Source organism: Alosa pseudoharengus, unplaced genomic scaffold (assembly GCF_046254945.1).
Source record: "Alosa pseudoharengus isolate Yale_2024_CS ecotype anadromous, Long Island Sound unplaced genomic scaffold, YU_APseudo_1.1 YU_APseudo_1.1_scf_18, whole genome shotgun sequence".
NCBI lineage: Eukaryota > Metazoa > Chordata > Actinopteri > Clupeiformes > Clupeidae > Alosa > Alosa pseudoharengus.
In genome coordinates this window covers 6,980,672-7,111,936 of record NW_027468650.1, presented here as the reverse complement: position 1 = coordinate 7,111,936, position 131,265 = coordinate 6,980,672, and the positions used below count along the sequence as shown (strand labels likewise).

At 41.6% G+C, this 131,265-nt stretch overlaps 2 protein-coding genes across 3 annotated transcripts; both read right to left on the bottom strand.

Annotated features, from left to right (window-relative positions):
• Positions 1–11,536: 11,536 nt before the first annotated feature.
• On the bottom strand, positions 11,537–46,484 carry plod2 (procollagen-lysine, 2-oxoglutarate 5-dioxygenase 2). 2 transcript variants are annotated; one of them, XM_076290166.1, is made up of 20 exons: positions 46,043–46,483; positions 34,345–34,436; positions 33,953–34,089; positions 32,010–32,173; positions 27,766–27,878; positions 27,409–27,472; positions 27,060–27,157; positions 24,846–24,947; positions 22,797–22,922; positions 22,322–22,443; positions 21,215–21,319; positions 19,971–20,096; positions 19,115–19,256; positions 18,152–18,214; positions 16,365–16,478; positions 16,052–16,117; positions 15,648–15,752; positions 14,766–14,912; positions 14,025–14,150; positions 11,537–12,573 (listed from the first exon to the last, which is right to left on the bottom strand). In XM_076290166.1, exons 1-20 carry the CDS (start codon positions 46,137–46,139, stop codon positions 12,418–12,420), a joined length of 2,265 nt encoding a protein of 754 aa, XP_076146281.1. In that variant the 5' UTR covers positions 46,140–46,483; the 3' UTR covers positions 11,537–12,417. The 2 variants fall into 2 exon arrangements, with proteins under 2 accessions (XP_076146281.1, XP_076146282.1); XM_076290167.1 differs by lacking the exon at positions 18,152–18,214 and having other exon boundaries at positions 46,043–46,484.
• A 13,029-nt stretch (positions 46,485–59,513) lies between these two features.
• On the bottom strand, positions 59,514–70,412 carry LOC143131600 (phospholipid scramblase 1). The gene is made up of 7 exons (XM_076291235.1): positions 70,349–70,412; positions 69,855–69,940; positions 69,671–69,713; positions 66,618–66,838; positions 65,771–65,932; positions 60,954–61,112; positions 59,514–60,728 (listed from the first exon to the last, which is right to left on the bottom strand). Exons 2-7 carry the CDS (start codon positions 69,921–69,923, stop codon positions 60,696–60,698), a joined length of 687 nt encoding a protein of 228 aa, XP_076147350.1. The 5' UTR covers positions 69,924–69,940; positions 70,349–70,412; the 3' UTR covers positions 59,514–60,695.
• Positions 70,413–131,265: the final 60,853 nt, after the last annotated feature.

The window sequence follows — 131,265 nt, the reverse complement described above, 5'->3', positions numbered from 1 at the left end:
CCCTACCCATTCATATCGGTGGGATACTTCACGAACCCTTCGTTCAACACATAACAAACCATATATCAGAATAAACAGCTGACCTTACCGAACAGAAAGGTGTAAATCAGTCCCCTGTAAAGTTAGCCGTTTTTGAATTTGCAGAACATTTCGACATGCATGGATGTCTCCAAATTTGGGCTTTAAGTTTTACAATGTGTTTAAATTATTAAACTTATTAAAATGCCATATCCAATACCCTGTACCATTCAATTTCATTTTATTTAATGATATTTATGTCAAAGACACAGGAGAGTGATAATACACACATAGCAGCCAATAAAATCTGTTGTTCAATATCTGACTCCTTGTATTGCCTCATGACCTCAAAATTTGCCTTGTTGTGTGCAGTTGAATTTTGATGCATCGCAATGCATCGTAGAATCGAATTGAATCAAATCGTTACCTGGTGAATCGTAATCGAATCGAATTGTGAGGGCAGTGCCAATGCACACCCCTAATATTTGGTCTCAGGTGTGCCCACCCCATCCAGGGTCCGAGCACACTCATACCTCACACCTCATAGGCCTTGTGGCGGGGAGCTTCTCTCCACCATATGCCCGGTCATCTCGCTCCACATTTTTGAGATTTTACAGCCTCAACGTGGCAGCTAGGCCTTCCTTTGGGGAGCATGTGCTGGGGGTGGCTTGCAGATAAACACAGAGCCCTTGGCCCCCTGGTTGATTTTGTGTCTGCAGAGCAACCTAGGCAGCAGTTCTGCCCTCAGGGCTTGGCCTTTGCACCTTGCGGGGAGCTGACCTTGGTGGGTAAATGGTGTATTTTTGTAAATTGTTTATTGGCACTATGATGTTCTGGATTATGGGTTGCAATGTCTCCTCACGGGGTGTCTTATTAAAGAGTTACCCCGTACATACGGAATATGTAACGGAGTGGAGAGGTATTTCCTCCATAACACGGAAGCAATGCATGCCATAGTTCTGCACAAATTGAAGCAGAAATACACCAAATGTTGAAGAAAAAGTTCACATGTGATGAAGTCTTGGGTCTGTTATGTACTTAGTCTGATTCTGAAGGAGAATATCTGCCTTTTGGAGAATATTTGCGATCGTCTAGTCACAGTGCGTCTGTGAATGGAGGTGTGTCTTTGCGACAGTGTTCACTAAGCATACCATGCTTATTTCGACCCTCTTCCCAACATAGCTGAAGGTGCCAGTGGTAAAGGTGATGATAGTGTCCGTTATGGACGTGGTAAAGACAGCAGGGGTAGTAAAAATAGGGCTCTGAAGAACTACAAAGTCACCCGCGATAGAAACTGATTTGACCAGGCTACTTTATTGTATAGTAGATTAGGGTTTGTGGTTATAGTAATAGTTTACTATTGTTGGTTTACATGTGACTGTTTTCCTGTTCAGGTGTTATGTGGGTGAAATGACAAAAAAAGTAAGCAAAACTGCTCAAATATATGTTCAACATCCAGTATTTACTGAAATGTGCATAAGCCATGCCTTTTGAAATTTTGATGTAAAAATCCAATGATGTTTTTTTTTTTTTTTTTTTTTTTTTAAACCTGGCGCCTAAAGGGTTAAAGTTTATCCACAGACCTTGACAGGCAGGGGGATCATTTCCCGTGCATATGGAATATATGTAACACAGAGATAGTCTCTTCACTCAGAGAACCCAGGTTACAAAGTAACCAACCGTTCCTTAAATCTTAACAGCTACTGTAGCAAGACTGTAGTTAGAGGCTTTAAACCTCTGTAGATACTCTGAAAAAACAACATTTGATTTGTCTCTAGCTGATACAAAGGAACTTAAACCTTCATCTGATTCCAATCATCCACTGTCATGTTGCTTTGTGTTTGAGCTGAGTTCACATATTTGGCCTACTCTAAGCCTCAGATAGAGAGCTGACAACCACAGAGATCATTGGAGTGGATGGAAAAGTCTCAAAATCTCAAGAATTTAAAAAATCTCAGAACTTTGTCTAGAAGCAATTACATGTCAAGCAATTACCTTTTTTCAACAAACCTCTGTTTAGGCTGATTGCCCAAATTATATAACTATCTCTCCCTTCCTCTGTCTCCACCTCTTCTCCTTTACTTTAATTTTTCCCTTTCTTTTGTTCTTCTTATTCTTCCCTTTCTTCCTCTCTTCTTCTCTTCCCCCTCCAGTTTTTGCTCTTCATGGTCCTTCACTAAAACTGGCATGCTCTCTGCCTCTGTGCTCCATAGTTCATTCCCATGTGGTTGCTTTCCTGGAAGCCTCCGCTTGTTGCCATTAGCCATTGTGCTCTGTTTACAGGACCTGGCGAGAGACATCATGACTCTCCCCATCCATGTGACCCCAGTCTGGCGCATAGTGGCCAGGCCGAGTTAAAAATATCATTTCTGGACACAAATGACAGAAAAATGGAAGTCATGAGACAAATGTAGCGACAATGTGGCTGTGGTTTTTGGCCTTGTCCATAAATTGCATCAACTGTCAGCAATTGCTAAAGCACATCAAGTTATGCCATAAATTGCCTTTCACCTCTCTCATATGCAAAATACATATTAAGATGTATTACACACTATATTTCAGACACACAAACACACACACACACACATTCAGAGACACATGCGTACACAGGCAAGGATGTGGCAGGAAAGGAGAGCGATGGACTGTGGACTGGGATTCGAAAAGCAAACACTGACTGCGACAAGACAGAACCTCAAGCTTTGGCTCCAGGATCTACAGCGACCGTATTTTATGGAGACACGCAAATGAGGACCCTTTCCAGAAAGAAAGAAAGGAAGACAGAAAGCTAAAAGATGGAGAGAGAGAGAAAAAAATCAGACAGCACTTGTGGGCAACCTTTTTAATCACTAGCCAGGGGAGGCATGGGATTAGGCTACGACCGCAGAGCAGGACTGTGGCTGCTTTTGTCGTCTCTGGGGCAAGCCAACGGCAGAGAGCTGGATGTGGCCGCCTCGTTTTTTAGGAACCGATGGCAGTCAGGTTCACACGGCCTCTGCCCATATGGAGCAGCTGGGTAGTGCTGGCCCCACCACAACAGCCTCCGAGGACTTGCATGCATGCGATGGGGACTTGAAAAAGTGCTAAGAACAAATCCCAACGAGAGCCACGTTACTGGGTAGCGTGCAATTATGTCATTGGATGGGGGGGCATGCACCATCACTGGCCGGCTGTGGGCACAGGCGTCTGGGTAAGCTCCAGGATTGTGTCTCTGGATCTCGGGATTGTTTTTACAGAACAGAGAAATAAACAGTCGCATCTATTTCTTTCCCTCTCTCCCCTGTTGTTTTTCATTCACTCTTTCTCTGTCACATTTTTTGTTTCAGTCGTTCATCTCTCTCTCTTTCTGCCACCATCATTCCCTCTGCACCACCAAGGACTTGTAAACCACTAGTTGCCCCGATTGCTATCTTTAGCCACCGTGTGATGGCGTCTCTAATCACAGCTGTGGCTCAGAGTGGGGCTGATGGTCAGGGGTATCTGGTGTTCTTGGAACACAGCAGATGGATGGGTGGGGATCCCTCACTCTGACTGCTGTTGTGATACAGATCAGTCACAGACAAACGTATCGTAAACAAAACATTCATCATCTTCATCAGCCACAAAGGTCTTGAGTTTCCCTCACACAGAAAAAAAAACATGGGAGTTGAGCGTATGAACAGAGACACACAGCCGCCCAACACGTGAAAGTTTTATGATGCCAGGCCGTTTTAATTGAAAGGTTTCTTTCAAAGGGGTTGTCTGTGCGACTACTGTTTGGCTCCTCTGAGTTTTTCACAGACAGTGCATGGGTGGCCAGTGATCATTACTAATAAACACAGAAGAAACTTCATGCTGTCAGAGAAGCTAGATGAAAGCAGCTCCGTCAGACAGTGACTGTAAATAAACATGACAGGGGAAGCGCTGATTGGAGACCAAATCTTGTCAGGAAATGAGAGTTTTTCCCAGTGTGGTCAACAGCACATCAATAATTTGTGTGAAGCGCACACCAGGCAGGGATACTGCTGGGGCAGACACGTTTATGCTGTCAAATAAACAACACTTGTGTGTCAATGTCGGACAGTAAATTATCTGATTATTAAAGAGATATCTATCTGCTTAATCACCCCTAAGCACACTATGTGGATACTGTTTTAGACTTGATTTAGATTCAGTGTTATTTAGTATAATTTGTATTTTAGTACTACTGTCCTTATTGCTTAGTTGTGTTTTTTATATTATATACTTTTATTACTTTTTCTGCTGTTAGTGAATGTTGTGTGTGATGTCTGTATGCTACTGAGACCTTGAATTTTCCCTTGGGGATCAATAAAGTATCTATCTATCTATCTAGCACTTCCATTTAATCCATTAAAGGATTGAGACATTGTTTGCAGTTTCCAGTCTTCTTTGTTTTCATGATTAATCTTCAGGCAAGTATGCACATACACACACACACACACATACAGTACACACATACTGTACACACACACACACATATGCACAAAAGCTCTGTTCTCTATGGATAGATTGAAAAGATCAGATGGCAAACATTTCAGGCCAACTATTCTTTAGCCTGAGGCTTTCATCCTTCATCTGGTGGGGTTGAGCAAAGGATGAGATCAGCACTAAGCAATGATTTCCCTGTTCCCCTCCATCCCTTGAAACCGCACGGTGGGGTGGGTGTGTGAACACATCTGTGTTTGAGTGTGTGTGTGATGTGTCCCCTTCATGCTCAGCTGAGTAGGACTGTTTGACGAACAAACATGGCCGGGACATGTCCGTATGCAGTGCCCAGGCTCCCTGCTGTTCCTTCCCTTGTCTCCCGACACACACACACACACATGCACACACACATTCCCGAGCAGTCACACCAACATCAACATCGTTAAACCCCCCACTCTGCCCTCTCTAGCGTGAGCGTGAGCAGACTCCATAAATCCCGCACCGGATGTTCCAGGAGGGAAAAACGCCTCTCCAAAAAGAGGTTAAATCTAGACACCACCACACTTTCCTTTTCGGAGGAAGACATTTGCCATCGTGGCCCTTCAGACATCTCTCTCCTCTCATCCCTTTGCTCTCTTCTTCTCTCCTCTCATCCCTTTGCTCTCTTCTTCTCTCCTCTTTGGGGGCATTACTTTCCAAATATCAGTCTGTCTGGTTGCGCTAGGCCTCTGATTGTTTTTCCAGTGCTCTGCTGTGTAATTTGGCTAAATGGAGTCTACCCCCGAGTTTACAGTGGCCTGGTAAACAGTCTCTCTGCTGAAAAATGAATGTGCCGATAGGCGCCGCAGCTGTACAATCAACGGTAATTGCTATTTGGCAAAAAGCAAGGGGCGCTGAGCACACCTGAATTAGTTGTGAGTCAGGCCGTGAGCCATGATAATACAGGGGGCTATTTCAGGGATCATGGGACACACTCTATTGCTCTCGCTCTAAACATCCGAGCCCCGACTTGTTTACGCTGTGGTCGAGGGAAGTGGGGCTGAAGTGACACGCACGCTGCTCTGCCTCCTTACATTCACAGCCAAGCCTGCCATGAGAATGCAGGGATTTTATGGGGTGTTGGCTACTGTGCTCATGAGGCCCCAAGGCTGCTGGTCTTGTGGGTGCCGGGACTGCCATTTTGCTGCATTTCAAGCAAGAGAGGCAAAAGGGCATTATGGACTGTAGACAGTCTTGCATTTTGATTCTCTCACGCTTTATTTCAGATTAATGAAAGACTGCTCTGATATAGAGGGCTGGGTCCTGGGAGTAGTGTGCTGTGTTGCCCTGAGGGGAGTTGGTAAGAGAGGAAAAAACCTTCACAATGGGATCTCTGTACTCCTTGGCATGTGGCCTACACGGAGCGAGGACAAGAATCTCTCACCCTCAACCACACACACACACACACACACATACACTTGCATGCATTCACGCACACATACACGCACACACACACATGTACACGCATAGTACACATACACACACACACTGTACACACACACACACACACACATACACTTGCATGCATTCACGCACACATACGCATGCGTACACACACACACACACATACACACACACTGTACACACACACACACACACACAAACAAATTCACAAACATGCCGAAAAGAACTCTAATTACATGGATGGGCTAATCCTCTGTCTGACACTCCTCAATTTAAAACTCATCTTCAATGGGGAGCCAGGGAATCCAGACTGCAGCTGAGTGCTGGCCGTGCCAAAGAGTATACTCTTTAATATAAAAAGAGGAATTAAATTTAACTTGCAGGATACTAATTAACACACACACAAGTACATACTAGCAATAGTCATTTGAAAGATCTATGACTGCTCCAAAGCACCACTCTCTGAGACACAGCATTAAATCCTCCATTCACACTCTTGCACAATAATGTAACCTCTTCAAAAAGGTTAAGTTATCTCAGGTTATGAAAACCTCCCTCGATATCTGATGCCTATCTGCTCATCCTTTCTCTTCTCTTTCTCTCTCTCTCTCTGTGCCTTTTCTCCAGTACTTTTCCACCGGCTGAAATAGGCGCTGACTCACCCACTCCCTCCCTCCCGTTAGCCCAGAGCCTCAGCCCCAGTAGCTGCCAGAGTGTGGCGAGAAACTCCACTCAGATGCTCCACAAGGCCTCCCCTCATCAAACAAATATTTACATGCCCACGCCTGGAAATCCAACAACCCCAAGTTCCGCAAGTTCATCTGAGCAGGAGAGGTCATAAACCTCCCCTCATGGTCCTCGGGTTTTTTATCTCCACACATCTTCTCTGAGCACTCCGAAACCTCTGCTTGAGGCCTCTGGGGGATGTAGGGATATTGCGTATATGCTATTGGGGAAAGCAGGGGAGGGGAGCGAGGGGTATCGTGTGATTCGGAAAACCTGCAGTGCCAAGTCGCAAAACAGAGAAGTCGAAGAGCATTTTCCACCAACTGCTGTAATGTGAAAATGTCTACTTAAACACATTAGGTGGAGCTCGCAGGAGGAAACCTCCAGTTCAAATCCTCCTGGGAGACGGAAAGAAGTAATAAGTTGAAATTTTCACAGTAATTACCCTAAAACGCTCTCGCGTTTCTGAACACAGCTTGACTGCTCTCTCAGCATAAGACTGGACGGCTAGAGTTTCGTTTTTTCGCCCGACGTCTGGGCATATGTGTGCCAGGCCTGTGGCGGCTAAAGGATGCCATGGGTGGCGCTGCCCGCTGGGCACCACCCACTCCCCATCCCTCTGTTGCCGAGCCCAGTGCCACACAGAGGATGGACCACGGGGTGGCGCCTCCTGCAGCGAGCTTTGAAGCTCTGGCACCACAACAAATAGCCTCTCACTATGCATATCTGTGTGTGTGTGTGTGTGTGTGTGTGGCAACATGCATATGCTTGCAAACACCCTTGCAGGTGTGTGCACAAGCTTTCTGGATGCGTGTAAGTGTGTGTGTGTGTGTGTGTGTGTGTTCCCCTTGGCCTCCCAGTGTGCCGTAAACACACAGGGCGGCCTGCGTGGCCGCGTGGTTGGGGCAGTTATGTGTGCCACACTGCACATAATCACCGTCTGTCAGCGGGCAGTCTGCACTTACAGTCCATACTCACTGGGCCCCCGCGAACTAGCGATCATGTTTCACATCTATTTTCCCATACCAAGCAGACCAGGCAGCCTTTGACCTCAAATGATACCCAGACACACTGGTCTCAGGCTGCAAGGAGATAAGCAAGCTGAGTTGTATTCAGAAAAAATTTCTAGAGGACTACAAGCATTTCAATGAGGTTCAGTTGAACTTACCGTACTTGCATGACACAGCCTTAACTTACACAACATACTGAATAACCAATATAAGTTTCATGACAGAGTTCAACCACTACTGTTTTCCTGTTTGTGTCACATTGAAATATGAAGTGCTCTATTAGGAAATAGTCTCTTGCATATCTCTCCAGCTTTGAAGTAGAACAGTAATGCTCTTTCCAGCTGACTTTTCGTCCCTAGGGTGAAACCCCAAGGGAATGGACAGTCAGGAAGAACAACCCGACACTGCCAGCCCTGTATATAGATAAGAGCTCCCAGAGTCATCATTGTAACCAGCTGTGCATACGTCATTCATTTTTGCCCTGACTAATCTGTCATCTGGACCCTGACTAATTGTTTTTTGCTGACTATACTACCTGACTGGTGCGTAGGCTATGGCTCTTTTACTGTCAGGCCGTCACCTGGCATCATGCAATCTACACACTTTAATAAACCTTCAAACGATTCACTCATCTGTGATCTTTCTGTGAGCGCTGGCATTTGCAACAGATTGTTTCAAAGCATCCCAATGCAGTAGTGGACAGAAGGAGAAAAAAAAAGCTGGTGAGCTGAGGTCCATGCAGGTCCACTCTACAGTGACTAACTGACATCACACCTTCAATGCTCATGCAGTTCTCTTACAAGGCAAACTAGAAGTGGGAACACACTTCCATTTCTCTCTCTCTCTCTCTCTCTTGCTCCCTCGCTCTCCCTTTCCTGCTCTCGGGACTTGATAGCTTGTCCTCTGAGAAACGGGCCAGCTTATTAACTGGGCTGGCTTCCTGTGCCGCTGGCCTGGATCAATGTCAGCTTTGAGAGCAGCAGACGGAGGCGGTCCTGGGATGGGGTTGGGGCAGAGTGGCCGACGGGGTTGGGGCAGAGTGGTCGAGGGGGTTGGGGCAGTGGCCGAGGGGGTTGGGGCAGTGGCCGAGGGGGTTGGGGCAGTGGCTGAGGGGGTTGGGGCAGTGGCCGAGGGCCACAAAGAGGCCTTTCTGTTCGCAGCTGACCTAGATCCCCCTCCTGCCACACGGCCGAGTGGGACAATGTGCGAGCAGTCAGGGAGCGAGGGGGGGGGGCACGTACACATGCACTCATGTTCACCTACACTTACACTCCCATGTAAATAAACAGGTACAGTAGGCAGCATATATAACACACACACACATGTGAGCAAGCATGTGCGCGCGCACACACACACACACACACACACACACACACATACACACACACACACACACACACACACACACACACACACACACACACACACACACACACACACACATTTCAACACACACATACACAGCACATACACTTCAGTCTACCTGTTCTTAGAAACACACACACACAAAGAAGTATTGGTAACACTTTCTATGAAGGTTGTATTTATAACGCCCTATGAATGCATTCATAATGTTTTATAAGGTGTCTATAAAGCATTGTAATGCTCATTATTACCATCTATATGTATTCACAAGTCGTCATAACCGACTTCATGATGCATTATGACAGCTAATTATGAATGATTATAATTTTAATCTGAATAATGCATTATAAATATGTCAAGATCTGCCTACTCACTTGTCAGTTTTATGATGCATCATAACTAAATGCGTATAGTGATGCATAAAGAGTTTTGACTTCTACTGTAGTCCTATATATCTATAGCTATAAGTATATATAATAAAGCTATAATAATTTCTACATCATATAATTTATACATCATAAGTGTTATTTGTCAGCTCTAAGTAAAGTGACAAGAATATGACCCTATTATCTTACAATGAAATGAGAGCTGGACAGTAAAGACAAAAGGAATGCATTTAGTTCACTTTATTTTCATTTAAACCAAAGGTCTATTTTGATTCGAACAATCTTTCAAAATGACCCAAGATAGATTTCAGTGGCATTGTGAGTTTTATTCCAATAATAACCACCACCACAAAATATAGGACCATGCCGTGCCAATTTTTTGGCCTGTCTCATTGTGTTTGTGTAATGTGCTCAGAGCATTGATAATCAGTCTGATTATGTGTGTTGGTTTTAATGAAAATAAAGTGAACTAAATGCATTCCTTTTGTCTTTACTGTCCAGGCTCTCATTTCATTGTGCCTCATATTTGTTTATAATAACCTTATATCTATTTATAACAACACCTCATTTGCTCTACTTTACCTAAAGCTGACAAATAACACCTATGACATTAACATAGTAATTTATAATATTGTGCATATGGGGTAAAGATGCTAGACTCGGTACGTAGTTCATTGCACCCTTTAATTACTCAGTGAACTTATATTTGTTAATAATAGGGTCATATTCTTGTCACTTTACTTAGAGCTGACAAATAACACTTATGATATTGCATAGCTGTTTATAATTGTGTGCTGTACGGAGATGTATACATTATTATAACTTTATTACATATACTTATAGCTATATATATATATAGGACTAGTAGTCAAAACTCTTAATGCATCACTATACACATTTAGCAAAGCAAAGAAGTTATGATGCATCATAAAACTGACAAGTGAGTAGGCAGATCTTGACATATTTATAATGCATTATTCAGATTAAAATGATAATCATTCATAATTAGCTGTCATAATGCATCATGAAGTTGGTTATGACGACTTGTGAATACATATAGATGGTAATAATGAGCATTACAATGCTTTATAGACACCTTATAAAACCTTTTGAATGCATTCATAGGGCGTTATAAATACAACCTTCATAGAAAGTGTTACCGAAGTGGGAATCAAGATTCAGATGCACAGATGAAACATACTGCAGACACACACACACACAACACACACACACACACACACATTCCCTCAAGCATTTTATAAGTTTCTCTGGAAGACACCTCCGAAATCACTCATCTCAAAGACATCCCCAGACTTGCCCACTATCAATTGGAGTGTTGTATGCAAATCAAAGAATACCCAATATTGGGCACCTATATATACACTGAATGGTGATCTGAGCTGAAACCAACTGTGCTGACCTCATCCTGCAAACTTGAATAAATAAATAAATAAATAAGTGCAGCTTAAACCCCAGATGTGCCAGAAATGCGAACATAACAGCCAGTCCCCTATTGTTCCTGGACTGGGGCCCACGTCATCAATCTTGGCTGTGCACACATGTGCAGCTGGCCTGTGTGGAGTGACAGGGTAGCACTCTGGCAAACTGGGCCCTGCTCCTCTCTCAGACATGTACATCAACACAGAGCCCTTCGCCTCTCTGCACAGCACCATTCCTCCGAAGCCCAGGAATCTTCAGGGAGGCTAAAACACCAAAAACGTATATAGTTACAGTGGTTGTGTGTCTCTCTGTGTGTGTGTGTGTGTGTGTGCACGCATGCTGTGTATGAGCCTTAGCATGCAAGATCACGGAACTACTCTTTCATTTCATCCATTGACTTTGGAAGGGTATCGGCTACTTTTTCTATAAAAAATCTTTATTTGCTTTGTGGTTATTTTTAATAATTTTATCCATTTTTCTGTGACTTTTCTGTTCTGGTCAGATCTGAGACTATCAACAAGCCATAACCCTCTTAAAGATTTATTGTTTTAGCAATTCAGCTAACCGAGTCCCTGACGGTTGTTTACATATGGTTAAGTCAGCCTGACATCATGGTATAAAGGAATGTTAATACTTCAAAAGCATAGATTCGCCCACTGCACTGCATACCTCATAAAGAAAAAAGTCCATGTGTATAGAGTGCATCTAACAGAGGGTACAACTATCAAATTTCTTCAAAATATTTAATTTTCATAATTTTCATCCATTTCAGAAATAAGTTAAGAGATTCCACGGGTCTGAGGCTCAAAGTTCATTCATACAACAACTTTCAAAGAAAGCAGACATGAGGCATCTCCAAAATGTTTTCAGTCCAGAAACCTTCAAAGGCACTTAGATGTATTTCTTGTGGTGAAAAACATTTCAAGTAAAACTTGGAATTGAACTTCATTAACAGAATTCATATTAAATCCTGCTGTCATTTGTATTTCTCCTGCTGTGCAAATTTACAAAAATATAACATTTCTCTCTTTACACACAAGTAACCATGCTCTTTTCTGTGGAAAAAAAAAGAAACAGAGGGAGCACAAGGAACATCAGTTACAACTTCAAACATTAAAAAAAAAAACTAAATCCAACAAAACTACATAAAACTGACAAAACCTTTTGTGGACTCGACAGCAGATGAACTTTTCAACCTTTTGATATTCATGACAGATGGAGATGGATATGTTACAGCCATTAGTGGGTGATATGACATCCCTCGGTTGATGGTATTGAATGAAGCATTGACAATTTTGGCCCGGAAGACTAACAGCGATGACAGGAGAGTCCAGTCTTTCTCATTTGTGTTGTTAAACACATGTTGAAACAGATAGACAGTACTACAGTACATGGGATTGGTTGGAAAGATGTTTCAGTTTGTGTGCTTGTGTGCGCAGTACTTTTCACTGTGTTTTTCCCGTGAATTCTTACAGTAAATTGCAGCAGTACAAATAGCTGTCTAACAAAAAAAAACTAAAAAAAATACAGCTATAAAAATGATTCACACTCTCACATGAGACTTTCATAAAGATTCTATTTTATCTAAGTCAAAAAAGAGGCGAGATTCAAGGGTCGATGAATGATACTGCGATGTAGCGTGTGCCGTTGGTAGTGGGCAGCCCCTCGTGGAGATGAGTCAGTCGGCCTGGGTGCATGAAGCTCCATCCTTTTCTGGGGGACTCTATGGAGCAGTTATACCTGTGGAAGCGGCAGCCCCCTCCCTGGAGAAAGAACACGGCCGGGGTAAACACAACCAGCAGGGGACCACCCGTCATCATTCACGAACCACTTCAGACTAAATATTTATGCCTTTGCGCATATGTTTGCTCTGTGGAGAACGTTATGTGTGCTCAGTGATGAAGACTTGTCAGTAGATGTTTAGCACAGTGTGAGGCTTTGGGGAGTTTGAAGCAACATCTCTATAAGCAGCTATGTGTGTGACAATGGAATTGTGTATGGTGCATTGTTCAACTCAAATGCCATTACACATGACTGAAATAAATCTAACTAAATTAACCAAGAAGTTGATTCTCATTGCAAATACTGCTTGTCTAACCTAGTGTTATTAAAGTGTAATTCCAGCGAAAATTGTGTTTTTCTGCATTAAAACACATCACATAAGCCGTGGAGACAGTATTTTTCATTGATCAACCACTACAGAGCTTGGCCCGGTATATACTATAGCCCCAATCACAAACAGTGGATTAGCTAAGGGCCATGAGTGAAACGCTACCCAAATAGCATTTTTTTAACCAGTAATATTGTTCAAAACAGCATCAAACCTCATTAGTAGCTTGCTCAGGGTCCCTAAATCGAAGCACCAACAACGTAGTTAACAAACCCGGAGTTTATTACAGAAGACTGTTGATCTCACAGAAGACTGAGATCTCACACAGAGCATGTCTTCTGTAATAAACTCCGGGTTCGCTAACTACAGTTTTGTTTTTAGTATAAAGACACAATGCTTTCTCGTAAAATCATTTGACTTAATTCAATAAGAGTTTGACTTATCAACATATTATCAAAAAACAAGCAAATTTGGCTACCATTGTTGCGTCTATCAAATTTGGCTGCCAGTGTGTTAAGCAAATTTATCTAGATAAGACGTCTTAAAATAAGTCAAACTCTTATTAAACTCAAAAACTAAAGTCAAAATGAGCTAGGTAAGTCTCTTCACTAATACACACTAAAAACAATACAGACTAGATTTTTTTATCTTAATGCAACACCAAAGAGTTTTTTGTACCTTAAAATAATGTTTCCAAAATCGTTTCAGTGGTTCATCAACTTGTAACATGGTGAACGGCACTTCTGCATTCGCTTCGCAGCCCGCTATTGGCTATAACCGAACTATGTAAGTTTGCCAGATCGGGTAGCGGATCTGTACTTCGATGGAATGAGACATAAGAAACTACAAATTTGACTTGCGTTTGATGTCGCAATACATCGTACTTTCATAAATCATGCAACATATTCTACCTTGTCTGTGGACATTGTTATTTGCAAAGCCGGTGCTGGATAAACATATAGCGTGCGTGCGACAGAGGGAAAGTTCTTTGGTGTTGCTTTAATATAAGATTAATAACACTTGGTTAGATACATTTTTTTGTAGTGATCAAATTGCACAAGATTATTCTAACTGAATCAAAAATTATATGTTAAGTGAGCATACCAGGAAGTCGGTTCCTTTGCTATTGAGAGCAATGTTGATGGTGAATGTGGAGGAGTCATGGTGGGGCCTCAGGTAGGCTTGCCTTTCAGGGGTGTACTTCACCACAAAGTTCATGATGGCATAGGCCTGTGTGCAGGAGAGATTGAGGCATTGTGAAAGGGATGGTGAGACAGAGAGAAGTCAGTTAAAAGTTAGCAGAAAGCTGGGTCTTTTGTAATCCTAAAACATGTTGGAATTTCACAGTAACTGAAGCATGGTGAAACAGGATCCTTTTGGCCTAGAGATTAGTCAAGGGAGTGGGCACCCTCCTAAAGTGACTGCTGAGGAGTTTTGAATTGTCAAGTTTGTGATGTTGTGTGGACATACAGTATATCGAGGAATGTTCACTACATGTTGGAGCACATACAGCAGGACAAGGGAACGACCATGAAAGCCTTAAACAGTTTCAAATATCTCAGGGTATTTTTTCTCTCGTTATGAGTCTACCATATAACCAACGAAAAAGTGTGCAGACATTGACAACACTCTAGGAGTAAAAATATCTGAAATGTTCCAGGAGGGAGTAAGTCAGTATGCTGTGTCAAGGGATGCTTTTATGGCCTGTAACTGGGGCCTCAGTCAGGGAGAAAGAGAGACATGATCTCATGGTATTTGGGTCCTATCCTTGGCCATCTGTTAGTTAGAACACAGACCGGCCAGTCGTCTGAGTCCAGTTTTGGTCAGGCCACTTGCTGGCCTCACCTTGGTGTAATAGCCAGAGAAGACCTTGAGTGTAACGGGCGCGATGAACTCGCGGATGAAGTGAAGCCACTCCTTGTCATAGTTGATCTGCTTCATGTGGATGTCGTCCGTGGGGACACTCTCGTAGCCTCCCGTGATACGCTTATCCTGAAGGACCACACAGACCAACAATGAGCTATTCAATATATAGACAATATTTTTAATATATAATATAATATTTAATATAAATATGAAAAAAAAAGCATTTAGTTGTTAGGCCAAAGTCTGTGACTAACTTACATTACATTTACATTTATTAATTTAGCAGAGGCCTTTATCCAAAGCGACTTACATTTATCAATTATATTACAAGGGCTATTGTCCTCGGAGCACCTCAGGGTTAAGTGGCACATACTGTAGGTGCGTGAATATCAGGCTATTTATACAAATGTACTTAACAAACTCTATGAAGAGTGCCTGTCTGTGCATCTCTGTGTGTGTTTCGTGCACATGGTAAACCATCATCCACGTCTGCTCAACGTTTGAGCTGAGCAAGTGTAATCAGCAGTGACAAATAAAAAGCAGACTTGTTTTCCATAATTCCATAATTTGAATTTCATTCATCCAAGTGTCAGAGGGCTTAGAGCTTAGCTCTTTCCTTGGATACGGGACGATAATAAACAGCCCGTTTCAATATGGAAGTAATGAGTTTTTAACAGCCCGTTTCAATATGGAAGTAACGTTAATGAGTTTTTAACAATTTTATGCTCCTTAACGCATCCGTTCTTTTCTTCTCTGCCTCTCCGAATGATGACAAAAAGTTATTTTTTTCTTTCTGGCAGTCATCCTTTCATTCTATTTTTTGTCCTCCTCTCTTCTATTTAATGGAAGTGTTGGGCTGACCTCATGCCTGCCTCCAGACCATGAGCCGAGGCTTTCCATCTCCTCAACCAGCTCATCACAGGCTTTCTCTGAGAACACCGGGAACCAGAACACATCTGGACATGGCTAAAAATGCACAACAAAAGATACTTATGAATCACCATGTGTATTAAGCATACATTAAATGGGATACCAGAAAGGTACCACTTCAAAAACACAATGCATATAACAATCTTAGACTTCTGTTCTTTAATACTTTAATAGTTCTGACTTTTAATACTGTTGTTCTGCTCTTTAATACTTTCAGAATTAATCACACTCCTGTGCCACTATTACATTAGGCCTACAGTATTTTCACTAAAGCTCAGAAATATTTTTTGATAACATCACGGTTCATCCATCATTTGTTTCAGGCATGCTCCTACCTGCTCCAGAATGTTCTCTGTGAAGATGCGCACATAGTCTGGGTGAATGTACTTTGCCTTCCAGTCCTATGGAAAATCATGGAGAGGTGTTGGTGGGGAGGGTAGAACATGTCTTACTTGTCCTATACTGTAGCTGACTTGCATGCACAGGCTTCTGGCTTGGGTCCCACATTACACATTCTCAAAGCCAAACTCCTTAAAAAATATCCCTATAACCTTATCTTTTATGTTATCTTTTCTGTCCAACACTGCTTTAATTCATCTCCAGAATGGCTGCAAAAATGAGTAAGAGGGGCTTTTTTGGCCGACTTACCACTGGGTTCTGAAAGATTTGCCACAGGTCGCTGTTTCTGAGCGAAGTGTTATAGTTAGCTGTGGATATCAGTCTTCCAAACTCCTGGCGGTTTGTAATATACATGAAAATCCCCTACAGCCCCCAAGGAAAACAATGTTAGGTTCCAAAGCAAACAAAGAAGAGAACAAAACAATGAAGACAGAACTGTTAACATTTAAGAAATTACGAGAGGCATATAACTTATAACAAGAACAGACAGAAAGTGACATTAGCTTTCAAAAATACCCTATGTTGCACAGCTATGGGTCTCTGTGTGGGAGTTTAACCTGACAGAGGGGTCATCAGAGAGATTTTAAAAGTAAATAAATAATCTTTGATTATTTATGCAGTGGAGAGACTGGGTAGGTCAGGGAATAGGATCAGGAGGATGCTGGGAAGTTGGAGGATACAGCCGATTCCGGGAATCATATTCCCTGTATGAAGAAGCATCACTAGGGCCGTAAAAGGGTTTAGGGTAAGTATATGAGTCAACCTAGGCTTTTTCTCTTTTTTCTCTCATTTAAGGTTTTAGATTAAATATTTCAATGGTTGGTACAGCACATGTTTTGGCAAGGAATGGACCCAGATGTTGTTTTTCTGAGAGATTTCGCAGGAAGTGTCATGAGTAGCCTAGGCTGAGATATGGTCAAGGCAATTGGAGAGATGAGGTGAGCAGGGGGAGGGGGCAGTTTTGGTTACTTGTGTGCTTGGGGGGGGGCGGGGGCATTGTTGAGACCAAAAGCGACTTGGATTACTGCCAGGGGCTCCTGGGAACGCAGGCATGGGCGTTACCGCCGAGCGTTATTTCATCCTTCTCAGAACTTATGCGAGACTACGAGCTCATGGGCGATACACTCTCACGGCTCCACTTCCATCTGCTCTGTCCCTTATTTACATCCAGGCTCACTCACTTATGTAACAGGCTATGGAATCTATCACAATCTGTGAGCCAACAGCATATTTCCAAAAGGTTTCCTCCTGACTTGATGAAATGCGTCTGTCCAGAAGAAGCAGATTGTATTCTGCAACGTTTTAAACTTATCCTCATTGCACCATGAATGGGGGTTGGGCTTGGCATGGCGATTTGCAACACTTGGGGCTTCAACATGTTCCAAACGAGAACCAACAATCTTTTAGCAATTATATCCATTCTCTTCAATTTAGAGACTGCACTGGTTCTCCACAAGTCCCTTTTAAAGTATCTTTTTAGTGGGACTGCAATGATCTGCAATCACCATCTAAACTCCCCAATCAGCGTACTCAGAGACTGTGTATGAGGCCAGTGCTATTTTATCATTCCAGATTGTGAACAAATGAGATCAAATCTACAAGCCGTGACAACAAATGATTCCTCTTCGATGCTCTCTGTAGTAATTCTGAGGAGATAGTCAGCCACTACTTTTAAAGACATGGCACAGAATGGTCCTGGCTTCTAAGGGAAGTGAGGCTTCTATCTTCCCAGGCAACACAACACAGCTCCGTAGGAGGGTAGTAAAGTTTTGATACCAGAGAGCACTTCAAATGCATTGCGCTAAAATCCTAAGAAAAAGCATATGGTGTTGCATATTATAATTTCAAACATCTTTGCTGATTTAATCAGATTCTGGATATGTTTATCAAAATCTCAAATCATATCTCAAAACAGTCATTTTAATGTCTGCAGTTTGAGAGAGTCAGATAACCTCCTTAAGGAAATCAGCTGTTGGCTGCTTATTTGAATCTCAAAGAGCAAAAACAGAGCAAAGGAGAATAGTCAAGAACGGAACCTTGGGGGGCCTGAGCATATGGAATGATTCCGGAGAAGGAGAGTCTTTTTCTCTCTGTCTCGTCTAAAATGAAGGAAAAGCACCATTATGAGACCTCATTAACATGAATGCTTTCTTTTGAGAAGGAGAGGAGAGCGAAAGGTGGAAGGGTTGGATTATTAACAAAAACAAATGTGTACGTCACAGAACACGGAGCTCTTGATTGACAGAGGATGCGCCCGCGCACAAGACAGCAAATTCCCCTTACGGAAAGCCAGTGTAGTGGGGAGGTTACAGTCCATAATACCCTGCATGCTGGCGAAATAAGACCCCAGGAAACGGAACGAAAACCAAACGAAATTTGAAGTGGGCCCAAGCAGTGTGAATGCTGATCGGTGTTAAAGAGTTAGGAGGATGTGTTTAGGAGGAGAGAGAAGAGTACAGGCGAGAGGGGTAAAGGAGGGGGAGAAAGAGGAGCCAATACACAGCAGCCTTCCGGGCATTCGTGGATGGCTGCTACAAGATGGGACTCAAGACAACACAGGACTAGGGGAAGGTGGGGGTATGGTGGGATATGGCTGGAGGCGCACCACAAAGGCTACCATAAACAGAGAGATGGAGAGAGAGACACAGGGGGTCATGCCCTTAGGAGGACAGTGAGCGTTTCTACACAGAATACTTGCCCAGCAGCTCCTGGCATGTCAGAGGAGCTGCGGAACTTTAAGGATCAAACAAGGCACATGTTGCACATCTAAGGCTAAATAGTTTGCATATTGCATAGCTAAGATGAATATACAGAGGCTTTAGGCCTTTTTTTTGAGATAACATAAGAAATGCATTGAACAGACACGTTAACAAAATACACTAGATATTCTAATTACACTAGATAGAAATAAGGCTAAAACCACTTACATGGATAATATCTCTAACTCTAAATAAAATATCTAACCCCTAACTTACAGGCCACACATTACGAGGTCTTACCAACTCCCTGGCATTTCGGCAGAGAGCCATGTCCGGGTCCAGTTTCTCCAGAACAAAGTAGTTCCTCTCCTTCATTTCTGTACGCAGTAACTCACCCTGCACTAGGTAAATATGTGCCATGAATGGAATGTTCCACACACCACTGCAAGAGAGGGAAGGTTGGAGAACGACAGACAAATGGGAGAGGAAGAGGGATGTGTGTGTTAGAGAGAGAGAGAGAGAGGGAGAGAGAGAGAGAGAGAGAGAGAGAGACAGAGAGAGCGGTTAAAATGTATACTTAGAGCTAACACTGGCTTTTCATTATATTGTCCACCTCGTCCATGACAGAAGAACTGATCCAGTATTGTTTTGTAAGGGACAGAAACCAACAGTGGAAATCCTTGCCACTGTGTGTTTCTGTATGTATGTGTCTGTCAGCCATGAAACACATGTTATCCATCCAACCCGCCTGTGTCTGCGGCAGGATGCGACTGCTATGATCACAGATTATCCTCTTGTCTGACTCTCATTCTCTCTCTCTCTCTCTCTCTCTCTCACACACACACACACACACACACACACACACACACACACACACACACACACACACACACACACACACACACAAAGACACACATTGGTACTCATAAACTCTCTATGCGTCGCTTGACTGGGTCACCAAATGGAGGCCTAATGGGACCCTAATGGGATGGGGAGCCTGTGATTTTCACACTGTGGACACGCTCCCCAGACATATTTTGAACTATGTAAAGCTTCATAAATTTCCATCATCATGGATAATGTAGGCACACATGTAAACGTCGGCTGTAAGCATTTGTTTTTTTCGTTTGTTTGGATGCTGGCCAAGTTTACTTACACACGCTTGCCCTGCACAATGTCAATGTAGTCCTCTGACCGTGCATAATAACCATCCAAGCTAAGGGCTCCCCAGAAGTTGGACCACAGTTTGCCATGGCGAGTGACAAGGGGACCAATTATTTTCCTGAGGAGAGAGGGAGAAAGAAGGTATCTGTCAGGAAGCATAAAAATCAGTGATGTCTTGTGGGTGGAATCCATTTTTTTTTGTGGCGCAACGTTAAGTGCAGCCTTATGAAAACTTTAACACCAGACCAGACAAACTAAAAACTGCAAGACTTGTAATTTACGCATCCGACATAATCAAGTGCCACAAGTGTTTAACAGCCCGTAGAAACTCTAAATCAGTGTACATTTGTGCATCTCATTTGTTCCAATGAACTTGACAAACTTGCTAAAATGTCCATGTCAAATATACCCTAGTATATATGAGAATTCCTGATAATATCATAAAGTACTTAGCCTCAATTACTGTTCTACCCAATCTAGCCAATGGTTGTACCAGCTGCCAGCAGTAAATATTCAGTTGAGGAACAACTATGCCCTCTTAAAGAAAGATCAATGCTATTCTATTGAGACTGCAGGAGTGAACTCTTATGAAACCACATTGCTTAGTGATGAAAAATGAAACTATCATCAGTCAAGCCTGTCACTGTAAAAAAATATCTGTGGAAATTACAGAGCATGAACACAGTATGCGACAATAAAACGGCATTTTTTGCTGTTGAGATCTACTTGCCCTTCTGCAACGTATTTTGCAGACACACATATACACAAAGCAACACTAGCCCAAATGCCAAAGAATTCCCATGCTGTCTTTAAATATCTCGCCATGGGCTTCCTCCAAGGGTGTGCACGACAGCCAACGAATGCTTGAGGGAACAACAGGGAGAGTGTGCCATGGAGACCTCTGTTTAAAGTGACCCTTTCTTAAAAAGCTAACATGGGAACGAGACAGAAACAAGTTCTTTTGTCTTTGGTGTCTTTGGTGTAACGTAACACGGAAGGCCTTCTCAGGCATTTTCAACTGGGATGCCCCTATACTACAGCTGCTGCTTCCATAGAGTCAAGAAAAACAGGAAGTTATGCGGGCCTATTTTTAAAACCATGAGGAGTCGTTTTTTTCATTCGCCCGGCTATAATGTTCCTGTGGCTTTGCCACATTCAGGCAAACAGGGGATTTTAGAAAATTCTGGAATGGCTTGAGTTGCCCATGCTATGGTGCGGGCGTGTCGTGGTACATACCTGTTCTGTTCAATGAGGACCTTCAGAGTCTGCTTGTTAGTGAGCTGCACGTCGGCATCGATGCTGAAGTAGTAGTCGCAATGCACGTCCTTCCGGCACAGATCCCTGCGTGAGAGCAAAACACAACGACATGACCTTAGAAAATCATTTCATCCCTGCTTTCAGAACAGCTCAAATGCAAATTGACAGGCCATTAAAATGCATAACCTGACATGCACATTTCGAGCCACACATTTGCATAAACCCTAAATATACACCGGCTGAGTTCCTCAGAGGAGAGATCTGCTTCTCAATTACCAAGCTTCAGGCACCGCAGATGACAAAGTAGGCATCTGAAAATGAAAGATTCCTGTAAAGTCTTGCATTATCATGTCCCACGTCTTGGCTCCTTTTACTCAAAGGGAAATGCATTTCTCCCCTATGTTCCTCTCTTTCTCTTCTCTATCTCTCTCCCTTACCATTCCCTCCATACTTCTGTTTGCTGACAGCAATATATGTGTTGCCATGTCAGCAGATCATCGCTCAATCAACACCTGGAGGCACTGAGGGGTAAGATGTACTATGGCTGTGGGGGCCTGAGGCATGGAATAGGCTCAGCAGGTGTGACCCCTACCTGCTGTGTACACCACAGTCAACGACCCAGCGCATCATAAATCAGTATTAGCGTCTGGAGAGACGTGATTGACTGATGACCACCCACCCCTCTCACACACCAGCATACACAAACAGAAACTCGCAGTGGGAAGATTTGTCAGGATTTGAGGAGAGGAAAGGCTTCATCCTCAGACTTGCCAGGATTGGTTCACTGTGGTGGGGAAAAGCCTGGGCCACTAGGCTTGGGTCACATATTGTGCTATGTAATATCATGCTGTGTATTGTAGGGAGAAGATGCCATGTTGCTGTTCATATGGCTAAGCAGACATGAGCTAAACTGTATAGTGCCGTTCAGGAAGTGTCTGACTTCTTTTGGTTTGGATCTGGAATTCGAATGCTGCTCTGCCGTCATAACACTGTAATTTAGACCTGTAATCTGTGTGTGTTTGTGTATGTGTTTTTTCTCTTTTTCAAAGCATCCCTCTGAAATTATGCGAGAAGGAAACAACTCACATGCCCATATTCCTCGCCTCGCCCTCAGTCAAGTACTCCTCCGGCCCCACAACCTTGAAGCTGGCAAACGTATTCTTGTTGTCCTCCCAGAACCTCTGGATGTGTCTCTCATGATAAACCTCCTGCAATCACCAAATGAGAGATGCACACAAATAAAGGTATACAGCTATAGAAGATGTACACAAATAAAGGTATACAGCTATAGAAAATGTACACAAATATATAAAGCTATAGAAGATGTTCACAAATAATGGTATACAACTATAGAAGATGTACACAAATAAAGGTATACAGCTAGCTATAGAAGATGTACACAAATATATAAAGCTATAGAAGATGTACACAAATAAAGGTATACAGCTATAGAAGATAGACACACAAAGACCCAAATGCAGTGACTTGGGTAATACATTGTGTCAGCCAGCTTGATATGGTCGATGAAACCCCATTTCTAGCCACATACTCAGACACTCACATTGTTGTGGATGAAGATGTTCAGTTTTTTTTCCGGATAATCCAGGTCAAGAAGTCTCTGGAAGAATTCAGGCACGAAAGGAGTCGGCTGCTCGATAAATATACCAACCGTCACTCTGGGGTATTCCTGTTTAGATAAAGCAAAAGTTTGTTTACCATAACTATGACCTCACAGATCTTCCCTCTTTGTCATGGCAGGACTAAGACTAATTACTCCACTGACCTTTCAGTACTGCAAAGAACCGCACTTCAGCCAAACACTGTAGGCAATCTGGAGCATACGTTATATATATTACCCTTCGATTTGGTGTGCACTCCGCCAAATGATAAACACCAGGAGGGAGATGGATGATTCTCCTCATTATCCTAAGTCCTGGATGTGCAGCCCTAAGGTCAGTTACACACAGTACTTTCCCATGACACTGTGTAGGCCTTGAGATAGTATAGCTTGGTCAGTGAGGGCCATTTTTCCAGGCATTGACCAGAACATACGGATGCCAAGGCCTGGATGAAACAGAGTCCGAGCTCAAGCATGTAATTTGCAAGTTCCGTGACGGCTCGGCCATCCAGGGATGGAGGGAGTGCCCCTGCAGAGATCAAGACAGTGGGCCTTTTAAAATTGGTACTGCTGGAGAAAACCGTGGAGGGGTGGAGACGGGTCGCTGAACGAGGCAAGAGACGAGACTGAACACAGACTCGGACGGCTGCTGTCTGTCCCTTCAAAAGGGCCTCAGACGCAGACCCATCCTGCTTGGCGAAGCCAAACCAGAAACCACAGACGGCAAAGCTCACAAGCAGCACTAACCCCGAATGGGGAGGGTTCCCATACCGAGCCTCCGCAATAACAGAGATTTTTCAAGGCTCCTACTGGGTGATCCATTGGCTGATGCAACAACTTTAGCAGAAGTCCTTTCCTCATCAACAGTGCACTGGCCCAACTAGGAGAATATGGAATATGGCAATTCAAGTATCATTATTTTAATTTCAAAGGAACAGTAGAACAATTAGCACAAAATACATCCTTTCACCCAGAATTAAAAAGATGATGATGAGATACATGACTAAACGCAACTGAATGCTCAAAACATCAAAATGGCAAAACATTCATTACCTCACCAGAATGTGCTAACTGAAACGGTAATTTGTGTTTGGTTATGCAAAAGGCGCTCTTTATTGGAACTGTAAATGTTCTCATCAAAGGATCATGGCTAGCTTGCAGTGGTTCTCTGGTTCTGGTGTGACTGCACAGTATCATCATTTCTGAGAGCAATATGACCTTCGACACATTTATGGCTCGGTTTAAGAGGTGCTGTAAAGATGTCAACACGGCCGTCCAATCTTTTCTACAGTCCCTGTTCACCTTCTGTCTGACCTACAGTACATGTGGTTGCAATCATCCTGGCAAGAATGATTGGAGGTGAGGGATGTCTGTCTAGAAAGAGTTTTAAAAAAAAACACAGGAAGGATGTAGAGGGCCGTGCCAAGACGGTCCGACGGTTCCTGCTTTGCCAGCCTTGGCTGAACCCTTTGACAAATTTTCGGGGCAACCGCGGCAACTTACCCAGTGGGTTAAACCCATACAGAGAAGCCCACTAAAAAGCAGTCTGGTTGACAGTGACACCCCTTTAAGTGAACCCTTCAAAAAACCAGAGAAGCCATTTCCTGGGCCACAGTCGCAATGTGCTTCTGTCTTCCTCAAGCAGCTCGGCTGAGACACTTATGCACTTTTAATAAGGGTCCGCAGGGCATTCAGACTGTTGTTGTTGGACAGTGAAATGGAGACGGGATATGTTCAGGGAATGGAAGGTTTTGGACACTCTCAGATAGGCCAAAGTCTGGATTCCCAATGCCCATCCCTGCTTGTTTCTCTTTGAGATGGCGAGGACATTTACTGATGCATTCATAGATAGAGCACAAAAGATGGGATTCAAGTTTAAAATTGCCTTTCATGTGTTAACTTTGGAAACCTTTATTCAGACTTATAACCCTGGTGTTTGTAGAGTGAGAAGAAAATCAAAGCCAGTATGGCTTTTTTCACTGTTTGACTCACATTGGCCTGAGACAAGTCCATCATGTTCTGGTCACAGTTGCCACAGCCTTGTTCATAATTCCAGGCATCGGGTACGTAGTTGGCCAAGTGGTTCAAGTAAATCTGTGAGGAAATAAAAACAGTGAGAGAGAATCAAATAAAGAAAGAGGGGAAAGATTTGAACTATCAACAGCACACAACACAGCATGCACATTATACAAAGCCAAGGACAGCAAACCAGTGGATGCATGAAATACAGTGAGTTTATCTGTTGGAATTCCACATCTGCCTATTTGGTCTCTCGTGCTTTAGGGAGGGGAAGAGATGTGTCCACCCTCGTGAGTTAGAGGGGCCACTCACAGGTCAGGCCCAAAAATGGTAAACCAAGATAGTCAGTCAGTCAAATACAGTATACATTGACGGAAGGGACAGTAATTACTCCTTTGCACCCACGTTCTAGTCATAAAATATGTCTGACAGTATCATATAGATGATATCTTAGCAGAGGTTATTTTAGACTGTCCCATCTAAGACGTTAGATTTGAAGGACGTTAGTGGAAACTCACTCAGAGACGAATATTCCATCAGCCTAAGAGCAGCGCTATGATTTGGGTACACCCTTATACAGCAAGACAGTTCCATTCATCAACCTGTTTTGCCTGTGGGTTCTCGTAAAGCAAGATTCCATGATTTACGATATTAGTGGGATCTCTCTCTCTCGCTCCACTAGGTTAACAGAAATCACACTTGTAAGAGGGGGTACACAATTTAACAGCCTGAGACCAAGATGTGCGCCCTAGAATGAGTTCATGCCAGTAATCACTTTTCAGAAAAAAATGGATGTTAGAGTTTTTGTAGGTGAAAAACAAAGATTTCTGGCTAGACTCCTGTAGACAGACAGGTGGAAAAAAATAAAATAGTCACTCTATTTCAGTCAATTAAATTTCCAAGTTTAATAAAGTGACAACTAACTTTGCTAATGTGGCTTGAGGAATATTTTGCGGACCTCAGTCCAAACCAGCCAGCAGATGGAACCCAGATGTATGTACTGTATGCTTCTCCCAATTGACTCCCAGCAAAGCTCTTTAAAGAAGAGCCTAGATTATACTAAATGATGCGCTAAGCCATTACTATTTGCTCTATGCAACCAGTTTACAGGTCAGTAAAAAATGACTCAGAGGCTGGTGTGGAAAGAATACTCTCTCTCTCCCTCTCTCTCTTTTCCTTCCCAAAATCAAGGAGGGCATCAACAGCAGACAGCTGTCTGCCGAGGGAACGGACACAAAGCAGTTCTTCACGGACCTGCTGCACAGTAGTTTTACAAGGCCTTGTGTGTGAGCCTGAGCCAAACAAGCCAGAGCAGACAGCACAGCTCTGCTTGGTGGCGTCGTGTCTACGAAACCTGGAGTGTGCCAGCGAGAGAGTGACAGAGAGATAGAGTGAGGGAGAGAGAGAGATGTAGAGACAGAGTGAGAGAGAGAAGGTAAATGGAGAGGGAGACAGAGAGAGAGATAGAGTGAGGGAGAGAGAGAGATATAGAGAGAGAGAGAGTGAGAGAGAGAAGGTAAATGGAGAGGGAGACAGAGAGAGAGATAGAGTGAGGAGAGAAAGAGATATACAGAGAGAGAGAGTGAGAGAGAAGGCAAATGGAAAGGGAGACAGAGAGAGAGATATAGATGTGCTAATGAGGCTGCTGACTACTCATTACCCGTCTCCGTCGGAGCCTGTGGAGAGAATGACTCAGCACTGGTGGAGGGGAGAGGGGACGGATGGAAGTGATTGCCTGCGAACACCATAGATAGGATGGGGTGAGGCGGGAGGGGGAAATTACCCTATCTAGCAGACATCCGTCCCACCACTGGCTGTCTGGGGCCAAACCGCTGAATGTGTGAGGCAATAACGAGGTTTGGCCGAGTTTGACCTCATTCGCCAAGGAACCATCTGGATTCCTAAAAACCTTAGTCCTACCCCCCAAGGAGATTTCTTAAGAATATCAAAACCGGGTCTGTGTTCTGAAAGTCATCACTACACACTTCTGTGGAAGCCAAACCCCAAGACAAGCAAGCACATATGGACACGCACTTTCACAGAAAATCAGACTGTTGCCAAACAGGAAAATCAGTCACACATCTTTCAAATGATCTGTTTATCTTTCTCCTTCTGTTGTGGAGAAAGGGAGAGAGAAAGAGAGAGAGAGAAAGAGAGCAGGAGAGTGTCAGAAAAAACCCCACTGACCTTAGTGTTGATGTTGCCGTGAACGACCACAGGGAGGGTGTCATACATGGTGTTCCTCACACGCACCCTGTCTGTTGCGAATTTGAGCATAACCTCATCTGCAAGGGACATGAAAACAGGGCAATGATAGGATCTTAAAATACTCAACCAAATATGCACATGGCTTTGGCATTTGTAGTAATGTCAATGGAAGAGCAAGGCTGTAAATCACTTAGGTCAACTTTTAATTTACATGACAAGGGAGAGGATAATTGCACTGACAAAAATGCGAAACAACCAACACATTAAAAGGAAATAGAACAAAATGTTTCAGAATGTGACATGGTAGATTTTTACTAATATTGCTCACCAATTGCTCCATTTAAATTCTGGAAAATCTGGCACTTGTGATCCAGGGTCATGTTTAAACTCTCCTATAAGCAAGTGAAAAGAGATTGAGAGAGAGCAACACAGAAAGAAGGAGAGAGAAAAAGAGAAAAAAAAGAGAGGGAGATGGAGGAAATTCTCAGACTGTCTGTCCCCGAGTGACCGATGCGCAGAGTATTTTTAACCTGTTTGTTTGTTTTCTGAGGGTGTGATGTGTTTCCATGCATTTTATAAGTACATACAACGGGATTACAAGCTCGCTTGTAACTTTGGTGCTCGTAACTTTTTTTGCACGCAGCCCAACCCTTCACCCAGCCTCTGACCCACAAATGCCTCTTACCCGCTGACGAGGGTCCACGTAAAGCTTGGTGTAGAAGAGTTGGTCATCATCGTTATCGTGCAGGTCCCACTGTTTAACGAGCCGGTTGATGTAGGGAGCGTAGCCGATGATGCCTGTGAAAGAAATCAGACCCTCTCAACACTTATGGCTCAATAAAGTCAAAGTATAGGTTGCAAAAACCGAGTATGTAAAGAAGTTGACGTTCCTGGGGCACCCAGAGTGCCGTGGTCCTCCTATGTGTCAATTAGGGGGGACTGTAAAAGTGCTGCAGGGCTCAAACAGGCAGGCTTAGCCTGGCTCCGTGCCAAGCACCTTCCACAAGAGTGCGACCTCTGGCAAGGGCTCCAGATAAACAGGCTGCAAGTGATGGGCAGCACCGTGGCCCTTGGCCGTCAAGCCGCAGAGGAGGGACAGCTGGAGCTTCAGGCCCTTTCTGCCTGGTTCTTAGAGGCCCATAAGCTAATACACTCACACTCACACTCACACACTCACACACACACACGCACACACACATACACACACACACATAATTAAACTCTTTGCTTATGTCTCTCTATCTTTCTCTCTTTTTCTAACAGCTTTCAATCGTTGTCATCTCCCTCCCTGGAACACATTGACCACAACAGAAAATTGCAAGGTTTGGCTATGTCACTGGTCTCCGTGCAGTTTTAGGTACCGTCATTAAAATGCCCTCAGACACTGTAAACACAAAGAGGGGGACAAACACGGCACTTGTGAAAAACGAATAAAAGAAAGGAAAAGTGGAGACAAAAAAAAAACATTTTCCAATTGTTTGGCAAAAGAGATGTGTTAACTTCTATTTGTTTTTCATGCAAACAACCACAGAGCCAAGGCATTGCAAACACCACCCTCTGTGCCAAAGCTAATTACAATAGTTCTCTTCTGCACAAATCTGAAATGACTAAATATTTGACTGATACAACCTGATGTATGAGTTTGCCTTTAATCAGAGCATGTTTTCTAATTTCATATGGAGACTATGAATGAATCTGAAGCTTTCTGCACAGCAAACCGAATTAGAGAGCTCTTCAACTGGTGGCTACCAAATTATTAGTAGGAAGAAAGCCCTCCTGGCTCTCAAATGTGGAAGTAAAGTGGGCTGATTTTACTATAAAAAGAGTGAGAAAAAACGATCACTCTACTCTTAAAATAGGTATGGGTGAATGACATCACTGCATACATTTGGGGTTTACTGCAGGCTTTGATGCCCAAGATAGCATTTAAAGAGATCAGTGTTTGGAACAGCAGTAGTGTGTGTGTGTGTGCGTGTATGTGTGTGTGTGCGCGTGTGTGTGTGTGTGGGCCTCAGAGGTTGGATGTCTGGACCAGCCAAGGGCCCTGACAAGGGAGCCATAAATCATTAATCTCTGAAAATTTCCAGCTCGAGCCTTTTCATGTGACAATAATAAATAACTTGGATATCTTCTGTGGTCAGCTCCTTTCCAATAGAGTACAGTAAGAAGCGCCTAGAGACAACACAATTGGAAGACTTGGCGAATATGTCTGAATTCATTGGGTTTTTACGATGGCATGATTTCTTCATCCTGAAATGGCTGATAAATAACTATACGCAGCTTACTGGGGCTTTAATTTTATTGCCAGGCTGTAAAATACAAGCCCTATTTCATACGGTAGTATCATGTAGAAGTGTGAAAGGACTACAGCATGTTGTTATAATGAAGCTCCTCCCCTTGTCTTTCTCGGAAGTAATTCATCACATTCAGGCCCTCCAGGGCTCAGGGCAAGTCAGCATGCCAAGTGCTGCTCACTCCCTCTCTCCTCTACTCCCTCTATCACCTCACCCCCTGCATCCTGGATACTGTCCATCCCTTTTACACAAAGTCCAAGTGAAATGTCCGAGTGAGACGAAAAACAGCCACCGCTGAGATTTGGACGGTCAAACCGACTATGCCGCGACCAACCTTCAATTTTGTATGACTGGTTCGGGCGGCAAAACCAAAACAAACATACATGTCATGTTAATGACATCAATTTCTCAGCACTCTGACAGGGCTAACAGGAGTATGACTCACAAAGGGACAATTACGGCGGCCAGGGTAGCAATTCTGCCCTTCCAAATAGTAAGGCAACCGAATGAGCTATGGGTTTTCCAAACACCAGAAACCATAGGTTGATAATTGTCTTATCGATAAATAAACATAGCTCAGTGTGGTGCTGCCCATTTTAAGTTTCCTGAGCGCACGGATCAACAGAGGGTGAAAGGAGAAGTGGGAAGTTCAAAGTGGGCCACATAAATGAATGCGCTATTCACCTAATCCTCAAGCCCTGAATGGACCAGTATACCCAAATGTCCTCCAGGAAATTCCGCGACTGAGTAACTGGCCAATTGCAACCGGCGTTGAGAGCAAACACTTTCTCTATCTGCTGTTTTCTTTGGAATAGCGAAGATAATGAAAACCCCCTCTTTCTGGCAGCACTGTATAATCTTGTTGCTTACACAGTATTCTAAATTCTGCCTTGACCAAACAATGGTAGACAGCAATATGGAGGAGAAGGTAAACAATGGTTGGGTTGACAGGTCAGGCTGGAAAGGGTCATGACCTTCATAGTGTTGGCTGTGCGGTGATACTCTAAGCTGGTCAGGCTGGATTTCTCCATACACAGAAAGGTTATTCAAGGACAAAAGAGGATAAGTATATATACTCTTTTGATCCCGTGAGGGAAATTTGGTTTCTGCATTTATCCCAATCCGTGAATTAGTGAAACACACTCAGCACAAAGTGAACACACAGTGAGGTGAAGCACACACTAATCCCGGCACAGTGAGCTGCCTGCTACTACAGCGGCGCTCGGGGAGCAGTGAGGGGTTAGGTGCCTTCCTACTGGTCGGTGTTCGAACTGGCAACCCTCCGGTTACAAGTCCGAAGTGCTAACCAATAGGCCACGGCTGCCCTATCTGTATGAACTAAGGTGTAAGTGTATTTTTGCACTGTGTGCTGTGTGTGTGTGTACAGTATGTTCCATCTGTGCATGTGTATTTGGATCTTGGTTAATACTTGAGTGTGAATGTGTGTGTTTTTATAGTCCAGCAGTGCAGGAGTACAAAGAGGGATAATGTGTGAGATGATTACTGTCTTTATTTTTCTGATAAATCAGAATTCTTATTGGATGAATGTGTCGGCATGCACTTTTGTGTGTGTGTGTGTGTGTGTGTGTGTGTATGTTTGTGTGTGTGTGAATTACATACAGTATGTTAGAGGCGTGGTTTAAGGGTCCACAGAGGAATATTTCCCACAGCCAGCGGGAATGGCGAGGTGCTGAAGGTGCTGGGTTTCAGGGAACCACAAGATGGATCAGCTGTGAGCTCATGCTGCAGGCAGCAGAGCGCTCTACTGTAGCCCTCACAGCCAACCCAGTCCTCGGGACAGATACGCTACAGTAGGCTTGTTTCAAAAGAACAGCTTAGCACGGATTCCACAGGGTTCTGTATGCCAGGCTCACTCAACAGCCTGTAAACAGCATTACAGAGGTCCATTCCATTCAGACATTTCCTCTCAACATTTGCATTTAAGCAATTGGAAGCACACCACTGGACTCCTAAGATGTCTGTCAATCAAAGTCGCAAAGAGCAGGGAGAACGAGGGAGAGAGGAGGATGTTGTTATAGCTTTCAGTGTTTTACACTTTTCAAGCATGAGTAATGAAAATGAATACATCCTTGTATTCCGAATACAGCTCTTATATTCCTTGCATACCTTGGGAACGAACACTCTCTCTAGCATTCAGTATGCGGATACCCGACAGAATACTCTCATGTATTCCTGGACGCTTAAGTGACGAGCTCTGATCATAGAGAGGAAAAGATTCAAAGACAGGACTGGGATGCCATAAGACACACCAACAACAGTGTTCTCACAAGCTTCAATGTTTATTAAAGGAATCAACCAGTCTGTATCTAAGCAATCGACCAACCGAAGTCCGTACAATTGCTGGAGAGGCAAAGTTCAGAGTGATTTTAATTGGAAGAGACTGCTAAACTGCTGCTATTGTTGTTTTGGCTGAAGTTGATCAGTGGTGAACCAGTTGGACCAGTGGTGGTGGTGCTTCTGGGAAAGTGCTTTGAGAGCATTTCCGCTGATGGTCTGTCAGTCCACAGCAGGAAAATACAAACATTTTGAGGCACACGACACATTCTGGGGCCTCTAAAGAAACAAACACAAGTTCCCATGATGCTCTAGCAGACAGAGTTTGAGTTGTACCCACCTCCAGAGTTGAGGAACCGCTTCCCACTGCGAACAGAAGGGTACTTCTCTACGAGCTTCTTATCGGGCCAAATCAGGCCCTCGGCAGCAAACACAACCTTATGATTGGCCTGCTGAAACTTCCTCAGAAGCTCTTCGGGGCTGCCAGCAAAGATAACATCATAGCTGCGGAGAGAAAGAGAGAGAGGGAGAGAGAGAGAAAGAGAGAGTGAGAAAGAGAGAGACAGAGAAAGAGAAAGAGGGAGAAAGGGGGAGGGGGGAGTCAGAAAAAAATACATTCCATGCTAGAGCCATCTTAATCATTATAGGCCTCTGCTGGGAACATCCAGGTTGCTTTTGTCTCTTTAAAACCCTAGAGTCCCTTATTACACAAGTGCAAAGGAATGCTGAACCCCTCAGTCCCTTAGACCAGTTTACTTAATGTCAGCTGAAGATAGATGGTGAAGAACGTGTCAAAATGACATAGAGCTGTAGCTCAAATCTCTCCATACGTTCAGCCTGAGCTTCTGTATCAACAGAAACACAGGCATAACCTGGAGGGAGGGTGGAGGTGTTCACTGTGCAGGTCTTAAGGGCAGACATTACAAGCACCATCAATATTCCTCAGTGTCAGGGCTACCGGTAGACTCATCAGCCCCAATCCAGGTGAGGAGAGGACATCTGGAGAGCATATGAAGTCAGTAGACATGTTGATACTCCTCTGTCGTTGGCATGAAACAAAGTCCCATCCCCAGAATAAGCCTATTAAAGTCAATGGAAAAGCCAGTGGTGAAGCACTGTAGTGGTGGGTGCCAATTATCTGTAGCGAGAAAGAAATCTCTCCACAGCTTTCCTCCCTGAGAGCTGAAAGGAGGATAGAGGGCACCGGAGTGAATTTTCACTTTGATGTTTAAGTGACTTGCTGAACTTACAGAAGAAGCCACAATTCATATGCGTTCAGTTTGTTATCAATATAAACTGAGCTCTGATCTGGGAGCCTTCTTAAAGTAACCATAAATAAAGCAGCACGCCTTCACCTTTCATTTACCTTAACGTGTAATTACTGGCTTCATGGTTGGTCCTATAATAAGAACTTGTGTATGGGAGGGCATCATTTATCACTTTCTATCATCAACAAAAAGCAGCTTGTGCAGCAGGTAAAAGAGCACTGTTGTGTTGAATTTCAACTGTTTCACACTCAGATCGTTATAATTGACGGTTATGCTCCGTTTTCTGGATTGCAGTGGCAGAAATGGGAGTCGTCTCACTTCAGACTCTCATTATACGTGGACGTCCTGCAATTTCGCATGGTATATAACTACGGGATATTACTGAAAGAGCCTTCATTATGCCTGATTAAGTAAATTGACCTAAACACTAATGTTTGGGCGGAGGCAATCATTTACAAGAGCCCATAGCTATCACTGCATTACATCTGTAAAAAATGCTTTGGATCTCTTATTTTAGTTTGGCTGGCACCTAAGCACTAACACGCAAAAACATGCGCTCTTGTGCTCACACAAATATAACAGGAGCTTAAATTGATGCTTTTGTAATCCCAATGACCTTTTATAAATGGCAATAAAAAGTCCACACCAAAAATGTGTGGTAGAAGTGGATTTTTTTTCACTTCCTGTGTCAGTGAAGCAGTTCCAGTGAAAAGGTATCCTAATATATAACCATTTCTGTCATGGCAGAACGATATATAATAGGGGCATCTGGTTTCTATAAAAAGTGAAAATGGAGCAAAAAATGTACTACTGCCCTTCTGAACCTTCTCATTCTTAATTAGCAGCACCCCATGGAATACAGTATGGCTGCTGTGAACAGCCTATAAACACTGGCAGATGTGTGTTAGTCTGAAGAAAGCAAGCTTAAACAAATGACTGCAGCAGGCGCCGCCTGCTCTCGCTTCAGCCCTGGCTGGGTCTCATTTCCTGATCACGACACCTCCACATTCCGTACCTGTCCACGGTCAAGACCACCAGGTCCTCTTGGTCGGCTAGGCTCTCCATGGCCTCCTTCAGTAGTCTGACTTTCTGCCCGCCGCCGATAGACCTGCCCACGTCTCCGCCTCTCCAGTCCTCTCCCATGCCCAGCACCTGTAACAACACAGAGAGCGCTGCCGGTCAAATCCTTTGGGCTCAAGGTGCATCTCCTTTCGCCATCATCAAAAACACCAAGACTGGGGCACAGTGTGAAGGGGAGTTCATATAAGGCTAACACACTGCATATGGATTCGTTTAACATTCTCCCTTGATGATAGAACTGATTGCTGGAAATTGGGAGGTTATCTTAGGACTAATGAGTGTATTGGGGGCGTTTCATGTAGGAGCCAGAATATGAGCTTGTCTTACCTTCACTGTATAGTTGAAATAGTTTGCGGACTGCATGAAGCGACGAAAGCCATCGGTTTCTTGTGTAGCAACAGTGAGTACAAGCAATTTGTCTGCAGACATACAAGAGACACAGAGAGAAAAAAAGACAAGTCATGAATAAACACATCCAAAGCCTGTCAAGTTTCTCCAGGCTCCCTGTGAAGCATACAACAGGCCTAACCAAAGGCATAAATGGATACTAGATCATACTCTTGAGTACAAGAAACCAGAAAAATGCTCTAACCAAACTCCTGGCTCCATTTCCAAGAGACACTTCACCAAAATGTATATAGGCTGTTATTTTTTTGCTCCTGAAGTAGAGGGTATACAGTTACTCCAAACCAGACCACAACCGAACCTCAGACCTATGTAAACACGTCACAAACTGGTCTCCACTGCACAAGAGCATCTCAACATAAAGGAATATCTCAGGTTTCCGCAACATTTCCGCTAGGATTTGGAGAACACGGAAGCCCAAAGGGAAGTGGGCAGCACAGCCTCATGAGAAAACAAATCCAAGGGCCAAGGACGTGATCTGGACCTAGTCTGGCCAATCGTAAATCATCCTTAAGAACCGACTGGGGAACAGTCCCAGAGAAATCTTAAGAAAACAGCAAAGTGGCGATTGGGAGCTGGGGGTTGTGTACACCATACATCACAGGTAACACTATCCAGTGTGGAGCGTCTTTGGAGTGTTTTTCAGAAGGGTAGAGGGATGAAGGTGGCGGAGAAAAGCTCTGCAGTGCGAGAGGAAGAAACATGAAGAAAAGACATAGCCGTACTAGTAGTATCATAAACTGCTTTACTGTGCTGCTTTTCTTCCAATAGTATACTGTGTACAGTAAAGTAAGTATACTGTCTCTATTTTCTCTATTCTTTCACAGTGGAAAAAAAACTTCAGACTCAAGTATGACCAGTGGAAAAAGCAGGATGATTTCTCATGACGCAACCATCACACTACTATGTCTTCCAGAGACTTCCAGGAACACTCATTAAAAAAACAAAGTGGGTGGAAAACTAAAAGGGAAGCCGTAATACTCTTTATATATTTTTGCCGTTTTTGCCATATTTTGTGTGTTCCCTCCTTTGATCACTAACAGGAAACTGTGATTTCACTCTCAGCAACAATAAATCACTTCAGCAGGCATGGGGTTGGGGGGAGGGGGTAACGGATATCCCGGCCTAATCCTGGGCCATTTCTGAGAGCTGTGGAGTCATAAAGCATGACGGCGTGTCATGGCGCAGCTACGCCACAGGGGGAGATAATAAATAATCCAGCGGTGATAAGGAAAGCGTCACAATTGAATGCAGACTCTAACATTACCGATTCACACTGCTCGGGGCTTTCTCAAAACAAGAGGTGGACGGCTGACACCTAGTACAACTGCTTATCTGGTCAACGTGACAACTGATTTATTCAGCTCTGGCAGGGATTCTTCCATTTCTGCCAGATTTCTAGGAAGAAATATCTGTGTTATGCAGAGTGAAATTCCACATAAGCTGACCGTAGAAATGAGACAGGTTGTTGATTTTTTAGTATTTATAATTGATAAATAATAATTGTTCATTAACAATTAATAATTCATTGGTAAATTATTGCCACACAGATTGAATAAGAAAGATCACTGGCATCATTAACTTGTGCTATCATGTGTTATAAAGTGTCGAGGGATTTTAATACTGGAGTCGTAATTTTCTAAAAGAGGGAGGTGAAGCCAAGGCTGTTGGAATACTTTATCAAGGAGCATAGAGAACAGAGCTGTGGAGTGGGGGAGGTGTCCAACGGGGGAACTGATTTGAGCGAAGCCAGACACAGGGAGTTCGTGACTCAAGGTCCAGTGGGATACTCCGAAAGAAACGAGCCTTTGCCTCTCATTTCCACCCCGAAGGTCGACCCCCACCGCCTGTCTGCATTGCTCTGCCATTCGCTCACGCCGGTCTGCTTTTCTGCCATGATTCTATTATGAGGTGTATTAAGACTCCGTCTAGACCTGTAACCAGGCCACTGGGATGGCAGCCGACCATGAGTTAGCGCGAATCTGGACGGGAAAGGCTCGAGTCATACCTGCTGAGCGCTTAACCAGGGCCAGGAGAACACTGAGACGTGACTGTTTGGGTGTGATCCCATAATGAGCTCACAAATAAACCCCCACCCACCCATCACCTCCACCCCCACCCCTACCACCCTTTATTTGGGCGTAGTGCCATCAGAGAGGATAGAACCAACAACAGGCAGTGAAAGTAGTGGAAGAGCAGTAAAGAAAGAAGTCTATTTGTGTGTGTGTGTGTGTGTGTGTGTGTGTGTGTGTGTGTGTGTGTGTGCGTGTAAGGAGGGGGGCTTAACTGACATCTGTGGAGCTCGTTTGTAACCCTCACCGTGGAGCAGCTGTGTTGAGTAAAACATAAGGGGGCCGTTACAGTGCCATAGTATTATCACAGAGCTCATGCTACAGCCGCCTTCCCTCAAACATGCTTATACACTGGAACCCCTCGACTACATTATGTCAGTGGAAGTTTCATAAATCTTGCCTGAGGCAGACACTTTTTCAGTCTGGAATTCTGTTGCCGTAATGAATATGAGGCCGCTGGAAGGAAACATGGAATTTAAACTCACTCTGTTCATTTCTCCAAAACTGCTCAGGATCATTTCCTGTCGGAGCGACATTAGAGCTGAATACTGATCTAGTTTTGTTACAAAATAATCCTTTCTTACAATCTGATGTCAAATTATTGCAACCTAAATTTGGAAAAAGGTTATTCTGTTTTGAAGAGGAGATTAATTGATATTAATACTGTCTAAACATTGTCATTTTTGTTAATGATGTTAATAATGATTTCCACATTTGCACACCTCTCATATTTCTTTTAAGCAGCTTCTTTTTGTTACTTTCAAAGATCAGACTAAAGTACTTTCATGTGTTCCATACTGACAGAAAAACAATGAAAAAGCTTTAGGCTTTTCAAAACAGTATTTTTGCTCAATGTTCTAAATCTAAAACATTTGGTTATACAGTAGCTTTTTGATTGCCTCATCACTGTTGTCTTATTGCCTCAACATACGCTACGGTTAGGATGCCTTCTTGAGCTGTGGATATGATATGTCTACCCATCCCTATGTTGCATACTGTATCCTCGGTTAAGCCATCAGAGGCATCTTTCCGTTATTAGTTTTGACAGGCTGGATTGAAGAAGACCACAGAAAGCTGAAAGGTTACATGGCTCCCTACATAGTTTGTCTTCTTCTTCTTTTTGCCAGAGCCAGGCTTTCGGCTTGCCAGCCATTAGTCAGTGCAGCTGAGAAGGGTTGCGTCTCATTGCCTTGCAAGGAACTGCACAATTGTACCACCTCCTCCACATCAGGAATTCAAGGAATGCAAAGTAAGCCATTCCACTGTGTCGGGCAGAAAGTCTATGAGAGCCCCTGGAGACAAATGTTGTCCACACGGCTCGTGAAATAAGAGGACAAATTACTCCTGACCTCTCCGTGACCCGACCCTTTGTTGCCTCTTTGCCTATCGTAAACAAACAAAACCACTAGGCACTTCTCAGCACACACTGCAGCCTGGCTGATTCAAAGCAGACACACTGTTTAGTTTTTTTTTTTTCTGAAATTGAATTTCAACATCATTTCAGGCTAAGAAGGGCATTTGCTTTTGTAGATTTTGAAGATTTTGTAGGGTCTAAGACACAGGTAAAAGAACATGTTCTAAACACAGAGTGTCTGGCAGTACAGGGCCACTGTTCCAGGGTGTACAGTAACAGGGGCTCAGCTCCACCCTTTAAACCATTTTTTTTTTCTATTTCAACAATAAATCCGCTTTCAAAATGTTAAGGAGAAAAATGCCACATTTGGTTGCCAGGTCGTCTACAGCTGAATTCATTTTTACTCCAATTGCTTCCCCTCTCTCCACCAGGCCTGTATTTAATGGTGATCTGTGAACCGCAGTGTGACTTTATTCCATAGTTTCTTGGAGACTGGCAACACAGAAGCATCCCCAGAAGGATAAAATCATAATTTGTTTTGTATTCTATTGTTTTCTGGGTCAGAGTTTTCTGCCAACCTCCGAGGCATAAAACAAGAGAACAGGAATAAGTCACAATTTCGGATGGAAAGACACAAATAAATCATATGCTGCATATAATAAACTAACTAAGCCAGAAAAGTGAATCGTAATTTCTAAGCGCTTTTCCTCTAATTAAATATTAATGCACTCTCTCATGTGGTCTGTGATATATGATGATTTTCCCATGCTCCATATGTGAGTCCATTACTGTTTCTATTGCAGCGGCGTGTTTATAAGCCTCCATATTATAGCCGTACATTGTCCATGTGTTGATTGAGTCCACAGGCAGTTCTAGAAGTATTTTACGGCTTAGAAAATGCTATGTTAGAAAATGCACTCACCAGACGTCTTCAGACATCAAAAAACAAAGACCCAGTACATAACAAAGTGTCATTAGAGTCACAAATTGTGACCCTCAGCATTATTGAAAATGATCAGGTTCACATTCAAGCATTAACAGTTGTTATATGTATCATTTAAAACATCAAAAAGGGATAGTGAGAGACAAAACTTTGTACAGCTACAATTTTGAAGAATGAGTGTCTTGTTAGTGCAAACAGACAAGGAAGAGTGCTTGACATCCTCCTGCCAACAGCTCCAAAGTCCAAAGGAATTCTCAGACGCAGTTACAGTAAATCTTCAGGGAGAAAGACTATGCTATGCATACTATGACTCATGGGTAACTTCTGCTTTCTGTCCTACTGAAAGTGATAAAAGTACAGTCCCCTGTTCCCCCGCTCCCCATCAGAATTACCGGGCAGGCCAACAGTACATGTTTTGTCTCTCACGTCTGTTATGTCTTGGCTCAGGGCACCTTGGCAAACCCAGAATGATTCTCGAGAAAGAGTCTGCTCAAGTTTCTGCTCCGTCTTCCTTGCTTCTGTCCTCGGAGTGCAGATGGCCAAATCGGCGTGTTCCATTCTTCAGAGAGCACTGACACGGACACAGTCAGCCAAGAGCACATCTGTGCCAGGTGGCAGGTGAATTTCTTTTTAGGTCTACTTCACAAATGATATTGCTCTGAGCAGGATATGGAGGGGAAGGTTTGGGGGGGGGGGGGTGGGGTGTCAGTTGGGGGTGGGATTAGGATCAACATGTGAGAGTAAAATTTATGTTCCACCTGTTGCCATTCATCATGGGACTCAGCCGCTGTCAGTCTCTAACAAGACCTGTGTCAGATTTATAATGTGTTTGTGTTGCTTTTCTGAAATTTCATCGGTGTGTCAGAGAGTAAAGCAACCCATGTATTAGAGCCAGTCCTTGCAACCACCAAGAGTTATAATTCAAAATGAAATAAGAAGGCACAGTGGGAGCCGGGGAAAGGGGATGACTTCTATATAGATGCAACTTACTAGCACTATTATACTGATGGTGGTCTCATAAATCAGCCCTGTAAAGCCTGGTATGGCATGAGATCAACTCTGGCACAGAGAGCTGTTTGTTGGAGAATGCCTCTCACCAATCCGTCCAAAGCCGACTGGGCTTCCCTTTAGCCCGTTCATCAGAGGGACCAGAGAGCACGCTCTGGGACCAGGTCATAAAGTGTTATAAATAAACACCCACCTCTGTCTGGCATGGAACTTGCCATAAAGAAGTGAAATTCTTTTCATAAATGAAATCCGACAATGATAATTAGGCTCATTAGGACACCACTGCAGGTTTATATGGCTAGTCGAATTATTCTGTTTTCGACCACGATGTAAGAATCTCACTCAGACATACAAACACACCAAGAATGGCTAGGTTCCCTACAGTGAGCGAATAGGGAGAAAATCTGACCACTTTCAGACCTGCGTCAATGGCTGAGCAGCATTTATTCCCATTTTGTGTCACAGCTTTGGAAAGAGAACAGGACAGGCCTGGAAAGCACCTTAACAACATACCCGCAGTTCCTTTCCCTTTATATGGGCATGTATGCTGAACACCAACCGACAACTCTCTTTGCTCACCCCGGCCCCCGACAAAAAAGATGCCAGACTGGAGCTCACCCTACTATTACAACGAGAGGCAAACAACCTTGCAACCTCACAGCCTCAAAACGGGAAGAATTTTAATGTGACCACAAGGCAGCACTGGCACACGAATGACAGCCACAGTACCTGTGAGCCTGGAAAGTAGACATGGGCACAGACATTCCTTCTCACGTAACAAACACCCCAATCTCCTACCAAGGTAGGTGAGCTTCCTAGTGGCCTAGTTCCTGCCTACACTAAAAGGCCTCACTTGACGTCTTGGACTAACCTGGGAGCGGACAAAACAGATGGCAGGATGGCAATCGTTAGTCAGACATTATTTCAGCTGTCGGCAGCAAAAAATAGAATTCCGTTTCTCGTGGCCCACAGTGCTCCCCATGATGGGTAAAACACACACACACACACTCACACACACACACACACACACACACACACACACACACACACAGACAGAGCTCCTGTCTGATCCAGGGCCGCTTGTTGCACATCCGCAGCAGGGCCCTGGGCCTCAGATTGCATGTCTGCATCGCAACCATAGAAACCTCAACCTCGGAGTACTGCATGACATCATCGGCATCTGCCCAGGCTGTAACTTACGAGTCTCTCTCTCTCCGCAAAAGCAGGACTTGGGTTAGCACACTCCCGTGTGTCCTTCTATTTACTTTTCCCATAGTGGAAAAACAATCAACAGGGTTAAATCGAGAAAGTGTACGGGCAATTGGGTGATGTCACACACCCATTCAGAGAGGTAATGATAGCAATTATTGTGGTCACTTCCTGCGGCAGACAGGCTGGTCTGTTGCCATAGTGCCCGGCATGGAGTGTTTGAGGAATGGCTAACATACATCATGAGTGCTAGAGAGCCTTCCCTTCTCCCCTCACACAGTGCCCTAGAGCATGACGAGCCTATGGAGACATGACGTGTGCCACAGAAAACTCTTACATTTTCTAAATATGCAACAGGATCAATATGGCTCCAAAAACTATTTATAAACATAAAACTTTGTCTGTAGACATTCAGGCTAATACAGGGCGACCTCATTTCAGTCAGTAGAGAGAGAGGGCTTAATTTAGCAAACAGCTTCATGAATAAGTTGCAAAATTGCTTCATGCCTCTACCAATACTCCCATATTGGCATAAGTACTACAACAGTTAAAAAATGATGTTGTCTAATTGGTCTAATTGAACATTTCTGTTATAAAGCAATGATAATTTGAACCAGGAAAATAGCTTCTGGCATCTGTATGTAACAAAGACATCAGACTGAAGGTTGCTGGCTGGCTCATTAATCTGTTGTTGCCTTAGGGACCATGCACTCAAAGAATAAGATGTAGCATTTGTTGTTCTACTGAACACGGGCAGAATGAAAGCATGTGGTAAATTACAACTGAAGAGTTGTTTGTTTATTTTCATCACACAGATAGTTGTACAGACAGATATGAAAAAAGAAAGAAAGAAAGAAAAGCAGAAAGAAAGAAAGAAAGAAAGCAGTGAAATGAGAGGAGAATAGAAAAAAATATACATTACTGCCATAGAATGCCACAAACTCAAACTTGCCACTTCAACTGTGTTCCCAAACTTGAAAAAGAGAATATGCACAAACCCAAATCAGCTCGTTACCATGCCACTTACAAACACTCCGCGGTTTAAGGAAAACACAAAAACAAAACAGGAAAACAGGACCATAGCCTATCACATGTGTTTACAGGAAGTGGGTCATTTCATGAAGGGCATGGTGATATGCCAGCCAGCTCCAGAGGACCAATTACAGGTTTGGCCAGCCAAGCCGGATTGTTAGCACGGATGAAAAGCTTATAATCCATCGCTGCTCTCCCATAGACATACAATTTATTGTCATATGAATGTCAGCCTGTGGTCAAAACCTATAGCACAGTAATTCATATCCAGAGAAGACTGCCCAGACCATTGGTGGCCCAGGGCTAAGGAATTGCATATGTATTGTGTGTGTGTGTGTGTGTGTGTGAGAGAGAGAGAGAGAGAGAGAGAGAGAGAAGAGAGAGAGGGAGAGAGAGAGTGTGTGTGTGAGCATAAGGGAGTATCCAGACCTCGAAGGGAGGGCAAGGCCTCTCAGTCCAGTTGGCCACAAGCATTTGTGAGGAGACAAGTTCCAGATTCTTCGGCAGCCTAGCTACAGGATGGTTATTTAAACCTTCCCTATAACACACCAGCAGTGCTGGCCAGTTTTAAGAGCTGTCATGATGTAATTCGCCAGTGCCAGTAAAATGCCTTCCACATAGACCGGTAGTATCAACCAGATGCAGTCTCACAGCGGTCTTTGCTAATGACTATGGCATAATTACCATGGATTAACAAAAGTAGAAGCGCGCATACGCACACACACACACACACACACACACACACACACACACACACCACACACACACACACACACACACACACACACCATACACACACACACACACACACAAACACACACACACACAGTCACACCATGTTCTTTGGCCATCAAAAACAATCACCTTTTAAACTGCTGTGGCATGCTGCTTTAAGGCCTGCTGTGTTGGCAAATAATGTTTGGGACTTCCGGCCATGTATGAGTGTGTGAGAGACAGAGCATTCTACTGAGATCTCTGGGTTCTGATCAGCCTTAAAGCAATCTGGGTGTAGTCAGCATTCCACTGATACTTAAAAGATCATGATAAGGAAATCAAACTAAAGTGGGGAATCACATAATAGATGAGACAATTATTATGGCAAAGCATAGAAATGTTGCATAGGAGAACAGTGACCAAAAGGTCCATGCTGCAATAAATTCAAATTCTTACAGAATATGACACACTGCTGAACAGTATAAATGTGTCAGGTCTACTGTGATCCAATCAACTCTGCAAATAGCAAATAGTGACCCCCCAGGTACAGTAATTATATTTCTTAAGTAAAAGTAAGGTAGTGCTAATAACTTGTCAACTTTTTTATCAAATCCGGCCAGCATATGGTTGGATTTATGTTTGCTGGAGACCGCTGACTGCCAAACATAAATGTAACAGGAAAGAGCAAATCTGCACATTTTGTGAGGTCTGATTGCAGTGTCTTGCACCACTAAGAGCTGGGTAGCATTCGATGTTACTAGCAAATACAGACTGCGCTTTCAACACACGATGAATGATGACATTTAACCATGATGTAACATACAGTATACATGGATGATGAGCAATGTGTTATTCACAATTAACGCCAGAAATTTCAAACTATCTAGTTATATAACCCAGAAGGTGTTCAAAAAGCTCATTAAGTCATAGCTAAGATGGTTGGTGCTTGCAAATCAAAGAGGTGAGACAATACAGCATATGAACTTTATGGTCTTTCAGAGTTTCTGGTCTGTGCATCCCGATTAAAAAAAAGTTAGACTAAAGACTGCATGCAGCCAGCTGGCAAAAAGGACACTGTATGGCCATCTACATCTACTGTTGATATACACAAAACCTCAGAGAGGCACTGTTCAAAATATGGTGCATCAACCAGGTTTCTTTCTTTCTTTCAATGTGTTGATGTAATCATGATAGTGAGAGCAACAATGAAGACCTGGGCACATAGATGCCGACACTTTCTGCTACCTGTCCACATACACCAGCACCAATATTTGTAACTGTCAAGCACTAAATAAATAATAGATTTTATTCAGTGGCTCTCGCAAAAATAAAACTGAATCGTAATTTACATGACGGTGGTGGAAGGGTTCGGCTGTGGTGTGCGGGCTTGTAATGAAAACAATGGAATCTAATGTCATTCAACATCGAAAGCCAACTGTGCCACACTCATGTCGGCACACCTATGTGTGGGGTTCTTAAGAGTAGGCCTACCATCGACACAACTGTCACAGGGCGCAGTCACACTATGCCATCCATACCGTACCTGAGGACGTTTGGTCGCCAAACTCCGGTTCGTTTGACCAGTGTGATCGTTCTGGTGGACTCTTGGCACGGTACGGTTGGGCTTATGATGGTAATGAAACACACGCCTAGATGCATGCAAAGATTCTAGAGCACAGCAGCTCAACCATGCCTGGGTAAAGTTTGATAGTATGCCTTGTGAGTGCGGACCAAGAACGGGGGAGAACCGTAGTCTGGCAAAGTACAAGTGAACCATGCCCAGTGCGAGTACGCTCATAGGGACTCTTGAGGTGTGTGGCCCTTGGGACCAGAGGAATTTGGCTTGATATGTCACAGAGCCCTCTGAAGCTGAACATACAGGGTGAGCTTTTTTGTCATACAACCCTCCATTCTAAGCACTGCATTCACCCCACTGTTTCAAGGGAACACATAGCCTACTGATTGTGCTCTTTAGCATGTTACACAAGAAAATGCCTGATCCTGGAAAGCAGACCTATAGGGCCCATATGGTTTCACTCAGCTTCTGGCACAAACGTTACATAGGCTGTGGTCTACTTAAATGATTTTGAGAGTTAATGAGAAAGCAATTTTAGTGACACTTGCCACTTTAGTTAGGTTAGGATTATTCAAACAAGGGCTGTAAAGTTCTAACCCCCTTTTAACATTCAAATAGGATTTTCACGTATCTCTAAACATATATAACAGTGACCAGCTGAAAGAGAAACAGCTGGACTTGGTTCACACTTCACCACTGCTATCAGATTCTGCTAATCTCTGGATTTTCTATAAAACTTACATTTACTTATACATACTGTAACATATTACCAACAACCCTTCCTTAATGTAGTTCAAGGACATATCTGAGCATTTTGTTTTAATTCGTTTGTATCAACGCAACAGAATAACAGACTAATAACATCTGAATATTCGGAAATAAAAATGCCTTGAAACTCATTATTCTGCAACCCAGTTGTATTTCTGGCATGCTAATAAAATGAAAAATAAAGGATGCAATTTAAGTATGACCAGCCTACGTCTTATAAATGGATAATAATGTGTATTGAAGTTTTATGTTCACACCCAAAAGTTGTTTGTACGTCACACAGCAGTGTAAAACCAAATACCAGGCCTATTCCTCTTAAAGTTATGCTTCAGTTGATTAACAGATTTTAGAGCCTCGAGATGATGCGAAGTTCAGTGCAAATTATTTGTTTTCTGCGCACCGATTAGTCGAAGATCTACTGTACCTGGCATGCTTGCTTTATATACACTTAGATGAGAAATTCAAAGCAGAGGTTAAATAATCTGTGAATTGTGCGAAATTTTCCTTGGTAGTCAGGAGCATGAGACTATAACGCAACCGTGTAATTTTGACATCACCGTGTTCCAGTTCGCAGAGGCAGTAAGACGTCTCATTTTCCCACACACTTTGAGAGTGAACTCGTAGCCTATGTTCTCAGACTCAAGTGTATTGTCGCGCAAAGTGAACTTCTGTGACGCATCCAAACACTTAAGTCGATATCAACCAATTTACAATAATGATAGCCATAGCCTAGTAAAAAGTTATTTTGCTTTAGAACAGTCACAGTTGGTAGTCTACTTAAGCATTTTACAACATTCCAGATTTTTCCAACAGGCTTAACATTAATCTACCAACTCGAACAACAACTAATCATTCCATCAATTATTGGAATAATCATTGGTGAAACTATAAACAAATATTATGGTGTGAAGAGGTGAGTGAGCGCATTTGAAATAGGTCCTTACCTTTAGGAATAGATGCTTGATTCGTGTTCAAACCATGGACGTTATAAAATGAATGAACAAATAACCAGATTAAGAGAAGCCTCCGGGGGTACTCCATCGTCGCTCTTACTGACTCGTATGCCTCCCGGACAGAAGTCGGAGTGTAAGAGGACTAAGCCACAGTGCGTGTTTGTCCCTCGTTCGGCACCGAGGTAGTGGTCAGTGAAGACTTTGTTTGTACACCCTCGGGGTCGAAGGCTCTCGCGATAATTAAATAATGAAGAAAAAGTGTATGGTAACTTCTCCCGAGAGAACGGTGCCCAGGAGTTAGAGAAAGCTGTCCAAGCCGGAGCTCTGGAGAATAAACTGTAATAGATACAGTTATAGCCCACTGAGAGAGCACCAGGCGAAAGGCGTGGTTCCTTAATTGTAAGTGTAGCCACTTGCCACTTCCCTACCGAAGGAATGAAAAACAGTGAAGATAAAGGATGTAAACTGCTGCTAAGGGAGGGTGGCGGACCGGGGCACGTACACTCTGTAAGTTTGATTGAACAAGTACAGCTGTGTTTGACGAACCCCCACCCTTTTTAAATCCTCTCCACCCATCCCTCTTCGCAAGTTCCTTTAAACACCATGATGTTATGTTATATTAAGCGGGGATTGCTCGAATGTAGCAGTTTCAAGTGCTGATACGAAAGAGAAATCAATAAGATTTGTTTTATTTCTATTCAAATGCATGAATAATGTATTATTGAATTGATTAATTACGAGGGGAACTTGGAACTTCCTGATCTTGTGCACTTGTTACCTAAGGATTCTAAATGTCCAGTAAATATAAACGACACACACCACCCCATAAATACTTATTACAGATAGAAGTTTGTTTATAGTTCAGTTTTATGCACTGAAATGACTCGTTGTCCAAAGTAGTCATTAATACTGCCTGAAATGAAAAGTTTTTGATGACTGCTGGTTCTATGTAAGAAGTAAAGAATGAAATGGTGACATGTGAAAGGTGTTGGAATGAATGCATAAGTGTGGCCTGAGCGCCACTAGTGTGGCACTTATGTGCAGACCTTTGCCCAGGCCAAATGGTCTATAGCAACTGTGCAATTGTAGCTTATTTAAATATAACTAAACACTGTTTTTTTGTTGTTGTTTTTTTATTACAGAGCTGGAAATCTGCCAGTTTCAGTCACATCCTCTCCCAGTGGAGAACTGGTGTTAGACTTAACCTCTGGTTGAATGAGTTTGTTTTTATGAGTCCCTTGAACTGCACTTGTTAATGATTCCAGCATCTGGTACTTGGGCTTATTATTGTGCCTTTAATATAAATTGTCAAATCCCCTGCTTTTGGTCGCCTCTGAGGACATATTTGAAAGTTTTATTTGGTCCTTTGTCTGTCCCCTACCCTTTCTGTATTCTTGTGGAGGGGGAGGGCCGGCCGTGTGTGTGTGTTGAGATCTGTTTGCCCTAATGTCTGCCTAACAACTTCCAGAGTGGCATAGGACATGACATCATTTGTGTTACAGGTGCTTTGAGAGAATCACATTTATGGGCATAGAGATTTAGTTTAGAGGGAGGTTGTTGTAAAGGGCTTGTCGCCTTTTAATGAAAACCACATGGCTCACTTAGAGCGTGACCACACTACTTTTGTTTTTCATCATGAGATTTAAGGAAGTATTAGAAGTTCCTAATGAAATGCTCTCAAGATAAGTTTGGTGTCTCTCTGAACACACACACACACTCACACCCTGTATGCAGTCAGAGCCTACAAAATGTTATTGCTGTTGTACAAGCACACAGTGTACACACTGCATTCTGGAGCCAGTCACTCCCCCCCCACACACACACACAAGCACACTCAGCTAAAATGTGTGCTTTATCAGAGACACCTCTACCCAGAATCACTCATGCATTTCTGTGTTTAGCACAGATTGTGGTCAGGCAGCTAGAGAACATACAACTGCACATTTTGATAATGGAAATGGAAATGTCTCTGGTTTCAGTTAAGTTCAACTGTCTTCATCATCCATTAGAAGCACATGGCATCCTCATCTTCCAGTATACTTAGATTGATCAAGAAATACTGCGGCTTGGCCTGAAAATGGACTCCAAGAACTAAGGTTGGTCATGAGCCCCTACCAAAAACCCACTGTTGACAAAGGCAGTGGCTAACTTGTTGAGGCAATGGCAGCCATCTGGAAATCTAACAATAGGTGGTTGCACAGTGGCGTTTGTCGTTGACATGTGCTGTTGATTAGTTGGAAAACAGGACCCCTCTCCTCATGCACACAGCTCATTGTCTAAGGCCGTCTAATCCAGTCCCTGTACTGCACTGGTTTTGCCCTCCAATAAACAGTGAGAAGATAAATGTTTTCTAGATGGTTTATGTTCCCCAGGATTATTGGCCATAGTGACATTAAAGGAGAAGCCCGGTGAGTTTTCACATAGATCTCAGATTCTCGAGGTCACCGAGTACTGTTGGTATGGAAACAACGAAAACAATCGGTTTTACCAAGCTTGAGTTGCTGCAGCCAGGCAGCTACAGCGCTACACTCTGGGGGCATGTCCGTGAGATCCCATTTGCACACCCCCAGAGTGTAGCGCTGTAGCTGCCTGGCTGCGTTAGCTGCTGGCTGTAGCAACTCGAGCTTGGTAAAAATCGATTGTTTTCGAGGTTTTTTTGTACTGACAGTACTCGGTGACCTCGAGAATCTGAGATCTATGTGAAAACTCACCGGGCTTCTCCTTTAAGCGGTTTTTCTTTTAAAGGGACACCAGTCAACGTTTTCGTGTTAATTAATCATCTTCGTAAGTCGGTATATGGTTAAATGACTCATTATGGGGCGAATGAAGGCTCTCTCGCCCGCCCCTACTGCCTGTAGGAAGAATATCCCACTTGCAAGTTCGGTGTATCCTACCCGCCGACCGAAGCAGGATCAGTTTACAGCACAGAGGCAGTCTAACGAAACACTAGAGATTGTTGCAAACATGTGTATAATGGCAGAGCCGGCGAAGATGTTATAGACCTTGTTCTGGCTGGATGGCAAGTGGGTGTGGGTTCGCACGGGTGCCAATGCCTATGTATATGTGTGTGTGTGTGCCTGTGTGCATAGCAGATGTTTGGAATATATTGCTGATTTTATTAGACAGTTTCTCATCAGATTGACTCATTAAACAAGGAAGAGAATGTTTTTATAAGGCATTGTGTAAACAGTAGGATGGTGCAAAGCTTTTGTATTTATATTAAATGTATGATTTCAACTACTGTGAGGTCCTAGACAGTGAAATATCACTGACTATTGAATTTCTATGTGGTTTAATATTCCATCACTGCTGTAGTAATTTGGATTGTGTTGTACTTTTTAATGTCTAAATTAGTCTGAACAGACTCCTAGAGGTGGAATTGCTATACTACTTCAAAGTCTTAATGCCGGGAATCATAGAGCCAGACCGACCCCAAAAGTTGGACACTGGGAAATATGGAATATCCTCGGGTTCATGAAAACCACAGAGCCATGATTCATGCCTCTATTGCATTAGCCTGTCCTCATTCATTTCCACTGCTCAGATGCTTCCCATTCAGATTGGAAATAGCTTCGAAAGCTTCCTCATTCAGGTTAATGGCGCCACTACAATATGCTTTTTAAAAAGTAATAAAATCCCCCAGCAGACACTCTGGCCTCTCCCTGCAAATAACAATACAAGGCATCTTTAGAGAAATGGGACCTCTTGGCATTTTCCCTTTGAGAGGAAAGCCGCTTTAACCATTCCCTGTGTCTGACTTGGTGCTTATGGCAGCCCTGGCCATTTGGTTTCTCCATCACAATAGCACGTCACCCTGCCTCACTGGCTTAGTCCTGCGGAATGGGGACATAATTGCTTCTGGGGATCGTTTTTTATTTCTATTTTGAATGGGCGCCTTTAATCATCCTCAATGGGTTTAATTGCTAGCTGTGATCGATGGAAGACAACTCTTTCCTTCTTCCCATGCGTCAGTTTTCCTTATATGACAATCTGTCTCTCCATCTCCTTAAACTGTCTCTCTGTCTCAACATCTCCTTAAACTTAAACTTAGACTGTCTGTCTCCCTCCTCCCTCCCTCTCTCTCTCTCCTCCCTCCCCCTCTCTCACTCTTTCGCTCCCCCTCCCTCTCTCTCTCTTCTGTGGCCAGTCAAAAAGAAAGGGTGGGGTGTGTGAAGGATGATGGGGCATGGGATAGGGGGCCCCATCTGAGACAGCCAGCCAGACCCAGTCTGCATTTAAACCCATTAAGATCTGAGACACAGGAAGCACATTGCTCATTGAACCCTGAATGCCCGTTTCAAGGTGAAAGTAAACATTGGCTCAGTATGGGTGGCTGCTGGAGAGGTGGCTGGGCCACGGCTACCCACGGGTACCCACGCCTATCCAGGCCGCCTATTTCTCGGGAGCCAGTGCGACAAAATTGGAGGGAAAAGACAGATGAAGATGAACCACAGTCCGGTCTGCAGCCCTTGAGGTTTTTAGGTAGAAATTTTAAGTGGACAGCTTGATGCCCCATGGGAGCCTCTCTTAAACTACACAGGATGAACGTGCAGGACTGGCCTTTAATTAGTGTAATACCCAATGTGATCATCAGGGCGGACAGCCTGAAATCAAAAGGTCATAAAGAACATCTATTTTTATGCACCACGCCCCCCAATGTGCATTGTCAGCTGGATCAAAACAGTCAAATGCATTTTAAGATACAGTGGATAAAAAAATAAAAGACATGTCAGTGGTGAATATGAAATACAAGACGATGTAGGATGGAAGGAAAAAACCTTTGAGGTTTTGATGGAGACATGTATTTCTTATTAGTGCAGCACCCTTTCCTTGGAATGCTTCTTGGACTTGGACTGTACAGATATTTGTGGATTAGTTTCATGCCTGTGAAGACATTGCACGGACACAGGAAATTCCAGTCAGACTTTTGTCTAAAGAATCCCCAGAGGTGGGGCTGACATCAGTCCATTCAACACTCTGACCAGCTGCATACCTCACCTCTCCAAATATTTATCAATACACATAACATTAATGTCCCTGTATGTGCAATGAGGCATGGAGTGGTCCCATACCTACTTCAGTTTACAGGGCCTGGAAATCTGCTCTGCAGTATATAAACAATGTACGTCATGGTGAAATGTTCTCCTTTATAAGTCTATGAAAGCATTGTCTGCACTTTTTATGCAGAGTAATCCAGAGAGACTCAAACGTGTGGTTTGAATTTATAGACAGTCTTTAAGAAGGTGAGACAAAGCAGACGCAAGAGTTTATTGAGAAGTGAGTGTAAAAAAACAAAAAAACAGTGTATGTTTATTAACCATATGTCTCCTCACTCCCTTTACTGTAGCACATGCCCCAGTAATATGTTTTTAACTAGCTCCTGCCCATTTGACTGGGAATTATTATTATCATTCTTAGATTGATAGTAACGGGAATAGAATGAAATATCTTTACATAAACAAGATTTAAAGATGGTCCTTGCAATGACCAACATTACCCTGAATATACTTGGGAAAATGAAAGAAAAGGGAACTTTTCCTTATTCCTAATTTTGTAGGAGTTGTTAATGTATTTGTCAAATAATGTGCAACACAAGATGAAGTAATGCGCAATCAAGATGAAATATTTGTGCTCTAGCACTCTGGATAATAAACCAGTGAACATCACAGGCTGTAAAAGCCAACTGACAAAAGTTCAAAAGGGCAGAGAGTTCAAACTCAGGTAAGGGAGTCTAATCTCCCAAGGAACCTCATGGTGTCTACAACAGCATACACAAAAGCCCATAGCCAAAGTTTCACTATAACAGCAAGAGAAATGCTGCACCAACCCATGAGTACCAGGCCAGACTTTGTGAAAGATCACCAACTGTGAAAAGGAAATGTTTGTTAGTGTGTGTTCTTTGAGTTTTCTGGAAATAGATGCAGTGCACTGATGCATCAGTGAACTTTTGAAGAAATACTGAGCACAGAGATGTGAATAACATCCACATTTGCCCTTCTAAGACATATTTTAGCACAATCCGCTTTGACCCAAAGCAGGTTTTTAGCAGATAACTGACCCTTCCACTGCTTTGTCTAGGTATACATTTGGGCTTCTGCCTTTGTGTAGATAAGACAGTGACAATAATCGAGTGTGAGAAAGAGAGATGGGGCGGGATCCTGAGGGCAGGATTCAAATACAGGCCCACCATGGGCACTTTGACCTGAATGTAGTACAGCAACCCAGTCTTACAACGAATCGTTGAAATGGATTAACATTACGTTTCAGTTTAACGACTCATTGTGAGGATGGGTTGGGTACAGACTGTACTTCTTCTGTACTTCTTACTGGGACAGACCGCTCAAAAGAATGACTGAAAATGAGTGGGTGAAAAATGGGGTTTGCGGGTTTGGGAAATTACTCAAACCCAGTTCCCCATTGGCTCACAATCAATATCAGAAAGTGATTCATTTGGCCAAGCAAGTTAGTACACACATCTGTGTGCATGCATTAAGTCTTCTCCTCAGATTTTATTACTGACAATTTACAGGCCTCCAAAACATTCAGCAAAAGTTTTTCTTGAAGAGCTAGGTGAACTGCTATCAGTCGTTTGCATAGAGTTTGACTGTCTTATTATATCAGGGGATCTAAACTTGCATGTGGATAATCCTGAAAACAATTATGCCAAGGAATTCATTGCACTAATCCATACTTTCTCCCTAACACAGCATGTACAGGGGCCAACACACTCTCTCGGCCATACCCTCGACCTTGTTATCACAAAGGGTCTCGATGTCTCTACAGCTGTTAAAGACCTGGCCTTATCTGATCATTTCTGCGTGTTCTTTGATGTGTCTATGTCCCCACACACTCAAAACACAGCTATGATTGTAAAAAGGAGAATCATAAATGATCAGACAAGTGCTCTCTTTGAGCAAGCACTTTCACTAAAGTCAAGTCAACTGTCAGACTCTGTAAAAGACTTATTTGATCACTTTAATGCAAAAATGGCAAACATTATGGATGACATTGCTTCATTACAATTCAAGAAAGTTAAGGACAAACAGAAAGCACCATGGAGGCAAAATCCAGCAGTTAAACTTCTAAAAAGAGAGTGTAGGAAGACTGAAAGAAAATGCCGTAAATACAAACTTCCACTATGAAATCCATAAAGAGATGCTCCGCACTCTGAAATATGCAAAGCAAGACAGTCCTTTTTTTCTAACATTATCAATAGAAGTTCAAATAACACTCGTATTCTATTTTCAACTGTTGATAAGTTAACAAATCCCCCCTCACAATAGGCGGCTGAACTTCTCAACTAATAAATGCAATGAGTTTTCATCTTTTTTTAAAGGTAAAATGAAGATGAATATGGAACAGGATTAGAAAACTGTCAAAACGTTAAATGACAGACAACTGACTTTGCAATAAAGGACAGCTGCATTTAATTGTGTGTGCTGTCAAGTGTCCCCCAGACCCTGATCCTCAGTGGTTATGCACGTTGGTTGCATTTGTGAGCAATTGAGATTGAAAACAGCTCTGGGGCCGTATTCACAAAGAATTTTAAGGCTAAAAGTAGCTCCTAAGTGGCGAATTTAGTAGCAACTCCTAATAATAATGGGCATGTCACTCCTAACATTAGGACTAATTTTTTTCACTAAAAGTAATTCACAAAGCATTTTAGACCTAAAAGTAGCACCTAAGTCTGGGACAGCTTAAAAGAAGTCGAGAGGACTCCTAACTCACTAAGACCTATTCACAAACCCTTTTTGTGGCATTTCACGTCGCGATGTTTTGAAATGCGTATGCGGCCACAGGAGATTCCAAGAGGGAACAATTTTGCATTGTAGGCATAAAAGGGATGCAATAACGCCACCAACAACAACCAAAACTACTCATTGTCAACATGTAAATTAAATGTAACGTTTCATTGTGAATCAAATTAAAATGTTTTCCTCTTTGCAAACGTAGTCAGAGGCTATGGTGACAGGTTAATTTAATAATGTTGCAAAGATAGGCCTACTGCATCAATCCGCATGTTTCATTAGGCTATAGGCTATTTGTTTTGCCTTACTTCTTTTTATTCATTTAGGCTAAGCCTTTTTATTCAGTTCAGTTTATTCATCATCTTCCGTCCTTTGCACTACTTGTGTAGCACACGCATTCTCAGACCTGTCACCTGTCACTCATCATCGTAAGGGAGGTGTTTGGAATCATTCCCGCGTTACAATTATCAGCCAATCAAGGTGGTCACTTCAGTCAAGCTCGTCGAGTAATGACGTCATCCATAGCAACGAAGACTCACTCTTAGTTTAGGAGTTGTCATTTTTCCTTACTAAGAGTAGGTCTGAAAGGCTTTGTGAATAACTTTTAAGAGAAAACTCCTAGCTAAAATCTTTTAGTGCGATTTAGGAGTACTCCTAGTGGTAAGATAAAAGGCTTTGTGAATACGGCCCCTGAGGAAAATTTTCACTTTTATTGGTGACTCGAGAATACAAGGAATACGGCACATTTGACATTTGATGTACTGTAGCAATCTTTCTCTTATTCCTCTAGTATAGGGTTTTCTAGGGACTGCCCTACTTTAGAGGCAATCTGTTTATTTGCATCACACATGAATGTTGTATACAATGTCACGGATCATGGTATTTGTTTTTACGAGACTTTCGGCTGGCAATGCCACTGGACACAGCACAAAAGTCCGGGGGTGGTTTGTAATGTTTGCTCGAGCCCAACCAGCTAAAGAAACAAATGGCTTGCCGACAGCTTGGGCTTTGCCCTTCATCCCCGGAGGGCAGCCAAATGTTAGTGCAGAGCTCTGGACCCTGCAGCAGCTCTCCCTGTCATCTGGGCAACTCGCGGCCTTCTCCCTGTTCTTAGGACCTGAAAGTGCACGCATGGGAAACACTACAATAAAAAAGGCAACGGAAAGACACGCTGGAGCTGTGTGCTATGCCTTGATCCTGCCTCAGAAAAGAGAACTCCTGAACACATACACACACACACACACACACACACACACAGAGAATCCATTCTGTCTTTCCTCATAATAATTCCATTTATCCTATCGGTCAGCTTTCCGGGCAGCCTGGACTTGATCAGTTCCACTAACTCCCCTGCAAAGAACCTTGCTGCTCTGTGGGCAGTGCTATGACAAAACACCCCAAGAGAACAATCATCTATTTCTGCTGCTTTATGGATGTAAGGCAGACAGACTTGACATGTTTAGTTCAAATACATCTTCCTGGCATTGCCAGTGTCCCATGTGCAGGCTTGGAATTTCACCATTCCGGGGGCAAGGCCACTTGGCCTTCAGTTGGGCATATTTGGTGGGGGGCACAAAGGCCACATGTCAGGGCACCAAGGCCAAAGTTAACTATAGCCTACAGTAGTAGGCTATAAAAATTATCAAAGTTGTATTTAGCCTATTCACTGCAGTAGACCTGCATCACTGTATGAAACATTACAAAAACATGAAACATTACATATTACATAGAACTGTAAATCATCTGATCATCTAATATTTACAGATATATAGGCTATATATAACATTTATTTTATATTTGGCCTGTTATGTAAGAAATCATGTATTGAACAATTTAAGCACAGCTCAGCTTTAAGAAACTCAAATAGCCTAGATGCATGCTTAGCATTTTGTGATCATTAAGGCTACTTTCACAAACTCTTAGTCAGCTGTCCTCTGATTTACCAATATCTAGGCGATATTTGTAACATTTATTTTGTATTTGGCCCGTTATGAAATCATGTGGAACAATGTAAAAGCCCAAATTTGGAGACATCCATGTATGTCGAACTTTACTGCAAATTCAAAACTGGATTACTCTGGAACGGCTAACTGTACTGCTTTACGCCTTTGTGTTCGGTAAGGTCTCCTGTTTATTCTGATATATGGTTTGTCATGTGTTAAAAGAAGGGTTCGTAAAGTATTCCACCGAGATGAATGGGTAGGGAGATCATGGGACGCAAAACCTTCAGTAGAATGTATGATTAAATTGAATTATATTATTTACTTTTCTCGCGAACCGTTCAACACAGCAATTATCGGCTAACATCGTTTAAAAGCTGAGAAAAAGCTCTTTCATGTGATACTTGTGATGTCTGTGTGATGAATAGGCTACTTCGCGAGTAGTTCAACTGAAAAAGGGTGAATTTGGACGCACTTTCTTTCTTGCGCTGTCACTTTCTCCACTGCGTAAAAGACTAAATTAATTTGCGCCGTGAATGCTAAGATTATTTTGACAGGCCACAGGCTAAATAAAAATAGCTATTAGTAGGACGCAAAGCAGAATATTGAAAGAAGGGGGCACCAAGGCCACCGTGGCCTGTAAACCTCTGATTTTCAAAGGGGCTTCACGGCCAATGCAAGGGGCTACGACGGCCATGGCCGTCGTGGCCGCCGTGAAATTACTACCCTGCCCATGTGTGTTGTGGAACCCAATGTAAAGGTTTAGATGATGGTTGGTTTAATGATTCAGGGAAAAGTAAACCAAGGCCCAATGGCATGCACACTGCAGTACACACAGGGTGGAACTCCTTGGGATTCTTTTCCAGATGGCCCAAAATTCCCAGCTACACCCCTGGACCCATGTGCCCTATGCATTTCATTTTGCAGGGACCACTAACCACTCATATAATCAATGAAGACGAGGTTCGCATCAGCGGTCACAAACAACGATAAATGACAGAGGGTCTGAAGTAATTTCCCATCTTCTCAGTGTATGATTGTGTATTTCCCATGGATTTCCATTGCGTCAGTGCTAGGCTGTGAGTAGCCTAATCACATTTCAGCATGTTAACATCTAGCCATGTGATTGGTATGGTGGCCTGGAAGTGCAAAAAAACATAACAATGGTAAATGAATTTTAATGAAGATTAAAAACAAATGTACAAGTTTTTAAACAAATGTACAATGTTTTAAGCAAATTTACAATTTTTAAAACAAATTTACAAGTTTTTAACAAATTTACAATGAGTGAACAAATTTACAAGTTTTTAAACAAATGTAAGTTTTTTACGGAAAGGGTAGGTACAATAGACGGAAGTAGTGGCTACAGGAAGTGAGGTCTTGGTGAGGAACTTGACGCCTTATCGTCTCCATAGGGCAGAAATGTTAGGCTTTTGCCACAGTTCTGGCAGAAATGGCCATGGTTGGTGGGGGTGCCGCAGTAGAGGCAGAACATGGTGATACCAGAGAATGTACGTTAGGCTTGTTTGAGATGGACTGAGTCTGACTTGGTCTGGCTTACTACGTAAACGTGATCTTCAGAGCCTAGCCGGGAGGAGCTACAACAGAGGGCAGCTCATCCCGGACAGACAGGCTACAGTCTGCCTGACGTGACTCGCGGGAGATATCGCGGAATTTTGTTTGCAATAAACACAGCAGAACTTTCATTCTTACTCATTAAAATGAGCATGATGACTGACGAAATAAATTATTATGATGTAGTTTAAATAAACCACTGTTGTCATACAGTTAACAGGCCTGCATTGTAGCACATAAATTAAATATCAAGTGTTTCCCCTATGTGTGTCTATCTATTTAGCCAACAGCAGAAAATAACAGAATATCCAAACGTTTTCAGTAGGCTAGCCTACCATTGTTGCAGAAATCACGTATAAGAAGGTATCCCTTAGATTTCTGTTTATTTTCGCATATTCCAACATAAGGAAGCAGCATGAGACTCCCGTCATAATCGTCATGAGGACATTCCTCCCAAATGGCCCTATCACGTCTCTGAACTGACATCATGAGGGCGTGTTTTAGCTCGTGCAGCTCGTGGAAGGCAACTGCAAGGGTGCATTCAGAGCACCTTGGAATGACAAGGACCGCCCCCATGGCTACTTTGTTTTTCCGACAGCAAGTGTTCATGTGCTTTGCCATCGAAATTTGTGACAAACACGGATGCCACAACAAAGGTTAAAACATACACTCACTAATCCTAAACAAACAACTGTATTTCCTTAAAATATAGTGTAAGATGCTCGTGAAAGAAAGATATGCAGCTTTTCAAGTGATAAAAAGGGCAGATTCCCAAGTTCACATTAAAACTGTTGGACATGAAATGCCACATGGACTACAAACGAACTACAATGTGACGACAAAAATGATGACGAGCCCCTAACTGGGCAACTCTGTTAGCAAAATCTAGCCCCAGTTTCCGACCTCTGACTCACACATTACGTGACGTGAATGACGCAGAATGATGATGTTTTCACTCGGAGAAAGGTTTTTCCGAAGCCCATGAACGCTAGGTAAGATCTGTCTGCAGGCTAAGACTTCCGCGATATTTTAAGGTCATGTGACATGGTGTCACGGTGGTAAGTCCCTCCCCGGCTGACAGAAGTCGGACAGAATTTCTAACCAGCAAGCATTGCATCCATCCCAGTATGCATTGTGTTCAACCCATCATGCATCACATCAAGTCAGATCTGCACAGATCTGCCTCAAGTCGAACTCGCCTATTGGCTGTTGCTCTGTGCTGTCTGACTGATAGAAAGCTCACGCAGCTTACCAGGCTCACGCTACTGTTCGAAAAGACCTCACTTCCTGTAGCCACCACTACCGTCTATTGTACCTACCCTTTCCGTAAAACACGTACATTTGTTTAAAAACTTGTACATTTGTTCACTCATTGTCAATTTGTTTAAAACTTGTAAATTTGCTTAAAACATTGTACATTTGTTTTTAAACTTGTACATTTGTTTTTAATCTTGTAAATAATTCATTTACCATTGTTATTTTTTTTTTTGCACTTCCAGGCCACCGTAGATTGGTGAGCAGCACAATATAACAATGGCTTTGGGTCACATACTGTATTAGGAGGATTTACAAAGCATGAAAATGCGCTTTTAAAAATTGTGAATGTGGCCAGTAAGATAGTGTGTGTGAAGTTCAGTAGCCTTTCTGACATTTTTAACAAACAGATTTTAAAAAAGCCATGTCTATTTACATGGACACCACTCACCCTCTGTAGCCCAAGGGAGAATAGGCCTAGGCCTACATGTTTCTTCCTTAGGTTTTAGCACCCCCATGGCTCTTAAACAGAGACACAAAAACTCTTTTATTCCTCTTTCAATGCAGACACTCAACTCATAAGAGGAGGTGATAGCCCTTGTTTATATTAGTGACCCCTTTATTTATTTTATCTTTATTATTAATAATAATTGTTTTTATTTATTGTACTTCTTTTATTAGCTTTATTATCACTCCAACTCTTTAACTCAGGCTGAAGCTGCTGTTTTGATTTGTGTTCATTGTTGTGGTTTGTGTTGTACTGTATGTTCTTCATGTGATGTCTTCCTGCTGGGACAAATAATAAACTGAACTGAATTGAACTGAACTGAGGAGTTCTTTATTTTAGTGTTTAGTGCCATTGTCACTTTCGAGAAACTCATGATACACAAGAGTGAAAATATACATATATTTTAATAACAAAACATAGAGTGCACACATTTGAGCTACATTCATAACATCCACAACTGTAATTTCCATCGCAACAGAAGCTCACCTGAGTCATAATGTAAATAGTTATCCTACATTTCAGTTTGAGTTTTGTTTGCTTCGGGCTGCAGTTATGTGAACTGAAAATGGATTTGTACATGTGGGAAAAAAGATAGGATAAAAATACCAAGAAAAAGTGGATGAAATTTATTTTGACATGCTGTAATTAGGGATGTAATGTCATAAACAGATGTTGCATAAAGTAGGCTATATTACCATTGTCACATGAATTCTTGCGTTGCTTATTCACTTACATTTATCCCTTGGTCACAAATGATTCACCATGCAAACATTGTTTGCATACATCACACATTGTGGACAAAGTTTGTATTTTTAAAATGAATAAAAAACAATGTTTATGAAATACACTCAAGTATGAAAGGAATATGGTAACAAAATAATGTCAATGTTGTTATTCTAGTCTTGCTTGAGAGTCATGTATTTGTCTGTATTTGTACAGCCCAGTAGTTTCAGAGCTATATACCTATGCTAAAGCACACATTTAGAACACAAGCATTAAGTCATGTAAAATAAATAAACATGATTCGCTTTGAAAAAAATAAATAAAAAAAATAAAACTAAAAATAAATATCAGGTCAAAAGACTGCTTAAACATTTAAAATATTAAATATCAAAACCTATGAATGTGATCTCTGTGTTTAAATACCAGACTGACTTCCTCTTAAAGGCATGACTTAGCCCATCTATGTGCTAAAGTTGAGCAGAATAGGATGACTTGTTTGGTCGCAGTTATGTTCTTGCAAACCCGCGTCATGTTATTGTAAGTACCAAGTATCATAGTTCTGATGTTACGTGCAACATTCTTATCATCAAAAACTGTTGATGTCTGCAGTGACACACAGTATACACGGCACAAACACAAGAAGGGCTCTTAGCAATCTACTTTTGCTTCAAAGAGCTGATCCAAAGGTGAAACACCCCCTGCTCCCCTCCAAAGAATGCTTTCTAACACAGACAAGCTATGCACTACATTCCCAAACTCTCCCCGGTTCCTACTGCCTTCTCCGGACGCTCCCTGTTTTTCACCTCATCGGATTCAGCTCCAGGGCACTGTCATGCTGCGTCTGCTGCGTCATGGCAACCATCCGCAGAAGTGTGTGCCACCATGGTCATGGTGCCCTAGTTATTGGTGCTCTCAAAAAACATGAAATCCTGCACAGAGAAGCCGTCAAACAATGATGAATGATGGGAAGGCTTATCAATAGGGGAAAGGTACATTTTACTGAAACTTATTTTACTTGACTGAATGGAACAAATAACAAAATGCACTGACGTTTTGTCACTGTTGTACTGTTTGAATGGAACTAGAGATAACAATATTGATTAAAATGTTGCAATGTGTGTATGTGTAACCAGTTAAACAGGTTCAGAACTTACTATGAGGAAGCAGGCTCCTATCATGACAGCCTTCATCCTGACATCCAAGTCCAAGGGGAACTGGATACCAAAGTTGTCGGAGTCTGTGAATGCCTCTCGAAGTAGCCCTGTCCACTGTTTACTTATCTTCCCAATTTTGGTCTCATCCATGGTCAGAATCTATAAGGCCATGGGATGAAGGAAAATGTATTATTATTTATTCATTTTATTTAATATGGACACTTTTTAACATAAATGTTGCCATTTGATGCATTGTACCAGATTTAGCCGTAGGATAATTTATATCTGCAGTCCCTAGGCAGGGCACAGTTTAATATCCAACAGACAACATTTAACAAACAAGACAAATCACATATCACATCAATATAATGCAGATTGTGACACACACACACTGTCAGCACCACGCTGAAAGACAAGAAAATAAAAGTAAGAAAAGCAGAATGGTTGGCTTATTAGTGGTTGCAGAGTTAGTGTTTTTAAGTAATATTTTAATTGAAATGTAAAGTTGCTGACGGAACCACAAGTCTTTATATTGTCTGGAATGACATTCCATTGTGTGATGGCTTTAACCGAAAATGTTGACTGTCCAAAGTTATATAACGAAAGGGGGCGGTACACTTATGTATGGAAGCCATTCTGGATCTAACAAAACGAACAGAGTGGAAATAAACAAAATCATGTAAATAGGTGGGAACCAAGCCATGTAGAATTGTGTACACTATACACAGATTTGAAAAAACTCTAAAGTTATGACAGTGAGATCACAGCTTACAGTTAACAATGCTTTACAGTTGATGGGCAAATCTGTGCAAATCTTCATCTGTGTCAATAATTAGAGATACAAGACTGCATATGTTAAGCTCATGTGCCCACACAAGTATGGGTCAGGCCATGTTAAATCTAAAGTGATTACCTGGCGCCATCTGCTGGATACTGGCTAACACTGTCTACATGCCCTCATGCATCATCATATATATCGTACATGCAGTATACTGTATATATCGTAAGCATATTGGATCAACTCCTGTTTTAAATGTGCTACACAAATAAAGCAACTTGACTTGACTATAATGTACTGACAAAAACATATACCAAAGTGTTTTTGCTTAACAAGCATTTTGCTTTTCGTATAGTGGCTGGGTTCCCACTCAATTTATAGTGCTGTATGTCTTGACTAAACAGACACGACATGAGATTATATGCTGCACAGCTGCTTAGAGGAAAGCATTCCAGGGGGTCATCAACACTGCCCAAAAGATTGCGGCTGCCCTCTCCCCACACTGAAAGAAATGATAGCTTCAGCGAAAGTTCTACTAGGAAGACTCGTAGTGTAGCTTTACTCCTCCCATGCTTACATGGAGCCAATCTTAGCTTTGCCTACTTTTCGGGAAAGCCTTGCAATCTGATCATTCACTCATTCAATCAGCGCTAGCCTATAGGAATTCAGTGGGCTCTTTAAATATGTACCACCTAACACTGCTTCTGCTTCTCAGTACGCTGACTTTGACGTCCCCTCCACCTCCCCTCCAGCCACCTCTGCCAGCAATCCACGTCAATCGGGCATGGTCTGCCTGCCACATCATCTTCCTTCAGCCACCGCCACCAGTTGGTCCCCGTCTCGTCGTGGGGGGTAGGCTCCCCGCCCCTGCCTTCATCCATCGGCAGGAGACGAGATCCGCTCATCGCTGGACGGATCCGAGATGGGGCCTACGCCAAAGACTGTTACCTATTCAGGACTCTATCATGCTTGTATCCAAGCCGTTCCTTTACTAATTAAATTGTCAACTGATTCTATTCTGTCTACTGAGTCTTTCTGGTAGAACTACAAGTTCCCGCTGTCTCAAAAAAGACCCAGAACATTATAAAGGACACCCACCATCCCAGTCACTCCCTGTTTGAACTGTAGCCTTCAGGCAGACGGTACAGATCAATTAACGCAAGTACAAAAACAGTAGACTCAAACACAGTTTTTATCCAACTGCAATAACCACCCTCAATGCTGAACAAAAATAATGTGCAATATGGAATCTGATGTGAAATGGATCAATGCAATGACAGAAAGTATGCATGTCTGTAGATGTATGTTCATACTGTTTTTATGCAATGACTGGGTGTGTATAACTTTGTGTGTTTATGTATGCTGCTAATGCTGTTATATGTTTCTATTTATTATTTGTTAAGTAACACTAGCACTTACATTATATTTTTATAGACTCAATGAATAATGCACTGACTGGAGAGCACTTTACATTTATTTGTACCTGAGACAATAACAATAAAGACCTATTCTATATGCTCTAGACGTTTAGAATATGAAGGTTTACATTAGCCAAAACCACATATATGGTAGGAGTCAATGTTTACTACACAAGAGCCTCACATAAAGAACTGTGTGGTCTGTAACATATTAATGCTTACAATCTCTTAGAAATGTCTCCAAAATCTAGAGTGAATGAAGTCAGCAACCAGGCATTTACATTTCAGTCTGAACCTGTGCAACATCACTGATAGTCATTCTCCCCAGTTACATATTTTACACTCCAGATCTGAGACACTGCAGGAATGGCAAGTCCTAAGTACCAGTGTAGGCTAACCCTTCCAGACACTATAAGGTAATATTCACTGTCATTTAACTGAATTGGGACACCAATCAATAAGTATCCATCAAGATAATTTGGACTGTTTACAGATTTATATCAACAAAATAATAATGCATTGGAGTGAAACTAGGTAAAAAACACCATAAGCGTAACCTACACAGCAAGACTGAAAACTGGAAAAATTATTGTGAGGCTGTGCCATTTGCAAGGTCCAATGTCCATTGTGACAGGTTGGTAATAAACAGCCCAATCTGTTCCCCTGAGCTGTGTGCCCATTGGCACTTAAAACCTCTCTCATAATTTCAGTTGGTGTTCCTTCAAGTATAAAGGAGTGAAACCTCTCTGCAAAAGCCAGGCTGACTTGCTGTGTCCTTGCTGAGGCCTTTTGTCTCTACATCATAGATCTAAATCAGTGGTAATGTTGCCATTGTCTGGTTTGTTTAATATGACATCAACTTATAATGTTCCTCAAAACTAAGAAGCATTTCCAAATTGCTGATGAAAAGACTTGTGATTATTATTGGGACTCTAGAGCTGAACAATTCCGCAAATTTGCTTGCAACTGTCAGCCGTGGCAGTAGGGGCCATCAAAATAAAACTATGGTTGTAAATGTAACTCTGTTGCTCTGAATATTAATGGCAGACAAGCAGATCCCTTGGTCGCAGTGAACGCATTGTAAAAAAGGAGGTTATTTGTACAATATCTTCTACCTATGTTACCTGGACAAAGAGGGTCATATGTATTTAATCCATAGCTTATCAGCAAATTGATCCTTTTGTATTAATATCTAGGCTACCAATACAGAGAGACACATTTAGTCATGACCCTTATCTTGTCCGATTGTGAGCTAGCATATGGCTGGTAGTGCTTTAGTTATAAGCTGCTTGCTTCTTGCCTAATGCCTTGGCCACTAAATCATACCATCACATTAAGGGCCCTATCATGACACGTCACTCGTCAAAAGTCCATTCAAATTTAGTAGGATGTCCAGTTCACATTGGGAGGGGTTTCGTTATCAAACGTGGAGTACGATATAAACATGGCGCAACAAGGTATTCCTAGGTTTTTTAATCAGTCATATGGGTGTGTTTGGGGCATAACATAATTTTAAACCAATGAGAATGACATCTGTCATTCCCTTTAACGACGCAAAGCGCGATATGTCAAATAAATGCATCGGTATTTTGGCATTCAATGGTGCATTTGAAGGAGGCTGCTTGCGAGACAGTATGGAATAGTCATTCTTAAACCATGCTTTACTAAAACCTAGCATAGCCTTCACGCATTTGCACTCGTCTATTATTTGAACTCATTGGCAAAGTGAAACTAACTTCACCAAGGAGTCAGTCAACGACAAGACAGTTATATGCAGTTACTTTCACTATTGACTGACAATGGGTTACCATCGAAAACATAGGCTGGAAAAAAGCAACCCTTACCCTAATATTGCTCAAATGACTGAATAAAACAACATTTATCCTGCAGAGGAGTTGCTTATATCTCGTGACTCTATCTCTATCTATCTGGTCCACGCTGCACCAGATAGATAGATAGATAGATACTTTATTGATTCCCAAGGGTAAATTCAACAGCACCAGGCTGTTTTTGTTGCCGTTTTTGGAGCCTGGGCTGTCTACAGAGACCACTTTTTTTACAATGTAATCAGGGGACAGGCAGCTAGCAGTCACTCTCAGCTGTGCTGCATACGTGTCTCTCGCCTAATCACTTTTAACCGTCATTACCAATTTGCAAATGATGGTGAATAACTACTCATCATGAGATGTACAGTATTTCATAATATCTTTATTCTAATTATGTTTCCCATTGTAATCGTGCAATTTGTAATGCTTTGCATGGACGTGTGCTGGTGTGCGTTCATGAATGATAGAAGGATGGTGTGTGCACCTGCCAATATGACTGTTGACATGCGCTCTTAAAATAGCAAATAAACAACTCGCCATTGTCTTCTTACCAGGTTTAGGTGGTGTATGATAGCGATTTTTAGACAACGCGCCAGGACCCTCCCTAGGTTGTTAATTGCAGCACCCCTGGGCGCAATGTTTAAAAAATAAACGTGCAAAATACCGAATTAAACTTTGCATGGGTGAAAAACGAGTTTTACGCCATGCGCTGGTGTGCAAAACACAGCCCTAATTCTTAAGCAAACTACTACTATGTTACTACTATAGGGGGGGGGGGGGGTGTTGAAAACTCACCTCAAAATCCACATCAGGCAAGCAGCTCCATCCACAAAAAGGCCCCTGAAGTTTCAGAACAGGCTGATGGTGTTCGTTCTCAATGGTGAACTTGGGGATAAACGGGTGCCACTGCTGGATCACATAGCCTACAGTATTTCCTGGTGGAGCTTGGATCTCAAGCTAAGACATTCAATGAGAAAATAATTTAGGTTACCTCTATTCACACAAATTCAGATAATCAAAACCATTCAGCTCTTAAAAACTGCCCAATGGCTCCAGTATTGTTGCTACTGTATGTTTCATTGAGTCAACTCAATTGGACACTAGAATTCCTGCTACCAGCTACCTTATTACAGTCACAGATATAGACATAATGTCATATCACTGTTCTGCCTCAATGACAGAGAAACCTGAAGACAGATTATAATCAATAGAAACTACTGCTACTTTCATAGTAATAATAATAATAATAATAATAATAATTCCTTGCCCCTGTTACTCATGGGCCCTCTCTGAATGTTTAACACACTGCAAAGCGCCATTAGACATGTGTAATGTTTTGGCGCTCTAGAAGTGAAATTAAATTGAAATTGAACTTAAGCTTTATTTGTATAGCACCTTTCATACACAGAATGCAGCTCCAGGTGCTTTACATTTTGGAACATTTAACACAATAATAGGAGATAATAATAATAATAACAATAACAATAACAATAATAATACAATTTAAGGCTAACGCAGCAAGTTGTTGTGGTAGTATATAAATAAGCTTTGCTAACAAATGCTTAGGCCCTATTGATGTGGACTCTGAGCGGTTAGCCCTAGTATGTTCTTAGTAGTGTCTCCTGATGGCACAAGGTCTCACCTCCTGCAGACAACAGGGGAAGAAGCAAGACATACACTTCAGAGGTCTGGAGACTGTGATGATCTCCTGGCCGTAGTTATCCAATACTCGGATTGTGAATGAGCGCAGGGGACCACAACATTGGCGACTTAGGCAGTCATTTTCCTCCACTGCGTAAAAAACATTCTGACCCATGGAGTTGCGAATCTCATACTTGTTATTGCTTTCAAAACCAACAAGAGCTGCAGATAAATGAGAAAATGCACATTTTTATTAATGCATTTAGATTTTTACAAGTTATTGCATGTTACTGCAGTTATTGCAAATGTTATAAGAATCTCACTAAAACAGTCAAATTAAAGGTGCAGTGTATTGTTCTCTAATAAACAATGTCAAGTAATTCATATTCACACCAATACTATACCAAAGACATGGTGAATAAATGTTTCTCATATAAAACATAATAGCTTTCCTCACTTAAAGCAATAATTCGGGGTAAATTCCACCCTAGGCTCATTTGCACGACGACCCCGAGCCAAACACACCCCCATTGCTTTAAAATGTTTAGTACCTGTAAGTAGAAGTCTTTTGTTGAGATTACTTGCCTAAAATGAGTGTCACTTAATTTTGAGGTGGAAAAGTAAACAATTAAGTAAACTATACTTGAATTGCTGAAGTTTGTGCTACACTGTAAGTTTGTTAACCTTACTTAACCTGTTAGTTAACCTTACCTTTACATGCAAACCTAGCCTGGCGAGCCAGACCCACATTAAAATGTAGGGTCTGGGCACTCACCGTTCGCAGTGCTCAGTCCGAGGGGCGGGATAATCAGTCGTCTTTCAAATTCCCTCTGCACGCAATAGGACGCAATAGGATATTTGTTTTCAAGTAGCAGGGAATTCAAGCCAAACCGTTGCAACTCTGCCATCAATCATTATGTTAAGCCCACCAAACGACTCTATACACGATTTCAATGCCTGATTAAGTTTCGATTTCTGGAGCTCACAAGCCAACGGAGAGTTGCTAGACTAGCCCTGGCAGCAAATGTAATTTGCTGCCGCTAGGGGCGCGTCTAGATTTCTAGGCTAATGCAAACCAATTGCCCTTGAAATTAAAGACTAATCTGGAATAGGAATGGTAAATTGTGTTATGTTTCATGGTCCACGCTGCACCAGATAGATAGATAGATAGATACTTTATTGATTCCCAAGGGTAAATTCAACAGCACCAGGCTGTTTTTGTTGCCGTTTTTGGAGCCTGGGCTGTCTACAGAGACCACTTTTTTTACAATGTAATCAGGGGACAGGCAGCTAGCAGATTGTGAGGAGATGTTTGTATGTAACAGCAAACCCTGTCTCTGCTAAATTACTAAGGCTAAGCAGGTGCGGGCTTGATTAGTATGGGAGACCTCCTTGGAAAACTAAGTTCCTGCTGGAAGTGGTGTTGGTGGCTCTTCTCTCTGGTCAAACAATCAATCTCAATGCCACAGTAACGTGACTGACCTTCAAATGCAACATTAAACAAAGGTCCTGACTCACTGTGGTCATTAAAGATTAGGGGGTGGCTAAATTCCCAACCTGGCTCTCTCAATCTGGTCCCCTAATGATCCTCCAGTGTAATTGGTTCATTCACTGCCTCACTCTCCACCTCAAGCTGATGTTTGGCGAGCATTCTGGCACATAACGGCTGCCGTGCATGATTGATGGTTGATGGTGTGATACAGTACATCAACATAAATTACACAACAACAGTATATAAAGCCTTTAGTGTCACTGCCACTTTTTTATTGTAATTTAAGATTGAATTTCAGTAAGGATTAATATGTGATATATTTACAAATATGCTGTGGCATTCTGGAAATGCATTGTGGGAAATGTAACACTAGTTAGCACAACTTCAATACACGTGTTGTGTTTAATGAACACACAGTATACTTGTAATGACCTAGGTGAAATAGGAATTCTCAGTAGTGTAAGAACACTACACCAAGTAAGCATTTATTTGCACAACTTGCCATTACTATTCCAGATTAGTCTGTAATTTCAAGGCAATCCGTTTGCATGCTTTTTAAAAGTAAGGTTAACTAACAGGTTAAAGTAAGGTTAACTAACTAATTTACAGTGTAGCACAAACTTCAGCAATTCAAGTATTTACTTAATTTAAATGATAATATTTACTTTTCCACCTCAACATTAATTTTTTAGGCAAGTAATCTCAAAAGACAAAATCAACAAATTACAAAAACTGAGTTATACATAGGCTACTAAACATTTTAAGTAAAGATAGCTGTTTTTACAGTGATATTGCATGGAATAAAATAAATAAATAGATAAAAACTATATTCAGCATGGGATGTATGGAGCAGTGGTTCTTTAACTTTTTGTCTAGTGACCCCCCAAAAACATTGGTCAAGTCTTGCCCAACTGGCAAATATTATTTTCACTTTGGATGAAAAATGAGATTGCCATTGGTGGCGGAGGCAGAGCTAGGCTGTGTCGACACCAAAGGCATTAATGTCAATGGCTGCCTTTGACAATCTGAAAGATTATTTTCCAATGAATAATTAGCACTCATGTATAACTGGCACTCAAAAGAAGGCTGCATATAGTGTTCTGTCACTGGTAAACTCACGCACAGCTGTTCAGCAGGAGCAGAGGTCATTAGAAGGAAAATACCTAGGCACATACTGTATGTACTTCCTAATGTAGTAAAAGACGACACAGGAGATATTTTCTATTCTGAGTTCACACAAACAAGTGACGACATGAGAAGGAAGGGTATAAGACCCATGCACAAAATATCAGATGTAGCTGGCTTCGCGAACCTATGCTCTGGAATGTATTAAAGCCATCATCTGCAGTATTCATCTACGTTGTTTGGAATTCTTTTGAGTTTGTATTATTTGATTAAAATAAGCCACCACAGCTATATCTAGGACTACTGAATTTTGCTTTAATTTTGGTGACCCTCCCAGTTAAAGAACCACATAGAGACCTTCTGCAATAGTTTATATCATTACTGTATCCTTCCCACTACACATGCTATAAATGAATATATATTATATCTTCACATACCTTCAATGATTTCAACCTTTTGCTTGATCAGTAATTGGTCGAGCTAATTGTAGGGTACAATAATGGCAAAAACATTGTTACACATAGGCCTCAACAGCAAAGGATACACTGTGCTGGCTTAATACATCTAACACCCAAAACAATATTAATAACCTTGTAATCAAATAATTTCCAAGTGCATTACCTGTGTCAGGTATTCGAGTCCTGGTGGACAGCCTGGTATACCAGGGTTAGGCACCATGTACATATTCATTTTGTTTCTGAGATTCCCTGCATCAAATGAACGGTTGGTGAGTAGGCTATTTAATTCATGACGAGCGGTAAAAGGCCACGGTTCGGTAGCCTGTAAAATTATTTTAACATGAAATAAGTTCATATAGGCTAACTGAGATAGCCTACCCTACATCATTGTTTATGTCTGTGGCGTAGAACGTTTGATCATCGATGTTATTACTTTGTATCCACATAAGACATTATAGCAGTCTCCCCAACCAAGCAGCACACAAAAACAAAACACGAACCCGCCTTATCTGAATATATCGCAACAAGTAACCGAATGTCTTTAGAAAACACAGACTAGGAAAACATACATGAAACAATAAAACATGATCTGTGATAATGACTAGTATTTTTGGCAATAAATAAGACAGAAATCGACATGAATAAGATAAATCTCACCAGGTCCTCCTTGCAATGAATCCTGACGGATTGAGGCAAGTGCCTCCGCACCATATAAACCATGTGCGCGATTGGTTAACGTCACTGCCAGTGCTACTCCTACTCCAGTCAACTCCTTTGAAGCGACTATATGACTGGCCAATAGCCTAGTCACAGATTGCGCTGTGGATGCCTGGAAGTAGGGCAGTAGCACTATGGTATGCTACAGCTTAGCCTAGAGTGGGCGGCCGATAGACGAATCACTAAAGCTACGGTAATACTCCTAACCCTAGACGTAAGAGGGACTTACGACCCGGGATGATGCCTTAAACCAGTGATCCCCAAACTACGGCCCGCGGGCGAATAGCCTACGGCTTGCCACCTTATTTTAGGTGGCCCCCCATAACACGTCCACAGGAGTACGAAAACGTCAAACTATAACCTCCTTAATTTACCCCATTAATTCTCTATGGCGATATTCTCTATGGCGAGTCTTAACAGTACACATGTACTACTTTTTTTGTCCACTGGTGGTTGTTTTGGCGCTGTTTCGAGTTTTGTCATTAAAAAAGGAATGACATTTAAAAACAATGTAGCAGCCTACCTGATGTGACAGATTGTATCGCTACAAACTAGATGTACCGCAGAGCGGTACAAAATATGACCGCCGCCCAGTCCAGCACATTTTTTCCACAAAAATATATATGATTCTAACTGTCTCACTATTGCATTATCCACACTCAATTGTCACTGGTATCTGCTAGACAACAAGTACCAAAACATGATTAGTTCATAGATTTCACATGTAAAATTCATTTTATACAACCCCACCCCCATCTTGCCTGTTCATAATTCTGAGAAATTCTTGAATTGTGTGCATGTGTACGTGCACACGTTTATGTTTATGTGTGTGGGTGTGTGTGTGTGTGTGCGTGCTTGTGTGTTTGTCTGCGTATGTGTGTTTGTGCATGTGCATGCATGAGTACATATGTCTACTGTGTGAGTATGTGTCATACCATACGTATGATTACTGTGAATGTATGTGTGTGTGTGTGTATCTGTTTATGCACATGTGTGCACATGGAATGGGTTAACATGACCCCTGCAGGCAAAAATTGGTCATCCTAGGCCCTACGGTTCTCAAGATATTCACAGAAAACTGTGTCTTCCCTACCCTCCTTTCGGGGGGTCCAGTCCAGCGGGGGGGCTACAGATCAAAACAAAAAACGATGGTTCCATGCTATCCATGTGGGGTTACATGCCCACCAAGTTTCGTGTACCCCGGTCTTTCAGTGTCCCAGGAATCCTTCACTGTAAAAAATAACAGCTTGATTCAACTTAACATTTAAGTTACTCTGCTGCCTCAAAATGATAAGTACAATTGACTTAGATTTGCAAATGATTTAAACTCATTGTTTAAGTTGAGTTAAGTTGATACAACTTAAATATATATGTTGTCTCAACTTGACAAATTAAGTGTAAAAAAATATGACTCATGAAATGCATTGTGCTGACTAATATTAATAAGCAAATTTAACATATGCATGTAAGTTCAATTAAGCTTTTCACATAACTTCTCAAGTTAATATTATATACAAATATGAATTCTTTTAACTTATTACTTTAGTTATAGTCAAGAATAAATAAACCACTTATAAAGTAAAACCATTTATTCAGTTACACAATCATTACACAATCATTACATATAACACAGGACAGCATACATCATATTTAAGTAAAACACATGTTAAAAAGTAACAACACATGTATAAAATGCATCCTTCTGAGCTTCTGAGTGTAAAATGCATGCGAGGTGAGGTGTAGTGTACATACACAGTGTTCCTAAGGAGCATATTTTTCAAACCATTAACTTTGTAATTTTTAAACAATTAACTTTCGGAGAAGCGGAGAAACACGTTGCCCTAATTATGACATGCCCCAGCTTAAGCAACAACACAGGTAAGTGTGTACATGCACGTAGCAGGCCTTCACGTGAGTGAGAGAATGTTTGAGTGAGTGAGCAAGTGTGAGTGAGTTAGTGTGAGTGAGTGAGCGAGTGTGTGTGAGTGAGTGAGCGAGCGTGCATGCATGAGTGAGAGAATGTGTGAGTGTGAGATAGTGTGTGTGTGAGTGAGCGAGCGTGCGTGTGAGAGAGTTTGAGTGAGTGAGCGAGCGTGTGTGAGTAAGTGAGCGAGCGTGGGTGCATCAGTGAGAGAGAATGTGTGTGTGAGAGTGAGTGAGAGAGAGTGTGTGAGTGAGCAAGAGTGTGTGCGTGAGTGAGAGAGAGTGTGTGTGTAAGTGAGTGAGCGTGCCTGAGTGAGAATGTGTGTGTGTTTGAGAGAGCGTGTGTGTGAGTAAGTGAGCGAGCGTGGGTGCATCAGTGAGAGAGAATGTGTGTGTGAGAGTGAGTGAGTGAGAGTGTGTGTGTGCAAGCGTGCGTGTGTGAGAGAGACAAACAGAGAGGAAAGACTGGTTCAAAGGTCAGCTGGCAGTGTAGGTCCGCTCCTCTCTGCTGACCAGGAAATGCATAAATGTCACCTTGACAGCCTCTGACCTGGACACTAGTAGTAAAAACAAGTAATGGTAACAGTTTGTAACGTGTGTGTGCAGACCAACTCAACCTACCACACTACACCAGACTAAACGTTGTCCACGAATGAACGAATCCTCAGATTTAGGGTTATTATGACCGCTGATGGCAGCAAGTGTGCAAACTCTAACCTTAACAATAACCTGGGCAAGTTTACAAACTGGGCAAGTTTACAAAACAGATAAAAGCAACCTTCCCCTCAGCGATCCTCTATAGCAAAACCAGCGTTTCCATATAAAAGAATAAAACAAAGTGTATAGCTATGGTGTACATAGCATCATTTTAAAATGAGGTGCACATACTTTATATAGTGTTCCTGAGAAGCTTGTTTCTTAAACCATTAACCTCCTCTGGATGGATGTTGAGGATGACCCTCTGTATGAATTCGAAAGAATACTTCATGGCTTTCAGGTATTCTAGTTCACACAATATGACACCAATCAGCATGGCCATGGCAGATAGCACATCATCAAAATTGTGCATGACCGGTGTTTCCTCCACGACAATAGCCACGTTAAAGATGTTCAAAGGGAATCCATTCTGATGAGCACCTTCATATCCAATAAGCAGGCCGACGTCCATCCCCTGCATGGCAGCCGCCATTGTACCGTGATGTACCTTGAAAAGTTAGAACAATATTATTATCTATCACAATATTATAATACAAAATAACTCCTTTGATGAATTTGCTAGCAAAGGCCTCTCCAAAAATGATCCAACTTGTATTTGTTGATAGTAGTATTTCCAGTAGAAAATCCACTGAACATACAGTTGCACCTGAAATTACTCCCCTTCTTGAAATTTGCACACTTTAAACAGTTGTTAAAGAGGTGTAACGATTTTGACCTTGACTGTAATTGTTTTTAAAAATGATATTATCTTACATCACACATCCTGATGATATTACACGGCTTTTCAGAGATGTAGTGTGGCAGTCCCAGTAGCCTATGGCTGCAGTCCTCATCCTCATGTTCGAGTCCTGTGAGACAAGAAAAGGTGCAGTGAGACAAAAATATTACAGGACACATAAGAAATAGACACATGTTCACCATCACCTCCCCTCCCCCTTACTTCTTTTTCAAGGCTGTCCAAAAAGTCGCTGATGTCATGATGGACAGCACCCGTTCTCATTTTCTATCTACAACTGGAATTTTGTGTCGTCCTGCACGTACCTCCAATGAGATATTTCCTTTACTTTTAAAATCAGTTTCATTTCACATGCCACATATTTTGGCTAAAAAAATAAATAAATAAAAAAAACTGCCGCTTGTGACCCCAGCAGCATACTAGGAAAAGTCTTTAACGTTAACGTTAGCAAAAAAAAACTGCTAGCAGCTAGCTTCTAACGTTAGCTTTATCGTGGGTTTGCGAGGTCATCACAGTTGCTATCAGGATTCAAGTGTCACGATAAAAAGAAATCTCAGATAGCAAGTTTGTCATCTGACGTCCACTTTTACACTTTCCAGGACACTTCGAATTTAACTTACCTCATGAAATTACCTCAAAAGGATTTCCAATAGCAGATTTGATGATCTAAGTTAACGTTAGCATTCTAACTGTCAACGCTAAGTTATAATTCTGTTGCTAGTCATTTTTATTTCCCACAAGGTCAAATGTAGATAAATCTATTATTTGCCAGACTCTTTTTAATGATTGGAGACAAGAAGGTAATTAACAGTATAGGACTGGTAATGTTATCTTTAAACAATTTAAATATTCGGTTACACCGTTAAATAACAAGCGTCACTTACCTGCATTCAACCGTTGTAACGTCGTGGATTTGAATTCAGCTTGAAGTCCATTGCTCTTCTCGCTCTCCGAGTATTCATCCGCTGTGTGTTGTATAGTTCAACGTTGTTAGACCTACCCTGCCCCGTTGACCTCGTTGGAGATACATCACATTTTAAACGAGTACAGTACACTATGTTACATATGGATTATATGTGAAATGCTATGCCAGACTGGACCATCATATTTCTGTTGTTAGTCATTTTTAATGTGGCGCCGGCGCATTAACACAGTAGAACCATTTGACAGTAAAATATCGGAATGTCACCCATTTAAGTGTAGCCTATGTCACTTAATTATTAATTTCTTTACAAGAACCAAACCAGATTTTGTTCAAATCTACACACCTATGGCTACTGAAAAATGTACAGTTAATTTATTAAAGTTATTTGGAAGTGGGCCTATTAAAAAACTAAAAATTTTGTTTTAGAATTTTCAAACGAAAGAGGCGGGTGATTTTAGGATAGGACGGCCTACTAGGCCTACTTTAACTTGTGAATTTAAGTTTAGGGCTTTAACTGGTGAATTTAAGTTTAGGGCTCTCTAAACATATGCCTTTATTTTGAATGAACTTGAAAAACAAGTTGAAAGACTGACAAGACTGACAACTCATGATACTTAGTTGAAATACCATTACTTATGAATATAAGTTGAAATAGATTAAATAAATACTTTATTTTGACTTTTTGATCATATAATTTTTACAGTGTTGTTGGTGTACGGTCACTAAATGTACACATAAATCATTTTATTGTAAGGCCCCCCATGAACGAAAGTTCACAAAACTTGGCATGCATTCGGAAGGTGTCATAATGATCCTACACTTTCAATTCCGTGCAGTTTTGGCCATGTCAGCCAGAGATATTGTGATGAAAACACCTAATTTTTTGCTTTTTAATTTTTAACTAGGTGGCGCTATACATGAAATAAGTGGTAATGGGATGGGTTGACATGCCCCCTTAAGACCAACATACAAAAAAAAGGTGGACCTCCTAGGCCCTACGGTTCTCGAGATATTCACAGAAAACTGTCTCCGGCCACCTACAGGCCAGTTGGTGTATAGTAACATAAATTAATTTATTGTGTGGCCCCCCATGAACGGAATTCCATGAAACTTGGTGTGCATTCAGAGGGTGTCATAATGATCCTACACTTCCAATTTCGTGCAGTTTTGACTATGTTAGGTCACAGATACCTGCGATTACAACACCTCATTTTTACTTTTTTGTGTTTAACTAGGTGGCGCTATACATGAAATGAGTGGTTATGGAATGGGTTGACATGGCCCCTTGAGATCAACATACAAAAAAAATGGTCCTCCTAAACCCTACGGTTCTCGAGATATTCACAGAAAACTGTGTCTGCTCTACCCTCCTTTCGGGGGGTCCAGTCCAGCGGGGGGGCTACAGATCAAAACGAAAAACAATGGTTCCATGCTATCCATGTGGGGTTACATGCCCACCAAGTTTCGTGTACCCCGGTCTTTCAGTGTCCTGGGAATCCTTGACGGAAATTTGGACATGCGAAAAAAAAATCTGATTAAACCTATATGACCGCCGCTTCGCAGCTATTTCCATGTTGAACTACATTTTATATTAATATGGTGTGATGTCTATATATAATAAACATTGCTAACAATGGTAGTAGATTGGTAGTAGATAGCCTGATTAAATGTCATGGATTAATATTCAACTAAGGTAGACTGCTGTTGTTCGCAGCACTAAACTATTTATTCATAACATAACTGTAGTTAACGCTCCATCCATATCAGCAGGCATCGTTGGTCTATTTACCTTGTATGTATAATAACAATTACCTGTAATCAAAACAGTGTGTGTGTGTGTGTGTGTGAAGAGCTGTGTTGAAGAAGTGTAACCTGGGTGTGTTTAGCTTTAGGAATTCATTAATGACCAAATGTAAAATAAAAATTGGAAAATATTCACAGGAAATATGTGAATATGTTGGGAAGCATATAGCAAAAATGAAGGAGTGTTAAGAAAGTCCATCCAAACGTGATCATCTTAAAAGATTAAATGAAAAGGACAACACACAAAAGAATTCAATTCATCCAAAGTCACTCTACCAGGGAGTCATTACTGGAATTTCCTGCATTAGCCTACATCAGATCATTGTAGCATTGATTCTTGAAACTTTGGCAAAAACATGTCCCACTAAGAAAAGTGCTCATTCTGTTGGAAATGAATAACATTTTCATGAATAAAAAGAATCAAGGTTATAATCAGGGGGTTGTTTGCACATATGTAAGGTTCTTTTAGGTTTATTTTTATTTTTTATTAATTTAATGATTATATGCTGGCCCATTGCCTACAAAATCAGTTGTCCTCAGATAGGAGATAATAATCTCAATTTGATTAAAAAAGCAAAAAGTAATAATTGAATTGAATAATATATTTACCACATGAAAGAGTACATTGTAATATGTATTATTTTGTGGTTGCTCAAAATGTGTCCCAAATATTCGTCACCACCGTCAGATATTTATAAAAAGCAATTAAATCAGGCAACTACAAGGTCAACTACATTCTTGCCAACCCCATTTTCAAACTTTCAGCTCTACAGCATGCTTCAAGATTAAACTTGTTCATATTTTTGGACACTGCTACTGTCGCAACCATAACATGTCAACACCGTCTCTTTTGTATAAAAAATATTACATTTGATTATGGATTTATTAAGTGTATAATTTTTAAGAAGAGGTCTGAAGTGTAACGGTGTTAATAAAGTGCTCCATATAGTTCATGTTAAATCCTGCTAAATGGGTCAAGACTTTTATTTTGGAATTATTCTGTACAGTAGTTGCATTGTGGGTGTACTGCAGCAGAAGGGAAGTTAACTGCTGCAGGTAAGCTGGGCAAAAGAGGGTCCGCATTAAAAGTGTTATAAATTGTATTATATATATCCTATATCTATTGTTAAAATCATTATGTATGTTCATCCACATAACTCGCGTTTCAGCGATGTTTTATATTGTTTTGTAACTTTTATTTGGTTTTGTATTTTCTTTTGACCTTGAAGGATACTAGTAGCCTATGGCTTTAGTGGAAATTTTAATATGACATTTATTTTGTTCGGGCGGACCAGATCTCTATGTCTTCCCTCACTTTCCTGACCCATGCAGGTAACCAATTGTATTTGTTGTTTTAATTTTATGTTTCGTGAATGTTTTATGTTTCACTCGTAGCATGGCTATCATTCGCGAGCTAGAATGACTAGCCATTAACGTCTTGGTCGCGTTCTAAATGCAGTACCGCTGTATCACCACAAGAGTGGAGTGTTTACCTTTTTATGAGCACTGTTTTGCGCGTTTACTAATGAAAATAGATGAAGTAGTATTTGTATTTGGTATATGGAATTCACTCTCTGATTGAATGTTTACATATTCTGCTGTTTATATTTATTTTATCATACTGGATGATCACCCCCATGTAAGAATATAATTAGATCTAATTAGAAATATAACAGATTTCAACAGATTAGATATAAAAGTAGTTTACTTATACAGTTACATACATTTACACATTCATACTCATGTTTTTATGGCATACTATTCCCTTTTGGAATTTATTTTGTATTATTTTATTGACACACCTCACTTCATACTGTACCTGAAATGAAATAACAATATGCTTAGATACTTAGTGTAGTAATAGAATTGTGTCTGAGAGCAGAAGGGAAGTTAACTGGTGCAGGCGGACCAGATCTCTGTCTTCCCTCACTTTTGTATTTCCTGACCCATGCAGACAAATAAAACTGCTTCATCCACAATCATCGTCTCAGAGTGTATCACCAGTCAAACACAACACAAGTTATACTAGCAACAGAGGGGAAACAAGATGGCTAATGTGAACAACTCATGCATATCATGTGAGAGTAAGTTTTTGTCTCCACCGTCAGGTTTTCTGTCTGACGGTTGTGACGTACAGTCGGTGGTGACAAAAACCACCAAATGGTCCTCAACAGAGGATAGAATATAATTGTTGATCACATTAAAACCAATATGACCTGTAATGTTTTATTAACCACTTTTCTATTTTTATTTATGTAATTCCCCCTATATTTATTCCATATAGGCCTACACTGCATGAGAGTTAGGATGTTCATGGATATCCTGACGGCTGTGGTTCGGCCGCAGCCACAGCCATGAGGATATCCATGATCTTCCTCACAAACACGCCACATGGTATACAATATCCCTTGTATGCTATGCATCTCCAATGACTAAAGCCAAATGAAAATAGCATGACAACATTTAACTAAGTCTAATATTCACTGTAATTCCCCCGAATTTCATAGTGATTACACTCAACTTTGACTTTATGTATTTTAGGAAGTTATGGCTAGGCAGCAGCTATCTGTGGAGGAGAGAAGGATAAGAAACAGGGCATATCAAAAGAAGCGGAGAGAGAAAATACACAGGGACGCAGAGTTAAAGGAGGATTACCTCAGAACGGAAAGGCAATACACAGGGACGCAGAATTAAAGGAGGAATACCTCAGAACGGAAAGGCAAAGATGGAAGAAAAGGGTGGAGGAAAAGAGGCTAAAAAATATCAATGACTTGAATGAAATGGAAAAGAGAAGTCAGAGAAAGGCTTGGAAACGTAGACAACAAATATCAAGAGAACGTAAGAGAAAAGGGCTCAGATCACCCAGAAACTCCCCCAGACAGTCCAGTGGATCAGTGAAAACATATTTTTTTCTATTTAAGCTTATAGTAAACTTTGTATGATGTTAGATCTTTTAAAGGAGTACACGTGAAACAGTATAAAAAAGGAACAAAAGTGAATATTCAACATTTAACATTATATGTGTACTAAGAATGCCAGATAATGATTTAAAAACTGTAAATACATATTAGACCAAATAAATAATAATAATTTGCTTTTTATTGTGTCTGACGGTGTTGACAAAAACAAAGTAATAACTGGAAAAACGCCTATTTTATGAAAAATATACAAAATGGGGAGCTGACACCGGCACATTGCTGAACAGCCAAGACCTTGGTCTATAATGATATACCTTTAGATGTTGTAATTTAAACAACTTTTTATTTTCAAAATTAAAACCTGTTTTATCCAAATTCCCAAGAATCAGTGGTACAGTATGTTAAAATGTTATGCCCATTAAGTTGAGGTGTGGGCTATTTTTTTCTTCTTTCAGAAGAATTTGTTGTCTGTGGTATATCTGTGAAATGATTGTTTTGCTTTTATTTATTTATTACCATTCAGATTTTCTCAGAAATTGAAGAGAAATATAACATCGACCTGGACAAGATGCTGCTGCACAGCCTGGGGAGGGCAGCAGAGAAGATTCTTGAGCAGGTGACAAAAAGAAGCTCGGAACTGACATTCTTTCCCAATATGAGATGGCACTAGGTGAAGCTTGTGAGGAATTCCACTGAATCTTTCAGTAAGATGTATTCTGTCTTTGTTAGTACAAAGCTAATCTAAGGTGTCTTTAACTTTAGGACTCAAATTTTTTGCTGTGGCACTCATGCTCTTGCATCTGTTCAATGAAAACCCTGGAGAATTTTGAATGATTGGCTTTGTTGAATATTTAAAAAGCTGAATTGTGTCTGTCATTGAGTTTTTATAAGTGAAGACAATTAAAAAAAAAAACAACTAAAATTAAATCCGAAAAAAAAAAAACAGAATTTGAGAAAAAATATAACGGAATTTGGAAAATAATAAAAACGGATTTCATAGGGCCCTACATATCTAAAAAAAACTAAAAAAAAGAGAGCAGGAACCAACATCTTCGCCCAGCGATCCACTGTCACATGCGATCTAAAGCTTGCTATATGAACTTATTGCCTGCAAATGTACAAAAGGCTGTATTAAAAGGGTCTTAAAACTTTCCGGTTGCACTGTACTGTATTTGGTGACTAGTTTGAGGTTTTTGCTCCTACATTTTTAGTGTCACTAGTGGCACTGACTGCACTTTTGAATATTCTGCGTGTGTTTCACCCAAAATTGCCCAAAGATGCTCGGACAGTTCTTAGGACGCAAGGTGAAATACCAACTCAGAAAATGGAAGGTGGAGAATATCACCACTTTGGGCTAGCCACAGGGCTGATGTCAAGACTAAAATCGTTGACCCTGCCTGTTAACACTGTGTGGATGCAGTTCAATGTAGATGGACTTCCAACGTTTAAGAGCAGTAGACCAATTCTTGCTACGGTTAATGTGGATTATACCAGATCGGCATTTCTTGTGGGCCTCTTTTGCGGCCATAGTAAGCCAAAAAGTGTTTTCGAGTTTTTGGGGCCATTCATAGCGGACCTGAAAGAGATTTTAGAGAAAGGTATCCGGCACAATGGGCAGCAGATACTGGTTAAAGTGAGTTCGGTAGTGTGTGATGCCCCCGCCCGAGCATTTCTAAAAGGGCCACAACGGTTACTCTGGCTGTGATAAATGCGTTAAAGTGGGTGAATGGGAAGGCAAAATGGTCTTTTCAGAAGAAGGACCACCACTTACATCAAACACTGTCTCCCCTAGCTTCTGTGGTGAAAATGGTTACAATGTTTCCCTCAGACTACTTGCATTCATGTTGTCTTGGAGTAACCAGGAAACTACTGTATATTTGGATAAGAGGCAAGTCACTGATGACTAGGTTGGGTAGCAACACCATTAGAGAAATCTCTAATAAACTGAACCAACTGAGTCCCTACACACCAACTGAGTTCAGTCGCAAACCCAGGGCCCTCTCAGAGATTGATAAGTGGAAAGCGACTGAACTGCGGTACTTTATGCTGCATGCTGGCCCTGTAGTTATTTACAACACCATTCCCATTGAGATGTACAACACCATTCCCATTGAGATGTACAACTACTTTTTGTTGTTTTCTGTGGCTATGCACCTCCTTTTGTCACCAGGAACAGCTGAGAATATGATAGACTGTGCTAATGAATTGCTTGTTTAATTTGTCAATCACTTTGGGCACCTGTACGGGAAAGCTGAAATCACATATTTATTTATTTATTTTATTTGACCAGGAAAAGTCCCATTGAGTTACAGTAACTCTTCTCCCAGGGAGTCCTGGCCAAGACTGGCGGCAAAAAGTTACAAAAATATATATATACATAAAAGACAGGACAAAGTTACATACTACACCACAAATCTCTGTACATACACTATACAAACACAATCAAGACATTGCACTTAACTTACAGTATAATGTCCATCAGTTGACACACCTGGCAGCAGAATACAAGATGTGGTCCCCTAGACAACATTGCTGGCTTTCTTTATTAAAATTACTTAGGTCACTTAAAGAGCCTATTATGCAAGCCTCACTTGCCTTTGCAGCAAATTGTGAAGAGGCTTTCAGAGATAACCACAGAATCATAAGACCCAAACCAGAACAGCACAAACAAGTATGCACCCTCACCATGATGGTCCAGTGGTGCCTCACTTAGGCCATGGAGATCAGTACCGTAAGGTTGTCACTGAAAAGTATACCTTAACAACTAAGTTTGGGAACAATGGCATACAAATACTTGAGGACATTGGAATTGTTGAAAACATTGTCAGGGTAGCTTGTGAGACTTTTGTAATTTTTAGAACGTTTACAAAGAAGGAATCTTATTACCAGTATCCCTTTCCATCCTCCATAATTGGGGTGTATAAAGTATCAGGGCTGAGCAAGACCGTCAGTGTGGTGAGGTTAGAATTGATTCATAAAAAATACTTTACCCTGACAATACAGACTTCATCGCCATTCCAATAATCCATACCAAGTAAATATCCCAGCTGTCAGTTTAACAATCAGTTCAGTAAAAATAGTTCATAAATAGTATTAAAACAGTTCATTCATATCTATAAATTCATACAAGTTCCTCCATAAATAGTTCCCCCATAAATAAGTTTCTGTTTGAGTGCTTAATTTTAGTCTTGATACACACCGACTCTATAAAAAAAATTAACCAGTGGTGCATAAACCAGTTCAGCAATGGCGACACCGAACTTGTACCTCATACATGGGTGCATGAGGAGAAGGTCTTCTGGCCTCCCTACCCTTCCAAAGACACTGCCAAGGTCCGGGCTACCATCAAGATGAGGGATGAGCCGTGTGATGGGTGGCAAACCTTTCAACCAATCAGAGTCCTCATTAGTCGTGGTGGGTATTGTCAAATAATTTTGGCATTTGATAAACATGTCAATGTTACCTTTTACCTGTATCTGACAGTAATTCTGCATTGTAGACACATACGAGGAAGCCTGGGGAGGTACCTTAAACAGCAGTGGGACACAACTGACATGGAGTCAGATGCGGAAAAACATACCGCTGGAAGATTTAAGAGGTTTCCTTTAATGCCACAAATTCAAAAACCATGCATGTTTTTACAGTAACTTAAGGTGAAAACAGCATTTATGAATTAATTATTATTTTACTTTTTAAAGCAAATCAAATCTATGCTCAAGATGAATTTGACCAGGAAAGCCAATGCCAGCCCCCATCCAAACGCGCACAACCACCTACACCCAAAGTTTCATTGCCAGGTATGGCAAGCTGGATTTGTGTGCATGTGTGTGTGTAAACGTCAGTACAATGGCTTGTAGGTTGCGGGCCAAACAGGGTCAGAGTGCCCCCCCCAATGAAACCAACTTTTTTTGCATGCTCTGGCCATGCCGAATGTGAATTTCAATGTTAACAGTGAACATTTTGGGATGCACTACCTGTTTCAGCCATGCCCATAGACCTCTGAAGTTCGCCTACAAAAAAGCTGCCATCTTTGACATCCGGTATCTGGCGATTTTTCCTATGGGAAAATAACATGGGGATTTTGAATTATCGCACCTGCTAAACTCTCGCGGGGATGAAAAAGTCTGAAATGCAGACGTTTTCCTGAACACACTTTTGTCCTCTGCCTTCGAGTGGATATTGTGATCTCCAGTACGTGAAGGCGGCACACTTAGATTTTTGCTACCCCAGAGCTAACTTTCAATGCAACTTGCCATAGGTAGTTAGCTTTAATTAAGAACCGGATCTCCTTATATGGGCAAAGATGGCCGTTTTGGTTCTTTTTTGTAGGCGAACTTCAGAGGTCTATTGAAACCCATTGTTTTTACAGCCATTTAATTCCATTAAAATACACTAGAAAACTATGGATAGTCCATGGGATGGAGGAAGTTGGGACAGGTCTCAACTGCATGTTAAATCACATCTACAGGTTATAAGCTTTTAGAAAATATGTATGTAGCAGGATGCAGCTCCTTGGCTCACGCTGTGCTTAACTTGCTCTGCTCTGAGCAGTTAACTGCGAGCCAACCGCGATGGCCAAGCCCCTTTATAAACTGGGACTTTTCTTTGGACATGTGACGTCACTGGAACGCAATGCGTGTGTTGTTTACCCGTCCAGTGATCTGACGTTGGCCTTGGTTATCCGTTCCACCTTAGCGCCGCAGGTATGACCAGCTCCGTTTCTTTTTCCACTCATTTGACTTCATAACTTGGGCTTATAGGGGATATTTCGTGTTGTGCTGCAGCTGCCCTTTCACCAGCTGAGTGTGTGCCCTGCTAATCAGCAATCAGAGCTTAGGGCCTGTGACTCAACGCTGTTACTCCGGTATGTTGCCACTCCACGTATCAGTTGAATGGTTAATGTAAGGCACGTTTTTAAAGTAGACATTTTATGTATTTCCGGGAGTGCTATTTAGCTGTGGTGCGACCGCTAGTTGGCTACAGTACATCGGTGCTGAACACCTGCTGCTTTGCTTGGACGTTTTCCACGCTACGCTTGGTCTACGAGTGGCTTTGTTGCGCCTGGCTGCTCGAGATTGTCTGACCTGTGGCTAGCTCAAGTTATCCGGTGGCTAGCTTGTTACAGTTTCTTGCACTGTGTTGGATTTCTTATACCTGTCCTTGTTGTGAATGCGTGTAGAGTGTGTTTGATGGACTGTCACCACTTTATTTGTTTTGTTCTATTCTGTTTCGTTACATGTACGTTGTTTTCTCTGTCTGTGTTTATTTATTTTAAACCCTTGTCTGGAGGCCATTTTCATGCTGTTGATATCCAAGGGGATTGGCCTGCTTTGTGATTGACTTTTTGTCTGAACTCTTTTGTTGCCCTGATTAGTCCACACTGACGGGAGACCTTAGAAGTTGCTGATCCTCAGTGTGGCGGTTTTGTTTCTTTGCTTATTATTGTGTATTGTCTATGCATGTTTATTGTGTAATCATTCACCTCGTGTTAGCCCTATACCCTGGGCTCTAGAACGGGTGGTCTACTAGCCACCCGGTTACTCCAACTTGTGCGTGTGTGAACATCTAACTTTCACCTGTCCATTTTCTGTTTAGGTGCTGAGGGTTGCCAGTGGGAGCAGTGTCCTTGCGGTGGTGGGCCCCCTTTGGTGTGCAGTGGCTGTGTGTTCACCAAGTGTGGCTGTCTCCCTTGCGGTTTGTGTGTGAGTGCGTGAACTCTGCACGTGTGAGTGGGGTGCTTTCTATGGATGCTCAGTCCTATTCTCCCTCTCCCTTCTGTGTGTGCATCTGTGTTGTTTATGCGTTTGTGCCTTGTTTGTTTTGGTGTGCAGTGCAATTGGTTGCTGTGAATTCCTGTATGTTTGCTGTGAAATCCAAATGCATGTTGAGTGAGTTACTGTGTGTGCTCCTTGGTTTTATAAATAAAAAATCTATATTTTTGTGATGGACTACTGTCTCTGGCTAATCTATCAACAAACCGGAGTGCCTTGCTAGAATAAAATAACTAATTCTTTGGGTGCAAGTCCCATCGTGGCGTAGTCTGCTACTTTTCTGGGCTTAAGCCCTGTTAGTTGTGTTCCACTTGCCACATGTAGTTTTTGCTGTTTAACCAGTTTCCCGTAAGGGTATAAGGCAAAAATGCATCATCTGTCCCCATAGGACCAATGTTAAAGATTTTTTAATCAAGAATGAACCAAGAGTACATACACAGATTAAACAGCAGATGCTCATCCGAAGAATGGATGAATTTGAGCATGCAGAGGCTACTCTCCAAACTCCCGATGCCTGCAAGACATTGGTAACTACATCATTACTGTGGACGAATCTACTGGAACATGACGACAAGCTTTTCAAACGTATTAAAGGAATCAACCCATAGCCCTGTTTCACGTGGCTGAGTGACGACAGTATTTTGTACAACATAGCAAAATGGCAGCCAACGCTAGCTGATGAGTGCAAGGAAGTTTTGTTTTCCTGTGCCCCATCAGTTAGCATTGGCTGCCAGTTCACAAATTTGGTCTACGTTGTACCAAATGTAACCCCGCCCATGAGAACCCGGCTAAAGTCGCCAGATCTAATTTTGAGATGAGCGTAAAGTAGTCCTAGTCCTAAAAAATGACAAAAATATGGAATATTTTTTTATACTTGTAAATGATAGCTTAAATACTAATGTTTTGAAATGTAGTGTTTAAATGATCTTTTCTGACATGATAAATATTAAAATTAATACTTTTATTGATGTTACGATTACACATGGATTTCTCAATGGATTGCTTCGTATCACAAGGGACATTAGTGTTGACGAACTGACCGATGTGTCGGTTAATTAACCCGGTTCGTGTCACTGAGCTGTGAGAATCAAGTGCCAAACGTCAATAAACCGACTCTGTGTTCCTAACATCATTCGTTTTCACATACAGAGCAACACTGGCTTGATTGGCTGTGCTCGAGTGTTCTCGTCGCTACTTTCATCTTATCACGTATTAGCGCCTCTACTGGAGTGGTAGTATAATCAGTCAAACTATGATGAGCCTGTATGGCTCTGGGCCTCAACGTGGCTGCCAAACGAGTCAAACAGTTCGCTAGGTTCTCCGGGCCTTGTAACCGTGGCTGCCACACCACACGAGTCAAACCGTTCGCTAGGTTCTCGGCAAGTTCCAGTAGTAATCAACCGATCACATAAGCCTTTCTAGTGCATAAACTAGATGATTATGTTCATGGAAATGTATCGATGGGAAAGTATTATATCATATACCTACAAATAGGCCTAATGTTATCTTGGTAGTTAAGTTAAATAAATGCTTAGAAGTGAATGACTGTAGGCTGCAGGCTGTCATGAGGAGACTAAATGAGACCGAATGTAACTGTGCAAACGCTGTACCCTTTATCGTGTCTTGGTTTTCGGCAAGTTTGATTCATTATAACCAGCCTTGTTAGTGCATCGTAGATGATTTGTTCATGGCAATTCACACATTATCAATGGGAAAGTAGGCCTACATCTCACACTAGCCTACACGTCATATCTAAGTTATACAGTTTAATGTTAGAGAAGTGAATGTTGCTGGCTTCATCGTAGCCTAGTCACGAAGACCGTGTCAGACTGAACGAGACCATAACCGAGGGTGAGTCTAATGTTATCAAACGGTCTAGGTTCTCGGCAAGTTAGTTATTAACCAAGCCTTATTCTAGTATTGTAGATGATTGTGTTCATGGCAATTCACACATTATCGATGGGGAAGTAGCCTACATCACATTGGCTACAAATAGAGAAGTTAATGTTGCTGGCTCCTCACAAAGAGACCTCGCATCAGGATACTTACTGAACGAGACCGTAACCGAGGTATCGGCTATGAGTCTGTAATTAAAAAGGTTGTCTAGGTTTGCGGCAAGTTATTAACCAAGCCTTGTTTTTAGTGCATCGTAGATGATTGTGTTCATAGCCATTGATATATCGATGGGGAAGTTCATCACATAGCCTACAAATACACGTCATGTAACTTTGTAGGCCTAGTTATAAAGTTAAATGTTAGAGAGGTGAATGTTGCTGGCTTCCTAGTAGGTTCACGAAGTGACCGCGCGCCAGACTACTAAAAAAGACCGTAACCGAGGGTATGAGTCTAATCAAATGGGTGTTATCAACCGATCGCAGAAACCTAATTATTTCTCGTGCCTCTTAGGTGATTGTGTAGCCTACATAGAAATTCATAGGCTACATTACCGATGGATATAAAATACAAATAAACGTCCTGTTATCTTGGTAGTTATGTTAAATTAAATGTTTGTTGGTAGGTAGGGCTGTCACGAGGAGACTGTGCACCAGGTTACTGCACGAGACCGCATGAGTAATCAAACGGGTGTCTAGGTTCTCGGTAGTTGAGTTAGGCTATCAACTGATCCCAAAAGCCTTATGTTTCGTGCATCTTAGAATTGTTCATGGAAATGCATAGGTTAAATTACAAAGGGGGAAATATTATATGACAGGCTACACGTAATGTTATCTTGGTAAGGTAAATGTTAGAAGTGAATAGGCTATTGGTAGGTAGGCTCACGAGGAGACCGCACACAGCTGACTACTGAACAAGACCGAATGTAACCGTGGCCAGTGCTTGAGTCTAGTGTCGGTCAATATGAGTGTATATGTCAGCTAATTTCAGAAACATGGAGAGCAGCACATTTGCATTACATTTGCACATGTGTTGGAGCGACTATGGCGGGGGAAGTAACGCACGATATATAACCTCCCCCCTCCTAACTTTAACTCGGTAGGCCAACCAACGACCGTCCGGTTGAACCGACTTGCGTAAAAGAGTCGGTTGTCCCATCACTAACGGATATTTCAGGTGGACTGATTTTTTTTATTGAAGATGAACTTGTTGTGAATCTAACCGACCTATTTTAAGGACGTGTCATGCATTCTACCTCTTGAAACAATTCGGTGTTTGGACACTGACTGACCGTTTGCAGCGCCACTGCTGAGGAACTTTCTAGAATCTCGAACCAGCGACGATGAAGTGTGATTTTGTTATTCGAAATGGTGGCGCGAGAAGAACTGAAGATTGCATCCTGTCTCAATAAATTGTGTACAATTAATTTAGGGGGGATTAGCCTAGAAATCTAGATGCACCCTAGCGGCGGCAAATTAATTTGCTCAGCCTGTGCGTCTAGTAGCAAACCATAGGGATTTCTATTGGCTGAGGCCGTGGACGTCATCCAATCACAGCGCTCTATTTTGTTAGAGAGTCTTAAGGCGGGCTTATTTTGTCGGACATGAAATCAATGATGATGGGCAGGACTCTTTCTTCGACGAGTCTGAAGAGGAATTTGATGAAGGTAGGCTATGCTGTCTGAATGCCTATTACTATGCTAGGCTATGCGCTGTCATAAACTCTAGGTTACCTAGCATTAGAGCCCGACCGATTTATCGGCGGGCCGATATTATCGGCCGATATTAGGCATTTTCCAAACTATCGGTATCGGCATTTATAATGGCCGATAAATGAATATTTTAAAAATAAAATAAAAACGGACGAAACACCCTTCAACCATGTCATGAGTGTTGGCGTTGTATAGTTTGTCCACCAGAGGGCACTCTACACCGTCCCTGCTGGCAACACTCGTGTATAACGCGCCACACATCCTGCAACCTGATGATCCAGCCAGAGTCGGGAGAGAACCAGTTATCCGCGAGTGAGATCATGAAGTGTGTTCATGGTGATTTGGTCACGAGACGTACATTGCTTGAATAACAATTAAAAGAACATCCCCATCAGTTCTCTTAACTCAAATAAGCATGACAAAATTCGTGAAAACAATGTCCAGTTTTGCTGCTGTTAAATAAGTCGAGAGTGAAGCGGAATTAGCTAGTAATTACGTTACTTGTTACAGTGTAGTTGACCGTCTGTCCTTTTAACTTTTGACAATGTGACAAGATGTATTTCTTTAATAGCGTGACAGTTATAGCAGTGAGACGTATCATCTCTCCCCGGCCTGTTATTTTGAAAGCGTATGTTTTACAATTTGCAGTATGACGTTATCCATTGCTAAATTATGGCTCCTCATAGACTAGCTAACCACAAAGCTAGCTAATGCCATGGATATCAGTGGAAGACCGCTAACGTTAACATTAATGAGCTTGGAAACCACAACGAACTTATTCTGCCTAAATAAAGTAATGATTACTGTATTTATAAATTGTATATCTGTAGTTACAGTCCCTGCATTGTAAAATGTAAGTTAGACGTGCGAGGAGTGAACATTTAGACATAGAGAAAAAGTTATCAAACGTAGCTTGTGCAAAACGTAGCTTGTGCATAAAAGTTAGCTTTTCTTTTACACGTGTGTGAAATCCAATGACGCCAAGTGTGCGTTTCAGACTGTCGTTCAGCCGCAGCATTAACGAGTTACATAATGGATTTAGATCACTAAATAGTAGGTTTTAGAAGGCAGGCAGCAACTGATGATTGAAAATGGTTTGATGTAGCTTGATGGAAATAATTTTAAAAGTGCAGGTAAAGGGATAAGCAAGCTGACATTGTAATTATAAGGTAGCTTATAAGGCAATAGGGACTAATTATTACACACGCACACTCAAACATTTAGGAGTGACCTTTATATTGTTTAATGATAATACAAATGATGATGATAGTAATAATGTCATCATTATTTTTGGTAATTATTAAGTCTTAGTTCAAAGTTATATTTATGAAGCTTACCAAGTATTTTAATACTGGTAACTTTGATTTGGATGTTGTTGTTATTGTGCTTTTGTTCAAAAGACTAAGTTTCATATCTTAAGTTTCTATTTTTATAGATTTTACTTATCAGAACTTTAATATATTTCGATGTTCCTCTGTTCCACTGTGACAATATTATTTAAAAATAAACAAGTTTGTTTTTAAAATGCATTTTCATATTATTTTAGTCAATACTCATAAATAACTAATGTTAGGGAAATTTGTTAATGTTTTGTTGCGTGTTTCTGAAAAAAAAATATATATATCGGCCGATATATCGTAATATCGGATTTTTAAATCAACAAATATTTGTATCGGTATCTGCCTTCAAAATCCTTTATCGGTCGGGCTCTACCTAGCATAATGTTCTGCTTAGATAACTCATTGTCAGTGATAGCCAATGTGTTGCCAACACAGGTTTATTCCGTGGAAATGCAAACAATTGGATTTAGTGCTAATGCTGTTGATTATGTATTGTTTCAATGAGTTATATGCCCCTCATGATGTTTATTGATCAGACTTTGAATGCCTTGCTCATCACCTAGCCTTTAGTCTGTCCCCTGTTTGCCTGCAAACTCTAGATGCAGTCTGACTGACTAAAACTGAATGATTGCTACCATCTTAGACATTGTTTTACTATTTACTCCATTAAAGGCATCTTGAATATATTTTATGAATAAAAATGTAATGTGTTTTTTCTTTTACCAAGACCATACTGACGAGGAGGACCAGCCGGTTTTGGTCGTTGAACCCCAAGCTGTAAGTCTGGAAAATATTCAAAGGGGAAAAGCATCCAGAATCTCAGTTTGCCTCCAATTCTGGACTGTCAGATGCTAAGCTGAATATTGCAACTGCAAGTTTTACAATGGAGGAAAGTGTTCATCTTCATTCAAAAACCAAAAATTTGGAGATGGATAGCGTGGCCCTTGATCTGGTCCTGTTAGCTCAAATCCAAAGTCACCTGCACTGTGGGGAAGAGACAGTCCGCACTAAAAAAGCATCACAGACTGCACGGAAACGTTATCGCCTAGATTATTTTTATGAAGGGCTGAAAATATGTCGGGACACTTTCATGTACATGCATGCCGTGTTTAAAGATCGCTTGGCTGCATTGATAAAGCATTACCTGCAGAATGGTGTGACTCCTAGGATCCATGGGAAGGTTGCCTAAGCATGCGATAGATGTTGACGACATTAAGAGTGGTTATATTCATCCACAACTGGGTGATTCCCAAAGAGAAACCTGTGCCTGCAAAGTGCATGAAAATGTCAGCTTTAAAATCAAGAGGCTTCACCAGCTTGGCATCATTACCACATCATCTCCTACAGATGTAGTTGCTAGTACTGTCTCTGATCAAAGCAACAAACTGTATGTATGGGCAGTGCATGACCTGCAAGGACAAAACATTTGATACAAATCTTGATCCCTCCACAAAGCAGAATATAGTGAATTGGGAGGAATGGATGACTAGGACCACTCCAATTAAAAGACAAAATAAAGATGGCTCTGTATCCGAGGTTGAGATGAGGACCACAGTCCTTGACAAAAGGTGTGGTAGCAATGAGAAGTTGGTTGAGCTCGTCTGTCAAGACCTACCCAGCTTTAAAAGTTGTAAATACAGTAGAGAAGTGAAGGATACACTATGTGCATATCCTCAAAATAACAGAGGATGACATAAACAGAAGCAGCGAGTTGGTTCCACCAACCCTGAAGGCATTACCTGGAACCATGAAAATCCATCAGGTAAAGTGAAGGAAAGAAAGAAAATGAAATATTATGCAGTTCAAACAGTATTGTAAAGGTGCTCTAAGCGATGCCACACATTTTTAGCCTAAAACATTTTATGTCACTTAAACCACATCACCTAACCAACTGCTAGCTGGCCAGCCCAGACTCCAAAAATGGCAACAAAAACAACCTATGCAAACCTATCCCATAAAAACATAACAAACTGTTCCAGCAAATCACAGAAGAGAGGCGCGTTTAGGATAGTTTCAATTGCGAGCTAGCTCTCTGTTTTGTTTGAAAGTCAACAGAAGTGACGTTACCCAGCATCGCTTAGAGCACCTTTAAGTAAACTGACAATATATTCTGTCTTCAGCTGATGTCATCCAGTCCAGGGGAGGTGAAGACCAGGGAGCTTTCCTGTTTTTGTGATGGAGCTTGTGAATGTTATGGTCTAAGGGAATTTAGCTTCAGGGGAAAGGAAAACGTGCCAGAAAAGAAAGTTGTTGGAGACACCATTGAAGTTGCACAAAATGAAATAAGTGAAGACACCATTGAAGTGGGGACATGGGTCTTGGTGCAGTACGATGGGGATTTATTCCCAGGCACTGTCACTCAGGTGTGTAAAATCTGAACCCAGCAAAGAAAGGTATTGTTATATTAGTCCAGCACAATGTAATTCATTAAAATGCACTCTTTTATGCTTTCTCCAGATTTCAAATGGCCAATATGAAGTTGACATGATGACTGCTATTGGAGAGAACAAGTTTTACATTCCAACTGTGAAGTTTCCAGGTGATAAAGTGTGGTACTTCCAAGATGATATCAAGGCCATCATCCCTGAGCCGCTACCAATCACATCTTCTGCTAGGCATTTATGTGTCTTGCCAGAAATTTGGAATAAACACAGCAAGAAAAGTCCTTCTAAAATATGAAGAAACTGTCAGTTTACTTGCCATAGTCTGTTACACAGTTACTGTATGGAATAGGCCTATTTCCCAAGCTCGGTGGTACCGGTGTCACACTGTTTTGATGTTGGTTTGTTTGTTTGTTCTATGAAATTAGTGTGACCTAATGTTTGTTAATGGGCACATTTTGGTTATGAATTGATGGAAAATGGGATACCAATGTACTTTAAATTTGTAAAAAGTAAGTGGCTTTAAGCACTGTTTAAAATGTAAAAAAAAATATCTGACTTTAAAGGAATAAGCTATACATTTGGACAATATTCAGCAGGGTTTTTGTTCTTATTCTCATTTCCGAAATATCAGTCTCATCTCTGAAATATCTGTCTCATTACCGAAATGAATGTTTATTTTTTTTTAAATCAACTGTTAGAAAACAGCATTCATTTCCATTTTCAAAATTAGATTATTCCAAGTATTCTTCCTTCACCTCTGCCACATTTTTCTGTTTAAAGTTGTGAGTTTTTACTTAGATATTGTAAAATACAAGTTGCAAATCACTCATCATATTGCGGTAATGAGACAAATGAGAGAAATTCTAAAAATGTTATATTTAACAATAACTTTTAAAAATGTTTTATGTTGACCTTGGTATTAATGTTAATGATCCATTTTAAAAAATGCATAAAATGCATGCATAAAATGCATGCATTATATTTCTGTTATATTTCATGTAATGATCTATTGCGGTAATGAGAAGTTCTGATGGACTTGTCTTGAAAACATAAATAAATATATATTAAAAAGCCTAATATTGTGAGAAAAGTAATATTTACAACACCTTTACACTTTAATTCAGATGTCTCAAAAGGAAATTTATTCATACATATCTTTTGAAAAATTCTATGTCAAATCTTTCAGTTGACGGTTTCGTGAGAATCACCCAACTACACTGAAGAAAATGCTTCTTCCATGGAGAATACCTGGGTACAAGAGAGATGACCTCAAGTTGCTGCCCTCTTCCATCAGCAAAGTTGCAATTCACAAGCTGTTTAATGATTCCTGTGAGACCAGTGGCCGTCAAGCTCTGAGTGAGCGAACGTTTTATCGTCTCTGGCGGGAGTATGTGCCTAATGTGTTGCCGATGTCAGATCTATGCTGGACCTGCCAAAAAAAACAGCGCTTTACTGCTAAAGGCCTCAACCAGGATGAGAGAACTTTTCAGAAAGCTGAGGAACATCTGTTGCAGGCCACAACAGAGCGGTCATATTATAACTCCAAGGCAGTGCCGCAGAGTTGTAGCCGAGAATTAGTGCCCTGCACGGGCCTATTATCTGGGCCCGAGCCCGGCCCTGGCCCGAGGGGGTGGAGCGCCAGCCCGGCCCGGTCCGACAGGTTTTCAGAATTCTCAGGCCCGAACCCGTATCAAGCCCGACTTTTTTTTTTTTAACCTCCCATAACAATGTTTTAGCGTGATAGACCGCTATATTCATTGGGTGCGTTCGTAAATGTAATCTGCCGCTCTGAAAATGGGATAACGCTCTGCAGTTAGAAAAAAACAGCATTCCATTTTTCTGTGAATAAACGAACGTTTCTGACAGATCAAAGTGGACATAAAAGAGCATGTTAAAATATGGGCTCATGTTTCGATCAGCAGCTTGATAACTAGTAGTGAATTCTTTAAATGATTATTTCGGTTTTTTGAAATGAGCGCACAGCAAATCCAAACATAAGGTAGTTATAAGTCCAACAAAACGCTTAGACCTTATTACAGTGTTTATTAGTAGGCTAAACGTAGCAAAAGCCTATCAATATTTTTCTTCTTAATAAAGACAACAACTCTTGCCTGGGCGTAGGCCTAGAAACAAGTCTTCACCTGAACATGGCGATACAATTCTACAACTATAGCCTTAGCCTATAAGAACAGCCTTTACGTCCAATTTAACAACAGTGAGCCGCTTAACATGGCAAATGTCCTCCGTTGTTTGAACACCACAAGAGGAACAGTCTATTTGGCATCATGCAGAAAAAGGACAGCATCCACCGTTTCAGGGGCAAGTCCAGTCCTCCTTTCCTCTATCACTCTTCCAGCTGCGCTAAAAGCGCGCTCGCTGCTGCTACTGATGGCCGGGACACTGAAGACCATGCGGGCCAGACGTGCCAGTAACGGCAATGTGGTCTCGTGTTGCTTCCACCAGCTCAGTAGATCCCTTCCATCAGCTCAGTAGATCCCTTCCATCAGCTCAGTAGATCCCTTCCATCAGCTTCCATGGTGGGGTTGAGGCTGAGGTAGACCTGGATTTCATCAGTATCCTCGTTCTCCAGTCTGACATTTTCCCATGCGTCCTCAAACTCCGCCAGTGCTCTCCTCTTTGGTGCGGGACCAGCAGCTGCCACTGCGCTCGACCCTGTGTAAATCATAACACAATTAGGCTATTTATAAGGCCACGGCCTATAGCTACATTAATAGGCTACGGGGAAAGTTTGGTGGTTACGCCGGTGCGTAAAGTAAAAAGACAAATAGGCCAAATGTAATAGGCAATAATAGGCTAATAAAACACAAATACCTGATTGTGTAGACTGCTCCTGCCGACGTGCATCCTCTCCCTCCCTGAAGCGGTTTATCTGGATTCTGACCTGTTGCTGGATGTCGGTCCTCTCAGCGAGAGTAAACATTCGTAGTTGGTTGAACTTCGGCCATAAGAAGATGGTGATTTTATGAAGTGGCTGGATTTGGATTTTTTTCATTAACCAGTCAAGGTGTCGTTGGCGGATGACAGCCTGGGAAGGAGTATCAGCCACGTCTGGTTGGCAGTGGCTATTCAGCTTGTTGGCCCAGAGAACGACAAGGTGCAGTGTTGGGTATTTGTCCCCTTCTAGCTCCTTTTGTGCGTCGCTAAATGGGCGCAGAAATTCCACCAGGAAGGCTAGAACATCTGGGGAGACATCGCGCAATCGCGCGCTCTCACCACGGCTCTGAAGAAGCTCCTGCAGCTCTGCATGGACTGACTGAATTGACTCCAGTGTGAGGAAGACTGTGCTATACCTGGTCTCTGCCATTTGTTTAACAGTTCTTGGCAGCTGACTGACCAGGCCAGACTGTTTTAGGTAGCGGACTAAAGCCTTGGCTGCCAACAGGGTCTCTGCTACTTCTGGGACTACTTCAGCCAGCTCATCTGTGTTTAAGGCATGTCGGAGGATTGTGTTGTACAGGTGATCTTAACAAGCCAGGTGCCTGTATGGACGGAGAGCGGCCACCACGTTTGCCCCCTGGTCGGTTACCCAGACAACATTGTTCATAACTGATGCATCAAAGCCGAGGACTGTGACTAACTGCTGTTGAAGCTCTTTTCGGATATTATCTCCTGTTTTAGCATGGTTTGGGAAGCATGTTGTGGTGAGTAGCTTGCTCTTTAGTTCAAATGTTGGTGTTACATAGTGACATGTGATAGCCATGTAGCTCATCTTACGGAAATCATCCGTCCACATATCTGTAGTCATGCCAATATTTATGAGTGACATCACCTCCTTTATCTCCTCAACTGTCCCTCCTCTCCTTTCACTCGCCATAATTTTGCACCTTCGGGAGATTGTAGTGGGGTCGGGAAGAACTTCATTGGCTGAAATGCGGCCATATGTTGCACCGACATTTATTAATTCTTGTGCTAACTCTCTGAAACCGAGTCCCGCAATCGTTTCAATTGGCCGAATGTCCATGCAACAGAAGTTCACACATTTTTTTGTGACCTCTGACTTCACCCTTTCTGGTGGTGGTTTTGCGAAACTGTAATAATCGCCCACACTCAGTTGTTTGTGACCGCTGCTGGATCCGCCACATGACCGTTCAAAATGTCTCTGGAGATGTGATGAACCTGTTTTTTTGCTGTCATATGACAGAACAGCTTTGCAAACAAGACACTGAACAAACCCGGTTGGCTCATCTTGAAGGGTTGTAATAAGATGAAACTTAGTCCAGAACGGAGCTTTTCCCTTGGTGTTGTTCACTCTCTTCATTTCGCCATTTTCAATCTTTTTCTTTATGTCGTTCTCCATGTTTGTGGTGGGAGTCGGGAAGTCGCGCGAATCGGATGTGTAAGTATAGGCCTACAGAAGGGAGGTGCGAGGCAGAGCAGCTGCTGCTTTCAAGTGTTTCCATTTAAACACAAAATAGTTCTTTAATTAGCAGTTTTTAAAAAAAAAAAAAAGAAATTAATTCAATTGAAAAATAAAAGTGCCTGAGCCCGGCCCGTGTCCGAAGTAATTATACGGTCATCGGCCCGAAGCCCGGTCCTCGGGCTGTCGGGCCCCTCGGGCTCAAGTGCAGGGCTCTACCGAGAATGATGTAACCAAGCTGCTGGATCATGGGAACAGTGCGCCCAATTCTTCGTCTGCTTTTGAGGTAATTTTTCCAATTCTATTTTCAGTATAAACTCATTCTTGGGCAAAGACTGAAAACAAATAAATATTATTGAAGTGATAACAGTTCAATTAAGTTGTTACACTTCGAACAGCAACAATCACTATTAGGCTACAGAAAACACGGGGTAACACATACTACTATATAAACTACACATAAGTGTTTCCTCTACGTTTATTTCAGCATGGCGGCCCGCCACGGTTTAATAAATACCCCCACGGTAACAGAATCAGGGCAGACGCACAATGTAGTTGCAGTTGCTTTTTAAATAATCCTGCCGACGTATCCTCCCCTGCTGGCTGCCGCTCACATTGGAATTTAACAATAAGTAGTAGGGGGCGTGAATCTCATGTAAAAGACGATACGATTCACATCTAGATACATGGACACGATTCGATACAAGAAAAGATACATGTTAATAAAAAACGATTCAGTACGATGCGATGCGATTCGATGCAATTCAATGCAGTTGAAGAATGGAAAGCATTCTGAAAGGTTTTTTATCATTTGCTGAAGGTGCACATTAATTTCATATTATCAATTATCATGGTCATGTCAATTAGGCAAAAAAAAAATGTGTGAATATGATTATCTAAACTGAGGTTTGTATCATACTGTATTGAAATGAAAAAAAGAATAGTCTACATTTCAGTCAAACACAGCAGCCAAATACAACATAAAAATAAATTTTTAGACTTTATAGATTTTATAGAGTTATATCTGATTGTTTTCAAGGAGCTGTAGCCTATTGTTGAGGTAAGACAATACCGAAATAAAATAAAACAGTGCTTAAGACAATCTTGGCCTTTTCTCATATAGCCTATCCTACAAGAATAAAATAGGCCTACATATCAATGAACTGGGCCTATTTTGTTCCAAGTCTGAGTGAATATGAACAAAATAATAATAATTTGTGCATCGTTTTAACAGCAAGGGCCAAATTATAATTATCTTTAACATTAAGGAAATCCCTTCATCAAACCCTTTCATCAAACGTAAGGCTACTCTACAGACTATCGTTGCCGTTTAGGAATGCTACAGTAAGTGTTTAATTTCGCATTAAATTTTGTTTAAAATCGCGCTGGATTTTGAAGAGTAAAAACTGTCCGACCGATTGCGAGTTGTCACGTGCTTAAGTTCAGTAGATGTATGGGTAATGAAGTCCTTTGACAACTTTGGGCAATGAATGTAGCCCAAAACGAACTGCATTACCCACAAATCCGTGCCACATGTAGTTTCAAAACCGGAAGTGGGATGAACGCGCTGCTTGCAATGTAAATGAGAGTCTGAGCGAGCAGAAAAGGTTGTGAACCGATTAGTAACATGTAAATCGATATAACGACCGATTCATTTCAGTTTTATTCCGATACGGGGCTTCACGTATCGATGTAGCCGTATCTTACACGTTAAAAACGGATACCGATACGTATCGGTTAATCTTTACACCCCTAATAAGCAGCCTAAAACTAGTCAGAGGTTATTATTGCCTGTCCAGTGTCACTTCACATATGTGACCAGGCATTGCAAAACCAGGCTCAAGTCGCAGAGACGCAAGTCGCGAAAAACGATTTTGAAGGGTTTTTTTTTTTTTTTCAAAATGAGTTATTTTTGTTTTTTACAGAATGTGCAAGTTGAAGTCCTAAAGAAGCAATTCCATGTTTCAGATAACAGCATTGGTTGCTTTAAAACTGTCCACAGCAATTTAAAACACCATTCAGCTGACCGGGAGTTCAGAACTGCGTTGGTGTTTATTGTACGAATCTATTCTTTGGCCTGCTCATAAGCCCAAACAAGTGTGTGCAGCATGCCTTTACGTAGCCTACTAAAGGCAAATCATCATAAAGATAGGCTAGCCTACATTTAATCTGCATCACGCCCCATTTTAGCAGAAAACAAGTTAATTCTAAATTCTAATGGGAAAGACAGATAGCCTAATCACACCTTGACGTTACATCTAGTTATTAATTTACAGGCCATTCAATAATTTTACTAACATGGCAGTTATAAAGAATTATGTGTATGTTACTATGTGTAGGCTACTCATGTCGAAACGATGTAGGCTACATTACAACCCATTCAGCACATAGCCTACTAGCTACACTTACCATATCCCATGTAAAACGGTTAGCTTGCTAGCTAGCTAACTGTGGAACTTCAGTATAACAGGCATAGCCAATTATCTCACCTAGTTGTAGGAAAAAGGCTACGTTCATATTACAAGTGATAGAATGAATGTGTGACTTATGTTTAGTTGATGTTATGACATGTAAAGTTAAGCTTGCCGAACTTAGTTATAGTCAGCCACGGGCAGTTTGACTGTGCCTACATTCGTGACGCTACTGTTAGTAGGCTAAACTGGAAAGAGCAAAAAATAGGAACATAATGGTCACATTAATCCCATAAACACACAGATAACTCTTACACCAACCTTATTTTGTGCCTTTTATTCACATATTTATTAAGTATAACCCCTTTTCGCTCCCCACTTCTATGCAGCATAGGTTTCCATTATCGAAACAGCTCCCCCTTGCCCCTAAAAGGGGGCGTGTACAGCACGGTCTAGCTAGATCCATTGTGGTGTTGTAGTTGTTCTAACGTTACTAGTTGTTGCAACAGCTTGTGAAAAAACTACAAAGTTTGTTACACCAAAAAGAACGTTAATCTCGCGATAAAAAATTGACGCCGTTAAAATAGGTTTACGTTAACGCCGCTAACTGTCGTTATCTATTGGCACCATAGGCTACTAGCCAAAACCCATTACAGATAGTTTCGGTGGGCAATTAATTTGAATAATGCGAGAATGTCTTGTTTTGACTGATGGCCTTATCGTGTGTGCATTCAAATTAACAGGGTTTGCAAACGTGATCTCATGTTTGTTTAGTTCGCGTTTTAGACAATTTTATCCATTGCTAAACCTGCTAAATCCATTGCCAACTTGGTGCCTTGCACTGGGTGTTTATTCAAAATAACATGGTTTGCAAACGTGATCTCATGTTTGTTTTAGACTACTTTATCCATTGCTACTAGCTGGTTCTGTAACCCATTACAGATAGTTTCGATGGGTCATTAGCACTGCAGGCTGACTAGGGGTGTAAATATTAATCGATTCGTATCGATGCATCGATTATGCAGCCGGCGATTCAATGCATCGATTCGTCCGCAAGAGTATCGATTAATGTGTTTATTTTGCCGCCTGTTTGTTTGCCTATCTATTTTCAGCATCAGCTCCGACCTTTCTTTTTCTGTCTATGGCTCCGATGTAAGCGCACTACCTACTCCTAAGCTGCAGGTGGGTTTTTTTTTTTATATGCAAAGACATGAGGCTGTATAACGAAGGCTTTAGATACCTGCTCCTACATTCCGAACTTTTGTTGATTTATTTGAAACTTCATAGATATCATGTAAAAATATTGAGTATTGAATCGTATCGAATCGTATCGTGGAGAATTCTGAAGTATCGAAAATAATCGAATCATTGGCTTAAGAAATCTATATTGTATCGAATCGTCATTAAGACTCCGATTTACACCCCTAAGGCTGACAAATCAGTGACTGTGACAGGGTCGATCTTAATGTCATGTATATGAGGACCATTGTGTTCCCCTCCCATGGATTGAGGGAGAAAGTAGTCAAATTGAAAACCCTGATTTCTGAGCTTGTAGCTTTGAGATGTGTATACTTTAAAATGGCTACAACTTATTCAAATATTATCAGATCTCCATGAGACATCATTGGATAGCTACACTTTCAGAATCTGAATAACTCAAAATGTCTCTGGGGAGACATGTGCCTGGTTTTGCCATGCCTGGTCACATATTATATATTGTATTGATGTAGCCTATTTAAAACATTTACTTTCTTCTCAGTGTTTCCTCTTCATTTAGCGGTGCCACTGCTTCAGAATTAGGGGAGACGCAAAATATTGTCTGGAAGCATAGTAGGCTAAATGCCCTCCGCTGGCTGCTGAAAATTGCAGTTTAACAATAAACAGCAATTCTAATCCGAGGTACCTGTCTAGTTTTATTCCATAAATATATTGTTTTTATAGACGTTAGTGGCATGCGCTATCAAGAGCTTCCATGTGCTACGCATGTTTGTCAACATCGCAAAAACTACAATTTTCGCACAACTTGGTGGAAAGGTGTAGCACAGGCTAAATAAAACCCATTAATTTCTGAAGCTGATCATATTGAAAGTATTTCCCATATCGTAGCCTATTAGCTCGCTCGCAACAGCAAAAATGAAACTAAATAGTGGATGTCTCCGCGAAGACACCGCTGTTACATTAGATGCGCACTCAATCACGAATCGACGCAACGACTGGTAGTAACAAAGGTAAATGGCAAAACTTGGCCAAAAACATTTTGTATGCACTCGCGGTGATGGCCTAGTAGGCTTAATGTGAATTGCGGACTATAAAGTAAAGGAGATTTGCACCAAATAAAGGCAGTGTTGTGGATTGTGTTTCTACAAGCGACGAAGTAAGCTAAGCGTTTCTCTATTGTCAACGTGAACTACCGGTATGTTCAAGTGACGTGGTTTAATGCATGGGTTAACGTGAAGTGAGTCAGACAGAAGATGGGCCTGTCTTAGGTCCTGAATCCTGTCCCTTTCAAGTCACGTTAGGTTAAATGGTGTGATTAGTTAGAACTAGAATAATAATAAAAAAAACATCCCGGGAGTGACACCCGACCCCCAGTTCTTTCATACTAGCCTTGTAACCTTTTTTTTCGGGGGCGTGGGCGCTGCCGCCACCGTAAAAATTGTTTTGAAAATTTAAAAATGATAATTGCACAGTACCCTACAGAAATCATTACATTATTGCCCACTGAATTTATTGCAATACTGCCCTATGCACGGTAAACTCACTGTTATTGCTATGTTGTTATACTGTACAGAACATGCTGTTACAAAGACAAAAAACATCATTGACTAAGCTATCTTGTGATGTCCGTCATTATGCTCTAGCTTAATGTACTTGTTTTATAATTACAATTTCATGTATTTAGTTCAAATTATGTAATTGACAACATGACACCATTTGTGTCTGAATAGATCTTAATTTTTAATGATTCATTGACAAATTCAGTAAATATTCTCTGTCTTCTCTATCTCTTTAAGGTTCACTTACAGCTACAGCAACCAGGACCCATCTTCTTCAAGACACCGCGCAAGTGTGCTGTGTTCGGCACTGTGACGGAAGGGCTTCCACAGATGGTGGTCTTCCTTCTAGATGAGGCAACTGTGGTAGGCAGAGGGGCCAACTGTGTCATCAGTCTTCTGGACTACTTTTTCGACAACTATGGTTTGAAGGAGACCCACTTGCACTTACGTGCAGACAATTACTCAGGCCAAAATAAAAAGCAATGCAGTCATTCAATATCTTCTTTGGCGCGTTGTAACAGGGAAGCATCAGAGTATCACCCTTTCATTCATGCTAGCCGGACACACCAAGTTTGCTCCTGACTCAATGTTGGCGCAAGTACAGGAATTCAAAAGTTCACTGCTTGCTGACATTGAGAATGTTGTGTGCCAGGCTTCTCCAAGTGGTTTTCCTTGATTATTACGCTGGAATGAGAGTCTAGTTCCGTGTTAAATCAGCCTACAAAATCCCCACGTTTCATTTTCTGTTGGTCTTATTAAACGTTCTAACTTGAGAGGAGACAAGTTTTAAATAGGAAAATGACTGGAAATCTTAGGCACTTTTAAACGTGATGCAGGAGAGACGCTAATGGTCTAATCCGATTCAATGCTCACAGTCCCGCCCACAGCCAATTCCGGAAGTAAGAATTAAATACAATTTCTCCATTGACAATTGGGGTATAAGCCATACAAATGTAACCATACATGGTAGACTTATAACCAGCTACGGCTGTACTAAGCGTTTGTATATGCTCATATAGAGGGCGAAAATTCAAGGGGCACCAACCTTGTTTTGAGATAAATGTCTTTTATTCGCGATGTTTGGATAAGTACTTCATTACCCATAATCCTGAACAATCCCACAGTGATGCCTCTGATTGGTTGAAAGTGTGTATTAACTTTCTCAGTCTTTTGCCTATGGCGAAAATCTTCATGTGAATAAAAACTTTCTAGACGAACATTGGTACTTCTATCCACAAGGATTGTGGTTAATATATCACATGAACTTAGTCAGGGCCAATACACCACGAAATAGAACACTGTAAATGCTAGTTTAAACACTTAACTTTTCAGGTAGCCGATAGGCTAATCATTAGCCTTTCAGACATTAGAATGTAATTATAATGCTGCTAACATTAGCCTACATCAGGGATGGGCAACTAGCGGCCTGTGGGCCGCATGCGGCCCGCGGGTCAATTTTCAAATGCCATAGAAATGTTGGTTTCACGGGTTTTGCCCATAGGTTTTGCCGCATCTGAACCAATTCCAAATGGTAATGATACAGTATACCGATAGAAGGCGCCTCCTATGCAAAACACTTGGAGGCCTTAGTCGGACCTGCTTCACTACAGTCAGGCGCGCCTGCAGGTGTACGTCCGTACGCACTGTGCGTACCATCAGGCTACTCAACAAGAGAAAATTTCCTGTGTGTGTGTGTGTTTTGGCCCACCATACCTTCCCAACTATGGACAGTATCCCATTAGCTGCATGCCATCAGGCTACAATTTTCTATTGAAGTTAGTGAACACGTCATCAAAATTAACACACACACATATTGTTTGAGCAGGAGAGAGAGAATACGCACGCAGGCACACAACTAGGCTACTTGTTTTCTTTTACTCGGCTATCTATATTATCAGCACACAATGTTGAGATAATTCACTAACTCAACTCATCATGGATATCATAAGTTTAAACAACGAAAACAGAAAGAATGGATGCAGCAAAGCTAGGAGTTATTCCAGATGGGCAAGAACAAGGTAGGCAATTGCTTGTTAGAACGTTAGACTGCATTAGACAGCTGTTTAAAGCCAGACGTCACGGTAAGCTAGAACAAAACTAAAGGTAACTTTAGCCTGTTGTCCAAATGAATAGGTCATTGAAGACGTTGTTGTTGTAAAATTGCATGTGAATGTTGCTATGCTATGTAAACCGGGAAACGGACAAATATTGTCCACGGGTGAATTTTTTTTTGCCGGGGGGGGGGGGGGGGGGGGGTTAGTGTGTGTACCATAGCATTAATTCCTGTAGGCGCCCCTGACTACAGTCAACGATGAGAGAGAATGAGCGGTAAAAAAAGAAAACTGAATGAAGAGAATCGTACTTTTCAGACGACATGGGGAAACCGATTATCTGTTTACAGAATTCAAAGGTAAACCTATGTGTTTAGTGTGCTTGGAAACAAGATCAGTATTCAAAGATTTCAACTTAAGTCGCCACTACAATACCACACACGGGGATAAATATGGAAAGTACACCGGAGCTGCTAGGGCCGCTGTTATAGCTGACCTGAAAGTGAAGCTCAATCAACAACAGAGTATTTTTACCAGGATAACATCCACACAGGAGTCTGCCCTCAAGGCGTCTTATTCTGTGGCACTTGAGCTTGCTAAAGCCAAGAAGCCCTTGTCAGATGGCGAAATGGTGAAGAGGTGTGCAATGGAAATGGCCAAATCATTTGGAGACGAGGACATGGAAGGAAAACACAATGGTTTCGCCGGGCTCCTCCAACAGAGTGGGGTGGACTGTCCAATACTGCACTGCATCATCCATCAGGTGAGTTGTTTTTATCTCGAGCACACTTTTGAATATGGGCGGCCTTAGATTCATATATGACATAATAGTCAGTATAGTAGAATTTAGAGCTGAATCGAATCTTTATTTTAATTCTACAGGAGGCTCTCTGTGCCAAGACACTTAACTTTAGTCACGTTATGGATTTGGTGGCTAAAGTTACAAATCTCATCCGAGGAGGGAATAGGTCTCTCAGTCACAGGAGGTTTGTAGCCTTTTTTGGATGAAGTGAGCGTGGCTTATGGGGATTTACAATTGCACACCGAGATTAGATGGATGAGCCGAGGAAAGTGTCTGGAGCGTTTTTTTGCGTTGCGCACCGAAATTCCTGTGTTTTTAATTAAAAATTAAATAAATACAGTGTTACAGTGTTCGAGGCGATACAAGTGCCTACACCCGAAAACTCAGAGACACAGAGTTTCTTTGGGATATGGCCTTCCTTACAGACCTCACACCTCAATCACCTGAACACACAGTTACAGGTATCCGACCTTTATGCACACATGAATGCATTTCGGCATAAATTAGAGCTGTTCAAAGAAGGATTTTCATCCAATCGTCAAACTTTGGTGCACTTTGCCGCTTGTGAAGAGATGCGGAGAGATGTTCCTGAATGCGAGAACATTTTTCACAAATACAGAGCCGACATCGAAACACTGCAGCAGCAGTGCCGCTTCCATGATTTCCACGCCATGCAGCCACGAATAGCGTTATTCACTGATCCCCTCTCTGCTGCTGTCAGCGACCAACCCTCCGAGTTGCAGCTTGAACTTCAGTCAGACCCGTTTTTTCAAGCAAAGCGCAGTGAGAGGGGAATTTCATTTTGGAGGTTACTACCAGAGTCCCGCTTTCCACTTCTGAGGGATTTTGCACTATCACGTACATTTGCGAGAGCAGCTTCTCCACAATAAAACATATAAAGTCGAAAGAGAGAAACAGGATCAGCGATGACGTTCTGTTTCACCTCATGAGGATTGGCTGCACTGACATTGACATCCAGTCTATTGTACGCCAGCAGGAGAGACCACAAGTATCTCATTAACTTTAACCCCCCCCCCCCCCTGTAGATGAGACATATGGTGGAAACACAATATATAAGTATATATTATTGTTCGGAGGAAAAGGTTCGCTAAGTTGATGAGGGACCTACAAAGTTGTGTGGTGAGTTTTGCAGGGAGGTTGGTAATGCTAGTTAACATTTGGCCCGGTGGTTGGGGACCGCTGCTCTATAGGCTGGAGCTAAAAGTGATATCGCCAGACTCAAAGAACGAAAATCAATTGTTTAACTCAAGGGAAGGTAGAAAATGAGTGTAATTTCCCAAATGGTGGAATATCCCTTTACTATTAACTGCTCAACTTTAAGCAAATTCGCTATGAGACGTTTTAAGCAGTAAATAAAATATCAGTAGGCACCTCATGTCGCTCTGATGAGCAATTGGAGTGACATGATCGACATTCAACGTTTTCCATCCCACTGTCTGAACCAAGTCACTTTGTAGCAATACTTCAGGCAATAGGAAACAATATTGGGCAATAGCTGGTTTGAAAACAATACATTTTCCGGTCACTGCATGACATGTAGCCTTCATACTGTACGAGTCATATCATCAATCATTAACCTAGAAATACTTTGTACATTTAATGAACATTTTGTGTAATAATTCACAGCAAGTTAATAAACTGAATATGGTGGTCCAGGAGCAGACCATGCACCGGTCCATGCATCAGGATGGCAGTCAGATACGAAGCACTGCACCATATTGCTAACATTAACCACTTTCAAACAGACACAATATAAAATACACAATGGTAAATATAACATTCAATACCAAAACACTATTATTTACACGATTACTCCTAAAATATATGCTATTAACTGCACATTCACTATATAAAAATCACTGTTCGGAGGAAAAGGTTTGCGTGCTGTCGTCGTTTGGAAGTGTTGGAAATGCAATTTGCGCCGGTTCTGCCTTGTTTCTATATATTATTCAGTGAGGCACGGTGGTTTATGGGATGAGTAGTTCCTTCGCTCGGAAATGAAAATATGTACAGTCTTGTAACTTTGACTTTTTTTGGACTTTCTCTTCGTTTTTTCACTCGAAATGATATGTTGTATGCTTATGAGTTACGCCGTTGCTGATTAGCCTAAGACATGCTCTAAAACTCTTTAGATACAGATTTTTCCAAAACATCAATGGGAGAAATGAATGGTAAACTTACTTCCGGAAACTAAGCTCTCTCGGAGGAGGGACGGGACTGTGATGCTCTATAGCAGGGGTCCCCAACCTTTTATGTACCATGGACCGGTTTGATTCCTAATTTTTTTTCACGGGGGGGGGGGGGGGGGTCGGGGTTCCATGTTCCATATGTGTTGTGCATGCATTACTTGAAAAGAACTAGCTCCATGCAGTTATGTATGAACAGTGAAGGTAACGATCTCTTGTGAAAAACGTGAACTTGAAGAAGTGAATATTGAACAGCTTGAAGCTACATCTATAAGTGTGAACATGCTTAACAAAATATGGGAACAAAACATGGGAACTAAACGTGCATTACGAATATAATCAGTGGGAGCCCTGCTTGTTTCCCTGCAACAAGAAGCTTCCATATGGGGGTGATGGAAGACAGTGACACCCTCAGTGTGTTTGAAATGTCCAGTCGATTGCGCAATTTGGTCTTAGTTGCAGTCATTGCCGAAAACCCGGCCTCGCATATAGATACCTGGTGGGAAACGTTTTCAGCGCTTTTACGGCTATCTCGGGATATTCTGCTTTGGTTTTGATCCAAAAACCCGCCAGAGAGGTTTCTTTATACACACTCTTAAGACCACCGTCATTTGCAATTTCGATCAACTGCTCTTCCTCCTGCGCTGACAAGTTAGGACTATTCGGGATATTGACAAATGGGTTGCGGACCCACTCATTGGTTTGCCGTGGATCTTTGGAGGATGGGAATTAACGCTCAAACTCATTTGAAAGCGCAACAAGGTGATCGCGCACCAGCTGCGAGAGAAAGGGCCCTGCCTCTCTCCCAAAACCCCCACTACTGTTTGGAACATATCAAATACACCCCGGTCCACTCGTCGTCCCCACAAATCAAGCTTGGCTTTAAATGCAGCGACTTTATCTGCCAGTTTAAAGACAGTCGTCATTCTCCCCTGGAGTGACAGGTTGAGGTCATTAAGCAACCCGAATATGTCACACAGGTAAGCGAGTTTTGACACCCAGTCCTCATCACTAAAATGTGCAGCTAACGGCGACAAGATGCTTGTTTTTTGTTGCTCATTCTAGCAGTTTAGCTAACTTCGTGTGACACTACCGTTCGCCAAGAACTGATCAAGTGAAGTGAGCTGACCTGAGGCTGTGCAGCGCTGAAGGCAATACTGTATGTAAAAGTGTTGAAGGCGGGACAGACAGACGAAGAAAATAGACCTTGCAAAATGCAAACATGCGTGCAATCAAACAACTGCATATAGGCCTATGCCATGTAAAAACGTGACATTATTGCGAATTAAATTTAGTTTAGTTTGCATGCATTTTTTTTTTAAACCCGTGTCGTAGGCTACGGCCCGGTTAGGAATGTCCTGCGGCCCGGTACCGGGCCGCGGCCCGGTGGTTGGGGACCGCTGCTCTACCACATAGTCAGACAATTCGCTCGTGGTACAGTAGTATTTCAGCTGATCCAGGTTTCACTGTTGCCTCTTTCACCGCCCTGAAGTTACATGTTGAAGCAAATCGAGCACAAGGGAAAGACACTGTGTGCGCTTTAACATTGGATGAGATGACCGAATATGCTGGGGATCAACTCTATGGCTATGTTGATATGGGCTGTGGAGAAGTGGACAACAACATGGCGAAGGAGGTCTTGGTCGTCATGGTTGTCGCCATCAATGAGTCATGGAAGATTCCAATCGCATACTTCCTCCTCGTCGGTATGGATTGCACAGAGAAGGCAAATCTTGTGAGAGAAAGTCTTAGTAGGCTTCATGCAGTTGGTGTTAAAGTCGTGTCAATGACTTTTGATGGCTTTAAAACCAACATAGCCATGGCAAGAGCACTTGGTGCTGAACTGCACATTGACCGCATGAAGCCCTACTTCATGCATCCAGAGGATCCAAATCAGAAGGTGCACATACTTCTGAATGCGTGTCACATGCTGAAGCTCCTCCACAATGCTTTTTCAACATCACAAGTGCTTTATACTGAGGATGGGAAAAAGATCAAGTATGCAATACATCGAGGCATTGAACGCACTTCAGGAGAAAGAAGGTTTGAGGCTTGGCAATAAGCTGAAAATGGCGCATATCCAATGGAGGAAACAGAAGATGAAAGTTAATCTTGCAGCATAGCTCTTCAGTAGCAGTGTTGCAGATGCTATCGAATTCTGCGACAAGGGGTTAAAGTTGAAGGAATTCTCAGGCTGTGATGCATTTTTTGCGCCCTATAGATGCTGCCTTTGATGTGCTCAACAGTCGCAATCCCATTGGAAAAGGCTTCAAAGCTCCCTTAAAGCCAGCCACAAAAGATCGCGCTGAGGCCATCTTGCAGCGGGCAGAAGTCATGCTCCGTGGGTTGAAGGTTTATCAATATGATAAGCTTGTGCCACTTCATCAGACCAAAAAGAACACAACCATCTTGGGCTTTATTGGTACTGGAAGAAGTGTGCTTAACATCTGCCATGACCTGGTTGAAGTGAACAATGCATCGTGCAGGTACCTTCTCACCTATAAACTAAGTCAGGATCACTTGGAGCTATTCTTTTCTGCCGTCCGTTCTCGTGGTGGGTACAACAACAACCCCAACGCTAGACAGTTCAGAGCAGCGTACAAGCAGCTGCTTGTGCGGCACCAGGTGAAAGCAGGCACTGGTAACTGCCTCCTCAGAGACAACACCGAAGTTCTCGATTCAACACCAGCAACAGTCAACATTGCAAGAAGAGCTCACATGGAGTTAGTGGAGGTGAATTTCTCTGATGATGACATTCCTGACCTCCCTGATGTAGACAGCTGAATTCAAAGAGGCTGCTATAAACTAGTGCTGCCACTAACGACTAATTTTCTAACGACTAATCTTTCGACTAATTTTTCGATTAGTCGACTAATCTAAACGACTATTTTTTTTTTTTAAATCAAGTGTTTGTTATTTTGTTGTGTACGTTTTATTTTGAACTCAACTAAAGGGAAAACGTAAAATATATATCACCCTACTTTTGTTAGAAGCTGTATTACTGTAAGTAAACTGTTCAAAAACATTATGTATTAAAAAAAACACCCATTTAAAATGCTACCTTCAGATCTACAGTAATGTCAGACCTTTGATAGACTTTATTTGTATGCCAGTGTTGCCATCGACATAGACAACTTCTTTGACCTGAGGCCCGGTCATGGCATACTTTGGGGTTATAGGGCCCACCTACATGAACCCACCCCCCATCAAATTATCATATCACATCACAATTATTATTGTTATGATATATTGTTATACATGCACTTCAAAGCAGCCAGTGTTTAAAGTGCTAACATTGTTCACAAAAAGTTTGAAAACATGCACATCAGAGGACTGCTTTACTAATGTAAAATATAATTAGAATAGTTCCATTGCTTTTGCATGGTTGCATGATAAATACTTCTCAAAACAGCACCAATTATATGGGTGTCATCGTTTTGGGATGTTTCCCTCATGCAAGCATCATATACTGGTAGGCAAATGGAAAGAATATTTACATATTTAATTATGCCACAAGCTTTTGGCCACGTTATTCAAATTTGACTATACAATACTCTAGATAGTGTATTATAGTCTGTGCTCTGTTTTTATGGAAGTTGCATAAATCCACATTGTTCTATTAAATGTAGTTTCATAATTAAATAGCTTTCCAATAAGTTGAATTGGAGATTTGCTACCAACATTATCAAGTGGTTTCAGTTTCTCTCGCGCATTGAATGAACGCTCATACCACCATTTAATTGTATGCCTCTATGTTTGATGACACCAAATTAGCAAGTAATTCATACTGATTGCAGAAAAGTTTGTTTTCTTTTTCTGTCGGTCCGCGGTTCCTTGATCAATTGCGCAGCAAATTATCAGACGAAGCCCCGGGAATAATTTCACTCCGCGGCTCCGGACCAGCAATGTCCACGTTACGGCCGGTGCTGGTCCGCGCGGCCCATAGTTTGAGAAACGCTGGACTTTGAAAGGCGACAGGAGTTGAGGACTTTGCAAATGAGCCTAACATCAGCATGTTCAAAACAAGTAGGCTACAGGCACTTTGCGCGTCTTACCACATAGGTTACTTCACTTTATCAGTTGGCTTGAACGCTAAAAAAATATGCGTCGTGACTTATTGACCATGGGAAATGACGCGCACCTTGATTGTTGATATCACGGGCGGCGGCATGTTCGGTTTAACGTTTTTTTGTATGAATGAATTACAGTAATGACACGCCATTGCGTTGTCAACGTGAGACACTTCACTTCATTTATTTCAATTTCCACAATAGGCTACTATATTAGTCAGAGTCTGGACTAGCGTAACCTACTAGCTTATTCCCCCCACTTAGCTCTGCCTAATAATTAATTGCGCTGAAAGCAGGCAGGCACGCAGCTTTGCTGCTGGCGTTAACACTTGCGTGCATAGTGGGGTTTAAAACATGCCAAAGTCTTAGTAGCCTGTTTAACATCCAAAGACAGTCATTGTACTTTTCAAGAGTTAATAACATAGAGTTAATATAACATTACAGCCGTGTGAGACCAAAAATAAATAGGCGGTCAATAGTAAAACGACTCTTCGACTAAAAAAATTGCCGTCGACTAATTTTCATGGTCGATTAGGTCGACTAAGTCGACTAATCGCGGCAGCACTACTATAAACTACATTGCGGGTTTCATAGTGAAGAAGATGAAGGCGAAAATCACCTGCCGGCATTGCACAAATGCATTAACATCTGATGGTACCACACACCCTTTCATTGTTTTGAAGAGTCGAGGTGGTCTCCAAAAACCTTCAACAGCCACGGTTTCAATCTGCTCAACCACGGAGAGAATTATCCAAAGGAACATCAGAATGAATGGTGGTAAGCTTCCTCGTGGACGTGGGATAACAGCACGTGTTGTCGTTCAAGTTCTTTCGGATACTGCTGGAAAAGACCTTTTTCCTCAGCTCCACGATCACATGTTTGACACGTGTTGAAGCTAACCATGTTCATGTTCTGGTGAAAATGACATCCACATGGTACTGCAAAGTTCGATTTAATCATTTTGCAAGAAGAGAGACTGAGAAGGCCAAAAATGGGAAGATTGTGCGTAGGCAACTTACTAAGTTGATCCATTTCTATGGAGAGTAGTGAGAGGATGTCTGTCTGTCATTGTCTTGTGCATTTATATGTGTATATTTATGTGTGTTTTATATGTGTGTTCATATGCATGTCTGTACATATGTGTTTGTATATGATGTATTTACATATTTTGTGTGTGTGTGTGTCATTTATGAATGTTGTGCCTCTCATTACCCTATGCATCCTGCCGTGTCTCTTCCCATGATGCCACTGCGTTTGGCTACATTTGGCATTTGCTTAGAGCCTGCATTACGGGGCATGAGCAAAACCTGAAGTCTGTTCACCTCTGATCTTATGATGCCGCTGCATTTTGCGTTTGCTTAGAGCCTGCATTACGGGGCATGAGCAAAGGTGAAGTCCGCTCACCTCCATGATACAGCTTAATTTGATGTTTGCTTAGAGCCTGCATTACGGGGCATGAGCAATATCTAAACAAGGCTGTTCAAATGTCCTTCCATGATGCCACTGAGTTTGGCGATTGCTTAGAGCCTGCATTACGGGGCATGAGCAATAACTAAAACCTGGATATTCTTTCTTTTTTATGTTTGACAGCACTTCTCCAATATGTTCGGTGTTCACTGAGTTTGGTTAGATTAATTAGTTTGGTTCAACATATTTCAGTTCAGTTTCAGTTAAGAATCAGTTCTTTTGAAGTTCATAAGTGTTATGTTGCCTGAATAAATAAATATTACACCAAAAAGCCACTGCAGCCGTTGACTTAATTTGCAATATGCAGTTATGTGACTATGTTAATATGTGTGTGTATATCTATGTCTTTTAAATATTTGCACGTTTGTGTACAGTAGTGTCCTTGTACGTCTTGTCCAGTTTCCCTGCACTTTTGCATGTTCCTTACCTGTAAGTGATTGTCTTATACATGTATATGAGTGTGCATGCGTGTGTTTTTTGTATGTATTGGTGTTGTTCGTGTCTTGATTAAGTGCTACTAACTTCTTGCGTTTTTAATCCTCTGCTTTTTTTAAGTTATGTCAGAGGTTTATGTGTTGCACTCAACACATAACTTTTTTTTTTAAACTTGATACTAACCACCCCTCTCATGGTCTGTACCTTGACGTGGTGAGAGGGCATTCCACAAAATCAGACCAAATCTTATAATTGTAGATCGGGAAAAAAACATCTAGGATGTAAGCTCCTTTTCGTGACGAATGCACAGATGCTGTTACATTGGTAATATCTGGGGGTGTCCCATGATCCCATGCGAGTTGTATATTTCAGCGATTTCCAGATATCGGTCTTTTCCGCTGTTTGTTTTCTGGAGGTAGGTGGTCAATGTTGAATAGGCTAGTCTGAGGCGATCTAATAATATCAATACAAAATAACTAAGTGGTCTATGTCATGTGCCTGGATCTGCATTATACCGCTAGTTGCGTCTGGGTTTTATCTGCACCAACGCTGTAGGTTACTTTATTTTAATTTTAAGTAAATGTCTGGTCGGAATTCATGTGCAGTTCATGATACGATGCAATGTTAACGTTAATTGGCGGGAAACTGCTTGAGGAGAGTTTGCTTTAACATTAGCCGATAGACGCTGTCATATGAATATGACATTGAGTAAATTACTGTTAGCTGCTAACGTGTGCATGTTATTTCTGACGTGTGTGGATTCATTGGGACACTTTATATGTTACAACAACCCATTTTAAGTAAAATAATGGCATTACTATTAGTGTATGAATGTCGCTTGGTTAACATCACAGCATACCCATGCCGTTAGCTTACATGCACATGTTTGAAGTTGCTAATGTATCTTTAGCCTTAATCGGCATGTAATAACGGGGGTGATGTTGCCTAGTTTGATAGCTTCTGGTTAATAAATAAATATATAGAAATCGCTATTTGAATGTAATGTGCTTTTCTTGTTTCAGTTAGATACAGCTGAACCATGGTGCAGCCTGCAAAACCAACAGGTAAGTGTAGGACTCAGAACTATGGATGCATGCATAAAAACTTGTTTTGGACTAAAACTTGTAGTAACACTGCAAAAAAGGATATCTTACCAAGTGTTATAAATCTTATATTAAGATAAAAAAAATCTAGTTAGTATTGTTTATAGTATAAATATACTTACTTTCAGCTTTCTTGTACGATTATTTGACATAAAATAAGTCAAAATGTTGTAAGTAAATTCACCGTAAATTCTTAAATCTTCAATCTTATCTTAAATTAAGGTACATTTACATACTCCACTGGCAGATAAATTTACTTGATTTTGTCTTAATTTAAGAAGATTTTGAATTATTTTATGTCAAATAATCTTACAAGAGAGCTCAAAGTAAGTATCTTTTTACTAAAAACAACACTAACTAGATTTGTCATCTTAATATAAAGCAAATAATTGTTTTGCAGTGAATGCTTGCATCGATGCCTACATAAAATGCAATTTCTCCCCCTTCAGTGTGGATCGTGGGGAGCAGCTACATCCGCAGGGCCACTCAGAGGGCAAAAGTAAGTGTTGGAAAGAATCTAGGTCTCCAGGCACGTATTGAATGGTTTGGGGTGGGTGGCCTACGGTGGGGATCCTTTGTAAGTTTTTCGACCTCACTGTTGCGCTCCAGGCCTGCCCCCAATGTTTTAGTCGTTCATGTTGGAGGTAATGACTTAGCTCTGTTAAAAGGTGTTGAATTGGTCAGACAGATGAAAGAATGGATAACAAAGATGCATGAGATGTACCCCACTGTAAAGTTAGTGTTCTCATGCATCACCCAGAGACGTGTATGGAGGTATGGGTCACCCTCCAAAGTTAATCATGCACGTGTCTGGGTTAACAATGTCATGTCCACATTTGTGGGGACTGTGGGGGGGTTAGAGATTGGGCACCCCGAAATTAAACATGATTGGTCTGGGATGTTTTTAGCAGACGGGGTCCACTTAACGGACATTTTCATTGCAAACCTCCAGGGGGGCATTAAGAGGGCACTTGATAGTTTAAATTTGTTCTTCCTTTTGTTTACAGGTGGGGGGGGGGGGTGTCTCTTGTCCTCCATCTACTTCCTGCACCACCGCCTCTACAGCTGATCTACGCTCCTGTCTGCACCAATGTGTAAAGTAAGTTCCATGACCTAATACAGATTTAGAACTTATTGTGTTGTCAATAATGTTATAGCACTTATATTTCCTGGAAGTTTTGATTTTATTTATGTTTTTCACATGGCGGTGGTGTTGCAGGAAAGGGGGACTTTTGTCTTCCACCCCCTTCCTGCAACACCACCGCTGCCACCAGAGCAGAGTCAGTCATCACCAGAGCTGAAGGTCTACACCATCCCCGTCATCGCCAGAGCTGAAGGTCTACACCATCGCCGTCATCACCACAGCTGAAAGTCTACACCATCGCCAGTGCTGAAGGACTAAACTCCCACCTGTGCCACTTCAATCCAGTACCACAACCAGAGCTAAAATCTGTTAAAGTTTATGGTTAAGCACCCTCACCCCTTAACAAACACAATAAAACCTGGTCATTATTAATATTTCATATTGTTTTTACATTATTATTATTTGTGCTTAATGTAAGCTTACCAACCTTTTAAAAACGGTTTAGAATTTATGTTAACATGTAAACGTTTGAATTAGTGGTTTTGATGCCAAGTAAACATTAAGTGATTCATTTTTATTGCCAGTTTTCAATACATATATAGTCCCACTGAGTCAAGTACTTTTACAATGGAGGCATGTGACAGTAGTTCAAGTTTGAGTTCAGGGACATACTGCAAGTTAAAAATGTGACAAAGAGGTTCAGTAACATGAACATATAAGTGTCATGCACTTCATCTACACCATTCAATATCACACTCGACGTGTCCGAGGTTGTTCCCGTCACAGTGGATGAGATGGACGTCCGGGGACTGGAGAAAGGACATGGGGAATTCAGCCTGAAATGAAAAGTAAAGGTTTTATAGCTCATATGTTATCACATACTGTTATTAACTACACACGCAAAGCTAACGTTACTAATGTTTGCGGACATGTCATGACTCGGTCAATGGGCACGTCATGCAATAGCCTGGTCCATGTTTAATATCGACTAAAACATACATCGATTCACTGTCCATGTTAAGGTGGCATATTAATACAACCACTTGAAAACGGTAAAACAAATTAAACTGATCCAACCACACAGACTTGTCGGCGATTGTGTGCTATCGTTAATCTTAACCTCACCAACTAGCTATCGATATTAACGTTAGCTTAGCTTCTGCTAGTAATTTATACTAACGTTAGCTTAGCTTCCGCTAGTAATTTAACGTTAGCAGTAATGTCTGATGTGCTTGCCAATGCCTTTGAGCTGCTAACGTTAACGTTATTTAAGTTATTATCTCGTAAACTGGCTGCGGTAATTTCGGGCAAATGAAGAGCTTCGTAACAAACGGACCTGAGTTTTGAGGGGCGGAGTTACACGTTGACGTGGGTTTTTAGTCACTTGATTGACGTGTCTGACCACGACTTTCTCTCCACTACGCATGCGTCCATTTTTACTGCGCAGCCGCACTTCAAATTGGCTCCAAATTTTCCAAGATGGCGTCGCCTCGGCGGCTTCAATTCCATAGAACACTGCAGAATGCAGCCACACTGTCCAGTTCTATATATACAGTCTATGCTTTAACCCATTGACAAATTTTTTCTCTTTATGAATTACTTGTCATTGGGTCTGATGCAGAAGGATCTGGCCCATAGATTCAAAATCCACCAGTCAACTGTAAGCCGCAGGGGCTGTGGGTATTTGGCTGGATGAGGAGACTGTAAAATCTCACATGCCAGAGGTTTTTCAGGGTTACGCTGACACACAAATTATTTTGGATTGTACCAAAATACGTTGCCAAACACCAAGTTCTCTTCTTCAAAGAGGTATTCTCCACCTATAAATCACACTGTACATTTAAAGGATTAATTGGGATGGCCCCTCACGGCGCAGTAACCTTTGTGTCGTCTCTCTATGAAGGTGCCATCAGCGATAAAGATATTCTGAAGCAGTCTGGCATCGTGGCCCTCTTAAACCCATCTATGGCCATAATGGTTGACAAGGGTTTCCTTGTAGAAGACTGTTCCCTGCAAAGTCCACATACCTACCTTTCTGTGTAAGAGAGCACAACTCTGAGCCAGAGGTCAGGAAGACACAATCTTTAGGTCTTTAATGACATGAAGAGGACAGCATAGCGACTTACAAAGTGGTGCTACAGGGAGGCCCTTGTGCTACGTTTGCATGCATGAATTGTTATCATCGCAAATATAGGCTATAGGCTACTGTCATTAAATATAAGCTACTGCCATTGGTTAAACCAAGGCTTGGCATCACTCAAAACAGAGCAGCTCAATGACATGAATGTAAGAGGGCAGATCATTACATTTGGCTGACGCATTTTAGCCAAAGCGACACCTAGATCAGTGACTTACCACGTGGTGTTTATTTTTTTGGGTGGGACTTTGCCAGCTGTTGATTTGAGAAAGACTGGCAGGTTAGTCATTGTAATGTACACAGGCTACATGTTTGCATTGTTATCATCACAAATAGTCTAGGCTTACTGTCCGGCCTGTATCTCATTGGAAGCTTCATCTTTCTCCCAGTCTTCTTCACTCTCAACATTCGATGTTTCTATGGCTTGCCTTGCCTGTGTCCTTCACTTGGAGTCCATGAATGTGGTCAATGACAGCGCAGAGCATAATGTGAAAAAACGTAAAAAAACACGATTTCTTATGTCTACAACTGTAAGATTCACTCTCGATCGAGTAATGGAAACCCCACTCATAAATGAACGTTACGCACGGACTGTTAGCCACTACTTACATTTCTTCTCCCGAAATACCTAAAGTTATGCTAGGGTAACATAAATATTACTTTATGTTAAAGACCAAAGTACTGATCAACATTGTTTTCATGGGGGGAAGTGACAGTTGTGTAACTTCAAAATGTTATCAAGCGATTGTTATGGTAAATTCAAGTAATTCATGCACTTACCTTTATCGGTGGAGAGTTGTTAGCTGGAGGGTGGTGATCTGCTGTTTCCCACGTCAAATATTCAAGGCGATATCCAAGAGTCGTCTTTCAGAAAGTATAGCTTTTGGCTGAGGAGAACTGCTTTTGGCAATGCAAGTGCTACTCTAAGAGCGGCGGGAAGAATAAACTTTTGCTGCAGTTACTTATATGACATGTTCCATAGCATAACCCAATTACTGTTATTATCCTTTATCTTCTTACTATTTTCACCATGTCTGAGGAGTTGCCCACAATTTGGATACTTGGTACTTCTTGGATCTACTGGCTTGAGCGTCATGCCAGGGCTAAAGGGGTCCCTAACCTCTCTCTCCCCTGTAAGGTGGAGTGGCTTGGTCGGTGCTGGAGGCAGAAAAGGGGCGACGGGATGCGCCACAGATTCTCCTTATCCATGCTGGAGGAAATGACTTGGGGTACACCAAGGGTACAGAGCTTATCAAAAAGATCAGAGATGATCTTGTGTTGGTGATGTCTCTATTCCCAGGGACCCATGTCGTTTTCTCCGACATCTGCAAGCGCAGAGTCTGGATGAGAGGAACCTGTGACGCCCCTGGCCGTCTCAACCATAGGTCCAAGAGGAACGTGAATAAAGTGGCGGCGGCGTTCCTCAGGGACATTGGCATGGGGAATGTGAGGCATAACAACCTCCATTCCGATATGCCGGTGTTTCGAAGGGAACGGTGTCCACCTCAACCGATATGGGAACACCGTTTTCATGATGAACATTGTTCACCACATCAAGTCACTGTTGTGAACCCAAAGGCCCTTTTAATGGCCACCAAATTACAGAATAAACAGCCTTGTGGCTGTGTGTGTGTGTGAGAGAGAGGGAGCGTTAGCTAGGTAGCATTAGCTAAATAGCTAGTGTAGCATTAGCTAAATAACTAGCAAATATGAGCTAGTTTACGGTTGATTTCACTTCTGTCAAACAGCAATGCAATAGCGTTAGCTAAATAACCCACAAATATGAGCTAGTTTACGATTGATTTCCCTACTGTCAAACAGCAATGCAATAGCGTTATAGTTAAGAAACAAAATAGGTCAAAGTATAACCTAAAGTTTGCCTATTTTCCCGCGTTTACAGCCAGGGTTAATCAGACAGAGTTGCTTGCAGCCATATGTGACGTCACACAAACCAGCCAATCACACCACTGTTGCTGAGCGGTTGCAACGGTGAAAGGGTCCACTTTAAATATTAAAACTTTTACCTCAGGCATCGCTTGAGCAGCTATGCTTCTAACCCAGCCGAATTCTACTCGACTTTGGATGAATGAGGTGGCAACACATCATCTATTATGATGTGTCATGCAGATCTGGTAACCCATGCAGATCAGGTACCCACACATACGATTGGTTTGGCTCTTGCCTTAGGAAGCTGGGCCATAGGCATTTACAGCAGCACTAGGTCAGTGTGATTCAGCAACGAACGAAAGAACGAACAAGAACTGGAAAGGCGAATCAGTTCAGGTCGTTCATTTTAAAGACCCGTTCGAACTAACTGATTCGTTCGCAACCGACCCACCTCTAAAGACTTCGCCATCTTGGTCAAAAATTTTCGCTGAGAAAGTTTCAAACTTTACCATAACGGCCTTTCCACCGATCAGAGGCATTACTGTGGGATTGTTCAGGATTGTGGGTGATGAAGTATTATCCAAGACATCACGAATAAAAGACATTTATCTCAAAACAAGGTGAGTGCCCCATGAACTTTTGGAGTCTGTATGAGCATAAACTATCATTTAGTCTAGCTATAGATGGTTTTGTCTACCATGTACAGTTACGTTTTTATAGCTTATACCCCAATTGTCAATGGAGAAATTGTATTGGATTCTTACTTTGGCAGCCGTGGCCTACTGGTTAGCACTTCGGACCTGTAACCGGAGGGTTGCCGGTTCGAACCCCGACCAGTAGGCACGGCTGAAGTGCCCTTGAGCAAGGCACCTAACCCCTCACTGCTCTCCGAGCGCCGCTGTTGTTGCAGGCAGCTCACTGCCCCGGGATTAGTGTGTGCTTCACCTCACTGTGTGCCGAGTGCAGAGACCAAATTTCCCTCACGCGATCAAAAGAGTAGGGGTGTAAAGATTAACCGATACGTATCGGTATCTGTTTTTAACGTGTAAGATACGGCTACATCGATACGTGAAGCCCCGTATCGAAAAAAAACTGAAATGAACCGGTCGTTATATCGATTTACTTGTTATGAATCGGTGCACAACCTTTTCTGCTCGCTCAGACTCTCATTTACGTTCCAAGCACCGCGTTCACCCCACTATACGTAAACTATACGTGGCACGGAATTGTGGGTAATGCAGTTCGTTTTTGGTTACATTTATTGCTCAAAGTTGTCAAATGACCTCATTACCCATACATCTATTGCAACTTCAGCATGTGACAACTTTTGTTTTTCGAAGCACTTATAGCATTCCTAAACAGCAACGATAGTCTGTAGAGTAGCCTTACCTTTGATGAAGGGATTTCCTTAATGTTAAATAATAATTTGGCCCTTGCTGCTAAAACGATGCATAAATTATTAGCCAATGATTTTGTTCATATTCACTCAGACTTGTGGCATTTTAGGTTTCTGCATTAGGTCTACTGTTGGAACAAAATAAGCCCTGAGAGTTCATTGATTTGTAGGCCTATTTTATTCTTGTAGGGTAGGCTAGGCCTATATGAGAAAAGGCCAAGAGTGTCTTAAGCACTGTTTTATTTTATTTCGCTATTGTCTTACCTCAACAAGGCTACAGCTCCATGAAAACAATCAGATATAACTCTATAAAATCTGTAAAGTCTATAAAAATGTATTTTTATGTTGTTTTTGGCTGCTGTGTTTGACTGAAATGTAGACTATTCTTTTTTCATTTTAATACAGTATATGAAACAAACCTCAGTTTAGATAATCATATTCACACATTTTGTTGCCTAATTGACAACCATGACCATGATAATTGATAATATAAAATGAATGTGCACCTTGAGCAAATTATAAAAAATCTTTCAGAATGCTTTCCATTCTTGAACTGCATCGAATTGTACTGAATCGTTTTTTATAAACATGTATCTTTTCTTGTATCGAATCGTGCCCATGTATCTAGATGCAAATCGTATCGTCTTTTACATGAGAGATTCACACCCCTACAAAAGAGTATATTATACTTATAAAAAATGTCAACAGAGACAGTATGTCTTGAAGCTATAGTGAGCAGGAATATTGTCAGCATTTTTTTACACCTCCTTTATTGAAAGTATACTGACCTTATCATCTATATGCTGCTTTCACTCCCCCTCAATCAAAAATAAGATACACCTCCAGAGCATTGTGAACACGTTCTAAAATCATTGGCCACCCTCTTGGCAACATAAAGGAAAGCCAACTGCATCTTAGAAGACTCTACCCATGTCCTTCATAGAGTTTTTGAATGGCTGGCAGGTGTCTTTGCTTTAATTTCTTCCATCTTCAACAATTATTACTCAGGCTACACTATTTGCATCATATTAACGGTTAAGCCATACTATTCTAATGTTTGATGAATGTCTTTTCTAGACTTTTCCACAAGGTGTGTAGGGCAGAATACGGGGCACAAGTTGGGCCTACCATGTTGGAGGCACTTAAAAATCAAGTGGAGAGCTATAACAGCAAGTGTGAAGAGTCCTGTGCCATAGTGCACTCACTCACTGATGCAAAACAGCATTCACTGATGCACTTATTCTTACTGTACTCCTGTACCGTTTTTAAATTGTCCTAAAATTGTTGAGAGAATTGCTTTAAAACTTAACTGTTACCATGTTGTTAGTCGCTTTGGTTAAAAATGTGTCAGCCAAATGTAATGTAATGTAATATTGGAAACGTCTTCCAAAGGCACTCCTCTTGTTGTTATATGCTCTCCCTTGATGAAAAGGGTGCACCACCTAAAACATAGTGGGGAGCTGGAAAGAGTTTTATGGACTCGTCAGAAAACATGGACAGGGAGAGCTGTAGGGTGTTCCTCCTCTTGACCCACAGCTGTGCAGGGGGTCTGCCACTTGTCATTCTCCTCTGCCAAACAGAGGACAGGAGACAATTTTTGAGGTGCTGGAGCTCCTCAAAAAAATTGCAGGAGAAAAGGCCTTTGCTGGCAGGGGACAGGCAGGGCCCCACGTCTTTGTGACCTACGATTGTAGGGCAGAAAGGGGAGCTCTGAGACGGGTCTACCCTGATGCCACCCTTCTCCTGTGCTCGTTCCATCTGCTCCAAGCGGTTTGGAGGTGGTTGTGGAGTAAGGAGAGTGGTGTGGACAAAGGGGACAGGCAGACACTGTTCTCAATAGTCAAGAACATGCTGTATTCCAAAGATGTGAAAGAGGAGGACAGCATTTACATGAATGCACGAGAGAATCTTATATGATCAGAGTGCTAATGTGATTGCATACTTTCAGTGTTAATATTTTCCCACTATGCCTGTAAAGTTCCTGTAAATGCAGTGATGTTCTGTGTTACTTTTTTTTAAAAATCAGGTATGAAAAATATCTGAGGTACGTAAACAATCTATACAACCGGAGGGAGTGTTGGGCCTCACAGGGATTTCTGGCGTTCAGCTGCAAAAAAAAAAAAAATCTTAAAAAGACTTTCGATATCATCCCCATCGCTTTCGAGTGTATGCGTTCGTCTGCCAATGATATGAAAGGAGCACAACTCTCCCGCTCTCAAACTAACATATTAGCCAATCAGAAGTAGAATGGGGCGGGTCTGGGGAAAACATGCTTCAATCGAGTCCTGTTTACGCTATCGCTCTGCGTAGATACCCGAGTACAGAGACGTTACATTAAAGGAGAATAGATGAGTAAGTAAGCTGAGTAGATACATGAATCCTGGGGAAGATACCCTCATTGTTGATAAAGGATTCAAAAATAAATGGCGCTGGGCATGGATAGAAGAGATAGGGAAGGACAGTAAGCCTTTTAGTAGCTGGTGTAAAAAGTTAAGAGAAACGGGTGCTTGTTTCTGCACTCTGTGTTCGAGAAAGCTAGTATATGGTAGCTAGCAGCTGTTCGCGCTCTCCCACACACATCGCGTTTACTGGGAGCAACAACCACAGCTGATGTACCGGCATCAATAACTGACCGTGTATGTGACTTGAAAATATGCATGTGCGCGTTCATCGCAGAGCATGAACTGTCTTTTAAGCTTGCCCAACCCCTGGTGAATTTATGCAAAAAAATAGCTGAAGACAAAATTGCTTTGACTAAACTGTCAATATCTAATCAGCATGCCAGCTATTTGACCACACACGGCATTACACCAGAGTTTAAAAGACGTACTGTATTTCGGAAAAGCTAAAAAACTGATGCTGCCAAAGCCCTCATGAGCCCTTTCAACTCAGAGGTTGAAGAGTTCTGCTCTGATGTTTATTATGACATTGAGAAGTCACCAAAACAAAAGGAGATATTTTCAAAATGTCAGAGATTACTTCATCTTCGACCCAAGAGCTTGATCAGGCCTATCAGTAGCAGATTTCTGTTACTAATTGTCTATTTTTTTTTTTTTTTTTTTTTTATGTTTGCAGGTGTCCTTCCAACATTTCAAGTGTTTCTTCACTTGTTACATGTTGAAATGCTTGCCCTTGTGAGAGAGCTGCTGAGCAAATTTATGAAGCCAGGAGCTATCCCCCTGAGCATTAAAGAGATCCTAAAGATCAATGTACGGAGTACAGATTTACAGCTCTCAAACAAAAGTCTTGGTGTTGGAAGGTTTGGCTACTCTGCCATGACCAAGGCCCGTGTGGACAGGAAAATATGGGTTGAGAATTTGTACCACTCTCTGAGAGAAGGCTACATAAAGTCAGCAGAGATCCTCCTCAAAAATCTTCCCCTTGACAACAGCATAATCACCTCACTCTCTACTCTGGCTCCATCTCTTATTCAGTGTGACTTAGTGTGTATGTGGAGCGTTCATGACCTTAGGAAAGTATGGTGGATTTTCATGATTTAAAGGGATGCAATCATGGGTTTCATAAGGGTTTATATTATTGCATGGGTTTTCATGTTTTAGAAGAATGTAGTCATGAGTGTCATACGTTTTCATGTCACTGCATTTGCTGTGAGCAGGGTGAGGTCATTGTATCTTCTGATAGCCAGACCAACTATCAGAGGAGTGGGGTGAGTGGAAAAGTACTGGGGGTACCAGGAGGAGAGCATCTCCTCCTTACATGGTCAAGGTAAGGGGGTGTTATCCAGCTGGTGAGCACCGGACAGGACAGGGAGTAGGTGGCCGCTGTGTCTTATGATTTAGGGCCTGTCCAGCTAGGAAGAGAATCAGATAAGAAGGCCCTATTTCCCCAAACTGGAAAGAACCAGAAAATCACTATTTTACATATCTTTCCTATGCATTAGACAGGTTTGCATATAGTTTTATGCATGATGGGAAGATGGTTTCCACCAGTGTAAGCGACCCTGCGTGGTACTGATTGGCGAAGGGTGTTGATGGAGATGGCGTGAGAGGGTGGCACGTCTGAAGGGCCGAGGAGTATAAAATATAGTGTACAGTATAGCCATCCGTAGGCAGATCTCGTCGGGGGCCCCAGCTGATGACATCTCCTCCCTATTGCTTTGATGGTTGGTCTGGACTTTGTTTAGGTTGTACTATCATTGCAATATGGAGAAAAAAGATCAACAGTCTTCAGAAAATCTTCTGTCTACATTGTCTCCTTCGGACACCTGGTTCCAGAGTGCTAAATTACTAAATAGTCAAGTGGTAATTGTTAATTGGAAAATTGGATTCGGAAGTGGACATTTTCCACGATAGAAGAAAGCCTGGTGTGGTGGCATCAGTGGAAAAGCTAAGTGGAGGAGAGAGAGAAGACAATAAGGGATGGTACCACTAAGAAATTCATGGTTAATTTAACGACTAAAGAGAAGATTTATGGAACCCTAAAACAACTTCTTGATGACTTCTCAAGATCACTGGACACAAAGATGGGCCAGCATTGTTTCAACAATAAGCATCAATATGCCTGAGGAGACTAATTTAGCTGCCAATGAAGTCCTGTTGCATGTCGAGGGCTGAGAAGCAAGAAGGCGTAAGTGACATTTCACCAACTTTACAGTAGAGCCAAAACAAAAAATGGGCATAGTTTCCTCTTACTTTCTGTACTGATTTTACCTATTTAAAGCACATTTATTAACCCAGATGGATGACACAATACTAAATGAATAATAATTTATCTTTATATTTTTAAAAAAATATTTTCTACATTTCCAAATTTAAGAAATAGTCACATACGCCTTTTTGGCACCAATATTTTAATGTCATTTGGATATGACATATGGTCGTATCTGATTATTTCATGAGCAAAAAAAGAATATGAATGTGTTTGTAAATGAGCAACAGTCATTTTTACACAATGAAAGGCAGTAAAAAATATTTATATTAGATGATTTATTTCAATGCTATTTATTTTTATTCGTTGCACTATCAATAGACAGACATTAGGAGAGGTGCATCAATATCCATACATTAATGACATTAACTAAACTAATCATGTGAACAAAGTGAATAAAATATTTTTTAAACTTTTTAAAATTGCTATTATGTATTCATCTCACTTGTTGAACTCTGATTCCATACAATCAGTGGATTAGACAACAATATGTATTAAAATGTTTTCAAAGTTTTAAGTATGTGCAACAATATTCATTAATTCATGACATTGACTAAACTCATGTGAACACAATATTAAACAAATTTTAAAAAATGTTGCTATACAACTAGACAACCATAGGAATTAATATGTTTTTAAGTATTTGGAGTATGTACAACACTATTCATGAATGAATGACATTAACTAATCAGGTGAACAAAATGTTCAGAAACTTTTAAGCTATGCATTACATCTCAGTTGATTCAGAAGCCTTCAAAGACTGGTAAAAGTCCAGATAGGAACTGGGGATACTGCCATTTGTGCATAGTGTGATCAAGTCTTTTTTTTTTAGGCACTGATCCCTGGTTGGGATTTGTTCAACTTTTTAGGCTCAATTGCACGTGAACCTCTTGTCTCCTGTTGCCCAACCTCAAGAATGCGGAATTCATCACTCGTCAATTCATACTTGAATTGGATACATCTTGGATTTTCCTTGGTGTAGCGCAGCCATTTTAATTTCTGCCAGCGGACACTGTCTCCCTCTGTGTCTTTGGTTCTATTTCGCATTGTTTGTTGTGAAAAAGACTTGAAATCAAGGAAGTCAGTATGGCCAAGTTCTATCACATCATATGGCTTGTTTTTCCTTGCCATCCTTACAAGTGTGTAGTATCCCTGTGGACTGTATACAGGCACATTTTTTCTTGCAGTCTCAATAGCTGCATGGACACTATCACATTCCATTTGGCTGTGTCCAGACTCCATGAACGTGTGGTCAATAATAGAAATGGGCAGATTTTTCACAGCATAGAGACACATGGCGCTGAAACCGGCATTTCTGTTCTGTCCTCCACATGTGTCAGAGTACAGCACCACGTGATCAGTGTCTGAAAGTGAGGACAGATACTTGAACATACATGTACTGATCTCAGATGAACCACTCCCTCCCTCGCCTTCATGCCAGATGTAGCAATTTACTGCCTTGCTCCCTAACTCACATGCTGTAAGATTGTAGGTGCTTAGCTTCCTTGAGTAAAAGAGACTGCTCACATTACTCCATGGAGTGGTAAGCACTTGCTCAAGATCAAAAGTGACTGCCCTGAATGAAGACTCTTGTTGTGCTTGTTTCTTATCTTGTTCTTTCTGATCACGGGCCTGTGTTTTTCTGTTCTGGTGTGCATTGTATTCCTCTAAATCAGGGATTCCCAAACTGTGGTACGCGTACCCCCGGTGGTACGCGAGCTGCTTCTAGGGGGTACGCGAGATGAAAAGGGCTATGGCGGACAGGTAGCCTATAAAATTTAAATCTTTTGTAATTAATTCATGAATAAATACATAATTTCGAATCAGGTCATAATGATATGAAAACGTGAAATTAAAGGATATCATTTATAAACTCTGTATGTGTTCATCAAAAAAAGGGCAGCTTATTAAACATGACGCCTGGAATAGCTAATAGAATGCGTTACTTTTGAATGCGTTGGATGGTCCGTGGGGGGAAAGTTTCGCGGATACACTGTAAAAAACTAGATGACCGCCGCCCAGTCCAGCACATTTTTTCCACAAAAAGAAATCACGCTGAAACTGTCTCACTAAATTGCATTATCCACACTCAATTCTCACTGGTATCTGCTAGACAACAAGTCCCAAAACATGATTAGTTCATAGATTTCACATGTAAAATTCATTTTATACAACCCCACCTCCATCTTGCCTGTTCATAATTCTGAGAAATTCTTGATTGTTTGTGTTATGTTTATGTTATGTGTGTGGGTGTGTGTGTGAGTGAGTGTGTGTGTGTGCGTGCTTGTGTGTGTGCCTGCGTATGTGCCTGTGCATGGAAGCGTACATATGTCTACTGTGTGAGTATATGTCATACGTATGATTACTGTGAATGTGTGTGTGTGCGTGTGTATCTGTTTGTGCACATGTGTGCACATGAAATGGGTTAACATGACCCCTGGAGGCAAATATACGGAAAAAAAATGGTCATCCTAGGCCCTACAGTTCTCAAGATATTCACAGAGAACTGTGTCTGGCCTACCCTCCTTTCGGGGGGTCCAGTCCAGCGGGGGGGCTACAGATCAAAACGAAAAATGACGGTTCCATGCTATCCATGTGGGGGTACATGCCCACCAAGTTTTGTGTACACCGGTCTTTCAGTGTCCCGGGAATCCTTGTCGGTGTACGTCACTAAATGTACACATAAATTATTTTATTGTAAGGCCCCCCATGAACGAAAGTACACAAAACTTGGCATGCATTCGGAGGGTGTCATAATGATCCTACACTTTCAATTTCGTGCAGTTTTGACCATGTCAGCCAGAGATATTGTGATGAAAACACCTAATTTTTTGCTTTTTAATTTTTAACTAGGTGGCGCTATACATGAAATAAGTGGTAATGGGATGGGTTGACATGGCCCCTTGAGATCAACATACAAAAAAAAGGTGGACCTCCTAGGCCCTACGGTTCTCGAGATATTCACAGAAAACTGTCTCCGGCCACCTACAGGCCAGTTGGTGTATAGTAACATAAATTAATTTATTGTGTGGCCCCCCATGAACGGAATTCCACAAAACTTGGCGTGCATTCAGAGGGTGTCATAATGATCCTACACTTCCAATTTCGTGCAGTTTTGACTATGTTAGGTCACAGATACCTGCGATTACAAAACCTCATTTTTACTTTTTTGGGTTTAACTAGGTGGCGCTATACATGAAATGAGTGGTTATGGAATGGGTTGACATGGCCACTTGAGATCAACTTACCAAAAAAAAATGGTCCTCCTAAACCTTACGGTTCTCGAGATATTCACAGAAAACTGTGTCTGCCCTACCCTCCTTTCGGGGGGTGCAGTCCAGCGGGGGGGCTACAGATCAAAACGAAAAACGATGGTTCCATGCTATCCATATGGGGTTACATGCCCACCAAGTTTCGTCTACCCCGGTCTTTCAGTGTCCCGGGACTCATTGACAGAAATTTGGGCATGCGAAAAAGAAAAAAAAAAAAAAATCTGACTAAACCTATATGACCGCCGCTTCGCTGCGCGGCGGTCATAATAATAAGTAATGGTTACTTGAAAAAAGGGTGGAAACTCGTTGCCTTAAATAAGTTAAGTAAACAAAACTTTTCTCTTCCAAGTTATGTTTACTTGATGTCTACAAGTAATGCTTACTTAGAAGAAGTTATCCTTACTTAAGACTTTAAAGTTCTGGTTACTTACTTCCAACTAGTAAAGTTTACTTCATGCCCTCGAGTAAAGCTTACTTAAAAACAAAGTTGTATTTACTACTGTTAAATGAGTTACCCTTACTTTGAGTTGTAAAGGGTACTTTATGTTGGATAGTAAAGTTTACTTGCAGAATGTACACAAATAGTTGGCACTATTAGATTAGATAACTTTATTGTCATTTTGCAGAGTACAAGTACAAAGACAACAAAATGCAGTTTGCGTCTAACTAGAAGTGCAGAAAAATGCAATGTGATATACAAAGACAGGTGGTGCATAGACAGGATAAGAAATATGCGGTGTAAACAGTAGTATACAGTTGGTTTACACAAGGTGGTTTAGAGTAATATAAATTAGGTATAAATATGTGCAGTGTATTAGCAGAATAAATATGGATATTCGGTATGAACCATATAGACATATATGTACAGTATACAGCTATGTGCTGTGTGGTAACAGTACTGTAGTGCAGAAACAGTAACATTATAACAGTAGTAAAAATATGTGTATGTGCAGGATGAATAGTATGAAGAGCAGTAGAAAATGCCATGTATAAGTGTAATTACAGTATGTACATTTGTAAATAAATAGAACACTATGGGTGGGATAGAATAGTGCAATTGTCCGCGGGGGTGGGTGTCCCCCGTCAAGGTTTCCATGGTCATGGTGGACACCTCAACAGGCACAGGCAAGGAGGCATCGGGCGGGGGCTTACTTGGTTGGTTGTCACCGGGATGCAGAGCTAGAGTTCAGTAGGGTGACAGCCGCAGGGAAGAAGCTTCCTCTGAACCTGCTGGTTCGGGTGCAGAGAGACCTGTAACGCCTCCCAGAGGGGAGTGGGGTGAACAGTCTGTGGTTGAGGTGAGAACAGTCTTTGATGATGCTGCGCGCCTTACGCAAGCATCACTTGCCCTGGATGGCCTTGATGGAGGGGAGTGAGGAACCGGTGATGCGTTGGCCAGTTTTCACCACCCTCTGCAATTTTTTTCGGTCGTATTCTGGTGTAACCTCCATGTTTCAATCTGTAGTGTTTGAGCAACTGACCTCTGACTTCACATCCAAACAAGCACAACTTACATGTCCAGTTCATTGCTCTGCATTTTCAGTTTTCCAACTGCAAAAAGAAAAAGAGGGCAAAATTATTATCAATATGCATCTATTGGCCTTGTTTAACTAAAACAGCTGATTAAGTTTATCACATTAAATGTTCATTTAAATTATTTCCCCAGAGACCTAATTAATACTGTTAAGCTAAAAATATTATGATTTGGCAACTAAATTGTCTCTATTGCTTCAGGCCTAGTACATTTATCACAATAGAATTTAAAATGTCAATCATACGTTGGAATTATATGACGCCATTTTGCACCTCAATAACGGCACATTTGTTTAAATTCCACAGACTGCAACCTAAGTCCTCTTGCTAAATCACAACGAAAGATTTTAGATAAAAGACCATGGCTTTCTCAGTCAGTAAGGTTATGAGTCCAATTATCCTAATTGTTTTATCAATACAGTAGGAATATCGACGTAAACCATACACAGTTTAATCTTTACACGTTTTGAATCAACTTAGCGTGCTAGCAAGCGTTTCTCATGAGAAACGTTAGAACTAGCAGCTAAACTTCATTAAGAGCTCATGAAGACAACTGCTATTGGCAAATGTATACAGCCTAGTTCTAGACCCCAGGCGCCACCACTTCCTCATAACTTCGATAACAAAAAATAGCAAAGGGCTTGAATACCTAGAATATTTGTTTTCTGCTCTGCATGGTCTGAGGCAATGTTAACTCGCATAGCTGCTATCAGTTAGCTGCAAACTGTTAGCAGCTAGCGCATATATTGGCCACTTAGCAAGTTGAACTTAACATTACCCCAGCTGTTAATGAAACCGAATGTACAGTTTTGCACAAATGCTGTTAGTTCAACCTATACTGTAAACATTTGACACATTAATACATACTGTAAACTTACCGGACAGAGCAAGTCACTGGTGAAGCTGCGTTACACTCCCATCCCAAAAGTCAGCCACACCGTAACACTGCCGACCGTTGGCTGTGGAATCCAGAATGCTCCCTCTGCTGACTGTGCGCGTGTGCACTGCGTGAGTCCAGTTTACTCAGGTCTGAGTTGTGAAGCTTACTCGTGTATCTC

Coding starts and splice junctions, on each gene's coding strand:
- plod2 (XM_076290166.1), bottom strand. CDS start 46,139: ATGGAGTACCCCCGGAGGCTTCTCTTAATCTGGTTATTTGTTCATTCA. Junction 18,215..19,114: donor GCCGAAATGCCAGGGAGTTG/GTAAGACCTCGT, acceptor CCTTCATTTTAG/ACGAGACAGAGAGAAAAAGA. Junction 14,151..14,765: donor TCTCTGGCTATTACACCAAG/GTGAGGCCAGCA, acceptor TCCTGCACACAG/GCCTATGCCATCATGAACTT.
- LOC143131600 (XM_076291235.1), bottom strand. CDS start 69,923: ATGAATATGTACATGGTGCCTAACCCTGGTATACCAGGCTGTCCACCA. Junction 69,714..69,854: donor GACTCGAATACCTGACACAG/GTAATGCACTTG, acceptor CCCTACAATTAG/CTCGACCAATTACTGATCAA. Junction 61,113..65,770: donor TGCCTGATGTGGATTTTGAG/GTGAGTTTTCAA, acceptor ATGGCCTTATAG/ATTCTGACCATGGATGAGAC.